The sequence below is a fragment of the Leuciscus leuciscus genome (assembly GCF_965113295.1).
Source record: "Leuciscus leuciscus genome assembly, chromosome: 1".
Taxonomy (NCBI): domain Eukaryota; kingdom Metazoa; phylum Chordata; class Actinopteri; order Cypriniformes; family Leuciscidae; genus Leuciscus; species Leuciscus leuciscus.
In genome coordinates this window covers 67,286,683-67,430,861 of record NC_138725.1, presented here as the reverse complement: position 1 = coordinate 67,430,861, position 144,179 = coordinate 67,286,683, and the positions used below count along the sequence as shown (strand labels likewise).

At 39.5% G+C, this 144,179-nt stretch overlaps 3 protein-coding genes and 2 long non-coding RNA genes across 13 annotated transcripts; 2 read left to right on the top strand and 3 right to left on the bottom strand.

Annotated features, from left to right (window-relative positions):
• Positions 1 to 4,312: 4,312 nt before the first annotated feature.
• Positions 4,313 to 11,286, bottom strand: LOC309504903. The gene is made up of 3 exons (XR_014208224.1): positions 4,940 to 11,286; positions 4,773 to 4,861; positions 4,313 to 4,700 (listed from the first exon to the last, which is right to left on the bottom strand). It is a non-coding gene; the product is annotated as an uncharacterized lncRNA (long non-coding RNA).
• Positions 11,287 to 11,360: 74 nt separating this feature from the next.
• LOC309504897 lies at positions 11,361 to 12,420 on the bottom strand. Its single transcript, XR_014208221.1, has 3 exons — positions 12,208 to 12,420; positions 12,041 to 12,129; positions 11,361 to 11,968 (listed from the first exon to the last, which is right to left on the bottom strand). It is a non-coding gene; the product is annotated as an uncharacterized lncRNA (long non-coding RNA).
• Positions 12,421 to 60,497: 48,077 nt separating this feature from the next.
• Positions 60,498 to 73,816, top strand: LOC309481504 (uncharacterized protein). Of its 2 annotated transcripts, none has more exons than XM_082146461.1 (13): positions 60,498 to 62,910; positions 63,111 to 63,209; positions 63,318 to 63,694; positions 63,860 to 63,961; positions 64,309 to 64,541; positions 67,287 to 67,465; positions 68,689 to 68,782; positions 68,876 to 69,012; positions 71,229 to 71,320; positions 71,544 to 71,658; positions 71,976 to 72,248; positions 72,387 to 72,560; positions 72,646 to 73,816. In XM_082146461.1, exons 6-13 carry the CDS (start codon positions 67,426 to 67,428, stop codon positions 72,789 to 72,791), a joined length of 1,071 nt encoding a protein of 356 aa, XP_082002587.1. In that variant the 5' UTR covers positions 60,498 to 62,910; positions 63,111 to 63,209; positions 63,318 to 63,694; positions 63,860 to 63,961; positions 64,309 to 64,541; positions 67,287 to 67,425; the 3' UTR covers positions 72,792 to 73,816. The 2 variants fall into 2 exon arrangements, with proteins under 2 accessions (XP_082002587.1, XP_082002586.1); XM_082146460.1 differs by having other exon boundaries at positions 63,108 to 63,209.
• Positions 73,817 to 73,964: 148 nt separating this feature from the next.
• Positions 73,965 to 118,436, bottom strand: LOC309481478 (uncharacterized protein). 8 transcript variants are annotated; one of them, XM_082146386.1, is made up of 17 exons: positions 118,343 to 118,436; positions 100,133 to 100,217; positions 88,937 to 90,805; positions 88,250 to 88,297; positions 84,627 to 88,118; positions 84,328 to 84,429; positions 83,843 to 84,219; positions 83,576 to 83,677; positions 82,996 to 83,228; positions 80,072 to 80,250; positions 78,755 to 78,848; positions 78,525 to 78,661; positions 76,217 to 76,308; positions 75,879 to 75,993; positions 75,289 to 75,561; positions 74,977 to 75,150; positions 73,965 to 74,891 (listed from the first exon to the last, which is right to left on the bottom strand). In XM_082146386.1, exons 10-17 carry the CDS (start codon positions 80,109 to 80,111, stop codon positions 74,701 to 74,703), a joined length of 1,116 nt encoding a protein of 371 aa, XP_082002512.1. In that variant the 5' UTR covers positions 80,112 to 80,250; positions 82,996 to 83,228; positions 83,576 to 83,677; positions 83,843 to 84,219; positions 84,328 to 84,429; positions 84,627 to 88,118; positions 88,250 to 88,297; positions 88,937 to 90,805; positions 100,133 to 100,217; positions 118,343 to 118,436; the 3' UTR covers positions 73,965 to 74,700. The 8 variants fall into 8 exon arrangements, with proteins under 8 accessions (XP_082002512.1, XP_082002511.1, XP_082002517.1 ...); XM_082146385.1 differs by having other exon boundaries at positions 88,937 to 90,344; XM_082146391.1 differs by having other exon boundaries at positions 88,937 to 89,095.
• Positions 118,437 to 118,890: 454 nt separating this feature from the next.
• On the top strand, positions 118,891 to 126,999 carry LOC309504921 (dynein regulatory complex subunit 3-like). The gene is made up of 13 exons (XM_082178229.1): positions 118,891 to 118,933; positions 119,145 to 119,334; positions 120,437 to 120,553; positions 120,636 to 120,802; positions 120,974 to 121,120; positions 122,781 to 122,900; positions 123,080 to 123,194; positions 124,132 to 124,304; positions 124,395 to 124,526; positions 124,619 to 124,691; positions 124,765 to 124,886; positions 125,032 to 125,163; positions 125,305 to 126,999. Exons 2-13 carry the CDS (start codon positions 119,181 to 119,183, stop codon positions 125,413 to 125,415), a joined length of 1,563 nt encoding a protein of 520 aa, XP_082034355.1. The 5' UTR covers positions 118,891 to 118,933; positions 119,145 to 119,180; the 3' UTR covers positions 125,416 to 126,999.
• The last annotated feature ends 17,180 nt before the right edge of the window (positions 127,000 to 144,179 follow it).

The following is a 144,179-nucleotide window of genomic DNA, read 5'->3' as shown; positions in this document are numbered from 1 at the left end:
CCGAGGTTTTTCTCAAAAAGCGAGGATGCGTTGGCCCAAACCTGGCCCAGCCGCCCGCTGTATGCTTTCCCTCCGATCTCTCTGTTACCACAGGTAATAAAGAGGGTCAGGGAAAACACGCCACTCAGTGCTCCTCATAGCCCCGCGATGGGAGAACCAAATATGGTACCCAGAGCTAGTGAGGCTGTCGCACTCACCCCCCTGGCCGATCCCGGTCAAGAGAGATCTCCTCTCTCAAGCCGGTGGATCGATTTGGCATGCCCAGAGTGCTGGTCTCTGCACACGTGGGTAATCAACGGATACCCGTTGAGCTGCCAGAAGGGGTCATAAACACAGTGTTCACTAAATGGAGTGCCATTAGGAGCCTGGATCCACGCACACGCGGGGTTTCGCGGGTGCTCTCCTTCCTACAAGAGCTGTTGGACAAGGGCAGGTCCCCCTCCACGCTCAAAGTATATGTTGCAGCTATCGCAGCGTTCGCTGAGACAACGCGCAGCCATGCAATAGGAAGAAATGAGCTCATCATCCGCTTCCTCAGGGGAGCCAGGAGGATGAACCCCCCGTGGCCCCCCCTCGGTTCCTATCTGGGATCTTTCTTTGGTCTTGGAGGCCCTGAAAGCTTTTCCCTTTGAACCATTAGAATCGTGGATTTGAAATACCTTTCGCTTAAAACCGTTTTTCTGATAGCTCTGGCATCAGTAAAACGCGTGGGGGATTTACACGCGCTGTCTGTCAGCCCCGCGTGTCTCGAGTTCGGACCTTTTGACTCTAAAGTCATCCTCAAACCGAGACACGGTTACGTCCCAAAAGCGACGCACTCCCTTTAGGGCGCAGATCATCTGCCTGTCGGCTTTTGGACGTGAGGGGAAAATGACCAAACGGCAGTATGTGACGAATAGGGGTGAGACCGTGTTGATCTGGAACCCTTTCAAAGAAGGGGGTGAAAATAGCAGAAGAAGTCCTACAGTATATAGTTTGTATATGCCTCTTATTCAGTCAAATAGACTGTACAACAAGATAGACTGTAATAGTAAGAAACGTCCGCTCTGCATCCACCAGCACTGAGACCTTAGCTGGGGTCAGTTAAACCTTTTGGGAAATCCTGGTAAATATTATTACTTTATTATTTTAATGATTTATAATAAATAAATAAAATAAGAACCGTAGAACTAAAAGGACTATTATGAAGTGGGTGTTTGATATTGTAAACATAAAATGTAATAATTTTATGTCATCTATAATGCCAGTTGTGTTTATGGTTTTTACTGACTGATAAATACATGATTTAAGAAAACGAAATATATTATTGTAAATGAATAAAGAATAATTTAATTGTATTATGTGAAAAGGTATTATACTATAGTAACAAACAAATCTGGGGTTAGAAAAGATTATACCTTAGATTTAACTAAGGAGACGTTTAGGGTAAGAACTTCTGATAAGATGATTTAATTATTGGGTTAATTTTTGAGGATTTAAAATGTGTGTGGTGCCACCAAATACTGATGTAACAAAGTGTGAACCTTATTATAATGGGGATGTAAAGATAATTTATAGTAAGAACTTACTGAAAATAATGTTGTTGTTTTTGCTTTTGAAATATTTGTAAATCTTTATGAATTAAAGAATTCATTGGCTTCAGTGGACTTTGAATGTATATAATATATTAAGGAAATTAAAATATATGCTATGCTAATTGAAGAAGAAACTCTTGTGACCGTAGGGCATGTTAAAAGATGAACTTGTACATTTAATTTAAAATATAAAATGTTTAAAGATGGACATTATTAACTTAAGAGATTGTTTGCAAACTTTACAATGGGAACCATATGTTATAACAAGGAACAAATTGATTTATTGACTTATATAATTTATGTTTGAATATATAGTGTTCTCAGATATTAAGGGAAACATTAGAAGAATTACTCTGGATACAAAGGTTTAATTACTGGATTATTCTGATTATAGTAAATGTATGAAATGTAACCATAATTAACCAGATAAATAATTGTAGGATGTGATATGTTTATGCAACAATTACTAAAAAAGGGTATTGTTATATTTGATGGTACAATAATGATATCTGAGAATCTGTTAATGCTTAAGAAATGATTACTGGATTTAGTGTAAGATATTTGAATGAGAAAATGAGTTGCATGACAATATTTGACCCAGAGGTTTGGAACTGGACGTTTCAAGCAATAATAAAAAAAGAAACCTTGTGCACTGTTTGAACATTGAATACATTTCAAGACTGGTACAAACCAAGGGGGATGTTTAAACTAGTAGTTTGGGCAAGAAAACCCATCATACCCCAGAGATACTAACTTTGTGCCCTAAAGACCGTAGGAGATGTCAGCGGCTCACGTTTCCACGTTTCACCTGGAAGCTGGGCTAGGGGTGGAGCCGCGCCTCTAAGGGGGGACCGGGTGCTTGAAGTACTGGATTTTTGTTGAGATCCAAATTGGCCTAATACATGATAAACAAGCAGAGCACAAAGTTTTATCCCTTAATAAATAAATCATTTTAATACAATTACAAAAGAATTATAATTGATTATTTCTGTTATGGGAACCAGAAAACAAAACTGGGTGAAATGCATGAACTGTAACAAACCAATCTATTTAAGAATGATGGACAAATGTCCATGTTATTGGTAAAGTTTGATGAAGTGAACAAAGTCTGTGCTACAATTATGAGAATGAAGGATAAAGAGTCAGGATAATTGCATGAAGGGGGTGTTGTATAATATCAAGAAAATGCAATTACCTGCCTCCTTATTTATTATAGATGCCTTTTTGTTACACATATTTAGCCAATGTATTGGATATAATGCGTTGCATTCAATGTTGTTATTTAATTTGTTTGTAAAAGATGGCTTATATTGTTTTGGCATAGATGTACAGTAAATGGTTATGTGTGAATATGTGACTGTGCTAACCCATGTTGAGAGGAGCAGAAAAGTGCGATTATGTGTGTGCGCTAGAGGACTCCTACAACTTTAAATGAACTCAGCCATTGTAGTTGAGTTTACTGGAGTTCAAGGACATGAAGAGGTGGACCGCTTGCACCTGCCTGGAAAAAGGATCTGGGAAACTTTGGAGGAGTGTCAACCTAACGCTTGTTGTAAACAAGGAGTATAAAAGACTGATGAACTGACTGCCTCTTGGGATACTGATACGCCAGAGCCCCCGACGCCTAGAAGCCCAGAGCTGGGGACAAGAAACCCCAAGCAGAAGATAAGAAGCCCAGAGCTTACTACACCTTTGTTTCAAAACATGACTATTGTATTTTATACTTAAACGATTAAGTTGTATTCGCCTTTTATATTTTTGTTTATTATAAAAAGAAAAGTAACCAATTAAAAGAAATGTAATTGATTACAAAATCTGCCTACTGAGATTTATGATGCTGGAAGACTTTTAATGAGAACATACCACAGAGGAGTCTTCTGACCAAATTGTAAGTACCTTTTGAATGCTTACGGTTTAGGTCAGATTTGACTTTCTTTACCTTACCTGAGAATAATAAATAAATAGGTAAAAGGTGTTAAGAGTAAAGTACACACCGTAAAACAATAACAATGTTTGTTACTTCTGAAAATAGTTTTTATATGTAACAAGGCGGACCTCCGCCGTCTATAATTAGTGGGGAATTAAACTCGCTCAAGTTGTTCAATTGAATGAAAGTATAGGCAATAGTGAGGTACACGGTCTTTATTTCTTTAAAATGACTCTTAAAACATTTACTGGGAGCAAATACTAAACATCATAATCATACACCCAATACAAACAAATGGAATGGCCATAATAAGGAGGGCGACCAGATTGAATCAGGTATACAAGTCTTGAGCTGGAAGCAACGATCTCCACTTATTTAAGTGCAACCCGGGAAAATTGTAACACACGTGTTGAATGAAATATACAACCACAGCAATCCAAAAATAGTGTTATCACTGCATCACACCACCTCCTAAGATGGAAAATATAGCCGCTTCCAGTAGCCTACCCAGCCCCCTAAAATGGCCAAACAAAGTTAAATAAAAGAAACAAAAAAAAAGAAATAATAATCACAATATACAATACAACAATCAACCAAAGAAAACGAAGTTTACAATACTTCTAAACAAAGTTAGATAAAGGAACAAAAAAATAAATAATAAATCACAATATACAATACAACAATCAACCAAAGAAAACGAAGTTTCAGTACTTCTGATCCAAAACAAATTTATACAAACAAAAAAAACTCAATTAAAAACAAACTTTAAGTACTGGGAAAAAGCAGTGGTCTAGTGCCATCGGGTGCCGGATAATCTGTCAACACATAATACATGTTTAACACACCTACATTGGTATAACATTGGAATATACAAATAACATCTAGACTATACCTTTCATTTATATATCTCTATACAAAATATAAAACCACATAAAACATTTCACTACCTGCACCATGTGTCACAAATCACGAACACGATGCTGCTTAATATGAGACGTACAGCTCCACGTGCATGACCGTGGTTTCAGGTTTGTTACTATAACACATACAACACATGCTCAACACAATACTCTATTTTCTCTTGTACGTAATAAAAATCGAACAACCTACCCCTCCCTCGTCACCAGCAGCATGGACAGAAAGCTGATTAATATGAGGCGTACAACTCCACGTGAATGACCGGGATTTCAGGTTTGTTACTATAACACATATAACACATGCTTAAAACAATGCTCATTTTCCCTTATACGTAATAAAATCAAACAACCTACCCCTCCCTCGTCACCAGCAACATGGACAGGAAAGCTGATTAGTATGAGGCGTGCACTCCACGTGAATGACCGTGATTTCAGGTTTGTTACTATAACACATGCAACACGGATACTCAGGAACAAACAATACTCTGCTTTTATCATACATAATAAATCGCATAACCTACCCGGGGATTATTGGCAACATAAACTAGCAGGCGATAACTTCGGCATGCAGATTCAAAAGCTCTTCCCGCGTACAGCAATGCCACGCCAAACAACCATGTGCGTCTCCCACAATAATGTGCCACGCCTCTTTTAACTTCCTTAAGCGGAAATTACGCTAAACGCATTCTGCCATGACGTCAATCAAACTAAAAGAAAAACACATACATCCCCACTACCAACCCACTACACACACCCCCACTTTAGAACAATTCGCCGTCCCGGTGAATTCCTCATAATACTCCTATAACCATGGTCTAAATGCTGTTAAATGTGAACTCACTACTGCATCACTAGGACCCAACTCTTGAGATACAGGCTGAGGTAATCGAAATGGATTTGGGTGACATCCAGCAGTGGGACGTGTAGTTCGCCTAACTGAGGGAGGAACTATATCCTCTCTGCCTAATCCATTACCACTTAGAGCAGACGGACCACCACACCCTGCATTTTCAGGTGAAGCCAAACTTTCACTTGGTGTAACACTCTGGTCCCCCGTCCCCCTAAAACAATCTACCTGACCTCCAGAACAAGAATATGGACGCAACTGTATTCCTGTTTCAATTTGCCCCTCACTTACTTGACCTAAAGTACTTGGGTGGGAGACAGTAACTTCCACCACCAATCCATCACCTTCCTCCAATTCAATCTCCTCCTCCACTCCTTCACCACTCTCTACTCCTCCCTCTACCACCGGGACCATGCTGATATGTGAAGTCGGGACCGGTTTTAACTCAGATCTATGAAGGCACTTAGAAGGACCTGTGCCATCTCGACGTCGCACTTCGTAAACATTTCCAAGGCCATCCTTACATTCTACTACTTCAAACATGCTAGGAGACCATGCATCTTGGATCTTATTGCGCCCCAAAGGGTGACTCCTACAATAAACCAACGTGCCTGGAGCAAGTATAGATGCATCATTTGGTAGCACTACTCCCTGGTATGGGGCCTTCTCCTCCAGATACCTCCGTGCACGATCATAAACTAAAGACAAATGCTCTTTATGTTGGAGAATCCAGTCGCTCACATGGCCTCCTACCAACTCTTCCTCCGCTGCACCCAAGAGGAAATCAATCGGCAACTGTGGCTTCTGACCAAACATAAGTTCGTAAGGGGAGTGCTGTGTGGACTGATGAACAGTGGTGTTATACGCAAACAACAGTTGCGGAAGGAAGTGTGGCCACTTCCCTTTCTTATCTGGAGGCAAAGTCCTCAACAAATCATGCAACGTTCGATTGAAACGTTCGCACTGCCCGTTCCCCTGAGGGTGATATGGGGTAGTACGACTCTTTTGAATCCCATAAAGGTCACAAAGATGTTTAAACAACTCACTCTCAAAGCTACGGCCTTGATCCGAATGTATACGCTTAGGTACGCCATACACACAAAACCACTTTTCCACCAGTATTTTAGCCACGGTCCTTGCTCTCTGATCTGAGGTTGCAAAGGCTTGAGTAAACTTGGAAAACACGTCGGTCACCACCAGAACATTCTCTTGACCGTTGCTAGCTCGTTCCATGAGAGTGAAATCAATTGCAAGGATTTCTAAAGGTCGGGATGCAGTTAGACTTCCCATAAAGGTGCGGAATTTAGGCTGTGTGGCCTTAGCCAGTACACACCGCTCACATGCACTGCACCACTGTTTAACATCCTTCCACATTCCTGGCCAATAGCATCTTTCCCTTAGCAAGGTCATGGTTCGCTCGACACCCTGATGGCCATGGTTATTGTGCACATTGTTAAGAACCTCAGTCCGTAAAGCAATAGGGAGTAATAACTGCAAGACGGTCTCTCCTGCCGGTGGAAGCTGTACTTGACGGTATAACACTCCTTTATCCTCCCTAATCCGAGGCCACTGCCTAACCAACTCCCTAAGGCCTACCTGGCTCTGATCTACTTCTCCCTTTGAGGGCAGTGTTCCCCTCCTCCAGTGTCTCAGGAAACTTCCAATCACCGGATCGGAGGCCTGCAATGCAAAGAGATCACATTTCTCTCGCACTGGTACAGCATTTATAGCCGAGGCATTAGCGACATGGGGGTTTGACTTAACAGCCGGCTGATGTAAAATAACCTCAACTGGAACTACAGTCCCGGCACTGCTCATCATCTGACTACTCATAGTGGGGGAGGGAAGACGTGATAATGCGTCCGCGTTACGATTAGCCGCCCCTGGTCGATACCGAAGGTCAAAATCAAAAAGAGCCAGCTGAGAAGCCCAACGCTGTTCTACGGCTGCCAATTTTGCAGTTTGCAAATAACTCAAGGGGTTATTATCGGTATACACAATGAACCTGTTGCCCATTAGGTATTCCCTGAACTTCTCCGTTATTGACCATTTTAAAGCCAAAAGCTCCAATTTCATCGAGCTATAATTTGACATATTCGTTTCAGGGGGCCGCAAACCTCTACTGGCAAATGCGATAGGCCTAGTCTGTCCCCCCTGGTCTTGAGACAAAACTGCTCCGAGACCACGGTGACTCGCATCAATTTCCAAAATAAAAGGTTTAGAAAAGTCTGCATACCCCAACACCGGAGTATGCACCAACTTCTCTTTAAGGATCACAAAAGCTCTCTCACAATTATCACTCCAATGTTGTTCAAAGGAGCCTGTAGTTCTACGAACCACCCTCTTACCACCTTGCAGTGCTCCCACCAACTTATGCAAGGGTGCAGCAACCGAAGCAAACCCTTCAACAAATCGGCGATAATATGAAGCAAAGCCCAAAAAGGAACGCAATTCTGTCACACTACTAGGCCTTCGCCACTGGGCAACAACACTAACCTTTTCGGGGTCAGTAGCTACTCCCTCTGCCGAAATAATGTGCCCTAAATATTTCACTTCAGTCTGGAACAGATGGCACTTTTGTAGCTTCAATTTCAAGTGATATTGCTGGAGACGTCTCAGCACCATTTCTAACCTCTCCAAATGCTGCTGGAAAGAAGTTGAAAAGACCACTATATCGTCAAGATATAAAAGCAAAGCATGAAATCGTTGGTCACCAAATATCCTTTCCATGAGGCGCTGGAAGGTACTCGGCGCATTGCACAACCCAAAGGGCATCCTAGTAAACTCGAAGAGCCCAAAGGGAGTGCAAAACGCAGTCTTCTCTTGATCTTGACTGGCTACAGGAACCTGGTTGTATCCGCTAGCTAGATCTAAGGTACTAAACAACCTAGCCCCAGCCAAAGCATCCAAGGACTCCTCAATCCGTGGGAGAGGGAAGGCGTCCTTACGAGTTCTTAAATTCAGTTGTCTATAGTCTACACACAGCCTAATTGAACCATCCTTCTTTTGTACAACAACAATTGGAGATGCATATGGACTGCAACTCTGCTTTACCACTCCTTGATCTATCAGCTCTTGGATATGCCTCTTTACCTGATCGTACTGAGAAGGAGGTAACCTACGATAACGCTGTCGCACTGGAGTCTCGTCTATCAAAGGTATTGTATGCTCAACCAAGGTAGCACAGCCCAAATCACCTTCCCCACGACTAAAGATGTCACTATACCTCTCCAGAAGAGTACGGGCCTCCAATACTTCCTGAGAAGACAGATTAGGGCAAACTAACTGTGAAAAATCCACAGAGGGGAGTTCTTCCACTGCCACCGCTTGGACTACAGCTACCTGCTCTCCAGTGGAACTCTGGGAATTGAACTCTACTTGTGTTGTAGACTGCACTGAAACTAGATGAAAGTCTCCAAGAACTACCTTAGGTTGGATCCACCGATCCTGAGTCCCTAAGTTTACGACAGGTACCTCCAGCCTCCCCTGAGCTACTGACAGAAATGCAGCAGATATGATCAAATCACAAGGTAAGTGACAATTCTCCAAAGGCAAAGGCTCCAACAAACCTGAAGAAAATGTAGATCCTAATCCAGTGTGACAAATAGCAGAAACAAACTTTAAAGTACCAGCTGGAACCAGAACAGCAGGTCCGGGACGAACCCGAACGCGGCCAACTAACCCTGTGTCCAGGACACGATCAAGCTGTCTGCATTCCGCCATTGCCTTCTTCCATTCTTTTCCTGAAGCTTGTACCCCTAGGTGCTGAAACAAAGAATCTCCATGCTGGATAAATAACTCTTGATAACACTGATTGATTACGTTCATTCCTAACAAGCCGGCGATATGGCCATGCTGCCCCTGACCCCGCACTCCCTCTGGATTCTTCACTACTAGAATTCCCATACCAGGAAGTAATCTGCCCAATACTTGGACATCCACCTCCAAGTAGCCCAAATATGGGATAGCGAGACCATTAGCAGCCTTTAACTTTAGCCAGTTGCAAGACTGCAACTCTGTTCCCAAAGACGGCTGAAGATGTTCAAAAAAAATTTGTTCGGTAATCGTGGTCACCATAGAACCGGTGTCTAACAAACAAGCTACAGGTAACCCCCCAATTATCATTTCTACCGTAGGACAGTTCCCTATAAGCTTAATACCATCCTGTCCTTTAAAACCCGAAAACTCCCCTTCCGATGCCTGGGCACCAGCACCGGAGGGTTCTAGTTTTCCGAGTGATCAACAGTGGCTCTAGATGTAACGTTGGACTGACTTGAACTTCGTGGGCCATCCCCTCCAGCAACATGCTGAGATGACTTCAGATCTACCTTGCAAAACCTAGCAATATGACCTGCTTTATTGCAACGAATACATATGGGTTTACCATCTGGCTGGTAGGGAAAATTAGCACCACGTGGACGCCCATCATACCTCTTAGGAAACACTGGTGGTTCAAGATGTCTCATAATAGAGTCTAATTGTGCTTGTTGCTTACGCAAGCATTCCTTTAATTCTATTAGCTCATCTACTGGCTGTACTGCAGCTACATTTGTTTGAATCTCCGCAGCCCTGCCCTGAGCACTATATGAATAAGCACGGGGCCTCTGACTAGCCATGCGTTCTCCTTCTTCTACCCATTGGATAGCTTCAGTACGAATATCCAAAAAGGAGGCAGAAGGTTCCATACGTACCCTTCTCTTTAACTCTCGTCTCAACATGCTATCCCTAACATGCTCGATAAACTGGTCCCTAAGAACAGAATCAGGATTAGCAAAACATTGTGGGTCTCGTCGCTTAACTGACTCAATAAGAGACATAAGGGCATGAGAATATTCCCTCAGCGATTCTCCCTCCATCTGTTTTCGTTGAAAGAACTGAGTCTGCAGACCTATGTAAGATTTAGAACAACCATAGGTCTCCCGAAGGATGGAAAAAATCTTTTCTGCAGTATTTCTTTCTGCAGGGGTCCTAAACTTCATCTCAGCCTTTGCCTCACCTTCCAGTAAATTGAAAACAAAAAAAGCTTGTTCATTTTCTGACATATGACGTAAAGTCAAAGAGCTACGCACCTCCTCTATCCAGTCCTCAACTCCCAAAGAATCCTGGGAAGCCTTTCCTGAGAAATGCGGACACTTTCTTTCCCTTGGGACATAAACATACCGCTCTGTTACCACTGGAAGAGATGGTCCAGACACAGGAATTGGTAAAGAATTAGTAACAGGAATAGTCACAGAGGAAGGGCCCTCCAACGAATCACTAGCCGGGATAGCTATCACTCTCTGGGTGGTTTCTTCTCTAAGCCTAGCATTTTCTGACTGCAATTGTTGTACCAATTCAGTTAATGCCTGCAATTGTATTGCCATTTCTTCTGCCATACTGTGAAGAAAAAAAAAAAAGGGGAAAAAAAGAAGAGAAAATTGATATGTCTATCACTCAGCACATGAACAATCTACTGTTCCCAACCGGTGCTCCCAGCCCTTTAGCGATGATCCAGGTCTTCAACCACTGCTTTTCCCAGTACACAACACCATTTAAAAAAAAAGAAAAGGAGAAGGAGAAAAAAAAAACCGTGCACCATACACCCACAGCCTTAATACGAAAATCCTGCACGACTACGCCAATTGTAACAAGGCGGACCTCCGCCGTCTATAATTAGTGGGGAATTAAACTCGCTCAAGTTGTTCAATTGAATGAAAGTATAGGCAATAGTGAGGTACACGGTCTTTATTTCTTTAAAATGACTCTTAAAACATTTACTGGGAGCAAATACTAAACATCATAATCATACACCCAATACAAACAAATGGAATGGCCATAATAAGGAGGGCGACCAGATTGAATCAGGTATACAAGTCTTGAGCTGGAAGCAACGATCTCCACTTATTTAAGTGCAACCCGGGAAAATTGTAACACACGTGTTGAATGAAATATACAACCACAGCAATCCAAAAATAGTGTTATCACTGCATCACACCACCTCCTAAGATGGAAAATATAGCCGCTTCCAGTAGCCTACCCAGCCCCCTAAAATGGCCAAACAAAGTTAAATAAAAGAAACAAAAAAAAAGAAATAATAATCACAATAATACAACAATCAACCAAAGAAAACGAAGTTTACAATACTTCTAAACAAAGTTAGATAAAGGAACAAAAAAATAAATAATAATCACAATATACAATACAACAATCAACCAAAGAAAACGAAGTTTCAGTACTTCTGATCCAAAACAAATTTATACAAACAAAAAAAACTCAATTAAAAACAAACTTTAAGTACTGGGAAAAAGCAGTGGTCTAGTGCCATCGGCTGCCGGATAATCTGTCAACACATAATACATGTTTAACACACCTACATTGGTATAACATTGGAATATACAAATAACATCTAGACTATACCTTTCATTTATATATCTCTATACAAAATATAAAACCACATAAAACATTTCACTACCTGCACCATGTGTCACAAATCACGAACACGATGCTGCTTAATATGAGACGTACAGCTCCACGTGCATGACCGTGGTTTCAGGTTTGTTACTATAACACATACAACACATGCTCAACACAATACTCTATTTTCTCTTGTACGTAATAAAAATCGAACAACCTACCCCTCCCTCGTCACCAGCAGCATGGACAGAAAGCTGATTAATATGAGGCGTACAACTCCACGTGAATGACCGGGATTTCAGGTTTGTTACTATAACACATATAACACATGCTTAAAACAATGCTCATTTTCCCTTATACGTAATAAAATCAAACAACCTACCCCTCCCTCGTCACCAGCAACATGGACAGGAAAGCTGATTAGTATGAGGCGTGCACTCCACGTGAATGACCGTGATTTCAGGTTTGTTACTATAACACATGCAACACGGATACTCAGGAACAAACAATACTCTGCTTTTATCATACATAATAAATCGCATAACCTACCCGGGGATTATTGGCAACATAAACTAGCAGGCGATAACTTCGGCATGCAGATTCAAAAGCTCTTCCCGCGTACAGCAATGCCACGCCAAACAACCATGTGCGTCTCCCACAATAATGTGCCACGCCTCTTTTAACTTCCTTAAGCGGAAATTACGCTAAACGCATTCTGCCATGACGTCAATCAAACTAAAAGAAAAACACATACATCCCCACTACCAACCCACTACATATAGTTAATGCAATTGTGATAGCTGTGTAAACAATTACAAAAATTGCCTTTCCAGTGATGTGTGCCTTTCTATTGTATGATGTGGGCGTGTCTATTGTACGGGGTGGGCGGGTCTTTCAGTGGCTCCTCCCTCTCAGAGATCTTAAGCTTGTTCGACTTGAACAGGCGCTGCACAGACCGATCGGTTTATGACATCAAAGTACCGCTAGAGCAATTCAAAAACATAAGGAGCCGTCTGCTCTCTATTCGCTCTCGCGGTATTTAGATGTCATTCACCGATCGGTCTGTGCAGCGCCGGTGTTGTGCCGAATTTCGACCCCCTGCCAAATTATTACCCCCCTCGTTAAAGTCAGTACCTGATTGCCTAATCCTAACCCCACCCCTAATCCTAACCCCTCCCCTAATCCTAACCCCTCCCCTAATCCTAACCCCTCCCCCACAACTAATCCTAAACCTACCAATACTAGGGGGGTAATAATTTGGCGGGGGTCGAAATTCGGCACAACACCGGTTCAAGTCAAACAAGCTTCTTGACTGTCTTAAAGTTTCTCTCTCTGATCATCTCAGCATTATTCTACAGCACTGCTCATCTTTACACGTCACACGGACCAAATCACAAGATGATCATGATATTCTGTGCTTTTACTCTTCTGACCTGTACGTTTTCCTCATTTCTGATGTCAGATTGGTTCTGTTGTCATTTAGCGCTTAAAAAAATTGCGATTATCTTCGAAACCGTAAGTCCGATCGAGACAAAAACACAGCAGAACATTTGAAAACATAGGTCAATAGCTAAACAATAACGCCCAAATGTCAAAATTATGATAGGAACTGAAATTTTTTTTTTAATAATAATAATTCCAATCATTGTCATTGTCAAACTACATTTAATCAACAACAATAAAAAGTCAAGTCAATGAAACATACTAACCCAACATTCATTCCAAATATCAAAATCAACAATTTACTATATATTGTTCCATTAAATGTTCCTTTAAATATTTTTTTTAACTCATTTTTCTTGTAAAAATGTGTGATATCAATGGTAAATGATTCCATATTTTCATTCCTCTATACACGTTGTTTTCCAGTGGTTTTCGAAACAGGAAATAAAAAAACATCCCTTTTATTCATGCCTGGTGTAAAAATTATGACTAGTACTACTATACAAAAGTTGAGAGTACAGGACATTGGGAACTTTAGACACAGAGATATTTATTATAAAATAAAGCAGAGAGACAATCGGTCAGACCAGAGCATTCTTAGTATATTAGCTCTTCTTTAACAGTTTAAATCGAGTCGTGTCGCTCTGTTCTGGACAAAATAATTTTTTTCAATTAGATAATTTTTTTTCTTTACTTGATGCACTCGACTACACCACTGGGCAATAGCACGCAATTCATCCAATCACTGATTGTGCTGTAGTGACTGACACCCCTGAGAGCCAACAGTAGCGGCATATTCATAAGGCCCGCCCACAGGTCGCGCCTGCGCCGCCGTCAGCATGAGCAGAGAGAATCAGATGAGAACAGATCAGATGAGACAGCAGAACGGAGCATTTCTCCAGAAACTCCTTGTACTAAATGATCATCATAATCTATCGGGAACTGTGATTGTGTGCACTTGGAAACTTTGGATGCTTCAGCCTGGAGTGTTGTCGTCAGAGAGAGAAAGGTGAAGTGGAAATCGGAGTAAAGATTTAGTGGATCCCAGAGTGATAATCTTTATTGAATAATATTCTTTAATTGAATATGTGATGCAATCTCGTGTGGGTGAGTGACATTTTTTATCATATGTTATCTTATGACAGATATGTCAATTTCAGAAATGATTTGATATGAGATGAGTTGAGTAGGCCGCACTCACAGCGCGAGCTGAACTAACGTTAGTTAGCCGTGGGCTAAAGCTACCACGTGTAACAATGATCATAGAGTGCCGAAGTTATGACGTCACTTTGTAGGCCAAAACGCGGAAGTGAGTTAGCATTTTAGCACTACGGGTTCCCTCGCCCTAAAGTCTATGGGTTTTTGCTAAATCGCCTGAAATAAGGTCTGTGGTTAACAAAGCCTCTAAATATTTTCACGTTTTGATCTATGACATAAAACACACCAGTTATAACCTGCTTGTGATTTTTTAAAACTTTATTGTGTCTTAAAAACGGTGGTTGCTAACAAGTTGCTAAAAGGGACTACATCCTTTGGCGGAGACTTTAGACGTCATCATGACAAACATGAAATCTCTCACTAGCCCGCGTTTCAGCTTCACGTTCTTAGAAGTTTACCTTTCAGTTAATATAGCCTACTAGGGATGGGGAAATGAAGCCTCATGAATCTCTGAGGCTTTCCCCTGACTGTTCCGGGAAAAGATTCAAAGCTTCGAGAGTGTCGAGAACAGCGTAGAGAGCAGCGCCATCTGGTGCTTATTTAAAATAAAGCAGCCAGAAGCCTGTGTTAAAAGCTCTGGCAGATGAAGCAACCACAACACACTCCATAGTTTCAATGTTATGTGCACAAATAAAAGCCTTACATGTTTGTGTTTGATTTGTTCATTAAAAAAAATCATTTTCCCCTTAAAGTGTGACAATAAAATAGAATAGCTTATAAGTTTATATGATTTAATAAAATTTAATGTAGGCCTTCTCTCTCTCTCTCTCTCTCTCTCTCTCTCTCTCTCTCTCTCTCTCTCTCTCTTTCTACACACACACACACACACACACACACACACACACACACACACACACACACACACACACACACACACACACACACACACACACACACAATGAATAAGGACATTGTCTGATAGGATCATCTGTTATTAAATGTCAATATCAATCATTGAAAATATCAACCAGACTGAGGCAACAATGACTCGTTAAATACGATCTGAAGTTCGAGCCTTCTGACACCCGAAGCGAAACACGCACGTGACTGGACAGAAAGTGAGGCTTCGTTTGTCATCGATCACGTGACTCTAGTAAACCAATACACGCCTCGATACGGGGCTTCACTAGAAATTGTGTCGCTTATGTGATACGCGCATCGAAGCTTCAGTGTCATATGTAACATCACTATAGCCTACATAACGTTATTTTTGTTTTGTCCCGAGATGCAACCACAAGTCATCGAATGAAATCTCGTTTGTTTTCCGTCCGATGTTATCCAGCGGAGACTCTGGGTTCGTGCCAGATGGAGTAAAAAAGGCTAGCAGTAGCAAGAATAAACGTTTTTCATAACCAAATCAACAGCTAAAATACATTTTGTCTTTCTCTTAAAATATCTAAAAGCTTGTTTACTTTGCCACTGTTTAATAGATTAGATCCGCTGCAGTTTTATTAAAGGCTAACGTTACGTTGAGAAATGTGTTTAATTAAAATATTCAAAATAATACCTGGTTTATTGACTTTTATTGTAACTTGTTTGGATATAATTATAGATAGGGTGGGTCCTGCACCTTGTGAACTTGGCTTTTACCCACCTATAATAATATGATTGTATTTGTAAACAGCATTGCCGGTAGTTAAAGCAGGCAATGATATTAATCTTTGTTATTTTAGTAGTAAATGTTAACTATATTTAATGTGCTATATAAACGTGGACAATTCCCAGAGAACACGCTGATATGTATAGCCTTAATGCACTGTAAGTTGACTGTCTGACAAATACACAAATTAAATGTTAAACTATTGCATGCTACTTGTATACTATTGTAACTACACTCCAGTCAGCTCACAGTAATGTGAATGTGAGATAAAATTTACTACACAGGCTCTCACATTGGGGCTTGTGGATTACCAGGTAAAAATAGAAAATGTTAACAAAATGAGGTTTATTTAGGGAACATATATGGTTTAATTAAAATATATTATAATAAGCATTTGCTATTGACAATTCTCTTTAAATTCAACATATATAATTATATACAACTATTATATTAAATGTTTGGAATTGAACTGCGTTATGCTTGTTCAGAGATTATTTGTATAGTTATCTTAAATACATAGTTATCTTAAATACATATTATAACTCCTCTATCTCTCCCTAGTTTTACTTACTCGATTAACCTTGTACCTCATGCTGGCCCTTACAATACCGGCAAGTAAACCAGCATCTAAGCTGCACTGTTCATGTCCAGATTTATAGTTGTTCTCTCTTCGATCTATGGTTTTTCTATCATCTAAGAAAAAGGACATGGAAATTGATACGGCCATAGCTAACGTTAGTGCTTCTGAGATGGTTAAAGCGCGTTTTTTTCCCTGGCGAATTAGCAAATGGTATGCAAACATACAATCAAACATAATACAGTGAAAGATAATCTTTAAAGTTTATTTGGGGCACAATGATCAGGCATAATAATCTTAATCACAAAGAAAATAATATTAAGGTTTATATAAACTAACAAAATAATAAACGAATAAATAAAACATTAACAAAAGATTTAAAAAATCTCAGAGAGGCACGCATAAACAAAATTAGTTTCTAACATTTTTTGAAAAACAGAAGGGGCAGTATTTCTCATGAAAAAGTGGATAAGTGTTCATACCATAGACTGTAAAAATAGGTTCATACCATAGACTGTAAAAATAGGTTCATACCATAGACTGTAAAACATAGGTTCATACCATAGACTGTAAAACATAGGTTCATACACAGTGCAGATCATAATGAGCGAGCGAGTGAGTGAGTGAGTTTGAGGAAGCTTGATGATGACGTTGATCCGCGACCATGGTGTGCTGTAGTCCGTTGATAGCCTACCGTTAGCATTTTATATCCGACGGCTTTATGTAGGCTTCAAAATGTATACATTTTGGATTAACTTGTAAAGATTATCTTGATAGACAAAACGTGTAAGGGTCACAACTCTTTGTTGAACACAGATCTTATTTTTTGCGATTTTCCAAAAGTCTATGGGGAAAATGCATTGCTTTTTGATCGAGGGAACCCATGCGCCGCTAACTTCCGGGTTGGCCTACAAAGTGACGTCATTACTTCGGCACTCTGTGTCATGAGCATAGACTGTAAAAAAAATATGGACGTAGTGTCCGTGACGTCACCCGTAGGTTTGAGGTTTCTGAAGAGCATTTTTGAAGCCTAAAGTGGGCGGAGTCGGCCGTCGCCATCTTGGCCTCGCGTCACCTTGCGTCACTCTCGGATAACAGAAAATGGGCAAAGAGGCGGGGCGTGGGTGAAGCTGGAGGAGCCTGGCTATGATACTAGGCTTGTTTGAGATGAGCAAAACATTTTTTTATTTTTTGAAACTTAATTTTATTAACATTTTGTCAAAGTACAATTTTAACACGTATATGAAATTGAATCAATATACAGCTTCATATATCTGATCTTAACAAGGTGAACAAAATAAGAGACAGGAAAAGATCCGAAATAAAATAGAAATAAAATAACAAAACACAGATACATAAATGAAAAACACTTAGGGGTCTGCTTATGCATTAAAGTTAAAATAATGAAATAATTTGATTGTTTTGTTTAATTTGTTGTTCTTTTTTTTTTCTTTTTTTTTAATGCTGTTCCAATATTTTTTAAGGTCTGTAATTTTGAAATTGTAAAGGTAGGGTTTGCTTCTTTGCCAAATCATTTTGTGCAGATAATATTTAGCTAAAATAATAATTAAGTTAATTATATATTTTTCATTGGCTGATAATTATGGCTCAGTGACTATAAGAAGTATTTCACATTTGCTTAGAGAAATATTATTTTTTATCTTTTGGGAAATAAATCTTTGTAAATGGGACCAAAAGGAAGCTACAAGGGGACAATCAACAAAAACATGCTCAATGGTTTCTCCGTCACATCCACAGAATGTACAAATGTTACACACAGTTGGAAAAAAAGTACAGATGTTTGCTTTTGAAGGGTAATACCTGTGAACAATTTTGAATAAAACTTCTTTGATTTTATTTACAATAATATACTGATGAGGTAGCAGGAAGATCATGTTCCATAATTTCTTGTCCAGTAAAGTCCATCGGTGTTTACATATAGGAGTACTGGCAGGATCAAGTATGTTTCTAATAAAAGTATTGTTACATCTCTTATTTGTAAGTGGAATGCCAGAAATAGTAGGAGAACCGACTGTTACAGATAGAGAAGTATCTGTCTGTATGCTCTGCGCTAAAGAAACAAGACTAACAGGAATAGACTCAATCATCATTTCGAATTCTTCTTGAGATGTATCAATACCATATTTTTCCATGAAGTGCTCATAAGAATAAAATTCATTTTTTGTATTTAGCAGATTGTTTACTGTATTCAGATTACTTATAAACCAATTATTCAGAAAGAGTGTTTTGTTTTTGTGTAGTATATATGCATTGTTCCAAAGAATACAGTTGTGAGGGGAGAAATTGTGTTTAAAGATAAGATTCCAACATAACAAGGATTGTTTATGAAAATTGCTTAATTTCACGGGGAGTTTTCCTACCGAAAAAGGACATATCAATAGAAAGTTTAGACCACCAATAGTTTAAAATAAGCTGTTTGGAATAATATTCCACATACTATTTGGACACTTGAGGAATCTTTTAATCCAGTTGATTTTTATAATTTGGTTATATGAAGTAAAAGTCAGTACATTCAGACCACCTTCAGCCAGAGGGTTTGAGAGAACAGACCTTTTAACCTTGTCAGGCTTATTCTTCCATATACATTTGAAGAGAATTTTATCAAATTGGGAACAAGTGGATTTTGGAACATCTAGAGATGAGAAAACATAAGCTGCTCTTGACATCCCTTCTGCCTTACTTAACAGAACTCTGCCATATATGGATAGGTCTCTGGCAGACCAACAATTACATTTGGTTTTGATGGTCTGAGTCACCGGGAGCATATTTAGGTCCAGAGTTTCTCTAGGATTTCTCGATATTTTAATACCAAGATAAGTTATAGTGTTTTTGAGCGGGATATTACATATTTCAGATTGGCTGCTGTCTTTTAGGGGCAGAATTTCACATTTTTTAACGTTTAGTTTTAATCCTGATACTTTTGAGAACTTATATTGTAGATAAAGCTAGAGGTACTTGTTCGATATTTTGCAAAAATAAAGTAGTATCGTCTGCAAGTTGTGAGATTTTGATTTCTTTGTCAAGTACTCCAATTCCCTTAAAAGGAGTTTGTAATATCAAGTAATTCAATATTTGGGCAACAAGCAAGAAGATATAAGGAGAGGCTGGGCATCCTTGGCGGACCCCTTTTTCTACATTAAATCTCTGAGATGTTCCATACATGAGTTTAACTTATGGCGGCAAATCAATGCCAATAATAAACGAGCGCACAACTGATGCGGGCGCGCGCGGTAAATGACATACGCGAGAGGATAACAGATCTACACGCGAAGAAACGGGAACTCGTGAGCTCATTCAAACCCTGCGCGCGCGCATGACATCATCTCTGCACGCAATACAAGCCCTCGCGTGCGCGCATGATCATTCCCCACGTGCTCGCGCTTGATCTGCTCTCGCCTGCTGCTTTTGCTCGCTCGAACACTTTTATTTTTGGCAGTCGAGGGGCGGGACTTACTGTTTTAATAACCTCAAATGTCATTGGTTACTTTTCCAGAAGTCAGTTGCGATTGGACGCCTGTCCAATGACTCGTAATTCACTTGACTTGAGACATGAGACATCACTTCATTTGTTTTATTTATTGTGTGTAATGTGATTTAATGCATTGTTAATATAGAATAGATTCTTACCAGATACTTTATTAACAGAAAGTCTTATTGCATTGTGTCGTTAAAAGATATTTAGGCTACAGACTATGACGCATTTCCATGGTTATTAGCATTGCAAATTGACCAAATCTTTTATAAATTTTTAGGTAATATAAGTGGTTAATTATGTTTTCTATTAAATGCAAAAGGGGTTCTGGCTTCTCAAAGTTAAGATACAGTACACAGCATGAATTAGCTTACAAATGCCTTTTCAGAATTTGCTACAAAATATAGAGGAACAAAATTAAACCCAGCAAATTAGATATTAAAATATTATATAGTGATCTTAACCATCTAACTTTTTGTAAGCTAATAACCTAATAAGAGAAAGTATGAGGCAAGTACAGTACACCGTATAAATGATTACACCCCATCTGAACATAACATATCTTCAAAAAAAAAAAAAGCCCTAGATAAAGAAAAAAATCTGAATTTGTTTGGGTTTCAGAGGGGTGTAATCATTTATGCTGTGTACTGTATCTTAACTTGAGAAGCCAGAATCCCTTTTACATTTAATAGAAAATATAATAAACCACTCAAAATTGACATAATAGTAATACACAGGATGATAACAAAAGCTTACACAACAACTCTTGAATATTGATAAACAAGTAATGTATCTTTCACCCAAAGCCCTTGTTATATTTGCAACTATTTAATGGACACGTTTTACATTTCTGAGGTTCTCAGAACCAATATAATTTTGGTTGGGTAAACGTAAATAGTGGTGAATGAGAGTATAGTGGTAATGTAGTGGTGATATACAGCAAATACAGGTGAAACTCGAAAAGTTAGAACATCGTGCAAAAGTTCAAAAATAGAAACAAATTCAAAATTAGAATATTGTGAAAAGGTTTTCATAAACTGTAAGCCATAATCATCAAAATTATAACAAATAAAGGCTTTAAATATCTCACTTTGCATGTAACAAGTCTATATATTAGTTTCACCTTGTAAGTTGAATTACTGAAATAAATAAACTTTTGCACATGAACTTATTCTTATTGCAAGATGGCGGCTGTCACAGCGAGCTGTGAAACGCTGCTGCAGATTAACACCAAATATCTGGTATTACAGATATCTGCAGGTCTGTTTCTTACCAGATTTACTGCAGTTATAATACTATCGTTGTTTCATTTGCTCCAGTACCGTAAAGTGCGGGTCAACCGCTTTGTTTGGACAACTCACAAACGCCAGTACGGGCACTCTTTAACAACTAAAGATCAACAACTCAAACCCGGCGTGGGGCCTTTACTACACCAGCTGAACTGGGTCCTTTGCTGTGTCGTTGCTGTGTCGTGCCTGTTTGGCATAACAAGCGCCTTTAATGTTGTTCAAGTCCCTAGCCATTTTACTTGCCTCGAGAGAGTGACTGAGCCTGAGTGGGGATGTCCGGCTTCGAGACGTGGACGCGGCGGGGAGGCGGACGCGACCTTCTCACCCATCCGGAGAGGCGGGTTGTGGTATGCACCCAATGTCCAGCACGGTGGAGCCGTGTGTGGAGAGCAGGCCTGGTTTTCGTCTGGCCCGCTTCGTGTTCCAAGTTTGCAGTACTCTACCTTGTATATGCGACCGGAGGATCATACAAGTTTTGCCTCTCGTCTTAAAATCGTTGCCCAGTTTGAACGGACAATCATTTCGACCCGCGTTATCATCTTCCACCGGTGGGTAAATGACTTTAAGTTTAAACCTATGGGCACGAGAGACGCTACTGCAGATAAGCGCCAAAAGTCCTCATTAAGACTCTTACTCTCTGTTCTTTTATTTATCGGAAATATTGAACTTAACCCTGGTCCGGGCAAAAATGCCTTTATGTCCGCTTTTTTATATTTCCTGGGATTTTATACTCATGTTTTAAATAACACTCTGGGCATGGGCTTACATTCAGGTGTCCCACACATGGACTTATCTCAACCGCAGTGCTTTCAACAACCTGTAGGCACATCGATTACACCTCAGTTGCTATTTAATTCTCCTCTTGTTACACCTCAGCTATTTAATTCTCCTCCTGTTATCCCAGGCTTTAATTCTAAACCTGTTAGAGCACAAAAAAGACCATTGTGTCTAAGGAAAAATCCAGTTACTTTATGCCAACTTGGTAGAATCAGAGGTTTCAAAGTTTGCCATCTAAATATGAGAAGCCTTGTTCCCAAACTGGATGAATTTAAAATCATGCTTACTCAAACAAAGGCTCATGTTATGGCAATATCTGAATCATGGCTGACTCCTGTTATACCAGATTCATTTCTTGCGATTGAAAACTATTTATTATATCGCAAAGACAGGACCGATAGAATTGGTGGTGGTGTTGCTCTTTATGTAAATAAAAAATATGCACATTCTATAGTAAAACTATCAACAGTATCAGAGTCACTTCAATTGGTTATTCATTTTACAAATCAATTTTCAGTTACTATTATTGTCACATACAAGCCTCCAAATGTCAGTCCAACTGCATACTTATTGCAGTTCTCGGACTTAATAAAATCGGTTAAAACTAATGAGCTTGTTATTCTTGGTGACATAAATTTAAATTGGATTGATAACTCATCTAAACTTCTGAAAACAACTGCCATAAAATATGGTCTTCATCAATTAATTAAAGATCCCACCAGATTTGGTAAAACACGAAATTCTATTTTGGACCTTATTTTCACTAATCAACCCTCCAAGTATGGCATATCAGGAGTGATAAACACAGCAGTTTCAGATCATTCACTCATATATGTCATTAGGAAATGTTTTAAACAGTCAAAATGTCATAAAAATAATTACATTAAAAAAGTACCAAATTCAAAATTGTCTCAGTTTAATGCTGAATTTGCTGATACTGATTGGAGTAACGAGATGTTTTTGCAAAATCCCGATCATGTTCTGTCAAATTTCCATAGGAGAGTGGAGACAATACGTCAAAAATATACAACTACCTGTAAAATACATATTAGACAAAATACAGTACCTTGGGTAACTCCTGATATTTTAAAGCTCCTAAAAAAGAAGGCCTCTTCCTTGAAAGCCTACAGATTATTAAAAACACCTGAAGCTAAGCTTATTTTCACACAGTTTAGAAATAAGTGTAATTTTGAATTATACAAAGCAAAACAGTCTTATTATGAAAATCAAATTAGTCGAACAGTTTCCAACCCAAGAACATTATGGCGAACATTGAAATCAATAACTGGTGAAAATAAAATTAAAAATAATAATAGTTTACAAATATCCATAAATGGTACTCTTCTTACTGATCATGATAAAATTGCTAATTCTTTTAATGAGTATTTTATTGCATCTGTACAAGAATTATCCTCTAAATTTACTATTCCTCTGTTTCTCACATCAGTACCAGCATTATCTCAGCAATTCTCTTTTTCTGAAATCGTACAAAATGATATAACTAATATCTTGTGTTCTCTGAATGCTTCCCATGCTTGTGATATAAATAATTTAAACATGATTTTTCTTAAAACTCATGCCAGTACTCTTATACCACTTTTTCATCATTTAGTTAATCTGTGTATTAGACAATCAGTATTTCCTGCCATGTGGAAAACGGCCCAGATCACCCCGATGTTTAAATCTGATGATCCAACTAATATTTCCAACTACCGTCCAATTGCAATTCTCCCAACCATTTCCAAGTTGCTTGAAAAAATATTATATAATCAACTAATTAACCACCTTGAAAATAATAACCTGCTCAGTGATTACCAGCATGGCTTTCGACCCTTGCGGTCAACTATGTCGGCTTTGCTGCTTCTCACTGAGCAAATACGTGCGTCTCTAAACAAGGGTCAGATTACTGGAGTTATACAGTATACATCGATTTTCAGAAAGCTTTCGATACAGTCAATCATCAAATTCTGTTAAACAAACTTCTTTCTTTTCATTTGTCATCTTCCGCAATGGATATGTTTACATCATATTTAAGTGACAGATCTCAGACTGTAAGAATCGGCACAGTAACATCACAGCCACGAGTGTGTTCTATGGGAGTTCCACAGGGCAGTATTTTAGGTCCTTTACTTTTCCTTATGTATATTAATGATCTTCCTTGTGTTTTGAATTTTTCTAGTTCTTTGCTATATGCTGATGACACTGTTATTTTTCTTTCTGGTTCTAATATCGACACAATCAATTACAAACTTAACACAGATCTGCAATATTTACATAACTGGCTGCAAGATAATCATTTAACACTTAATGTCAAGAAAACACAATGCATGTATTTCTATTCATCTAGGAGACAGCTATCCATATCCAATCCTATCACTTTTTCTAATCAAACGCTTTCAACTGTATCAGCATATAAGTATTTGGGAGTCTATCTTGACTCACATCTTACTTATCAAGAACATGTTCAAACCCTAACCAGAAAGTTAAACCAAAAGTTATATGTTTATAGCAAAATTAGACCATACTTGTTGCTTTCTGTTTCAAAAACCTTTCTTCATGCCATCATTCTGTCCACTTTGTCATATTGTTTACCTGTTTGGTCACTAACAACAAATGAGATTATTGAACCAGTAATAAGACTTTATAATAGAGCTCATAAGATCCATGTCAGGCTTCCAGGCTGGACTCACCACTGTACTGCACTATCTTTGTGTAATGCCTTGACATTCCAGAACTATAAAATAAGCCATGGGATAAACCTGTTTTATCAAATCTCAAATGGACACACTGTAACTGCTCTAACCGAATTGGTTCCGAAACTTAGCTCAAGGTCTGAGCGCACTACGAGATCTTTTACAAATGGACTTTTGCCTTTACCGGCTTATAGAAACTGTTATGGACAGAGATCTTTTTTTTATGTGCTCACTAAAACCTGGAATGAGATCCCACAGCACATCAGAACTATCACATCAAGAGGACTATTTAAAATGACATTTGCTCGCCATTTAATGGACAGGTATGTCTGTGACCATTGAGACGGCTTTATAGCCCCTCCTGTTGCCCAATATCTTGGTTTGTGTGTTTGTTGTTGTCTCTAGCTGTCTAGTGTGTGAGCTTTGTTGTGTATGTGGTTTTTATGTTCTGCAGAGCAGGAACCTGCTGAAAATCAATTTTATACTGAGCCAGGCCCGATTGTCCTTAATCTTTTCCTGTTTTAAAAATATAAATAAATAAAATAAATAAATAAAATTCTAATTTTTCGAGTTTCACCTGTATGACTTTACATTCCCATTTTTCTCCAATTTATTTGAGATATTTTAATGCCAATATCACAAATCACAGTGTTATAAATATAAAATGTAAAAATGTATACAAATTTGGGTCAATTTGCAATGCTAATAACCATGGAAATGCGTCATAGTCTGTAGCCTAAATATCTCTTAACAACACAATGCAATAAGACTTTCTGTTAATAAAGTATCTGGTAAGAATCTATTCTATATTAACAATGCATTAAATCACATTACACACAATAAATAAAACAAATGAAGTGATGTCTCATGTCTCAAGTCAAGTGAATTACGAGTCATTGGACAGGCGTCCAATCGCAACTGACTTCTGGAAAAGTAACCAATGACATTTGAGGTTATTAAAACAGTAAGTCCCGCCCCTCGACTGCCAAAAATAAAAGTGTTCGAGCGAGCAAAAGCAGCAGGCGAGAGCAGATCAAGCGCGAGCGCGTGGGGAATGATCATGCGCACGCGAGGGCTTGTATTGCGTGCAGAGATGATGTCATGCGCGCACGCAGGGTTTGAATGAGCTCGCGAGTTCCCGTTTCTTCGCGTGTAGATCTGTTATCCTCTCGCGTATGTCATTTACCGCGCGCGCCCGCATCAGTTGTGCGCTCGTTTATTATTGGCATTGATTTGCCGCCATATTAACTGAGCTATTGTAAGTGTTTTCATTGCTTTAAGGAAGAAATTGCCAAAATTTAAGAAGGATAGGGTGTCTAATATGAATTTATGACTAATTGTGTCGAATGCCTTCTGAAAATCTAGAAAAAGAATAATTGGGTCTCCAGAGAGCAGGTGACTGTAATTTACCAAGTCCAAAACTAATCTAATATTATTAGAAATGTGACGTCCAGGCATGAAGCCGCTTTGAGATTCGTGTATAATGTCGTTTATTCCATATTTTAATCGTTTGGCTTGTACCGACGCCAAGATTTTGTAATCATTGTTTAACAATGTAATACCACGCCAATTATCAATCAATAGAGTGTCTTTATTAGGTTTTGGGACTAACGTTATTAGGCCTTGCTTCATTGAGTGGGGTAATTCTTCATCACTCAAGGCTTCGTTATATACTGCCAAAAGAAATTTGGATGTTTCTTCAAGAAATGCTTGGTAAAATTCACCTGTAAGGCCATCATTTCCTGGGCCCGTATTCATAAAGAATCTTAATGCAAAGAGTAGCTCCTAGTGACAAAATTCTAAGAAAATTCTTAGAAATGTGGGCGTTTACTCTTAAAATTAAAGAAAAAATCCTAGTAAAGAAAAAAGTAATTCAGAAAGCATCTTAACCCTTAAAAGAGGTCTTAAGGTCAAAATTGTTAGGAGCACGGACGAGGACTTTTAAGAGGCTTAAGAGTTTCTTTAGCAGAGGAGAAAATGTCAGAAAGACGAAGAGGGAGAAGAAATGTGTTGCAGACAATGAATAACAGTGAGTTAATAAGACGCTATAGATTAGATCGTGCAGGGATCATGTTTGTGACAGATCTTATTAGAGACACGCTAACATCTCCGAAACAGCACAGAAATGCCATAGCGCCAGAAATGAAAGTAATCACTACATTACGATATTTGGCAACTGGGAAAATTCCATGTTTGATACATTAAAACCAACATTCAAACCACCACTTAAATAGACATGCCAGCAATCAGTGTAATTGGAAAGAGAGGAACAATTATTATCATTCTAAGCCAATCAAATACCTTATTAACAGCATGGTAAAAAAAAAAAAAAAAAAGGATTTATATACACATATATAATGTGTGTGTGTGAACGGTCAAATAGGAAAAATTACGCATGTAATTTCAAAGTGAAGGCTTAGAATAGACCCTATACTTAAAATCACTTTTTTTTTTCCTTCTTGGACAACCAACCAATCACAGTCTTCAAAAGATTGTGTCATGCATAGCAACGGGGTCAACCCCGCCTCCTTACTAAGATGAAAGTTTTTGTCTTTTCCTTACTCAGAGTTGCTCTCAGATCGGTCCCGAATCGCTTTTAAGCTAAGACTCCTACGTAAAAGTTTTTAAGCTAAATTAAGAGTTTTCTTAGAGGATTCTTAGAATATTTATGAATACGGCCCTGGTGATTTGTTGAGTTTAAGATGTTTTATTCCCCATTTTATTTCCTCGATAGATAACAATTCATCACATTCCTCTCGGAAGGTTGTGCTTGCTTTCTTGATATCTACAAGTGAATTAAAAATAACAGATGACTCAGTACATATGTCCATCTTGTGAAGATTAGCATAATATACGGACACAGACTTGGATATAGTATTATAATCTTCTGTTATGGAACTTCTTACTTTTAGTTTAGTTAACGAACTTCTTTCCATATTTCTTTTTTCAATGCCAAAAAAATATTTGCTGTTTTTCTCTCCTTCTTCAAACCATTTTAGTCTTGATCGTATGAATGCCCCTTTAGCTTTTTCCTTATAAATTTCATCCAATTCTGTTTGAAAGCAGTCTAACTGCAAAGATTGTTCATTATCTGTTGAATTTAGAATGATGTCTGAGATACCTTTGATTAAAAATTCTGTTCTTGCTCTTTTTCTTTTAGTTAAGTTTTTGCTGAAACTAATGGCATATTTTCTGATTTCATATTTGAGCAATTCCCATTGTTTCCCGTATTCATCTACAGATACTGCTAGTTCCCAATGTTGTTTTATACGTTTTCTTTTATAGATTCTGTAAAGTTTTTGTTATTTAACAAAGCATTGTTACATTTCCAATAATTGAATTTATTTTATTTTGCTGTGACCAATTTAATTTGAGAAAAATTGTTCTATGATCTGTCATTATAGTAGGACAAATTTTATAGTAGGACATGTTTCTCCATGTCATTAGAGATCAGCCAAAAGTCGATTCGAGAGCAGCGTGATAGATCATTGTTGTTCCATGTATATTGCCTCTCTGTTGGATTGCGGTGTCTCCATATGTCGACTAAGTTTAATCTTGTACAAAATTTGGTAAGACTGTTTTCTCTATCTCTAGCTTTAGAAGGGTGTCTATCCAGGTCCTGAGACCATACCATATTAAAGTCCCCTCCCAAAATAACCTTGGCTGAAGGGTATTTGTAGGTGAGGGAATTAATAATATTTTCAACCTCTTCTAATAATTGATAGTTTATTAAGTCAGTGTTATATCCATAAATGTTCCCTACACTGAGAAAAACAATAAGTAGAATTTACTCAATTTTTATGAGGCAAGTTTTTGCACTAATTTTTTTCAAGTAAATTTCACATTGATGGAAATTAAGTAAATCTACTTAGCTAAGCCGAGTAAAATTCACAAAGTGAATAAGTACATATAACTTGGCCTGTTAAATTATATTGAGTAATTTTTACTTACAAATCTGATATAATTAATATAATTAAGTAAAACCACTTGATATTTTAAATACATTTTACTTGTTTTATGCAGTGCTGGTAATTATTTTAAATTAAATTAAATGTTACTCTTATAATGTGACAAAATAATACTGTGACAATGTGCAGTTAAGAGTAATTTATTAAGAAATAAGCATCCACAGAAACCTATAATGACAATAATAACAATTCAGTGTGTTCGGTCTCTCTCTTTGTCCCTCTCAACCGGTTTACAGCAACGGAGGCACAAAGGACTAAATGCATTCTAGAAATATCCTGAAATTAAGAAAAGAGAGAGAGAAAAAAACAATAATCAGTAAACAGCAAATACTTTTAAATTAAAAGTTAATTAATTTGCATTCACATTATTCATTTCATACCAAATCATTAAAAACATCCTGCATGACCTTACTCTCATAGTCATTTACACACATTAATGCTAACATGTGACACACAGCAGATATCAAGGCTACGAATTAGGAATTTATACGAATTATTGTCATTTACAACGTGGTCACGATTTAGTAAAAGCAGGGACCGTATGCACGATTTAGCTAATGAATGAGGAAATGAATTATATTGTGCACGATGAGGGAACGAGAACCTTCTCACTTAGGCCTATTGTTAATTCGTGGCCAATATTTCGTGAGCTTAGAATTATAAGGTTCTATCTCCACTTTTGGTCGAGATTGAGTTTTTGACATAATCTGATCCATTAGGTGTTTATTAATGCCTGTGTGGTGTTATTTTTGTAAAAAAATATTTTGTTAGTAGTTATTAATAAAATAAAAAGGTTCCATCTCTCCATTGCCAGCTGGGATGTAAAAACTTTGATGCTCAATATCTCGGAACTACCCTAAACGGAGATAGAACCTTTCAACCTTATAATTCTAAGCTCACGATTTGTCATCTATAAAGAAAATTAAACACAAAATAACAAATATTAAACAAAAAGATCATGATTTAAGTGACATATTCATGGTTTTTAGGTGTAATTACTGATAAATCGTGTAAAACGTAAAGTTTAAAACTGAGAAAAAAATTTGGCTAACGTCTACAAAGCTAACTCGTCATTAACCCTCTTGAGTCGGCAAAAGCGCCCGCGCGTTTTGCTCGATTTTTTTTCACGTAGCAGCAAATTAGACTTATACTCCGTCATTTTTGGTCATAAAGATTACAGACTTAAGAAATATGAAAAAATAAACTGTTAAATGTCTACTTTTTCCACTTTCAATCGAAATAAAACATTGTGCTTTTGTAAAATAAAGAAAATAAACAGGGTGCTTTCTGCCTCTGCGTCTCCCTGAACTTTTTTCTGGAGCACGTCTCTAAACTTATACGAACACTAAACTTTTCAAATGTATAGCATGAAGTGATGACAAGACAATCGTTGAATTAATAAAAAAAATCATTATAAATCCGTAATATAATGCAGTTTTTTACTGTTGCTTACCTGTCGAGAGCCGTTGTAATGGAGATTCGAAATCCCTCAATCATCGCGTGTGTTCTTCTTTCTGCGCATGCGCAGATTCCTTTCTTCAAGGACTACATTTTACTTGATATTTTTTTTTTTTTGCTTCAAGTACTTAATTAATGCATGTAAATATGCCAGAGAGTCAGAAGTCAATTTCACTTGTCTGTTGGATGTCTAATATTTACAAGTAAAAAATGAGTATATAATTAGGATTTACTTAATATACTAAAGTTTTCATTTTTACAAAATTATTCTTAGCAAAAGATACATGATTGTTCCTGTTCTCTTACGAGAGGTACTCTCGTACTGCGTAATATCTTACGCTAGGGGGAAATCTCTTTTCCGTGAGATACTGAAGCCAAAAAATTATCCTTAATTTTGAAATAATGTAAAACGCGTTGCGGCAGCATGCAGACATAGGCGAGACAGCTCGCGCGCCTATTGGCTGCCCTGCGGCAACTGCAGCAGCCTATCGATAAGGCCCTATCGTGACGTCATCACCAATGGGGGCGCTTCGCGCCCCATACGTCACGTCCCGCCGAAACGGGCGTGGCCTGGGGCTATAAATATAGCATCGAAAGGCTAGCTTACCGATTTTTCATCTCTTCAGCGGAGCTCACGCATCGCTGGATCCAGAGAGAAGAAGCCGCGCCGTGGAAACAGCATTTCAGCGGGACGAGTTCGGTACCTGGAGTCGCTGGCCGCGCCGCCTTCAACCACCGTTCCTGCTACGCTATCCGGCGTTATATCCTTTTATTGCTTTGTGTGTGTTCGCCGCCGCGACTCACACTCCTTCTCTAAAAGAGCAGAGCGTCTTTTTCAAGATGTCTCGTCCATCCTGTGGCTCGTGCCGAGCCCCACTCAGCGACGGGGACCGCCATGTCATCTGCGTTTCCTGCCTGGGTGAAGGACATGCGGCTCTAGCGCTCGCTGACGGCGGATGCCCTCACTGCGAGCTTATGCCTATGGCGACTCTGAGGACTCGCATGGCAACTTTCCACGAGCCTGCACCTCCCGCTTCGACGCCGCGCCGTAAAAAGCGCCGTGCTCAGCGGATCCCTGAGCCTCCCACCGAGAAAAGCTCGCCGGTGCGCCTGCCAGCTTCGCCGTCTGCTTCTCTCGAGTCTCTCACTCCCGGACAGTGGCCGCCGCTGGCCGCCGCTTCCGCCGGAGATGACAAGGAAGAAGCGGCAGTTTTCGAGGAGGACAACTGCTCTATCCTGGCTTCGGACAGCGAGGATTGGGCGAGCTCTGTGGACCTCGCCCCTTCTTCTGCCCGCGAGTCGTCAGGAAAACGGGCCAGCATTGAAGCTGAGCTGATGCGTCTGCTCACACAGGCCACAGAGAGCCTCGGCCTCGAGTGGTCCGCGCCCGCCGAGCCTACACGCAACCGTCTGGACGGCTGTTTTCTACAAGGGGACCGCGTTTCCACGCCCTCAAGACCCGCCCCGTTTCTTCCTGAGCTTCATGAAGAACTGGCAAAGTCTTGGAGCGCCCCTTTTTCAGCCAGGCTACGTTCCTCTGCTTCGGCGGCATTCTCCGTGGTGGACGGTGCCAAAGACAGAGGATACCTCGCTCTCCCTCTAGTGGAGGAGGCAGTAGCAGCCCATCTTTGCCCGCCCTCTGCTGGACGGCGGACTAAGACGGCGCTACCTTCAAAAGCCTGCCGCGCTACTTCCACCCTGCACAGTCGCGCTTACACCGCCGCTGGGCAGGCTGCATCAGCGCTACACACTATGGCCACTCTCCAGATCTTCCAAGCTAACCTTCTCCGAAAGCTGGACGAGGAAGGCACGGAAGCAGTCAACGTGGCGGATTTAAGGAGCGCTACGGACCTCGCTCTCCGCGCTACGAAATCCGCTGCACAGGCCATAGGGCGGAACATGGCCTCTCTCACCGTTGCTGAGAGACACCTCTGGCTGACGCTTTCAGAAATGCCGGACTCGGAGCGCTCTGTGTTCCTCGACGCCCCCGTTTCTGCTACTGGCCTCTTTGGATCGTCCGTCAAAGATTTCGCGGACAGATTCGCTGAGGTACAAAAGACGTCGCAGGCCATGAAGCACTTTCTGCCAAAGCGCTCTAGCTCCGCATCAGGCCGCTCTAAACAGCCGTCTGCTCGCAGCTCGCAGCCACCGCCCCCCGCCGCCGCTTCACAGCGTCGACAGGCCCGGGACCAGAGACCACGCTCTCGCTCTGCCGGCCGCCGCCCCCCACAGCGTGGGACTCGGCCGAAGGTTGAGATGAAGCCCGAGGCCTCAAAGTCTTCCTAGCCAGCTTAGGAAAACGACGGTGTTCAAGCCCCGCTGCGGCCGGGTTTCCACCAAAACTTCCCGCTCGTCCAGTTCCATTACATGCGACTGTTCCAGTGTACTCTGCAGTAAACAAGTCGGTTACATTACCCGCTTGCCTGTACACAAACGCCGTTTTCACGGCGACCCAGATAAATCCTGTAAAGAGTGTATTTTCTGGTATTCCGGCCACGGCCGACGGTGTTATGAGTGTAGTAAAAATGCCCACTGCCCAGTGCCCATTCCTACACACAGACACAGCCCGCCCCACAGGGCTCGCGCACATAAAATCGACTCATGTCGATTGCGCACAGAATGTAGTGAACGTGCCCACGTCCCAGTGCCCACAAACACTACACGCTGCATGTCTCTCGGTTTCTGTAAAAACGAAACCAACACACATACAACCGACTCAGGTCGATGGTGTTTTCAGTGCAAATGTGCCCGCTGTCCTGCGCCCACATTCACTCACAGACATGACGAATCCCTCGGTTTCCCCCACGCTCGCCGTCTCTCAGCTACCTGCCGTGAGAGAGCCGAGCGCGGGCGAACCGCCCGCTGTGATCAAAACACTCCCCGCCTCGAGCGCTGCAAATGCGGTGTCTATAATACAGCATACCGAAGCTCCCCGGTCGCCACTATGTCACGACCAGAGCTCCGATCTCATTCAACCCTTAGCTATGCACGCACATGCGTGGGCAAAGCTTCCCGGTGTATCAGAATGGGTGCTGAACATTATAGAAAGAGGCTATTCGCTACAGTTCGCTCGACGTCCCCGCCGTTGTGCGGTGCGAGTCGAAACCACGGTAGAAAAGGAAGTAGCAAGTGTACTTCGTACCGAAATTGCGAAACTGTTGAGCAAAGGGGCAATAGAGCCTTTATCTCAAGCTCAGAGCGAAGGGGGGCTATACAGCAGATATTTTCTGGTTCCGAAAAAAGACGGGGGTCTCAGACCCATTCTAGATCTAAGACAACTGAACGTAGCGCTTTCAAAACGCCGGTTCAGAATGCTCACAACCAAGAAAATCCTCGCGCAAATTCGCCACGGGGACTGGTTTGTGTCAATAGATCTGAAAGACGCGTATTTCCAAATACAAATAGCGTCACGTCACAGGCGATTTTTGAGATTCGCCTTCGAGGGCCAGGCTTATCAATACACAGTCCTACCGTTTGGCCTGTCCCTAGCACCCCGTACATTCACGAAGTGCATGGACGCAGCCCTCGCTCCCCTGAAACTTCGGGGAATGCGAGTTTTGAACTACTTGGACGATTGGCTGGTTCTAGCTCAGTCACATACGGAGCTCATAGAACACAGAACCATTTTACTCGAACATCTCGAGAATCTGGGTCTCAAAGTCAACTGGGCGAAAAGTTCACTGTCTCCCAGTCAGAGAATATCTTTTCTGGGCACAGAACTGGACTCGCTGTCAATGACAGCTCAAATATCGCTACAGCGCAGATTGACTATTCAGCGCATGACAGAATCCTTCCGCCGCGGCACTATAGTCCCGCTAAAGAAGTTTCAAAGGATGCTCGGTCTCATGGCAGCAGCATCCACAGTTCTCCAGCTGGGTCTGCTTCGCATGCGCCCACTGCAGTTCTGGCTACAAGCACGAGTACCGCGTCGAGCATGGACTTCAGGTCTCTTTCGTCTCAAGGTCGATCAGGAATGCGTCTCAGCACTGATACCCTGGAGAGCGACCGACTGGTACCAGTCAGGTGTAAGCCTGGGGACTTCCTCGAGTGTGAAGGTGGTGTCCACGGACGCCTCCACCTCGGGATGGGGAGCACTGCTCGAGGGCAGACCGTTTTTCGGCCAGTGGTCAGAACGGGAAAAGCTTCTGCACATAAACTGCCTGGAAATGATGGCAGTCGACAACGCGCTGAGGCGCTTTCGTCCCCAAATAGCAGGACACCACCTCTTGGTCCGCTCGGACAACATGTCAGTGGTAGCCTACATAAATCGCCAGGGAGGCATCACATCCCGAAACCTATACAGGTTAGCGAAACGCCTCCTGGTGTGGGCTCAGCACAATTTGCGCTCGCTCAGAGCAGCGCATGTGCCTGGCCACCTGAATGTGGGACCAGACAGACTGTCGAGGAACAATGTTCCAGCAGGAGAATGGTCACTGCATCCGCAGACAGTCCAACTGCTGTGGCAGACATTCGGCAGAGCAAAGATAGACCTGTTTGCGTCTCAAGAAAACGCTCACTGCCCGGAATTTTTCTCAAAGAGCAGGGATGCGCTGGCCCACGTCTGGCCCCGCTGCCCGCTCTATGCCTTGCCCCCCATCACGCTCCTACCTCAGGTATTAGAGCGGATCAGGGAAAGCAGATGCTCAGTGTTACTGGTTGCTCCGTTCTGGAAGAACCAGGCTTGGTTCCCAGTTCTTATGCAGCTGACGAGCACTGCCCCATGGCCAATACCAGTGAGGAGGGACCTCCTCTCTCAAGCCAGGGGCCCGATCTGGCATCCTCGCCCGGAGCTTTGGTCCCTACATGCGTGGGCCATCAACGGGTACCCTCTGATATCCCAGAGGGAGTGTTAAACACGATCATGCAGGCTAGAGCTCCCTCTACGAGACGGCTCTATTCCTCAAAATGGTCAGTGTTCTCCAGCTGGTGCACAGCACGCGGCTTTTCACCCCTGGACTGTGGAGTGACGGAGGTTCTCTCCTTCCTACAAGAGCTACTGGATGAAGGCAGAGCCCCATCCACGCTCAAAGTCTATGTGGCGGCTATAGCAGCGTTTTCCAAACCAACGCTTGGTCAGTCACTAGGAAGGAACGATCTGGTCATTCGGTTCCTTAGAGGAGCTAAGAGGTTAAATCCTCCCAGACCTCCCTCAGTCCCCATATGGGACCTTTCTACGGTCTTGGAGGCCATGAAGGGTGCCCCATTTGAGCCTATCCAGTCAGTAGATATCAAACACTTGTCTTTCAAAACGGTGTTTCTTCTGGCTCTCGCTTCAGTGAAGCGCATAGGGGACTTACAAGCGCTCTCAGTGAGCGCGACGTGTATGGAGTTTGGGCCAAATGACTCGAAAGTCATACTCAAACCAAGGCACGGGTACGTCCCTAAATCCCTCAATACACCGTTCAGGGCCCAGGTAATTTCCCTGTCTGCCCTGCCGGTCTCTAACGAGGAGAAGGACGCCAGCTTCCTTTGCCCAGTCAGGGCGCTAAGGGCTTATGTGTCCCGCACGTCTGTTTTCAGACAGACGGAGCAGCTCTTTGTTTCACTCTACGGACGTTCTAAGGGACTCGCCGTTTCGAAACAGAGCCTATCCAGATGGATAGTCGATGCTATAGCGCTGGCTTACACCTCTAAGGGCTTGCAGTGCCCATTAGGTGTCAGAGCGCACTCCACGAGAGGCGTGGCCTCGTCGTGGGCTTGGTCTAGTGGGATTGCCTTGCAAGATATCTGTATGGCGGCAGGCTGGGCCTCCCCGTCTACATTTATAAGGTTTTATAACCTAGAGGTTCCCGCTCTGCAAGCTAAGCTGCTTTCAGTCTAAAAAACGGTACTGTCTGCCCCGAGTACGTCCGGCCCAGAATACCGAAATAGCGCGAGCAACGCTCGTTTAGATCGCGCAGCTCTATGGGCAATGTGTAAGACCCACTATATTCATCAGTCCAGGCCGGGGTCGCCCTGACTGAGTAAATACCATCACTATAACTGTTCTTATAGGATGCTGCATTACAGGAATGATGCTATTCTAGCCACTCTTCCTGGGCTCTCTGTGAGTCACTTATGATCATGTACTACATGAGCCCGGGCACCTGCCCTTGGGACTTTGGTGCTGGATCATAGCATGCACGGCGTTTTACACTGTTTCCCCTAGCGTAAGATATTACGCAGTACGAGAGTACCTCTCGTAAGAGAACGTACTCGGTTACTAACGTAACCTCGGTTCTCTCTAGAGAGGAAACGAGTACTGCGTATCTTGCCGTGCCTGCGCACGCTCCGGTTCGCTCCGGCGATGAAAAACCGGTAAGCTAGCCTTTCGATGCTATATTTATAGCCCCAGGCCACGCCCGTTTCGGCGGGACGTGACGTATGGGGCGCGAAGCGCCCCCATTGGTGATGACGTCACGATAGGGCCTTATCGATAGGCTGCTGCAGTTGCCGCAGGGCAGCCAATAGGCGCGCGAGCTGTCTCGCCTATGTCTGCATGCTGCCGCAACGCGTTTTACATTATTTCAAAATTAAGGATAATTTTTTGGCTTCAGTATCTCGCGGAAAAGAGATTTCCCCCTAGCGTAAGATATTACGCAGTACTCGTTTCCTCTCTAGAGAGAACCGAGGTTACGTTAGTAACCGAGTACGTTTTATTTACTTTGACATAAAATCATTTTTTACAGTGTAGTAAAACAAAATTCGTATGTATTTCCAAGACCAAAAATATATAGTGTCCTTTATCATCAATTATTTTGTCCAAAACCTTTCCATTGAATTTGTCCTTTAGAATAGTGACTCCTGCAGACCTATTAGACCCATGAGAAAACCAACTTTCCTTCCCCCATTGCTTTTTCCAAAATGTTTCATCCTCTGAGCAAGAATGACTCTCTTGAAGAAAGACAAAATCTGCCTTTGCCTCCTTACAAAATAAGAAAAACGCTTTTCTTTTTACAATATTTCGCAGACCCCTAGTGTTAACAGATACCAAAATTAAATCCAGAAAAAAAACCATATATATAAAACTATCACAATATTATCTCAAAGACGTCAACCCTATAAAATGACTCCTGTATTGAGTATGTATTTTACATTTGGACATAGCAAAATAATAACAATATAGTATATTGACAGTTTTGGAAAATTGTTCATCACATATTAACCGTATGAACAAAGTGTTAAGTAACATTTAGGACATTCATTACTAGCAAAGTGAACACAGTCTAAAATAACAATTAGAACATTGGTTTAGAACGAATTCTGCCAACTTGCATTTATATAGTTCTTTTATTCCCGAAAATCTCTTGTTAATCAGAGCGAATGAGATATGGGTTAAGAGAGCAAAAACATCATCATAAACGGCAGTTTGGGTTTAACTTTCAGACACATGGCGAATCTCCTTACCATCTATGTATCCTTTAACTCCCACAAAGTACGCCTTGCTCCCGTTCTTGCGTGCTCTTTCAATAATTGGCCACAGCGCAGCTCTCTTCTCCTTGTCTTCTTTAGTCAAGTCTTCCTCAAGACGTAGCTTTTTCTCACGTAGGAAATCGTTGTTTTTGGCGGCTCTCCAGATCTCATCTCTCACTGAGCGAAAAGTGAAGAGGATGATGACACCGCGGGTTTTGCCTTCCGCTCGTCTTCCCAGCCTGTGTGCGATGTCAATTCCCTCAGCTGCTCTGGCCCCCATTTCTGGTGTAATTTTCTGACAGATCTCTGCCACTCTCTGTTTGACGTTCTCATTATCTTACTCAGGTAATCCGTAAAGTCGCAGGCACCATCTTCGCTTGTAGCGTTCGGCATCAGTTACACGCTCTTTCAGTGACAATATCACCATCTGGTGCTTTTCACATTGCTTCTTAAGCGCAGCATTTTCTGATTTTATGTCGTTGATTTCTTCGTGTGCGGCTCTATCGTTTACAGTCTTCAAGATAGTCATCTGTAACTCGTACATTGATGGCTCTGTTTGCCCGCTGTTAAGTTTCTTGGGTGCTGGGCTATTTAGCGGGGTATCAGGAAGAGAGACAAGTTTCACTTCTTCCTCTTCTGCACATCCCTGGTAGTTATGGTCGCCAAGCGATGTGTGGACAACTTTCTTTTCTTTTGGAGAGGACTCTTTTCTCTTTAGTTCAGGCTTTTGTAGTTGGTGACTCATTTTCTCTTTTGCAGGTTTTGTTTGAGGCATTTGCTAGCTTGCAACTCACCGAGCAGTTTTTCTCTGAAGTTCTTTCTTTCGCGGTGAATCAAATTGACACAGTTTTAAAGTATGTCGGGTCTTTAGTTGGTATTTTGCTGAGTTGGTTTAGCAACTCAGGTTCAGGTTCTCTTAAGTGTTTGTTAAGGTTGGAGTCTGATTTTTATTAGGAGACGTCTAGTAAGTTTCCGCCATCACCGCCATCTTCCATTCGGATTCCTGAAATGAGCAAAATCTGCGCAGAACCCATCACCGGTGATCAGCGCGAGATGCATGCCGGTTAGAAATGTATGGCAGGCGGACGGGGACAAAAGTCTTTAAACGAAACGCGTGATTTTCGGCCGCGTCAACACGCACCGTTTGTCCGCGTTAACGCGACAACACGCACAGCAGTCAATGAAATTGCTGTATTTGAGACTATATTTGCATATGTGACGCGATGGTACGTTGGTATATACGTATACAAACATCAGACATCATGTTTATTCATGAACTATGTCGTAATGGTATACTGGTATGCACGTATGCAAACATCAGACGTTATATTTGTTCATGAGGGATAATGCATTGGTACGTTGTGAGTGATGTCAGTCTTATGTCATGATTTGTCATGCCCTTTTAAGTTGTTCGTTTAACGTTCTTTCTCATGGTAGAAACGTCAACAGCTTAAACGATGGCTCTTTTATTTTAGCAAACTGCCAAAAAAAACTTTTCAGACTGTGTGCAGCTGAACTAAGAAAAGCTTAAGATTCCACAGCGCTGATAAGCTTGAATGGCAGAAGAAAAAGACTGCAATTAAAAAACAAAACAAGAGAAAATTATTTTAATGTAAGCAATAAAAAACTGCACACATCAGCTGTGGAATAAAATAATTGAAATGCACGTTTAACTAGATTAAGGCATACCCCTGTCTTAATTTAAACCCTGTCCACCACCCCCAAGTGTTTCACAAAGTTATTTTTGCCACTGTAACTTATGGCTTATAAAAGAAAATTTTGTACATTTTAAAGATAAATGCATTAATCTGGTGCATCTTTTTATGTATAATGACCACTAGAAGGTGAAAAAAAAAAAACTTTTTACATTTACATTTATTCATTTAGCTGACGCTTTTATCCAAAGCGACTTACAATTGCTATATATGTCAGAGGTCGCACGACACTGGAGCAACTAGGGGTTAAGTGTCTTGCTCAGGGACACATTGGTGTCTCACAGTGGATTCGAACCTGGGTCTCTCACACCAAAGGCATGTGTCTTATCCATTGCGCCACCACCACCCTTTTTACAAGCATGTATTTATTTATTTTTAGCTATTTTAATAATCAGATAATTTGATTTTATTTACAGTTCATAGGGGGCCATATTAACAACATTGTGGTTGCATAACAATCATTTGCTTTCACACATTTTCACAACCAGAAAAATGTGTCTCTTTCGGGTTTTTCAAACATTGCATTATCGGCTTTTTTTGGGTTATCCTTCTTTTTATATTTTTAGACATTAATTAAAAAAATATGAGAAGCTGACGACGACGATAGAAAAACAAACATAGAAAGACATTTCATAACCTCATAACTTTCATAATCTTATAATTACACAGTGACATATGACTGACATGACAGTCTCATGCACGCACGCACACACACACACACACACACACACACACATACGCACGCACACACACACACACAGAAGGTTTCCCAACAGCGCGACCCACGATTCACCTCATGTGCAAATAATGGAGAATATTAAGAGAAAAAATCGCAGATGGCCAACTTAAAACGCAGCGGGAAGAGTGATAGAAGAGAGGAGGACTGGGTTAAAACCTTAGGCTACACTGTGGATGCTATTCTTTTTCTCCACGATGCTCTGTAAAAGACTGCTCTAACTTTTCGTTTCATTGGACTTTATTTTCGTTTAACTGTTGGAAACTACGGATGCTTTTCGTTTGATTGGACTTTTATTTTCGTTTAACTGTTGGAAACTACTGGAAAAAAGAATGGCCATGTTCTGTCGTGCATTTTTGAGGTAAGATAACCTGCAAGTTTATTTAATTTAATTGGTTTAGATAGGCTATTGCTCCTTTCGTTTGCGAGCGCTGGTTCGAGCAGCCTGAGCCTGCCTCAGTATTTCAAAAAAAGTAGTTTTACTCACTGTGGTTTAATAAATAATCATTTGTTAAATTAACTGTCTGTGTGATATGCTTGAAGTGTTTTATAGCCTATCTATGGATTGTAGCCAAGTAAAGTAGCCTATTAGCGTTGATTTGAGAGGCTAAATTGATCAAACATGTTGTAGGCTATACTCGCTGTCGGTTCGGCTGCTTGGTCGTCATTTAAAGGTCCCATGACATGAAATTTTCACTTTCTGAGGTTTTTTAACATTAATATGAGTTCCCCTAGCCTGTATATGGTCCCCAAGTTTCTAGAAATTTTAATCGGTGTAAATCGAGCTTTTGTTATCTTTCTCTGCCTTTGAGAAAATGGAAGCTCAACCGGGCTGATCTTGAATCTCCTCCTTATGACGTTATAAGGAGAAATGTTACCTCCCCTTTCTCTGCTTTGCCCGCCCAGAGAATATTTTCCGCCCATGAGAAAATGAGCTAGGAAGTAGGAACGCGCACGCGCGATTTTAGTTTGTCCACGAGAGATATCATGGCTTTTGAGCGAGCGAAGCATAATAATTGCTCAATAATTGGATGTACAAATGAACACCGAAGGGTCAATACAGAGCTGGGCTTGCTGAACGTCTGAAACTAAAGTCTGGATCAGTACCAACTCTCTTTGGCTCAGCTACACACCTCGGACAAGTAAGTCAACTAATGATATATAAGTGTGTTGCTTTACTGTTTATGGTTACCTAGCTTGTTCACACGTAGAATGTGGCTGTAACATTAGCTATGCAGTTACTTGCGCTAATGTAAAGGTAGACAGCATCAAGTATGTGTGTGAATACACACACTGTAACGCGAGTGTTGTACACTTGTTATTTGGATAACCGTTTTCCTGTTGGTTATATGGCGCGTGCTATATCCGCATTTCAAGATCGCAGAGCTTGATGTAATTGTAATAAGATAAATTACAGACGTTACAGATCTCTCATGAAAAGGCAACAGTAGGTTAGCGTTAGCTACATGATAATAACTGTAAACCATCCGAATAAAGTACCGTATCCAGACCTATGATCCAGACATAATATTTTAAACTAACCATTCGGAAACGTCCTGCTGGAGCCGCTGAGTTGCAACTTCTTCATCTGTTGCTTTTCCATCTGGATCAGATTCTGGATCAAACTGAAATGCTTGAACGACTGCGTGTCTTCGTGCCATTGCAATATATCCAACGTAAACATGCATGGTACCGTTGCGCAAGATGGTCAAGGCCACACCCACCCTCCACCTTGCGCCGCCTTTCTCCTCCTCATTAGCATTTAAAGCTACAGACACTGAAACGGCCCGTCTGAAGGAAGCTCATTCTGGGACTGGCTTGTAGTGGCTATAATTCTGCACCGAGGCTGCATTTTTGGAAAGAGATTTCAGATACAGTACTAGGGACCACTAAGGCCTATATTAAAGCCTACAAAAAGTAGCATGTCATGGGACCTTTAAAAAAAAAAATGCTCCAAAACATTTGTCTAAATTAACATGATAAAGAAATGAAAAGAAACATAACTAACAAAACTGACCTATTTTAATGGCTGCAAATAGGGCAGGCTGCCGCTGTGTAATAATAATAATTTTTAAAAAAACGAACTCGAGTCGGACTCGGACTGATAATTCTGATGAGCTGTCGGACTTGTGCTTGAGCGTCTCGGGCCAGGGCCGGGCTCGTGCTTATTCTGATGCAGTCGAAATGCGCAGAACAGTTTGAGAATGGAATGGAACCCGGCCGTGAACCCGCTGCGGAATCGTGTCGGTGGAAAAGAGGTATCTAATCATGTGATTCCGTCTTGAGTTTTTGTCGACAGACTGAGGCGGCCCGAAATTTGACGGAGGCGGCCGCCTCATAATTCTCTATGCAGGAAAAACCCTGATTAAGCCTTTTCATTTGTCCTTCGATCGGTCATTCACTTGTCTGAGTAAAAACATTTGTTTGAACAGGAAAAAAATGAGATTTTTTTTGTGTGTGTTGTAAATATAATTACGTAATATAATATTACGAATCAGTATTCTCATCACTGTTCAGTCAGCTTTAACATATATGAATCGGTATATTTATGATATTTTAATCTTTATAAAGGGCATTTTCCGTAATCGTTTTAAATATAGGCCTATGCTTCATCTTTCATTAGAATAATAAGATGCTAAAGGGCTGTACCAATCAAATTAAACTGCATTAAATAATGTAATAAGATTATTTAAAATATTTTTCATTTTTCAGATTCATTCAAACGGCTGATTCATTCAGGGATGAGGCAGTTGTAAATTAATAGGAATTCATTTCATCTTTGACTCAACTGATTCGTTCAAAACACTGAATCATTCGGTAATGAAACACAGTTGAGTTTTCCTTTGAGATATGCTGTGGAACTATTTTCGCTGCTGAAATAGAACATTTATTGTATCTAACATTCAACTGACTTAATATTAATTACTTGTTTATTGAACTGTAACTGTAGCCTATCATATGTTATAAATATAAAAACACATTTTGAATGTTTCATTTGTTTCCAAATTAGGCTCGCAGAAACTTGTTATCGTCAGAAGCCTATATATTATATTATTATATTATATGATAGTATTCACTATCAGTCGCCACATACACTAAATGAATGCAGAATAGTAATTTTTTGTTAGTGACGTTTTAATCAGGCTATTTGTCCGGTCGGGAAGTAAAATTCTCTTTCACTTGCCCCTTCAAAAAAATCCACTTGGCCCGGACACGCGTAAATGTCGAGCATATTTTATATATTACATATTTTAAATATATATTACATATTTTAAATATAATGTACTAATTTCATTATAGCACCCATCAGCCTGCAGCATCCAAGATGATGTTTAGGCTACTGTAAAACACACAGAGACAGAACAGCACAAACAAACAAACTCATAGTCATAGCAGAACATTTCTCCATTCATATTTTGTTTCCATTTATGTTGATTTATAGAAAAGTGAACAGCACGAGTAAGATAGGATGCGCAATATATCGAGAGACATGGAAAGGTTGATTGAGACATGATTTTGACCACTTCATTAAGTTTTGTTCTGTAGAAAACCTTTCTTTAAAGTGAATTTCGTTTTGTATAAATTGAATCTTAATTTTAATCAATTTTTCATCAACCAATTGCCTGGATTTAAAAAATAGGAAGCCAATATAACAGACAATATAATCATGGAGGCGCCCGCGCGGTCACTTGCATTTTACGTTAACTGGAGCGCATCTCATCCTAACTTAACGAAACTCAGTGTATGCCTCACACAGACATGAGAAATACATCAAATACACAAAGCTTGAAATGTCTTTAAACGAAATAATTCAAAACGAACAGAAAAGGGCTGCTCTCTGATTATGTAATCCATTATGTGCATTTCTCTCTATAGGCGCGTTCACGAATATGGCGATCAACTTCATCTTTGCAGTCGACACTGTCAGAAAACACTCGTTTATTAATAAAAATCAATACACGCGTCACCGGATTTATGCACATGTTGCTTGTTGCACGCACACATATTATGTTGAAATAACGAGATATTATGTTGAAATAACATTATTATTAATAATACATCTTTTAGAATATTTGCTTGAATGCTGAATGTTGCGCTTGTTCAATTTAATACAATTAAAACTTTAATTGTGATCATTAAAATAATTGAAAATTAAATATTTAGTGGCCAAGTTTCTCATTTATTAATAGTAGGCTATATATATATATATGTATGTGATTGCGCAGCTCCCCCCAATGATCTCAGCACATGCGTTAAAAATTCTCTGGCTCAATTTCTGGCTCAATTTGTGTTTAAAACAGTTACAGTTTATAGACTTTAAAAACGTTTATCACCACTTGTGATTCACAAAGTGGAAATTAATTTTAAGAAGTTTGTATATCCAGTTGGTTATTGGCTTTTACCGATAAAACAGACACTTTAGGCTACTCTTGTTCTGAGGACATAGTTTAACCTGCTGTCTTATTTTATTTTTATTTTTATTTGTTTACACAACAGCTCTGACAAAAAAATGAAAATAAAAGGTTTTGGGTTGAACACCAAATTACAAAAACATTATTATGTTAAAGTGAATAAAGTTCTCTCTCTCTCTCTCTCTCTCTCTCTCTCTCTCTCTCTCTCTCTCTCTCTCTCTCTCTCTCTCTCTCTCTCTCTCTCTCTCTCTCTCTCTCTCTCTCTCTCTCTGTGTGTGTGTTCAGTTATAAATATAGCCTATGCTGTGTAAGTTATATACTTTTGAAAATGATAAGCCAATAACTTAAACATTTAATAACCCATATAAATAAATTATATTGTATAATATGGAATATATAGCATTTACTTAATTTACAATGTAACATGAATTAATTTACTCTAGCAGTTAAGATATCAGTTAAAAAAAAAAGGCCACAATTAACTAAAGGATTAAAATGTGGGTAAATCTAAAAGTAAGTCTGCTTTAAAACATATTACAAGTTCGAACATGGTGCGCATCTATAATGTGCGCATTGAGAAACATGTCCAAATTGGTCATCTTAACATGGTAAAACTGTGCGTCTTTACACGTACTAAAGTAACGCGACCATAACTGACGCCTTAACACGACCAGAATGGGCGTGTCTACACGTACAAAAGAAACGCGTAAAAAATCGCGGACAAACAGTGCGTGTTGATGCGGTCAAAAATCACGCGTTTCGTTTAAAGACTTTTGGCCCCATAGAAATGTGTCCGAATGCGGTCCACCTTGCTCTGATGTCATGCTGACGTATGTCAAAAATCTCTCGAGAGCGCAAGGCGCGCGTGTCGGATTCTGCAGTCGAGCGCCGACTGCGCTGATCAAAAGCACGATGGGAAACGACTTGCTGACGACACAGCTTAATGCTCATTGGTTTAAACAACTGTGATGTATTGTTCTCTTTTAAAATGTTTGATTTTAAAACTCTAATATCATGTTTTATGTGTATATGTTATGTGTGAATATTCCCAAACTATATGACAGTGCGATCTCTTTGGGTTATGCAATTAAATTTTTATAAAAAAAATAATACATATGTCTGTATTAAAGAAAAAAAATATTTGGAATGGAATTAAATAACAAGTACTTTGGGTGTCTTGTTCATTTTATTTATTTGTATATAAAAGCAACAGAACTTGAATTACATCCAGTTTATTAGCAACACTGTGCACAAGCGTGAATCCCGCGGTATCCATTAGAGCCTGACCGATAAAGGATTTTTAAGGCCGATACCGATACAAATATTTGGTGATTTAAAAATCCGATATTCCGATATATCGGCCTATATATATATATATTATTTTTATTTTTTTTATCCAAAAACGCGTAACAAAACATGAACAGATTTCCCTAACATTAGTTATTTGTCGTTATTTAAGAGTCCTCAGCCTTACTAAAATAATATGATAATGTAGTTTAAAAATAAACTTGTTTGTTTTATTGTCACAACAGAACAGAATATATTAAAGTTCTGATAAATATAATGTATAAAAATACAAACTTAAGATATGAAACCTTTGAACAAAAAAAAGTAAACTATTATTATTAATATTGACAGTAATAAATCAATTATGTAATAGTGTGTGTGTGAAGAACTGATAATATTGTAAATGTGTACCTTGAAATGCAATGCAAGTCGCTTTTGATAAAAGCGTCTGCCAAATGTCAATGTTATAAGCTACCTTATAATTACAATGTCAACTTGCTTATCCCTTTACCTGCACTCTTTTAATTCTATCCATCTATTCCATCAAGCTACAACAAACCATTTTCAATCATCATTTGCTGCCTGCCTTCTAAAATCTACTACTTAGTGATGCACTAAATGCATTATGTGACTCGTTAATGCTGCGGCTAAACGAAGTCAGCAACGCACACTTGGATTTCACACACGTGTAAAAGAAAAGCTAACTTTTATGCACAGGCTATGTTTGATACTTTTTCTCTATGTCTAAATGTTCACTCCTCGCGTGCCTAACTTACATTTTACAATGCAGAGACTGGAACTACAATGCTAGTTATAAATACAGTAATCATTACTTTATTTAGGCAGAATAAGTTCGTTGTGATTTCCAAGCTCATTAGCCGCGTTTCCACTGTCGGGCCAGTGCGAGCCAGGGCTTTAAACGGGCCGTGCCGGGCTAATAGCACCGGGCCTGCATTTCCACTGTCGGGCCAGAAGCTCCACAGCGCTTCACTAAAACACGCCCGTAACACGCCTCTCTCTGGAACAACGTCACACTAACCCATCATTTCACCAACAAATGGAAGTTTTATCAGAAAACTAATCAGAAATCACTGGAAACAGCCTTGAAAACAAACATGATAAAAAGCGGCCGTTTGCTGGCATTTTTGTTGTTTACTTGAATATTTAAAACCCAAGCATCGATGTTTTACCACAGGTTTACAATAAAAAGTGATACATTGATCATAATGAATTAATTTATGTCAAAATTGCATATTAGTCACTCAGAAATAAATTACCGTTAGGTCTAACTTTATTTCACAAAAGAAAGGACACACTTACTACTTCAGTCGCGTCTGTTACTGTTTATCTGGTAGTTACAGGACATATTTACATCACATTTAGAAAGAATGATAATTTCTACAAATATATGCCACCAAAAATACGACCTGAGGAGCTTTAGCACTCTCTCGACTCCCATACAGATATTTTCCGTCAGAGAAACAGAGGAAGCTCCCGAAAAAAAAGTTGCTTTATTTTATGATAGTCCGGTATAAAGAGACGAGACGTAGGCTACTGACAGATAAAATAAAAACATGACTGTTATAGCCTTTATGATTGGTCTGATTTCTTCAAGCGTTCACTATGTTTTTACACTATGCGTATCTTCAAGCGTTTACTATGTTTACTATGGTAATGGTTAGCGCGCATAGTCTTTTGCATCACAAACACAAGGCATTCAAACATGAACGCGAGTTAAATTATTTTAAAAGTCTTTAATGCTGACAGAATCATCCCGACTCAGGTGAACTCTGGACTCTGTTCGTAACCACTCCTCTAGCCCGAGCGATCTTCCTTGTATAGTGCCCTCTGGTGGACAAACTATGCAGCGCCAACACTCATAACATGGTTGAAGGGTGTTTCGTCCGCTTTTATTTTATTTTTTAAATATTCATTTATTGGCCATTATAAATGCCGATACCGATAGTTTGAAAAATGCCTAATATCGGCCCGCCGATATATCGGTCGGGCTCTAGTATCCATCTTTGATCTCGCAGGTGTCAGATCCACTACGAGAAGAGAGATCTGTCCGGCTTGCCTGCGCTTTTTTCACTCCTCCTCTCACTGCAGCCGCCTACTCTCGCATACATTTCAGGCGAGGCAAGGCGCATCTCAAACAAGCCTACTGACACGATAGTAAAAGGTCGGAAGACCACAGTTTCACATGGAGCATTTGGAATTTTTTTCTCTTGAATTACCGCGGGGTGTGAATTGTACTAAAAAAACGTTGCCTTATCTTCTCTAAAAAGCGTGCCGCCCATTCAGCTGACATAAACCACAATTTCAGTAAACGAAAAAACCTATTCAGTGATGAAACAAATCTTGTGCGATGTCCTGTCCTAAACTGCCGAGATAATCACACAATGCCTGCCATAGGCTACACGTCTGCTAATGACATGTCCGATACGCATAATGACTCCTTTGAACCATTCACTTTAATGAAGGGTTAAAACAACTGATCTGTCCAACACTGAATTGGTGTATAATAAATAAATAAAAATCGGTAACACTTTACAATAATCTTCCATTTATTAAACTCTAGTTATACATTAGTTAACATACTATTAATAAAGAGGAGAGGAAGATCAAGGGAAAAGGAGAGATCTGAGAACTCTAATCATGTGTTTCTATAATGGAAAATTCTTAACTAGCGAGTTAGAGTAAGTGTTTCGTCAGCAGATCTTCACTGTGACTGAGTGTGAAGCTGCTGAAGTCTCACTGGCTTCAATCAAAGCAGCATCTGTCTAACATTTACAATTTAGGAGTTACAAACTTAGTCTATATGGAGATATCACTTATCTCTCCTTATATCTTTTATATCGATTACTCTCAATCATGTAATACTTTGCGCAGTAACTTACTAGCCTGGTAATACCAGACTCTGCTACTTCACTTTGCTTCGTAGACAGAGTCTGGAATGGCATAATAGAGAAGTGTTTTCTCTCTCGCGGGGGGGCGCTCGTCTGAAGTTTAAAATCATTGGTTACCCGTAAGCCAATCACATAACGTTTGGTTATGGCGTGTGTTATGCGCATGCTCAGCCGCATCTAACTTCCACTGTAAACGCATGTATGATGCAAAAACTAAACCATCGAGCGAAATACCGGAGTGAACATGGCTGTGAATGACTTTTGCAGATTATGTGAAGTAAATCTACGCATCCACGGTACAATCAGCGTCTACGTCACGGCTCTCAGCCCGCCCTCTGTTCGTTGATTGGCCGGCTGTTTTCAGGCCGGTGGAAAACTGAAAGATAGGCTGCTATCTCAGACTGACTACAGGAGCGAAATGAAATTAGCGGAAGTAGGAAGTCTGACGTAGTCAGGCTAGTAACTTACATCATTAGAACTAAAAAATCTGTCACATTCGTGTTCATGAATTAGCCTATATATATATATATATATATATATATATATATATATATATATATATATATATATATATATATATATATATATATATCAGAATCAGAAAGAGCTTTATTGCCAAGTGTGCTTGCACCCACAAGGAATTTTTCTTGGTACTGAAGCTTCCAGTGCACAAATACAAATACAACAAGAAACATAGTAATACAAATTCTAAGAATAAAATATATAAAAAAGATTTTTAAAAAAATAGTATAAAAAGTAAAAAAAAGGGGTCACAGTTGGGTTTAGTCTGAATAAACATTTACAGATTATGAACATATTTACAGTATTTTGAGAAGTATGAATAATATAAATATAAATATCACCTGAGTTAGAGAATATTACACTAGACAGTGGGAGTCTAGTGCATGTTACAGATTATGAACATATTTACAGTATTTTGAGTAGTATGAATAATATAAATATAAATATCACCTGAGTTAGAGAATATTGCACTAGACAGTGGGAGTATTGCACTTGCAGGCATATGCCTTGGGGGGCATGTTAAGTGTTCAGAAGGGAAATGGCCTGTGGAAAGAAACTGTTCCTGTGCCTGGATGTTCTTGTGGCCAGTGATCTGTGTCGCCGTCCTGACGGTAACAGTTCAAACAGGGGGTGTCCAGGGTGGGTGGAGTCTGTGATGATTTTACCTGCTCTCTTCCTCACTCTGGAGGAGTACAGGTCCTGGAGGGTTGGCAGGGGGGCACCAATAATCCTCTCTGCTGTCCGGACTGTCCGTTGTAGTCTCCTGATGTCCGATTTGGTAGCTGAACCAAACCAGACAGTGATGGAAGTGCTTAAAACAGACTCAATGACGGCTGAGTAGAACTGGATCAGCAGCTCCTGTGGCAGATTGAACTTCTTCAGCTGGCGAAGGAAGTACAGTCTCTGCTGGGCCTTTTTCACAATGGAGTCAATGTGATTTGCCCACTTCAGGTCCTGAGAGATGGTAGAGCCCAGGAACCTGAATGACTCCACTGCTTCCACAGTGCTGTTCATGATGGTGAGAGGGGGGAGTGCTGGGGATTTTCTCCTGAAATCCACAATCATCTCCACTGTTTTGAGCGTGTTCAGCTCAAGGTTGTTATAGCTGCACCAGACAGCCAGCTGTTCAACCCCCAGTCTGTAAGCAGACTCGTCACCATTTTGGATGAGACCGATGACGGTGGTGTCGTCTGCAAATTTCAGGAGCTTGACAGAGGGGTCTTTAGAAGTGCAGTCATTAGTGTACAGGGAGAAGAGCAGTGGGGAGAGAACGCACCCTTGGGGGGCGCCAGTGCTGATGGTGAGGGTCCTGGATGTGAGCTTCCCCAGTCTCACTCGCTGCTGCCGGTCTGTCAGGAAGCTGGAGATCCACTGACAGATTGAGGATGGCATGGAGAGCTGAGTCAGTTTGGCTGTGAGAAGATCAGGGATGATGGTATTGAAGGCCGAACTGAAGTCCACAAATAAGATCCGTGCATAAGTTCCAGGTCTGTCAAGATGTTGCAGGATATAGTGCAGTCCCATGTTGACTGCATCATCCACAGACCTGTTTGCTCTGTAAGCAAACTGAAAGGGATCCAGAAGGGGTCCAGTGATGTCCTTCAGATAGGCCAACACCAGTCTTTCAAACGACTTCATGACCACAGACGTGAGAGCGACAGGTCTGTAGTCATTAAGTCCAGTGATTTTAGGTTTTTTGGGAACCGGAATGATAGTGGAGCGTTTGAAGCAGCAGGGAACTTCACACTGCTCCAATGATCTGTTGAAGATCTGCGTGAAGACTGGGGCCAGTTGGTCAGCGCAGGCTTTTAGACTAGCAGATGAGATGCCGTCTGGGCCTGAAGCTTTCCTAGTCTTCTGTTTTTTGAAGACTCGGCTCACGTCCTCCACACAGACCTTAAGCTCAGGTTGGATGGCAGAAGGGGGGAGGAGAGGGGTTGCAGGAGGTGATGGTGGATGTGTGAAGTGCACATCAGAGCGGGTGTGAGGTGTGAGTCTGGGCTTCTCAAACCTGCAATAGAATGCATTGAGAGTGTCAGCCAGTTGTTGATTCTCCACAGATCGGGGGGATGGTGATTTGTAGTTGGTGATGTTCCTCAGGCCTCTCCAGACTGATGCCGGGTCGTTGGCTGAAAACTGTTTTTCAGCTTTTCAGAGTAGCTTCTTTTAGCAACTCTGATCTCCTTTGTCAGTCTGTTTCTGGCCTGGTTATACAAGATTTTATCCCCACTTCTGTAAGCATCCTCTTTGGTATGACGAAGCTGTTTGAGTTTCCCAGTAAACCATGGTTTATCATTAGTGAATGATAAGAATGTCCTGGTAGGAATGCATGTATCCTCACAGAAACTGATATATGATGTTACAGTATCTGTGAGCTCATCCAGATCGGTGGCTGCAGCTTCAAAAACAGTCCAATCAGTGCAATCAAAGCAGGCCTGTAGATCCTGCTCTGCTTCGTTGGTCCATCTTTTTACAGTCCTTATTACAGGTTTAGCTGATTTCAGTTTCTGCCTGTAGGTCGGTATAAGATGAACCAAACAATGATCAGAGAGCCCCAAAGCTGCCCGCGGGACGGAGTGATACGCATTCTTTCTCGTGGTGTAACAGTGGTCCAATATATTACTGTCTCTGGTAGGACATGTAATATGCTGTCTGTATTTTGGCAGTTCACGGGAGAGATTTGCTTTGTTAAAATCCCCAAGAATGATTAAAAGAGAGTCTGGGTACCTTTGTTCCATTTCAGCTATATGTTCAGCCAGCTGTTGTATCGCCGCGCTCACACACGCGTCTGGAGGAATGTAAACATTCGCGAGAATGAATGAGGAAAACTCCCGCGGCGAGTAGAAAGGTTTACAGTTTATGAAATGTGCCTCTAAATTAGGAGAGCACATCTTCTTCAGTGTTGTTACATCTGAACACCAACTTTCGTTAATGTAGAAACACAATCCACCACCTCTCGTTTTCCCCGTTAGTTCCGCGATGCGATCTGCTCGGAACAGCTGAAAGCCCGGCAGATGTAGTGCGTTGTCCGGTATGGCTTCACTCAGCCAGGTTTCAGTGAAGCACAGAGCAGCGGAGTTTAAAAAATCCTTGGTAGTGCGGGTGAGGAGAAGAAGTTCGTCCATTTTGTTAGGAAGAGATCGGAGATTCGCAAGGTGAATACTGGGGAGTGCAGTGCGGAGGCCGCGCTCGCGGAGTTTAGCCAGCGCGCTTCCCGCGTTTGCGTCTGACCGCGCGTTTGAACAACACCGCTGCCCCTCCGACGAGAATGTCCAGTAAAACGTCTGAGTAATCAAAATCTGTAAAAACACTCTGGTGTGTGTGTTTCCTAATGTCCAGTAGTTCGTCTTTGGTGAAACTGATAGGAAAAGAATGACTAAACGCAGAACAAACCAACAAAAATAACACAACAACTGGAGAGCTCCACACCGAGGCAGCCATCCGCGGCGCCATCTTGGACTTATATATATATAAACATCAACAGATTCTAGTCTCTTGAGTTTGTATCACAACACTGTTATTTTTTTTTTATAGCCTAGGATTTTTCCAGGTTAATAATTGCATTTCTTTCACAGTATTTTCACAGTAAGACTTCTCATGTATCTGCTGCACTCTGCTGTAACATTTCACAATTACACTACATATATATATATATACAATACATTTAAAAAAATACAGTAAAATCAGTAATAAAGTGAAATATTATTACAATTTGAAATAAGTGTTTTCTTTTTGAATATATTGTAAAATGTAATTTGTTCCTTTGAACAAATGTAAATGATGTGTTTTCAGCATAATTACTCTCTTCAGTGAGTCACATGATCATTGACTCCACATGACAGTCTTCAGTGTCACATGATCCTTCAGAAATCATTCTAATATGAACATTTGATGCTCAAGAAACATTTATTATTATTATCAATGTTGGGGGGCACAACGAGGGACACAGTCGAATGCCTTCTCCAAATCCATAAAGCACATGTGGATTGGTTTGGCAAACTCCCATGAACACTCCAGGTACCCTGGAGAGGGTATAGAGCTGGTCCAGTGTTCCACGACCGGGACGAAAACCACACAGTTCCTCCTGAATCCAGGGTTCGACTATCGGCCAAATTCTCCTCTCCAGTACCCTGGAATAGACTTTCACGAGGAGGCTGAGAAGTGTGATCCCCCTGTAGTTGGAACACACCCTTCGGTTCCCTTTCTTGAAAAGAGGGACAACCACCCCGGTCTGCCAGTCCAGAGGTACTGTCCCCGACCGCCATGTGATGCTGCAGAGGCGTGTCAGCCAAGACAGCCCCACAACATCCAGAGACTTGAGGTACCCAGGGCGGATCTCGTCCACCCCCGGTGCCTTGCCAACAAGGAGCTTCTTACAGTTTTTTTTACAATCGCGCTATGACAATTTTTTTCAATACTTTTAACAAATTTCCTAAACTCTTAACGCACCAACACACCTACAACACACAATTGGCAAAACAGTTCATTTCATGCTCAAAAGCACACATTGTAAACTAAACTCCAACACTAATTTTCAAAATACAATAATACACTAGCAACAATACACTATGTCTACCAAAACACTGCAAACATGTCTCAAAATCAAATAATTTTTCAAAACACTAACATACGTTCTCGTCCAACAGGAAGATTTAGTCAATCATAGCACAATGTCATAAAAACACTAACATCAGATGGAATTACAGAAACTGCATTATTTTATATGTGTCAGGTATGCCCTTATATATTGTATTGATCATAGATTGTGTTTTGCACTGCAGTTTCTTTTTAAGTCTCTCTACATTTTAGTTTTGTTGGGTTTAGGTCTTTTGCTGCAGAAATTCAATAAAAAAGACCCATCTCAGAGTGCTTTACAGAATGTACGGTTACTGTAATGAAAAAACGAAGACAGAGACAGAATTGCTGCAATAAAGACTTTATTTGCAAAAGGACATTACTGCAAGATAACAAAATATGCAATATAGATGCCATTTATTATGTGAAAATAAAAAATATACGAACAGAAAAAGCACCAGAAGAAAAAAGAAAAAAAAGAGTCATCTTCTAATCTGCCCGGTCTTCTGCATTTGGCCACATGTATTGCCACATAATTTTGCATAATTCAATCAGCTGTTTCTCAGTAGCAATGGAATAAAATACAGGGGATATATTTGTGTTTCAATTCACAATATAAGCAGCTGTTTACCTTGACTTTAGCCTGTAAGGTTAGGTTTAGAACACGGTGTTATCTGTTCTGACATACAGTGTTAAAGCATTGGTAAATTTGGCAGTAAAAATCCATTGTTTTGGTCTTGTTTGAGCTTGTGTGTAAAAGAAGTTCAAGCATTTTAAATTTGTGTTAATTGTATGCATTTTGTGTTAAAGCAACAAGAAATGTGTTAATAGTATAGCTTACACAGACGGATGTAGTGCTAACTGTGTTAAGAGTTTTGGAAAATTGTTAAAAGAATTGAAAAATCTGTCATAGCAATCGTAAAAAAACTGTGACTTCAGCTTGGGTGATGGACGAGTCCCCCTCGGAGGGGTGTGTGTCGGATGTATCGGTCAGATTGAAGAGATCTTCAGAGTATTCCTTCCACCGTCCGACGATATCCCTAGATGAGGTCAACAGCTTCCCCCTCCTGAGGCGCCGGACGATTTGCCAGAATCTCTCCGAGGCCAACCGATAGTCCTTTTCCATGGCCTCACCGAACTCCTCACAGGCCTGATTTTTTGCCTCCACGACCACCCGGGCTGCAGTCCGCTTGGCCTGCCGGTACCCGTCAGCTGCCTCAGGAGTCCCACAAGCCATCCAGGCCTGATAAGACTCCTTCAGCTTGACGGCATCCCTTACTTTCGGTGTCCACCACCGGGTTCGGGGATTGCAGCCTCGGGCGACGCCTCGGTCCTTGATAGATTGTGTCTCATGGGCTTCTGAACCGCTCTTAGTCTGACCCGTCACCTTGACCTGTTTGCCTTGGGAGACCCTACCAGGGGCATATAGGCCCCCGGACAACTTAACTCCTAGGATCATCCGGGTACTCAAACCCCTCCACCAAGATAAGGGGGCACTTCAAGGAGGAGTGTAAGAAAATGTTGTACATTTTAAAGTTAAATTCCAACCTGGTCTCATGGGAAAGAGTGACATTTACAAAAAAAAAAAAATTCCTTTTACAAAGAAGAAACCGCACTGCATTGAGTACATTAACAAATAAAAAATAATTTAATAATTAATTAAACATTTAAAAAATCAATGAAAAGTTGAAATCACTGCTAAAGAGTGACATTGTTTATTCTTATAGCAGTTTGTGACGTCACGAAATATAAACTATTGATTCGTGTTCTTGAACACAAATTTCCCATTTTTTTCCTGTCACTCAGCACGACTTTCGATCTACTGTAGCTATTTCAATAGGAAGTAAGCTATATTTTGTGTCTGCACCACGTTTTTCTTTTTGCCACTCGGGAACATTGTTTGGTTTTTTTCCCTCATTTGTCATTATTATTATTTTTTACTTTAAGCGCTACATTACTCAACATTTAATCAGAGATTTTTTTGTCATTGTTTTTATTGATTTATTCTGTAGGCTTCTCATCGTCAGTGATTCATTCCAGTCAAAATATAGTTAATATATTCTACCCGTTAATTAACGAGACTGCAGAGTTGTGCTACGGCTATTGCTTCTAAAAGTTGCTGTTTATTTTTTGAGAAATACCGTTTTTCTATCGGTTTGGTGTGTCAAACCTAACAGTAATCTGCAGAACCCATGAGCCTTATCGACCGTTATGACCATCAGTTTTAATTGTTTCTCCTTCGATTGTGAGAACGGGGATTTGTTTTGGATAGTAATTTAATTAAAATAAATGTAATGCATTTAATTTAATTTAATTAATTAGTGGATGCCAGCATTACCCGTGATCCTAAGCATCCGTTGCTATGGAGACGTACCCAGTCCGCTTTGGGATTGGGTGATTTCTTTAGTGATTTCATTTCTCATTGCGCTCTGCCAGATAAGTTACGAGGTTCATAATAAGTAATGATCACGTTTTGCTTAAATATTATAATTGATGCATTTCTTTGTCATTAGACTCATGATGTGTCAATAATAACAATATAACTTGGCCTAACGTTACTGCATAAATCTGGAATGAGAAACCCCAGACAAATGTCACGCGCCTTTTAACAGTCATACAGGAAATAGGAAAAACATGACTTTACATGTGCTTGCAACTCTGCTGCTGTTGCTGTTTTATCAGTCAGTGGTTAGATCAGCGTAGCAGACAATAAACGGGACAAGGGACGTCGCGTATGGGACAAATCAATTAGGCCCAATATACAGACGTCCCGGCTAATAGGTGACACGTGACAGTTGGCATTGGCAAGTGGCTAGGTTAGCCAGTAGTACTAACCCCCTTTATAGTAACAACCTAGTTTAAGGAATTCTAACGTTACAATTGTGCCTCTTGTTACTGGATCTCATGTTCCAAAAACAAGTTGTATTAAGGCTTTAATGTCATTTTTTACTTCATTTTAGAGATGCCAGGAAGTTCAAAGAAAATGTGCCCAGGGTGCAACACCCTAATAAGTGTTGCATACAAGGCTTGCCCGCTTTGCAAACAACTGCAGCCATATAAAGCAAAAGTTGCAGCGAAGAGATGCAACTTTCAAAATAAAAAAAATGAATGGAAGGAGTCAGTCAAGAAAAACAACAACAGGACAGTTGTTCTCAATAGCAGCCATGTGTTGGTAAGGTTAGGTCAAAGTTCAGAATTCTAATAGGAATTTATGAAGTTAAGTCAATTAACACAGTAAAGTTTAGCAGTCAATAGCCATGTTTCCATGTAATTGTCAAGCGAACTTTTGAAATGTTTCGAAAAAGTATAAAATATCAATCAGGTATATTTCTATCAACTGGGTTGGAGGGAATTAATTAAGATCCCGCGAGGGGATCCTCCCACACTGAAGCTGTCCCTAACCAGCCCCGTTTCCCACCAGCTTTGGCCTGCAAACAACCCACCCCTTAGGAGATGGGACCTCGGCACTATGGGGGCCGTTACCGGAGAAAGACTCAGGGTCCCGAGCAACACCGCCCAAGTGGTTTCCCATACACCACATTTCCCACGCCGCATGTCAGATGGGGATTTAGTGCTGGGCTCTTCGCTCGCTGCTACTGAGGGTTTCCTGGTTAGTTTCTTTTCCCCCGCTTAGTAATGTGCCTGACTGCGTAAACAGCTAATCATTGATGTGACTTAAATGTTCTTTATGTCAGAACTTGGGCAAAGCTGTTACCATGTTCCATTCAGCACATTAACTCTTTTTTGAAAAAGACAAAAACCACCTCAAGCGACCGTAAAATGTTTTTGCTAAATTGAGGACGTTTTTTCCCCAAATTTTGATGGAAACATGGCTGGTGAAACATGTAGTAGTAATGAATTCCTTGATATGAGTTGTACATTTAATATGACCATTAAACAGTTGTCATGAAATTAATATTTAAATTAAATTATTGTATTCGGTGCATGTTTTTTTTTATTTAATAATGTTTTTATTTCAGCTTGACAAACTTGCTGCCCTTGATTTATTAATTTTTTCCCCATACTACTTTTGGGGAAGAAGTGCAAAGGAAGCTTGGTGGCCGATGTCATCCTAGGAGGGGATTATATTTTGGATCCTGATTTGCTTCAGAGGGTTAAACATATGTATGAAGCTGTGCTAAAGAGTAAGTCTTTTTTTACAAATATGAAGCTCTGGATTAATCTGAAAACACTGGTAACCCTAAGGAACCCAAAGCAATGTGAACCCACAAGTATCATTATCTTTATTTTTCTATTGATGCAAAGTATGAGCATTACTTTCAGCCATAATAGGATAAAGCAGCATGTGATCACCCAATTGTTTTCTTTAGCAGTTAAGCCAAGTCAAAATGCTAGATAAAAAGTAGGCAGAAAATCTAGAATGCTCTGATCAGACATTAAGAGACAGCATTACCTTGACTAGGAACTCGATGACTATATTTGTTGATATAGACTGTAGATAATTAATTTTACTTTTTAATCATAGCATAACACACCTGTAATGTACAAATCAATCTTATTATATATACTAGCCTGTTATCATCACTCGCCCGCAGGTCCTCTTCCTTGTGGTTCAATAATTAGTCATAGGCTATATGGAATAAAGGGGCACTGAGATTAAGGCAAACCGTTTAATTTTTCTTGTGTGTGATGTTTGTCTTGTCTGCAAGTTCATTTTCAAAGACAGAAGAAGGCCACAAGTAGCACAGAAACTACAGCACCTCCAGAAGCCACTGAGACCAACGGCACTCCAGAAGCTACTGCCACTGAGACCACAGGCTCATCAAAAGCCACAAGACCCTGGGGCCAGAAAGCAAAAAAAAGACAAAGTGAAGTATATTTCCTTATTAGTCAGTAATGTTTTATTAGAACTGTGTTAATAAGTATGTTATCACAGAACTATGTTTTTTTAATATAGTACCAGTCAAAAGTTTGAACCCACCTACCCATCCAAGAGAATGGGAAAGCGTGTCCAAACTTTTGACCGATACTGTATATTCTAAATTAGTCATTTAGACTAGTAAATTAGTAAACTTACTGTATTTAAATATTATGCAGTTCTGGCAGGTCACATTAGTCAAGCTCGCATCAGCTGATCCACGTCTACCTATAGGAATACGACGCCTATATACAGTAACGTCTATTACTGTATACATGTATAAGCTCCTTCAGTATTATCAGCAGCTATCGCGTTTCTCAGGAGCCAATTACCCTCCTCCATCCCCAGCTCCACCTCTCGTCAGTCATTATAGCATTCTGATTACCCCTGAATCAGACTTAAATTCTCTTAATTATATTGTACATTCAAATGAATTAATGATATCTGCAATACTTTTATGTCTGCTCTTATGATTCTATGCTAGGCTGCATGGATGCGCTGGGAGTTCTTGCCCAGAACAGAACCATACCACCAATCCAAACTATATGCTAACTGTCAATCATATTTGACGATAGTGGTCTTGACAGAAATAGTGTTTAATAAAATGTGGTATCTTGTATGTTTTTTATACAGATCCAGTCCAACAGAGGGTAGCCAGCAAGATGAAGCAAAAAAAAAAAGTGTTAAGTACTCTATTTACATTTTCTCTATTTAAAATGATACGATGTATCAACTACACATTGATTCTGCCGTCACAGTTAGGTATTGTCTATACTGGTATATTGGTATACTTATTTCAATGTTATATTGACTGTCTTTCAGATGAGTGTCCAGAATGCTGTAGGAGAGTGAGGCAAAACAACTTTGACTACTCCAAGGTTTTGAAAAGAAGAGTGAGAGAGGTTTGTCTTTCTAAAGCCTTTTCAACTGTCTTGCTTTATATCAATGTACTTGCATTCACTCATTATTAATATTTAAATCCTTTTTGATTCTACAATGAATAAGGCCCTGTGTCCACGAAAGCGTTTTTTCACGCGACTGGCATATTTTTCCAATAGTTTTCAGTGGGAGCGCCGCTGAGTGTCTTTTTCACGCTGATGCACTGAGCATTCGTCGTTTTTTACCGGTCGCAAAGAGTTGAAGAATGTTCAACTTTGGGTAAAATGCAGCGCTCATCACTGTCACTTTTTACCCAGCTGTCCAATCACAGTGGAGGAGGGGCGGGACTATCTTGAAAATACATTCGCCAAAGAGGGACATACCTGGAAATTCAAGCTTCGCCTTTTGCGTTTTACACTCAGTGACACTTTACCGGTCGCCAAGAGTTGAAGAATGTTCAACTTTGGGTAAAATGCAGCGCTCATCACTGTCACTTTTTACCCAGCCGTCCAATCACAGTGGAGGAGGGGCGGGACTAATAACACACAACCGCCACACTCTGCTCGTACAAAGTAAACAGATGACAACAACAAGCATAATAATTAAACAAAATAATTTTAAACTAGAGCCAGAGCAAATACTTTATAATCTATCGACATTTTTATATAGAAACAACACAGAAACAAACAATCTGTGAAATGAGATACTAGTAACACTTTCGCGAATATTCCGTATAATAACAAGAAGCAAAGCATCTCTACTGGAAAAAAAAAAGCCAAACGCTGCCAAAACGCTCTCAAGCACTCACAGCTAGGCGTTATCAGCTGGCTAAAAACGGTTTGGTGGACACACAGCCTTAGCCTGACTACGTCAGACTTCGTACTTCCGCTCAATTTCAGTTCGCTTCTGTACTCAGTCTGAGATAGCGACCGTTTTCCCTGTTTTCCTCCGGCCTCAAAACAATCAACGAACAGAGGGCGGGCTGAGAGCCGTGACGTAGACGCTGATTGTACCGTGGATGCGTAGATTTACTTCACATAATCTGCAAAAGTCGTTCACAGCCATGTTCACTCCGGTATTTCGCTCGATGGTTTTGTTTTCGCATCATACATGTGTTTGCAACACGGTCTCACCCCTATTCGTCACATACTGCCGTTTGGTCATTTTCCCCTCACGTCCAAAGGCCGACGTTGAGGGTACCCCCTATTCGTCGCTTGACAACGGAGAGGGTCGTCCGATAGATTTGAGTGCAAATCCCTCATCTTTGAATTTTGACGAAATGGGGTTACCCATCCAGCGGTTTGCCTGCGCTGGAAAGTATGGTTTTAGGCGACTGATTTTATGCTGCAAATGTGTATTTTGCAGTAGCGTGCGGCGCATATACTGTTACAATCATTGGCGCGGTGACCATACATTTTCGTAGGGCAGAAACCCTTGTCTGAATCGGTATAACGACTTTTCCTTTCTCTTTTTTATATAATTTTGGGTTACATTAAAATTACATAATTACAGGACTTTATATTTGCTGTATGCTTAACACGTGCCTTAAAGGTGGGATATTTTATAATTGTAGATCACATAGTTTGATCATTTCCCCCTCACGTCCATAAGCCGACGTTGAGGGTAGCTACCCCCATTCGTCGCTTGACAACGGAGAGGGTCGTCCGATATTTGAATGCAAATCCCTCATCTTTGGATTTTGACGCAATGGGGGTTATCCATCCAGCTGGAAAGTATGGTTTCAGGCGATTAATTATGCTGCAAATGTGTATTTTACAGTAGCGTGCGGCGCATATACTGTTACAATCATTGGCGCGGTGACCATACATTTTCGTAGGGCAGAAACCCTTGACTAAATCGGTATCACGACTTTTTTCTCTCTCTCTCTTTTTTTTTTTTTTATATATAATTTTGGCCTACATTAAAACGACATAATTGCAGGACTGCATATTTGCTGTAGGCTTAAAACATGCCTTAATTTAGGTGGGATATTTTGCCGATGGTATTTCAATTTGCAATTGCTTATACTATAGTGAGCCTACAACTTTGCTTTTTTTTTGCGTCAAAAAAAATAAATAAACAATATTCGCCTACTTTTATAGAACTTTCATCTCAATACTGATTATGATGTTGTAATAAATTAAATAGCCTACTGCAGAAATGTTTATATTGCTTAATATGGACATATCCTTTGGCAAAGTGATGGATGCATTCTGGGAAGTGGTGTGTTTAAATGTAATGGCTACATATACCCGTGTTTCCTTCACTTAGACATTTATGCTGACCCTTTAAAATTATATTAAAAAATATTATAAAAAAATATTAAGACTGTACTTTTTAATTATGATTGATATTTTGGCGCAATTTTGTGCAACACGTCACTGTGTGCGACCATCGCAGAAACCATTGCCCAGCGCGATTCCACCACGGTAAGTCGCTTACAACAGTCTCATAAGAAAGAGAAATGAATAAGCATTTATACGTCCAAAAGTAATACAATTACGAGTTTATAAAAAAAAAGAACATGTTGTAGGCCTATATATATATCAGGGTACCGTCGTCGGTGTATGAATGAATGAATGAATGGGTGAATGTGAGGCAATCTGTAAAGCGCTTTGGTGGCAATGAGTCTGTTGCAAGCGCCTATATAGTCCATTTTGTGTGGAAATAAACTCATAATTTTATTTTGGACGTGTAAATGCTTATTGAGGGATTATTGGGGATATATATATATATATATATATATATATATATATATATATAGTTTAAGTCTGGCAAGGCAAAGTTTATACAAGTATCCTGATCATGTTATTCCTGTTTGTTTATCCAAACACAAGGATGTGTTCAAAATATCATGAACCCTAAAGCTCACACAAAAACTTATTTTTAAAGCCATTCATTTTTTATGATATTGTGATTGCATGAATGAACAAGAGCACCATTTACTTAACTTCTTAGCCTAGTAGTTATTCATATTGTAATATGTAGTTTGGTGATCTATTCTTTTTTGATTTGTTCTTCTCTTTCTCTGCAGGTTCCTTAATCCCTGTCCTTTAAAAAAAAAAACATCACCTCATTACATCGGAAAAAAAAGCACTTTTAAGAGCCACATTTGTCTTGTATCTTGTTACTCTCTCTACTGTTGTATTGTGTTCTCTCTCTCTTGCTGTCTTACTGACCATGTCTGATCCTGAGATGGACCGTCTCCTGAATGAGATGAGTGACCTTGTTGATCAGGCTGAACATCAAGCTCACCTCCAACAGCTCATTGGCATGCACCAGGAAGCAGAACCATCCACCAGTCAGCCTTCCACCAGTAATCCGTCCACCAGCCGGCCATCAAACAGCAAGCAAGATGTTAGGTGGATTAAGAGGGACAGTGAGGGAAACATTATTTACGGCAGGCCCAGATCATCCCGGAAACAAGCAGGTAAGATTTTTTCTACATTAATGTTTATTAAAATGTAGACTCCAGATCTAGTTTTGTATCTTGGAAAGGTATACCACATAATCACAAGTCATGGGTCTGAATTAGAATATATCTGAGGTTATTATTACGTACCTGTGCCTAGCATCAGGTAAAGTTTGTGTCATTGAGTGTAAAAAGCAACAGCTTTTTTGCTACAGCAGGTCCCAGTCACAGCCAGAGTCGAAAGACTGGTGTCTCTCATGTCAGGGCTCCGGAAACCAGTGCGGAAATGACCATTGACTTTCCTTCCGTTTCTGCAGGTGTGTTATTTATTTTGACTTCACTGGTTCAAAACAGTATGTTCATTTATTATAAAATCGCCATTGTTCAATGCTACTGTTTTTAAATATTGTGCATTGTTTTAACAGAGTCCTTCCTTCAAGAGCTTAAACGCTCACTGGGTGAGGACATACATGTCATGAAGATGAAATGGCACTTCAAGCCTCATGAGACTGGTCGACTCGAAAGAGCCTCATATCAGGGTGGTGGGAGAAAGAGAGACCCCGACTGGTCAACACCATGGTGGCTCGACAACATGCGGCAACTCGGATCTGCCAACATTGTGGAAATGGTCCAGCCGTTATCCGTTGTTGTGACTGCCGACCACACCCATTCCTCTGTGGCCAGTGTGATGTCAGGGTCCACCAAGGTCAAGTGTTCCACAACAGGGATTCGATGACACTTGCATTTTTTCATCCATTGCCTCCCACAACTTGTGTTGTGGAGAGGGTTCTAACCCAGTGTGGTAAGTTGTAGTTTTTAAGTCACATTCTTAGACTTGACTGAAAAACGAAATGCTGTTTTCTGATAGGTCGATGAAGCCGTCAAGTGCATCTTGTTTAAAATAGTTTCCAGTAAACAAATGTTATTGTTTAATTCTCATCCATGTGTTTTTTTGTTTGTTTTTAAGAGCGTCTTGTTCCTTTGGAGATGCCAGAGACAATATGCGGTTGTCTACAAGTATCGTCCAGTGTCATCGCAGGACAGTCCATAGTTGTGGTTACAATGAATGGTAAGAAGAACTTTATGGGTTTGGGTGGGGGTCACTTCTGTAGAATTTTCTTTTTGATTTTCTCTGATTTTCTTTATCATGGATGGAAATCCAGAGGTGTCAATAGGTTGTGTGTTGATTAGATTGGCTGGGCCCACCTATGTGGAGGAAAACAATTAACCTTTGTTTGAATGGGGATAGTTAATTTGCCTGACAAAAGTGTGACTTCCTATAGAGTGCCTTACAAAATGTTTGTAGAAGTGTCCTCCTGATCCATCCTTAGTCAAATGTTCCCATATCAGTTGTCAGAATGACACAGTTTGGTCTGTCAGAATTAACTTTGTGTATATATTTCCTTCTTTTTCCAGGGCGATATGATCTCAGATTGCCTCAGATTATATGCAAAGCATGTGAAGCCACTTGGAGTCCTGGAGTGGATGACCTGATCCGTAATGACTACTGGCCTGCCACTTCTCACTATTCAACTGTGTACGCAACAGATGTCCTTTTTTCTTTTGAAGAGCTGAAGATGGCTGCACCAGGGATGTCTAGCCAAGCATTTCTTAGAATGCTGGATCAACGCACTGTTCGCTTTGGCCGTGTAAGTATTTGTGGTAATAATTGCGTAACTCCATATATAATACTATGAGGGCATGATGATGATGATGATAGTACACATGAACAGAGCCATTAGACCCTTTATAGACAACCATAAACTCATGTTCTCAAGGCCGGACTTACCATTGGGCTTGACTGGGCTCAAGCCCATGGGCCCCGCCCAATAGGGGGCCCCGCCCGTTTACGTTTGATTTTTTCAATAATATGTCAGTCATTTAATTTTTCATTTAAAGTTTGTTGATTGGTCTAGCATTGTTACCTGGCCCTGCCCTGCCATGAAAAATGTAATTTAATTAGCTAAATTAAATGTCAGTCATCTTGAGGTTTGCTGATTGGTTATTGGCAGTTACGTAGTGCCTCGTTTACTGCCGAACCGTTGAAAAAACCTGTCCGCATTAGACAGTAGCCGCGTTTCCATTAACCTTCAAATTGCGCAAATTGAAATTGCGAATTGAAAATAAGCACAATGGAAACACGTCAATTTCGCAAAAACTCCCGTTTATCGCAAAAAAGTTTTTACGCTCTCATGAGGAGGTTTTTCAGGCAATTCGAAAAAGGAATATTTCGCAAAACTGCAATGGAAACCGTTTTTGCGCATTTACAGTCACCAGACTTAGAAGACGCGGTGTGTTTGAGGTCCATGTATAGCTACGCAAATAATAATAATTTAATATTATTTTATCATAACATTTAATAGGCTATATTTAGAAGACGCTTTTATGCAAAAAAGGAACAAAGCTGAGTGTGGAGCGCGCACTGCATGACACGGAGGCGCGAGCGCGAACACTTGCATTTTCCTATCAACAGTGGAAACAACTTAAAATAGCCTAGGCTACTCTATCATTTCTTGTCATACAGAAAATAATAATACATTATTCCCATCTACTTTTATTTGTGTAAACTCACAATAACAAGAAAATGTTGTGCTTTTGTAAAATAAAATAAAACAATCAGACGCTTTCATGATCTCCGTAAACTGGAGCGCGAGAACTGAAACAAAATATAGCTTATGTAGGCTAAAGCTTGAAATGTCCACTTTAAATCGAACAAATTCGAATCGAAATCTAATACCTTCTGATTAATCTGTATGAAAGGTGCATTTCTCTCCAAAAGCGCATCTGCTTAACAGCGGAGATGGAGATGTGATTTTAGCCAAAACAATAGTTTATTAATAATATTAATGGCTCTTCTCATTCAGCACTGCGGAAAAACATCAATTCCATGTTCTAATTTGGCCTTAGAAAACCAGTCAAATCGACATGTTTTCCATATTAATTTGTGAATATTTTAAATGTTTAATAAAGGGGCAAAAATCTGAAAATTCGTCGATATTTACTTTTTTGCGCAGCAGTTGGTGTAGCCAGTTCAAATAAAAATTTTGGTGTTCAACTTTGCGTTTTAAAAAGACAACAACCGTTCATTTTTCGTTTTTCAATTACGGGTTAAAAAAGGAAAAACGAATAGGCACAAAAGTAGCCTACATGGATCGTTTGGACAGAATACGAGACAGAGTTCTTTATTAAATTCATAAAAGAAACAATAATTAGCCTATAGGAATACTGGATTCTAAATCTCAAAGAAATGCCACAATCAAAACATATGTTTTCCAGGTAAATAAGTGTTTTATTCTCATTCTGACCAAGACATTTGTGCATTGCAATAAACTTATGATCACTTTGAACTTTTTTAATCATTATGTATTTATTGGAAAAAACTTTTTCAAGCTTCAATCAGTGGTCATATAAATAAATTATTACGTTTTTTTAACATGTAACACTGTCTACGGTACCAGTCACCTTTTGAAAGTAGCTTTGCACTTCAAATAACGATTGGATCGATTATATTGTTACGCCACCAGATGGCGACAAATGACTTTTAAAAAAACATTTGTCATTGAATCGTTCATTCAGGAGATTCGTTCAAAAATGCTGATTCATCTATGAAACAAGTGTATTTGATTGAGGAATTGAATCATTCATTCAAACCAAAGTTTTTTTTATTTTTTTATAATTCAGATTAATTAAACATTTTTAATAGACTTCAGCAATTAACATAAATTATGTTATTTTGTTTAGTTGTTTGTTCAGAATCGTGATCTCTACTTTTTATTCTCAGTTTATCCAGAATTGTGTAGCTCTAATACATAGCTTGTGTATGTATCATTTGTGTTCTATTTAAAGTAATGTATAGCCTAGAAGGCAGGGCCCGAAAGTGACTCAAGCCCAGGGGCCCCCACCAACCTAAGTCCTGCCCTGCATGTTCTCTCATCAGCAGTTTGCACTGAGACATTTATGGAAAAACAGGTCATTCTGAAGATCTCAAATTCAACTCCAATGGCTACCGACTTTGACATCTTCTCCCCAATATCATTTCCTGATCCCAGAAGTGTTCCCTTGGATTAATGGGCTAAACATTGCACAGGCTTAATTCTAAACAGTATGGAAGCCGTTGTAGCCCTCTTTGCGTATAGATTTAGACTGAATGTCAAACAATATCCTGTATGTTTAATGGCCAGGTTCCCCAAATACACCAGTGTATAGTGTATGAGTGAAGTTTACACATTGTTTATTTCCTTTGATATGTATTCTAAGGAGTGGTAACAAAGTTTGTACAAACATCCCAAAATATATCCATTTAGAACATTTTACTTCAGTGTCGTATATTGTTTAATTTGATCCGTTTTACTGTTCTCTTTTGTTCTCTTTTACTGAACTCTTCTTTGAAACAGAGCGGAAACATCACAGCAGACAGCTTCCGGAAAAGCTTCTTGGAGTGGGAAGCTGTCCGATTCGAAGTGGACAAATTATGCCAGGAGGACCACTTTGACTGCCCAGCGTGCAACCCAGACATGCTTGCAGTATCCGTTGATGGAAACCGTAAGCACTACAGATTCAAGAGTGCAGCAAGGTACTGTGTGTGCATTGACGGTCCATTACTTTGAAAGTAACTGCTGTGAATTCAAAATCATATGAATATTTAAAGTTAAAGGTGCTGTAAGCGATGCCGGGAGTCGTAACTTCTTGTTGACATTCGAATTGTTGTCAAACAAAACGGAGGCTAGCTAGACCCTCCCTTCTCCTCATCCCGTCTCCTCCCTCCTCCCCTCCCTTCCGGCATAAAGGAAAGTCAAAGTAGTCATTACAAACAAAGTTACGTTTTACTGATACTTCATTCAATGTGTAATGTCGCCAAGTTAGATAAAGGGTTTTATATATTGCAGAACAGAATGCAGAAAAAGAGAAACATTATTTTAAAATCGTTTTGCCACCTGAAGCTATAACTATAGCTCCCATACAAGGACGCAATAATAGCAAGATAACGTAGCTTCGCGTTTCCCAGTGAGCATAAACAACGGCGGCGGCGTAAACAAATTTAGTCAAAGTTGTCAACAGCCTATAAATGAACATTCAAATTCATAACAAACAGTGGATGAAAACAATCATTCACACAAATTGTCGCCCTACTGTGAATTTGCTTGATCATTTACAATAGAGATTGAGCTCTGCTAGAAACATATATGTTGTATTCACCAAAGTTAACGCTGACTGCATAGTTCTAGCTAATTACATCCTTGTGTTGGTTTGGCGAACATTAACGTCAATTTAGAAAGAAATATGGATTTACCTGTTCTGCAAAAACAGAGCAACTGAATGTGGATCGGAAGCCCTTCTGCCGGCGGAGTTCTCCCACCTTTAAAAGGTTTTTCCGATGTAAATTCGGGACTTCACGCGTTCCTTATCCTTGTCCCTCTTCTTTGCAATTTGTTCATCGGAAATGTCGTGTTTCGGCCATAATTCAAACTTCCCTCTTCATGCTTCTCTCTCCTCCACACACCCACTTCATGTGCACGCGCACTAACCCCCTAAACCCCACACTCAAATACTTCTTGTCGGTGATTGGCTGGAGCACTGTTTGTTGTGTTTCGTGGTGCGGGTGAGCCCAGTTTCTTTTTGTTGCCGTTTGTGGAGCCTGTGGTGTCTACAGAGACCGTGTTTTTTTACAGTGTGTTCAGGGGACAGGCAGCTAGCGGATAGTGAGGAGATGTTTGCTGTATGTGACAAAAAAATGTTTGGCCTAAAAAACGCGTGGCATCGCTTACAGCACCTTTAATATGTATCTCTTTTATTTAGATCGGAGGAAAAAGCCATCTTTGATGGCGTGTTCATCGCGAATGATGATGACGTTGCAAAATTCGTGGACTATGTCCATACCTCAACCAGTCATGTAAACTTGCACAACTTCACTATATTTACCTATAAAACACCACGTCCTACAGAGTACTTTGTTTGAACAAGTTTGGACTGTTCATCTTCCAAGTTTTAGGTCTCTGGAAGAGGTGTCTGTGGAGGGCAATGGTCAGCGGCGCGTGAAACGTCTCAGAAGTCCTCAGGAAAAACAGACGAGGAGGGCCTGGAACTCGCTGTATGTCGTCATGGGGTTCTCACCGTCATGGGGTATGTCGTCATGTCGTCATATGTTCAGGGGGGAGATTTTTGCCTACCCCCTGTACCTACAAAAGCAAATGGCCTGTAAGCCAGTTACATTTTTTGCAATGGATGTGGCATGCAAATACTGGCCTTACCTCCAGAGAGTGACAGAGAAATGCCCTGAGCTTCAGGATCTCCTCACCATGAGGCCATTTCTTTCTGTTTTTCATGCCAAAGCTCATGATTTCAAATGTGAGGTAAGAAAAAATGATTGTCCATGACATTTTCTTTCCCTGAAATCTTATCAAATTATAGACCCATTTCAAATCTTCCATTTATGTCTAAAATATTAGAAACTGGGCTCTTTCTTGCAACAAAATGATATCTATGAAAAGTTTCAGTCTTGATTCAGACCGCATCATAGCACTGAAACTGCGCTCGTTAAAATCACAAATGATTTACTTTTAGCTTCTGACCAAGGCTGTATCTCAATACTAGTTTTACTTGATCTTAGTGCTGCGTTCGATACTATAGATCACACATTACTCTTAGATCGACTACAAAATTATACTGGTGTTCAAGGACAAGCACTAAGCTGGTTCAAATCATACCTATCTGACCGCTACCATTTTGTCTATTTAAATGGAGAAAAATCGATCATAACTCCAGTAAACTATGGAGTGCCGCAGGGATCTGTATTAGGCCCTCTGTTATTTTCAATATATATGATGCCACTTGGAAATATTATAAGGAAACATGGAATTAGTTTCCATTGTTATGCTGATGACACTCAAATATATATTTCATCACGGCCGGATGAAAACGCTAAATTTTCCAAATTGACAGAGTGTGTTAAAGATATAAAAGATTGGATGACGCGTCATTTTCTTTTATTAAATCCAGACAAGACAGAGGTAATACTTATCGGTTCAAAAAACCGCCCACAAAACCTCGCACAATACAACTTTAACATCATAGGATGTCCTGTTACTTTATCCTCTACAGTAAAAGACCTGGGTGTTATACTCGATTGCAACCTGTCTTTTGAAAATCATATTTCATATGTTACAAAAACAGCCTTTTTCCAACTTAGAAACATTGCTAAGCTACGTAATATGCTATCAGTTTCTGATGCAGAAAAGTTAGTTCATGCATTCATGACCTCGAGACTGGATTACTGTAATGCTTTATTAGCTGGTTGTCCTGCATCCTCAATAAACAAGCTACAGTTAGTCCAAAATGCCGCCGCTAGAGTTCTTACGAGATCAAGAAAATATGATCATATAACACCGATTTTATCATCACTGCATTGGTTACCTATAAAGCTCCGTATTAATTATAAGATATTGCTACTGACTTATAAAGCCCTAAACGGCTTAGCTCCAGTCTATTTAACGGATCTTCTATCACCCTATAATCCATCGCGCTCTTTAAGATCACTAAATTCAAGGCTTTTGGTCATACCTAGGATATCCAGAACCACCAAAGGAGGGAGAGCATTTTCACATTTGGCTCCAAAACTCTGGAATAGTCTTCCTGATACTGTTCGTTGCTCAGACTCGCTCTCCCAGTTTAAAACTAGATTAAAGTCGCATCTCTTCAGCCAGGCATTCATATAATCCTACAGTTCAAACTACAATCCGGCCTCTAGCTCATAAATGCCAGAGGAGAACTGGCCCCCGACTGAGCCTGGGTTCTCCCAAGGTTTTTTTTTCTCCATTAGGTCACCTGATGGAGTTTTAGGACACCATTAGGTCACTTGATGGAGTTTTTTGGTTCCTTGCCACTGTTGCCTTTGGCTTGCTCAGTTGGGGATATTTTGGGGATATTTAATTTAATTTTATCAATCAATAAATTCCTCTTGAAACAAACTTTGTTGTATTATTTTAATGTAATACTGTGAAGCTGCTTTGATACAATCTGTATTGTGAAAAGCGCTATACAAATAAACTTGACTTGACTTGACATCAGAGTACCATTCACCTACTGTCCTGCCATAGTGCTCTATGCCATTTGACTACTGTCCTGCGCCACTGTTTCATGCTATTTCTTCACTATCCTGTGCTATTTACCTAACCCTTTCATCATGGGACAGTAATCAAATGGCACAAGACAGCAGATTAATAGTTCCATAGTACTGTAAGTTATTATCTCTGAAAAGTTTGTGATTCAAGTCTGCACAGTTTCTTCTCCTACTGCTACTGGAAAGAAAGGTGATAATCTCATATTTTTTATTTTTGCAGGACGCATAGACATGCTGACGATCATGGCCATGCGCTGGAACCAACAAAAGTTTGACAACTTGGCTTCTACCCTTGCCCGCCGATATCGGAAGGTAAAGACACCAGTTTTCCCTTATGCAAAATGCATAGCGATATTGTAAAATAAAATATTAAATGTTCATACCATATATATTGATAGTCCAAGTACATACGAATATACTGTATATTTAATTAGTGTTGTATGTGGTTTTCTAATAGTGAAGGTACTTCACAATCCTTATCAACAATTATTGTCAAAGTTGTAGGCGTTTCCCTCATTGTCATTTATGTTTGAAGGCCAAAATAGCCCTGCAATGCCAGTTGCATAACCTGGAGGCCATGAAAACGGTAATGGACATCTCAGACAGTCAACTGGAGAGGTGGATCTTTGATGTCAATGAGTGGGCAGAAGGTAGGATATACTGTTTTATACTGTTTGATATGGTGCTTGATGTATCACTTCTGACTAAGCTTGGCTGCAATTCCAAAGAGGCTCATTGTAATCGTAGTCAAAGAGCACATACTCTGATTGCTGATGACGTGTGGACAAGATTATCCCCATGGGGACAATAAAGAACCGAACTATACTCAAACTTAGCTACAAGTGTAGCCTCTCAGTTACAGAGAAATATGAAAAGATTGTTGAGGCTTTATTTTGCTCATACACCAAAAATATTTTTTCATGGAATCAAGAAGCATATCTCTTATCTCTTCATTTCTTCCTCTCAGCAACAACATCCCCAAATGATGCTGATGTTGCCGCTGTTGCCAGCCCAATAGAGGAGCTGGTGGCAAGTGTTAAGAGGAGGTCCCAGCGTCTTTATAAGGACAGTGACGGATGCAAAGGACGTGCCCGAATCCGCCGAAAGATCAGGGAGGAAAAAAAAATCGTAAATTCTGTAGTGGAGAAGTATAACACCTTGGTTCCTAATGCAGAAAAACTGACATTGGACACCATTCTATCTGACGAGATTGTTTGGCCATGGCAGCTTACACACGGTGGTATGTACACAATTCCGTTGACTTTGTGCAATAGTCACATAGTAGGACAAAATCTGTCATGCCTCGATTGTAACCCCAGAAAATATTGAAATACTAATCTTAATTACAACCGACTTATGTTTCATCTATGTATTTCAGACTCTGTAGATCTAAGGACAAAGAGGAAGGCGTTCGACATTGTGATGGCAGTAAGGAGACTTGAGGAGGAGAAGAGGATTCTTATTGCAGAGATGAACAAGCATTGGAAGTCTCTTTGCACCCGTGCAGACACCCTGAAGCAGATGTCATCCCAGCTTTCTAATGTGACATCAGGTATGTATTTGTTATACTTGGCATACATTACAATGTTTCTGAATGTTTCTGATTAATAAAGGCTCAATGTGTTTTAACATGTAAGGTGAGACGTGGGGCCTGCTTCAAGATGGTATCCGAGGTCTACAGAGCTTGACGATGAAGAACAAGGAAGCAAGCAACAGCCTTGCAAAGCATGCAAAGAAATGTTATGTTTATGTTAACATTTGTTTATGTTGTTTTTTATTGTAAGTATATGTCGGATGTATGATAAAATAATATGTTAAGTTTTATGTGTGAAGTATTTGAACTCAAGGCAAATATCCCTCTGGGGACAATAAAGGAGGCTATCGCCTGCAAAATGGGCTTCATGATTATATGTAAAAATGTAAACGTTGTCATAGGACTATAGCAAGCACATCATTGGAAAGGTCTCAAACCTCAACAGTAACATATGTCAGTCTGAAGAGGATACATTACTCCTGATTTGAATTATTGACCTCTGCTCTGAACCTTGAACCCAGTACATGTTTGTACAGGCTTGTCATTTAGCAACAGAATGTGCTACACACATAGGACCAGCTCTTATAGAAAGCTCTGGACCTTAGCTGTCATGCAGATATGGTCTCCAATGTTTAACCACTGTAAGCACTGTCAAATGTGGTAATAAGCTATTTTGACTTATTTAACGATTCAATTTTTTAAATCTGATGAGACCAGTGTGTTCCCCATCCCCCCCAAAAACAGGGTATATCCAAAATTCTACACTGCCAACTTCTACTTATGAGAAATATACCAATATATTTTGAAACTACAACTTCAACTAGAGACACCCACAGAACACAGTTACAAAGCTAGTGTTACTTGTAGTTCTTCCGGGCTGGGTGGGTGGACTTGTTCGACTCTGTTTTTCTGCTGTCTGCTGTGAATGGGCTTCAACTACACTCGAAAAGTTCAAAACTGAGCAAAGTGTTGTTGCTGGTGACAAAACCACTGATTAAATGTGTACATTGAAGCTATACTGGCGTTAAAGACCCCCTGACCTGCATTGAGGGATATGGGATTCATATGTGACCCGCTCAGCCCACATTGTAGTGTTCTGTCTGACAGCATACTGTAATGTTTCACCAATAATAATACTGGAATGACATAATTAAAATAATGTAATGAATACCATGATAACATCTAAATAAATGTTGATAGATGTAGCATTATAGTTTTAAAAATATCAATTAACAAAGCAATCCAGCTTCCCTGGCAATAAGACAGAAATAATAACATTAAAGAAATACATATAAACCATATGATCTCATGAATAAATGTTATCTGTGTATCCATGTAAGATGTATCTAGGAGATGGAGGAAACTGTCATGATGAAATGTCTTCTTCCCCCTAGTATAAACACTGTACTTAAGACGACACACCACATTTTAGGCATTTATTAGCTTATACAAAAACAACACACATAGCTCAGACACATAACAAAAATCACAAATGCAAAAAGTGAAGAGCATGTCGAGTGATTACAAAGGCCTGGTAGGGACTGACCCTGTGATACATGATGGGCAGCTATGGAGTGATTTGCAGTGGTGGTAGTGCAAAAGTAAACATTGCAGGGATTTAATCAGTGCAAAGCTGTGCATGTTTAATATGACTATGGAAAAAAAGAGTGTAATAGTATTGCTTAACAAAAACAATACAAAGAAGATCAAATAAATAGAACAACAGAAACTTAAATATATTTCTAAAAAATAAAAAAAAGATTATACAAGCCAACAGGGGTAAATGTTGGGACCACAGCCCAGAATGTGTAGAGGGGATAATGTAGCCTGTAAGACAGTGAAATGGATAGTGGATACTAGACAATAGACAAAGTGATGTGATGGTTGGCGCAGGGTGAGACTCATGCTGAAAAGTCCATTTCTCCCCTAACCTTTTCTGTGACATTGAGTTGCTGGTTTGCCCTGGGGACAAATGACCTCCTCGTTTTTGAGCATGACAGAAGACTGCTACTGCAAATTATCCTCAGTTTGTTAAATGATTAACCTCAGCTCCATGCCAAACACAGAGCCAGCTTTCCTTACCAACCTGTCCCAGCGGCCCTCTTCTTAATGCTGCCTCCCCAGCACACAACCGCATAAAAAAGGACTCTGGCCATGTTTAGTCTTGCTCAGAGTCACTGCTGGTATGGTACTCCTCAGAATCACTATCGAAGTTAATTTCGGTTTCAGTCAGAACTTGAACATAACATTTCTTTGCATGCTTTGCAAGGCTGTTGCTTGCTTCCTTGTTCTTCATCGTCAAGCTCTGTAGACCTCGGATACCATCTTGAAGCAGGCCCCACGTCTCACCTTACATGTTAAAACACATTGAGCCTTTATTAATCAGAAACATTCAGAAACATTGTAATGTATGCCAAGTATAACAAATACATACCTGATGTCACATTAGAAAGCTGGGATGACATCTGCTTCAGGGTGTCTGCACGGGTGCAAAGAGACTTCCAATGCTTGTTCATCTCTGCAATAAGAATCCTCTTCTCCTCCTCAAGTCTCCTTACTGCCATCACAATGTAGAACGCCTTCCTCTTTGTCCTTAGATCTACAGAGTCTGAAATACATAGATGAAACATAAGTCGGTTGTAATTAAGATTAGTATTTCAATATTTTCTGGGGTTACAATCGAGGCATGACAGATTTTGTCCTACTATGTGACTATTGCACAAAGTCAACGGAATTGTGTACATACCACCGTGTGTAAGCTGCCATGGCCAAACAATCTCGTCAGATAGAATGGTGTCCAATGTCAGTTTTTCTGCATTAGGAACCAAGGTGTTATACTTCTCCACTACAGAATTTACGATTTTTTTTTCCTCCCTGATCTTTCGGCGGATTCGGGCACGTCCTTTGCATCCGTCACTGTCCTTATAAAGACGCTGGGACCTCCTCTTAACACTTGCCACCAGCTCCTCTATTGGGCTGGCAACAGCGGCAACATCAGCATCATTTGGGGATGTTGTTGCTGAGAGGAAGAAATGAAGAGATAAGAGATATGCTTCTTGATTCCATGAAAAAATATTTTTGGTGTATGAGCAAAATAAAGCCTCAACAATCTTTTCATATTTCTCTGTAACTGAGAGGCTACACTTGTAGCTAAGTTTGAGTATAGTTCGGTTCTTTATTGTCCCCATGGGGATAATCTTGTCCACACGTCATCAGCAATCAGAGTATGTGCTCTTTGACTACGATTACAATGAGCCTCTTTGGAATTGCAGCCAAGCTTAGTCAGAAGTGATACATCAAGCACCATATCAAACAGTATAAAACAGTATATCCTACCTTCTGCCCACTCATTGACATCAAAGATCCACCTCTCCAGTTGACTGTCTGAGATGTCCATTACCGTTTTCATGGCCTCCAGGTTATGCAACTGGCATTGCAGGGCTATTTTGGCCTTCAAACATAAATGACAATGAGGGAAACGCCTACAACTTTGACAATAATTGTTGATAAGGATTGTGAAGTACCTTCACTATTAGAAAACCACATACAACACTAATTAAATATACAGTATATTCGTATGTACTTGGACTATCAATATATATGGTATGAACATTTAATATTTTATTTTACAATATCGCTATGCATTTTGCATAAGGGAAAACTGGTGTCTTTACCTTCCGATATCGGCGGGCAAGGGTAGAAGCCAAGTTGTCAAACTTTTGTTGGTTCCAGCGCATGGCCATGATCGTCAGCATGTCTATGCGTCCTGCAAAAATAAAAAATATGAGATTATCACCTTTCTTTCCAGTAGCAGTAGGAGAAGAAACTGTGCAGACTTGAATCACAAACTTTTCAGAGATAATAACTTACAGTACTATGGAACTATTAATCTGCTGTCTTGTGCCATTTGATTACTGTCCCATGATGAAAGGGTTAGGTAAATAGCACAGGATAGTGAAGAAATAGCATGAAACAGTGGCGCAGGACAGTAGTCAAATGGCATAGAGCACTATGGCAGGACAGTAGGTGAATGGTACTCTGATGTCAAGTCAAGTCAAGTTTATTTGTATAGCGCTTTTCACAATACAGATTGTATCAAAGCAGCTTCACAGTATTACATTAAAATAATACAACAAAGTTTGTTTCAAGAGGAATTTATTGATTGATAAAATTAAATTAAATATCCCCAAAATATCCCCAACTGAGCAAGCCAAAGGCAACAGTGGCAAGGAACCAAAAAACTCCATCAAGTGACCTAATGGTGTCCTAAAACTCCATCAGGTGACCTAATGGAGAAAAAAAAACCTTGGGAGAACCCAGGCTCAGTCGGGGGCCAGTTCTCCTCTGGCATTTATGAGCTAGAGGCCGGATTGTAGTTTGAACTGTAGGATTATATGAATGCCTGGCTGAAGAGATGCGACTTTAATCTAGTTTTAAACTGGGAGAGCGAGTCTGAGCAACGAACAGTATCAGGAAGACTATTCCAGAGTTTTGGAGCCAAATGTGAAAATGCTCTCCCTCCTTTGGTGGTTCTGGATATCCTAGGTATGACCAAAAGCCTTGAATTTAGTGATCTTAAAGAGCGCGATGGATTATAGGGTGATAGAAGATCCGTTAAATAGACTGGAGCTAAGCCGTTTAGGGCTTTATAAGTCAGTAGCAATATCTTATAATTAATACGGAGCTTTATAGGTAACCAATGCAGTGATGATAAAATCGGTGTTATATGATCATATTTTCTTGATCTCGTAAGAACTCTAGCGGCGGCATTTTGGACTAACTGTAGCTTGTTTATTGAGGATGCAGGACAACCAGCTAATAAAGCATTACAGTAATCCAGTCTCGAGGTCATGAATGCATGAACTAACTTTTCTGCATCAGAAACTGATAGCATATTACGTAGCTTAGCAATGTTTCTAAGTTGGAAAAAGGCTGTTTTTGTAACATATGAAATATGATTTTCAAAAGACAGGTTGCAATCGAGTATAACACCCAGGTCTTTTACTGTAGAGGATAAAGTAACAGGACATCCTATGATGTTAAAGTTGTATTGTGCGAGGTTTTGTGGGCGGTTTTTTGAACCGATAAGTATTACCTCTGTCTTGTCTGGATTTAATAAAAGAAAATGACGCGTCATCCAATCTTTTATATCTTTAACACACTCTGTCAATTTGGAAAATTTAGCGTTTTCATCCGGCCGTGATGAAATATATATTTGAGTGTCATCAGCATAACAATGGAAACTAATTCCATGTTTCCTTATAATATTTCCAAGTGGCATCATATATATTGAAAATAACAGAGGGCCTAATACAGATCCCTGCGGCACTCCATAGTTTACTGGAGTTATGATCGATTTTTCTCCATTTAAATAGACAAAATGGTAGCGGTCAGATAGGTATGATTTGAACCAGCTTAGTGCTTGTCCTTGAACACCAGTATAATTTTGTAGTCGATCTAAGAGTAATGTGTGATCTATAGTATCGAACGCAGCACTAAGATCAAGTAAAACTAGTATTGAGATACAGCCTTGGTCAGAAGCTAAAAGTAAATCATTTGTGATTTTAACGAGCGCAGTTTCAGTGCTATGATGCGGTCTGAATCAAGACTGAAACTTTTCATAGATATCATTTTGTTGCAAGAAAGAGCCCAGTTTCTAATATTTTAGACATAAATGGAAGATTTGAAATGGGTCTATAATTTGATAAGATTTCAGGGAAAGAAAATGTCATGGACAATCATTTTTTCTTACCTCACATTTGAAATCATGAGCTTTGGCATGAAAAACAGAAAGAAATGGCCTCATGGTGAGGAGATCCTGAAGCTCAGGGCATTTCTCTGTCACTCTCTGGAGGTAAGGCCAGTATTTGCATGCCACATCCATTGCAAAAAATGTAACTGGCTTACAGGCCATTTGCTTTTGTAGGTACAGGGGGTAGGCAAAAATCTCCCCCCTGAACATATGACGACATGACGACATACCCCATGACGGTGAGAACCCCATGACGACATACAGCGAGTTCCAGGCCCTCCTCGTCTGTTTTTCCTGAGGACTTCTGAGACGTTTCACGCGCCGCTGACCATTGCCCTCCACAGACACCTCTTCCAGAGACCTAAAACTTGGAAGATGAACAGTCCAAACTTGTTCAAACAAAGTACTCTGTAGGACGTGGTGTTTTATAGGTAAATATAGTGAAGTTGTGCAAGTTTACATGACTGGTTGAGGTATGGACATAGTCCACGAATTTTGCAACGTCATCATCATTCGCGATGAACACGCCATCAAAGATGGCTTTTTCCTCCGATCTAAATAAAAGAGATACATATTAAAGGTGCTGTAAGCGATGCCACGCGTTTTTTAGGCCAAACATTTTTTTGTCACATACAGCAAACATCTCCTCACTATCCGCTAGCTGCCTGTCCCCTGAACACACTGTAAAAAAACACGGTCTCTGTAGACACCACAGGCTCCACAAACGGCAACAAAAAGAAACTGGGCTCACCCGCACCACGAAACACAACAAACAGTGCTCCAGCCAATCACCGACAAGAAGTATTTGAGTGTGGGGTTTAGGGGGTTAGTGCGCGTGCACATGAAGTGGGTGTGTGGAGGAGAGAGAAGCATGAAGAGGGAAGTTTGAATTATGGCCGAAACACGACATTTCCGATGAACAAATTGCAAAGAAGAGGGACAAGGATAAGGAACGCGTGAAGTCCCGAATTTACATCGGAAAAACCTTTTAAAGGTGGGAGAACTCCGCCGGCAGAAGGGCTTCCGATCCACATTCAGTTGCTCTGTTTTTGCAGAACAGGTAAATCCATATTTCTTTCTAAATTGACGTTAATGTTCGCCAAACCAACACAAGGATGTAATTAGCTAGAACTATGCAGTCAGCGTTAACTTTGGTGAATACAACATATATGTTTCTAGCAGAGCTCAATCTCTATTGTAAATGATCAAGCAAATTCACAGTAGGGCGACAATTTGTGTGAATGATTGTTTTCATCCACTGTTTGTTATGAATTTGAATGTTCATTTATAGGCTGTTGACAACTTTGACTAAATTTGTTTACGCCGCCGCCGTTGTTTATGCTCACTGGGAAACGCGAAGCTACGTTATCTTGCTATTATTGCGTCCTTGTATGGGAGCTATAGTTATAGCTTCAGGTGGCAAAACGATTTTAAAATAATGTTTCTCTTTTTCTGCATTCTGTTCTGCAATATATAAAACCCTTTATCTAACTTGGCGACATTACACATTGAATGAAGTATCAGTAAAACGTAACTTTGTTTGTAATGACTACTTTGACTTTCCTTTATGCCGGAAGGGAGGGGAGGAGGGAGGAGACGGGATGAGGAGAAGGGAGGGTCTAGCTAGCCTCCGTTTTGTTTGACAACAATTCGAATGTCAACAAGAAGTTACGACTCCCGGCATCGCTTACAGCACCTTTAACTTTAAATATTCATATGATTTTGAATTCACAGCAGTTACTTTCAAAGTAATGGACCGTCAATGCACACACAGTACCTTGCTGCACTCTTGAATCTGTAGTGCTTACGGTTTCCATCAACGGATACTGCAAGCATGTCTGGGTTGCACGCTGGGCAGTCAAAGTGGTCCTCCTGGCATAATTTGTCCACTTCGAATCGGACAGCTTCCCACTCCAAGAAGCTTTTCCGGAAGCTGTCTGCTGTGATGTTTCCGCTCTGTTTCAAAGAAGAGTTCAGTAAAAGAGAACAAAAGAGAACAGTAAAACGGATCAAATTAAACAATATACGACACTGAAGTAAAATGTTCTAAATGGATATATTTTGGGATGTTTGTACAAACTTTGTTACCACTCCTTAGAATACATATCAAAGGAAATAAACAATGTGTAAACTTCACTCATACACTATACACTGGTGTATTTGGGGAACCTGGCCATTAAACATACAGGATATTGTTTGACATTCAGTCTAAATCTATACGCAAAGAGGGCTACAACGGCTTCCATACTGTTTAGAATTAAGCCTGTGCAATGTTTAGCCCATTAATCCAAGGGAACACTTCTGGGATCAGGAAATGATATTGGGGAGAAGATGTCAAAGTCGGTAGCCATTGGAGTTGAATTTGAGATCTTCAGAATGACCTGTTTTTCCATAAATGTCTCAGTGCAAACTGCTGATGAGAGAACATGCAGGGCAGGACTTAGGTTGGTGGGGGCCCCTGGGCTTGAGTCACTTTCGGGCCCTGCCTTCTAGGCTATACATTACTTTAAATAGAACACAAATGATACATACACAAGCTATGTATTAGAGCTACACAATTCTGGATAAACTGAGAATAAAAAGTAGAGATCACGATTCTGAACAAACAACTAAACAAAATAACATAATTTATGTTAATTGCTGAAGTCTATTAAAAATGTTTAATTAATCTGAATTATAAAAAAATAAAAAAAACTTTGGTTTGAATGAATGATTCAATTCCTCAATCAAATACACTTGTTTCATAGATGAATCAGCATTTTTGAACGAATCTCCTGAATGAACGATTCAATGACAAATGTTTTTTTAAAAGTCATTTGTCGCCATCTGGTGGCGTAACAATATAATCGATCCAATCGTTATTTGAAGTGCAAAGCTACTTTCAAAAGGTGACTGGTACCGTAGACAGTGTTACATGTTAAAAAAACGTAATAATTTATTTATATGACCACTGATTGAAGCTTGAAAAAGTTTTTTCCAATAAATACATAATGATTAAAAAAGTTCAAAGTGATCATAAGTTTATTGCAATGCACAAATGTCTTGGTCAGAATGAGAATAAAACACTTATTTACCTGGAAAACATATGTTTTGATTGTGGCATTTCTTTGAGATTTAGAATCCAGTATTCCTATAGGCTAATTATTGTTTCTTTTATGAATTTAATAAAGAACTCTGTCTCGTATTCTGTCCAAACGATCCATGTAGGCTACTTTTGTGCCTATTCGTTTTTCCTTTTTTAACCCGTAATTGAAAAACGAAAAATGAACGGTTGTTGTCTTTTTAAAACGCAAAGTTGAACACCAAAATTTTTATTTGAACTGGCTACACCAACTGCTGCGCAAAAAAGTAAATATCGACGAATTTTCAGATTTTTGCCCCTTTATTAAACATTTAAAATATTCACAAATTAATATGGAAAACATGTCGATTTGACTGGTTTTCTAAGGCCAAATTAGAACATGGAATTGATGTTTTTCCGCAGTGCTGAATGAGAAGAGCCATTAATATTATTAATAAACTATTGTTTTGGCTAAAATCACATCTCCATCTCCGCTGTTAAGCAGATGCGCTTTTGGAGAGAAATGCACCTTTCATACAGATTAATCAGAAGGTATTAGATTTCGATTCGAATTTGTTCGATTTAAAGTGGACATTTCAAGCTTTAGCCTACATAAGCTATATTTTGTTTCAGTTCTCGCGCTCCAGTTTACGGAGATCATGAAAGCGTCTGATTGTTTTATTTTATTTTACAAAAGCACAACATTTTCTTGTTATTGTGAGTTTACACAAATAAAAGTAGATGGGAATAATGTATTATTATTTTCTGTATGACAAGAAATGATAGAGTAGCCTAGGCTATTTTAAGTTGTTTCCACTGTTGATAGGAAAATGCAAGTGTTCGCGCTCGCGCCTCCGTGTCATGCAGTGCGCGCTCCACACTCAGCTTTGTTCCTTTTTTGCATAAAAGCGTCTTCTAAATATAGCCTATTAAATGTTATGATAAAATAATATTAAATTATTATTATTTGCGTAGCTATACATGGACCTCAAACACACCGCGTCTTCTAAGTCTGGTGACTGTAAATGCGCAAAAACGGTTTCCATTGCAGTTTTGCGAAATATTCCTTTTTCGAATTGCCTGAAAAACCTCCTCATGAGAGCGTAAAAACTTTTTTGCGATAAACGGGAGTTTTTGCGAAATTGACGTGTTTCCATTGTGCTTATTTTCAATTCGCAATTTCAATTTGCGCAATTTGAAGGTTAATGGAAACGCGGCTACTGTCTAATGCGGACAGGTTTTTTCAACGGTTCGGCAGTAAACGAGGCACTACGTAACTGCCAATAACCAATCAGCAAACCTCAAGATGACTGACATTTAATTTAGCTAATTAAATTACATTTTTCATGGCAGGGCAGGGCCAGGTAACAATGCTAGACCAATCAACAAACTTTAAATGAAAAATTAAATGACTGACATATTATTGAAAAAATCAAACGTAAACGGGCGGGGCCCCCTATTGGGCGGGGCCCATGGGCTTGAGCCCAGTCAAGCCCAATGGTAAGTCCGGCCTTGAGAACATGAGTTTATGGTTGTCTATAAAGGGTCTAATGGCTCTGTTCATGTGTACTATCATCATCATCATCATGCCCTCATAGTATTATATATGGAGTTACGCAATTATTACCACAAATACTTACACGGCCAAAGCGAACAGTGCGTTGATCCAGCATTCTAAGAAATGCTTGGCTAGACATCCCTGGTGCAGCCATCTTCAGCTCTTCAAAAGAAAAAAGGACATCTGTTGCGTACACAGTTGAATAGTGAGAAGTGGCAGGCCAGTAGTCATTACGGATCAGGTCATCCACTCCAGGACTCCAAGTGGCTTCACATGCTTTGCATATAATCTGAGGCAATCTGAGATCATATCGCCCTGGAAAAAGAAGGAAATATATACACAAAGTTAATTCTGACAGACCAAACTGTGTCATTCTGACAACTGATATGGGAACATTTGACTAAGGATGGATCAGGAGGACACTTCTACAAACATTTTGTAAGGCACTCTATAGGAAGTCACACTTTTGTCAGGCAAATTAACTATCCCCATTCAAACAAAGGTTAATTGTTTTCCTCCACATAGGTGGGCCCAGCCAATCTAATCAACACACAACCTATTGACACCTCTGGATTTCCATCCATGATAAAGAAAATCAGAGAAAATCAAAAAGAAAATTCTACAGAAGTGACCCCCACCCAAACCCATAAAGTTCTTCTTACCATTCATTGTAACCACAACTATGGACTGTCCTGCGATGACACTGGACGATACTTGTAGACAACCGCATATTGTCTCTGGCATCTCCAAAGGAACAAGACGCTCTTAAAAACAAACAAAAAAACACATGGATGAGAATTAAACAATAACATTTGTTTACTGGAAACTATTTTAAACAAGATGCACTTGACGGCTTCATCGACCTATCAGAAAACAGCATTTCGTTTTTCAGTCAAGTCTAAGAATGTGACTTAAAAACTACAACTTACCACACTGGGTTAGAACCCTCTCCACAACACAAGTTGTGGGAGGCAATGGATGAAAAAATGCAAGTGTCATCGAATCCCTGTTGTGGAACACTTGACCTTGGTGGACCCTGACATCACACTGGCCACAGAGGAATGGGTGTGGTCGGCAGTCACAACAACGGATAACGGCTGGACCATTTCCACAATGTTGGCAGATCCGAGTTGCCGCATGTTGTCGAGCCACCATGGTGTTGACCAGTCGGGGTCTCTCTTTCTCCCACCACCCTGATATGAGGCTCTTTCGAGTCGACCAGTCTCATGAGGCTTGAAGTGCCATTTCATCTTCATGACATGTATGTCCTCACCCAGTGAGCGTTTAAGCTCTTGAAGGAAGGACTCTGTTAAAACAATGCACAATATTTAAAAACAGTAGCATTGAACAATGGCGATTTTATAATAAATGAACATACTGTTTTGAACCAGTGAAGTCAAAATAAATAACACACCTGCAGAAACGGAAGGAATGTCAATGGTCATTTCCGCACTGGTTTCCGGAGCCCTGACATGAGAGACACCAGTCTTTCGACTCTGGCTGTGACTGGGACCTGCTGTAGCAAAAAAGCTGTTGCTTTTTACACTCAATGACACAAACTTTACCTGATGCTAGGCACAGGTACGTAATAATAACCTCAGATATATTCTAATTCAGACCCATGACTTGTGATTATGTGGTATACCTTTCCAAGATACAAAACTAGATCTGGAGTCTACATTTTAATAAACATTAATGTAGAAAAAATCTTACCTGCTTGTTTCCGGGATGATCTGGGCCTGCCGTAAATAATGTTTCCCTCACTGTCCCTCTTAATCCACCTAACATCTTGCTTGCTGTTTGATGGCCGGCTGGTGGACGGATTACTGGTGGAAGGCTGACTGGTGGATGGTTCTGCTTCCTGGTGCATGCCAATGAGCTGTTGGAGGTGAGCTTGATGTTCAGCCTGATCAACAAGGTCACTCATCTCATTCAGGAGACGGTCCATTTCAGGATCAGACATGGTCAGTAAGACAGCAAGAGAGAGAGAACACAATACAACAGTAGAGAGAGTAACAAGATACAAGACAAATGTGGCTCTTAAAAGTGCTTTTTTTTCGATGTAATGAGGTGATGTTTTTTTTTTTAAAGGACAGGGATTAAGGAACCTGCAGAGAAAGAGAAGAACAAATCAAAAAAGAATAGATCACCAAACTACATATTACAATATGAATAACTACTAGGCTAAGAAGTTAAGTAAATGGTGCTCTTGTTCATTCATGCAATCACAATATCATAAAAAATGAATGGCTTTAAAAATAAGTTTTTGTGTGAGCTTTAGGGTTCATGATATTTTGAACACATCCTTGTGTTTGGATAAACAAACAGGAATAACATGATCAGGATACTTGTATAAACTTTGCCTTGCCAGACTTAAACTATATATATATATATATATATATATATATATATATATATCCCCAATAATCCCTCAATAAGCATTTACACGTCCAAAATAAAATTATGAGTTTATTTCCACACAAAATGGACTATATAGGCGCTTGCAACAGACTCATTGCCACCAAAGCGCTTTACAGATTGCCTCACATTCACCCATTCATTCATTCATTCATACACCGACGACGGTACCCTGATATATATATAGGCCTACAACATGTTCTTTTTTAATATAAACTCGTAATTGTATTACTTTTGGACGTATAAATGCTTATTCATTTCTCTTTCTTATGAGACTGTTGTAAGCGACTTACCGTGGTGGAATCGCGCTGGGCAATGGTTTCTGCGATGGTCGCACACAGTGACGTGTTGCACAAAATTGCGCCAAAATATCAATCATAATTAAAAAGTACAGTCTTAATATTTTTTTATAATATTTTTTAATATAATTTTAAAGGGTCAGCATAAATGTCTAAGTGAAGGAAACACGGGTATATGTAGCCATTACATTTAAACACACCACTTCCCAGAATGCATCCATCACTTTGCCAAAGGATATGTCCATATTAAGCAATATAAACATTTCTGCAGTAGGCTATTTAATTTATTACAACATCATAATCAGTATTGAGATGAAAGTTCTATAAAAGTAGGCGAATATTGTTTATTAATTTTTTTTGACGCAAAAAAAAAGCAAAGTTGTAGGCTCACTATAGTATAAGCAATTGCAAATTGAAATACCATCGGCAAAATATCCCACCTAAATTAAGGCATGTTTTAAGCCTACAGCAAATATGCAGTCCTGCAATTATGTCGTTTTAATGTAGGCCAAAATTATATATAAAAAAAAAAAAAAGAGAGAGAGAGAAAAAAGTCGTGATACCGATTTAGTCAAGGGTTTCTGCCCTACGAAAATGTATGGTCACCGCGCCAATGATTGTAACAGTATATGCGCCGCACGCTACTGTAAAATACACATTTGCAGCATAATTAATCGCCTGAAACCATACTTTCCAGCTGGATGGATAACCCCCATTGCGTCAAAATCCAAAGATGAGGGATTTGCATTCAAATATCGGACGACCCTCTCCGTTGTCAAGCGACGAATGGGGGTAGCTACCCTCAACGTCGGCTTATGGACGTGAGGGGGAAATGATCAAACTATGTGATCTGCAATTATAAAATATCCCACCTTTAAGGCACGTGTTAAGCATACAGAAAATATAAAGTCCTGTAATTATGTAATTTTAATGTAACCCAAAATTATATAAAAAAGAGAAAGGAAAAGTCGTTATACCGATTCAGACAAGGGTTTCTGCCCTACGAAAATGTATGGTCACCGCGCCAATGATTGTAACAGTATATGCGCCGCACGCTACTGCAAAATACACATTTGCAGCATAAAATCAGTCGCCTAAAACCATACTTTCCAGCGCAGGCAAACCGCTGGATGGGTAACCCCATTTCGTCAAAATTCAAAGATGAGGGATTTGCACTCAAATCTATCGGACGACCCTCTCCGTTGTCAAGCGACGAATAGGGGGTACCCTCAACGTCGGCCTTTGGACGTGAGGGGAAAATGACCAAACGGCAGTATGTGACGAATAGGGGTGAGACCGTGTTGCAAACACATGTATGATGCGAAAACAAAACCATCGAGCGAAATACCGGAGTGAACATGGCTGTGAACGACTTTTGCAGATTATGTGACGTAAATCTACGCATCCACGGTACAATCAGCGTCTACGTCACGGCTCTCAGCCCGTCCTCTGTTCGTTGATTGGCCGGCTGTTTTGAGGCCGGAGGAAAACAGGGAAAACGGTCGCTATCTCAGACTGAGTACAGAAGCGAACTGAAATTGAGCGGAAGTACGAAGTCTGACGTAGTCAGGCTAAGGCTGTGTGTCCACCAAACCGTTTTTAGCCAGCTGATAACGCCTAGCTGTGAGTGCTTGAGAGCGTTTTGGCAGCGTTTGGCTTTTTTTTTTCCAGTAGAGATGCTTTGCTTCTTGTTATTATACGGAATATTCGCGAAAGTGTTACTAGTATCTCATTTCACAGATTGTTTGTGTCTGTGTTGTTTCTATATAAAAATGTCGATAGATTATAAAGTATTTGCTCTGGTTCTAGTTTAAAATTATTTTGTTTCATTATTATGCTTGTTGTTGTCATCTGTTTACTTTGTACGAGCAGAGTGTGGCGGTTGTGTGTTATTAGTCCCGCCCCTCCTCCACTGTGATTGGACGGCTGGGTAAAAAGTGACAGTGATGAGCGCTGCATTTTACCCAAAGTTGAACATTCTTCAACTCTTGGCGACCGGTAAAGTGTCACTGAGTGTAAAACGCAAAAGGCGAAGCTTGAATTTCCAGGTATGTCCCTCTTTGGCGAATGTATTTTCAAGATAGTCCCGCCCCTCCTCCACTGTGATTGGACAGCTGGGTAAAAAGTGACAGTGATGAGCGCTGCATTTTACCCAAAGTTGAACATTCTTCAACTCTTTGCGACCGGTAAAAAACGACGAATGCTCAGTGCATCAGCGTGAAAAAGACACTCAGCGGCGCTCCCACTGAAAACTATTGGAAAAATATGCCAGTCGCGTGAAAAAACGCTTTCGTGGACACAGGGCCTTATTCATTGTAGAATCAAAAAGGATTTAAATATTAATAATGAGTGAATGCAAGTACATTGATATAAAGCAAGACAGTTGAAAAGGCTTTAGAAAGACAAACCTCTCTCACTCTTCTTTTCAAAACCTTGGAGTAGTCAAAGTTGTTTTGCCTCACTCTCCTACAGCATTCTGGACACTCATCTGAAAGACAGTCAATATAACATTGAAATAAGTATACCAATATACCAGTATAGACAATACCTAACTGTGACGGCAGAATCAATGTGTAGTTGATACATCATATCATTTTAAATAGAGAAAATGTACTTAACACTTTTTTTTTTGCTTCATCTTGCTGGCTACCCTCTGTTGGACTGGATCTGTATAAAAAACATACAAGATACCACATTTTATTAAACACTATTTCTGTCAAGACCACTATCGTCAAATATGATTGACAGTTAGCATATAGTTTGGATTGGTGGTATGGTTCTGTTCTGGGCAAGAACTCCCAGCACATCCATGCAGCCTAGCATAGAATCATAAGAGCAGACATAAATGTATTGCAGATATCATTAATTCATTTGAATGTACAATATAATTAAGAGAATTTAAGTCTGATTCAGGGGTAATCAGAATGCTATAATGACTGACGAGAGGTGGAGCTGGGGATGGAGGAGGGTAATTGGCTCCTGAGAAACGCGATAGCTGCTGATAATACTGAAGGAGCTTATACATGTATACAGTAATAGACGTTACTGTATATAGGCGTCGTATTCCTATAGGTAGACGTGGATCAGCTGATGCGAGCTTGACTAATGTGACCTGCCAGAAAAATTACTAATTTAGAATATACAGTATCGGTCAAAAGTTTGGACACGCTTTCCCATTCTCTTGGATGGGTAGGTGGGTTCAAACTTTTGACTGGTACTATATTAAAAAAACATAGTTCTGTGATAACATACTTATTAACACAGTTCTAATAAAACATTACTGACTAATAAGGAAATATACTTCACTTTGTCTTTTTTTTGCTTTCTGGCCCCAGGGTCTTGTGGCTTTTGATGAGCCTGTGGTCTCAGTGGCAGTAGCTTCTGGAGTGCCGTTGGTCTCAGTGGCTTCTGGAGGTGCTGTAGTTTCTGTGCTACTTGTGGCCTTCTTCTGTCTTTGAAAATGAACTTGCAGACAAGACAAACATCACACACAAGAAAAATTAAACGGTTTGCCTTAATCTCAGTGCCCCTTTATTCCATATAGCCTATGACTAATTATTGAACCACAAGGAAGAGGACCTGCGGGCGAGTGATGATAACAGGCTAGTATATATAATAAGATTGATTTGTACATTACAGGTGTGTTATGCTATGATTAAAAAGTAAAATTAATTATCTACAGTCTATATCAACAAATATAGTCATCGAGTTCCTAGTCAAGGTAATGCTGTCTCTTAATGTCTGATCAGAGCATTCTAGATTTTCTGCCTACTTTTTATCTAGCATTTTGACTTGGCTTAACTGCTAAAGAAAACAATTGGGTGATCACATGCTGCTTTATCCTATTATGGCTGAAAGTAATGCTCATACTTTGCATCAATAGAAAAATAAAGATAATGATACTTGTGGGTTCACATTGCTTTGGGTTCCTTAGGGTTACCAGTGTTTTCAGATTAATCCAGAGCTTCATATTTGTAAAAAAAGACTTACTCTTTAGCACAGCTTCATACATATGTTTAACCCTCTGAAGCAAATCAGGATCCAAAATATAATCCCCTCCTAGGATGACATCGGCCACCAAGCTTCCTTTGCACTTCTTCCCCAAAAGTAGTATGGGGAAAAAATTAATAAATCAAGGGCAGCAAGTTTGTCAAGCTGAAATAAAAACATTATTAAATAAAAAAAAACATGCACCGAATACAATAATTTAATTTAAATATTAATTTCATGACAACTGTTTAATGGTCATATTAAATGTACAACTCATATCAAGGAATTCATTACTACTACATGTTTCACCAGCCATGTTTCCATCAAAATTTGGGGAAAAAACGTCCTCAATTTAGCAAAAACATTTTACGGTCGCTTGAGGTGGTTTTTGTCTTTTTCAAAAAAGAGTTAATGTGCTGAATGGAACATGGTAACAGCTTTGCCCAAGTTCTGACATAAAGAACATTTAAGTCACATCAATGATTAGCTGTTTACGCAGTCAGGCACATTACTAAGCGGGGGAAAAGAAACTAACCAGGAAACCCTCAGTAGCAGCGAGCGAAGAGCCCAGCACTAAATCCCCATCTGACATGCGGCGTGGGAAATGTGGTGTATGGGAAACCACTTGGGCGGTGTTGCTCGGGACCCTGAGTCTTTCTCCGGTAACGGCCCCCATAGTGCCGAGGTCCCATCTCCTAAGGGGTGGGTTGTTTGCAGGCCAAAGCTGGTGGGAAACGGGGCGGGTTAGGGACAGCTTCAGTGTGGGAGGATCCCCTCGCGGGATCTTAATTAATTCCCTCCAACACAGTTGATAGAAATATACCTGATTGATATTTTATACTTTTTTGAAACATTTCAAAAGTTCGCTTGACAATTACATGGAAACATGGCTATTGACTGTTAAACTTTACTGTGTTAATTGACTTAACTTCATAAATTCCTATTAGAATCCTGAACTTTGACCTAACCTTACCAACACATGGCTGCTATTGAGAACAACTGTCCTGTTGTTGTTTTTCTTGACTGACTCCTTCCATTCATTTTTTTTATTTTGAAAGTTGCATCTCTTCGCTGCAACTTTTGCTTTATATGGCTGCAGTTGTTTGCAAAGCGGGCAAGCCTTGTATGCAACACTTATTAGGGTGTTGCACCCTGGGCACATTTTCTTTGAACTTCCTGGCATCTCTAAAATGAAGTAAAAAATGACATTAAAGCCTTAATACAACTTGTTTTTGGAACATGAGATCCAGTAACAAGAGGCACAATTGTAACGTTAGAATTCCTTAAACTAGGTTGTTACTATAAAGGGGGTTAGTACTACTGGCTAACCTAGCCACTTGCCAATGCCAACTGTCACGTGTCACCTATTAGCCGGGACGTCTGTATATTGGGCCTAATTGATTTGTCCCATACGCGACGTCCCTTGTCCCGTTTATTGTCTGCTACGCTGATCTAACCACTGACTGATAAAACAGCAACAGCAGCAGAGTTGCAAGCACATGTAAAGTCATGTTTTTCCTATTTCCTGTATGACTGTTAAAAGGCGCGTGACATTTGTCTGGGGTTTCTCATTCCAGATTTATGCAGTAACGTTAGGCCAAGTTATATTGTTATTATTGACACATCATGAGTCTAATGACAAAGAAATGCATCAATTATAATATTTAAGCAAAACGTGATCATTACTTATTATGAACCTCGTAACTTACCTGGCAGAGCGCAATGAGAAATGAAATCACTAAAGAAATCACCCAATCCCAAAGCGGACTGGGTACGTCTCCATAGCAACGGATGCTTCGGATCACGGGTAATGCTGGCATCCACTAATTAATTAAATTAAATGTATTACATTTATTTGAATTAAATTACTATCCAAAACAAATCCCCGTTCTCACAATCGAAGGAGAAACAAATAAAACTGATGGTCATAACGGTCGATAAGGCTCATGGGTTCTGCAGATTACTGTTAGGTTTGACACACCAAACCGATAGAAAAACGGTATTTCTCAAAAAATAAACAGCAACTTTTAGAAGCAATAGCCGTAGCACAACTCTGCAGTCTCGTTAATTAACGGGTAGAATATATTAACTATATTTTTACTGGAATGAATCACTGACGATGAGAAGCCTACAGAATAAATCAATAAAAACAATGACAAAAAAATCTCTGATTAAATGTTGAGTAATGTAGCGCTTAAAGTAAAAAATAATAATAATGACAAATGAGGGGAAAAAAACCCAAACAATGTTCCCGAGTGGCAAAAAGAAAAACGTGGTGCAGACACAAAATATAGCTTATTGAAATAGCTACAGTAGATCGAAAGTCGTGCTGAGTGACAGGAAAAAAATGGGAAATTTGTGTTCAAGAACACGAATCAATAGTTTATATTTCGTGACGTCACAAACTGCTATAAGAATAAACAATGTCACTCTTTAGCTGTGATTTCAACTTTTCATTGATTGTTTAAATGTTTAATTAATTGTTTTATTATTATTGTTTTATATTTATTTATTTATTTGTTAATGTACTCAATGCAGTGCTGTTTCTTCTTTGTAAAAGGAATACTTTTTTTGTGTAAATGTCACTCTTTTGCGACCCCAGTGGACGTTTGTGTTTCAAAACTGTAGCAATACGTACCGGGTGGTACATATTTGTGGCGCTGCAAAAAAGTGTGCAGAGGTACGTATTTCCCATGAGACCAGGTAGGAATTTAACTTTAAAATTTACAAAATTTTCTTACACTCCTCCTTGAACTGCCCCCTTATCTTGGTGGAGGGGTTTGAGTACCCGGATGATCCTAGGAGCTAAGTTGTCCGGGGGCCTATATGCCCCTGGTAGGGTCTCCCAAGGCAAACAGGTCCAGGTGACGGGTCAGACTAAGAGCGGTTCAGAAGCCCATGAGACACAATCTATCAAGGACCGAGGCGTCGCCCGAGGCTGCAATCCCCGAACCCGGTGGTGGACACCGGAAGTAAGGGATGCCGTCAAGCTGAAGAAGGAGTCCTATCAGGCCTGGATGGCTTGTGGGACTCCTGAGGCAGCTGACGGGTACCGGCAGGCCAAGCGGGTGGTCGTGGAGGCAAAAAATCAGGCCTGTGAGGAGTTCAGTGAGGCCATGGAAAAGGACTATCGGTTGGCCTCGGAGAGATTCTGGCAAACCGTCCGGCGCCTCAGGAGGGGGAAGCTGTTGACCTCATCTAGGGATATCGTCGGACGGTGGAAGGAATACTCTGAAGATCTCTTCAATCTGACCGATACATCCGACACACACCCCTCCGAGGGGGACTCGTCCATCACCCAAGCTGAAGTCACAGTTTTTTTACGATTGCTATGACAGATTTTTCAATTCTTTTAACAATTTTCCAAAACTCTTAACACAGTTAGCACTACATCCGTCTGTGTAAGCTATACTATTAACACATTTCTTGTTGCTTTAACACAAAATGCATACAATTAACACAAATTTAAAATGCTTGAACTTCTTTTACACACAAGCTCAAACAAGACCAAAACAATGGATTTTTACTGCCAAATTTACCAATGCTTTAACACTGTATGTCAGAACAGATAACACCGTGTTCTAAACCTAACCTTACAGGCTAAAGTCAAGGTAAACAGCTGCTTATATTGTGAATTGAAACACAAATATATCCCCTGTATTTTATTCCATTGCTACTGAGAAACAGCTGATTGAATTATGCAAAATTATGTGGCAATACATGTGGCCAAATGCAGAAGACCGGGCAGATTAGAAGATGACTCTTTTTTTTCTTTTTTCTTCTGGTGCTTTTTCTGTTCGTATATTTTTTATTTTCACATAATAAATGGCATCTATATTGCATATTTTTGTTATCTTGCAGTAATGTCCTTTTGCAAATAAAGTCTTTATTGCAGCAATTCTGTCTCTGTCTTCGTTTTTTCATTACAGTAACCGTACATTCTGTAAAGCACTCTGAGATGGGTCTTTTTTATTAAATTTCTGCAGCAAAAGACCTAAACCCAACAAAACTAAAATGTAGAGAGACTTAAAAAGACCTGCAGTGCAAAACACAATCTATGATCAATACAATAAGGGCATACCTGACACATATAAAATAATGCAGTTTCTGTAATTCCATCTGATGTTAGTGTTTTTATGACATTGTGCTATGATTGACTAAATCTTCCTGTTGGACGAGAACGTATGTTAGTGTTTTGAAAAATTATTTGATTTTGAGACATGTTTGCAGTGTTTTGGTAGACAGTGTATTGTTGCTAGTGTATTATTGTATTTTGAAAATTAGTGTTGGAGTTTAGTTTACAATGTGTGCTTTTGAGCATGAAATGAACTGTTTTGCCAATTGTGTGTTGTAGGTGTGTTGGTGCGTTAAGAGTTTAGGAAATTTGTTAAAAGTACTGAAAAAAATTGTCATAGCGCGATTGTAAAAAACTGTAAGAAGCTCCTTGTTGGCAAGGCACCGGGGGTGGATGAGATCCGCCCTGGGTACCTCAAGTCTCTGGATGTTGTGGGGCTGTCTTGGCTGACACGCCTCTGCAGCATCACATGGCGGTCGGGGACAGTACCTCTGGACTGGCAGACCGGGGTGGTTGTCCCTCTTTTCAAGAAAGGGAACCGAAGGGTGTGTTCCAACTACAGGGGGTTCACACTTCTCAGCCTCCTCGTGAAAGTCTATTCCAGGGTACTGGAGAGGAGAATTCGGCCGATAGTCGAACCCTGGATTCAGGAGGAACTGTGTGGTTTTCGTCCCGGTCGTGGAACACTGGACCAGCTCTATACCCTCTCCAGGGTACCTGGAGTGTTCATGGGAGTTTGCCAAACCAATCCACATGTGCTTTATGGATTTGGAGAAGGCATTCGACTGTGTCCCTCGTTGTGCCCCCCAACATTGATAATAATAATAAATGTTTCTTGAGCATCAAATGTTCATATTAGAATGATTTCTGAAGGATCATGTGACACTGAAGACTGTCATGTGGAGTCAATGATCATGTGACTCACTGAAGAGAGTAATTATGCTGAAAACACATCATTTACATTTGTTCAAAGGAACAAATTACATTTTACAATATATTCAAAAAGAAAACACTTATTTCAAATTGTAATAATATTTCACTTTATTACTGATTTTACTGTATTTTTTTAAATGTAGTGTATATATATATATGTAGTGTAATTGTGAAATGTTACAGCAGAGTGCAGCGGAAAATACTGTGAAAGAAATGCAATTATTAACCTGGAAAAATCCTAGGCTATAAAAAAAAAATTAACAGTGTTGTGATACAAACTCAAGAGACTAGAATCTGTTGATGTTTATATATATATATATATATAGGCTAATTCATTAACACGAATGTGACAGATTTTTTAGTTCTAATGATGTAAGTTACTGCGCAAAGTATTACATGATTGAGAGTAATCGATATAAAAGATATAAGCAGAGATAAGTGATATCTCCATATAGACTAAGTTTGTAACTCCTAAATTGTAAATGTTAGACAGATGCTGCTTTGATTGAAGCCAGTGAGACTTCAGCAGCTTCACACTCAGTCACAGTGAAGATCTGATGACGAAACACTTACTCTAACTCGCTAGTTAAGAATTTTCCATTATAGAAACACATGATTAGAGTTCTCAGATCTCTCCTTTTCCCTTGATCTTCCTCTCCTCTTTATTAATAGTATGTTAACTAATGTATAACTAGAGTTTAATAAATGGAAGATTATTCTAAAGTGTTACCGATTTTTATTTATTTATTATACACCAATTCAGTGTTGGACAGATCAGTTGTTTTAACCCTTCATTAAAGTGAATGGTTCAAAGGAGTCATTATGCGTATCGGACATGTCATTAGCAGACGTGTAGCCTATGGCAGGCATTGTGTGATTATCTCGGCAGTTTAGGACAGGACATCGCACAAGATTTGTTTCATCACTGAATAGGTTTTTTCGTTTACTGAAATTGTGGTTTATGTCAGCTGAATGGGCGGCACGCTTTTTAGAGAAGATAAGGCAACGTTTTTTTAGTACAATTCACACCCCGCGGTAATTCAAGAGAAAAAAATTCCAAATGCTCCACGTGAAACTGTGGTCTTCCGACCTTTTACTATCGTGTCAGTAGGCTTGTTTGAGATGCGCCTTGCCTCGCCTGAAATGTATGCGAGAGTAGGCGGCTGCAGTGAGAGGAGGAGTGAAAAAAGCGCAGGCAAGCCGGACAGATCTCTCTTCTCGTAGTGGATCTGACACCTGCGAGATCAAAGATGGATACTAGAGCCCGACCGATATATCGGCGGGCCGATATTAGGCATTTTTCAAACTATCGGTATCGGCATTTATAATGGCCAATAAATGAATATTTAAAAAATAAAATAAAAGCGGACGAAACACCCTTCAACCATGTTATGAGTGTTGGCGCTGCATAGTTTGTCCACCAGAGGGCACTATACAAGGAAGATCGCTCGGGCTAGAGGAGTGGTTACGAACAGAGTCCAGAGTTCACCTGAGTCGGGATGATTCTGTCAGCATTAAAGACTTTTAAAATAATTTAACTCGCGTTCATGTTTGAATGCCTTGTGTTTGTGATGCAAAAGACTATGCGCGCTAACCATTAGCGATCAATATTGATTTTCACTAATGACAAAACAACAAATTATCGGTGAATTTATATGGAACTAAGCTTTAGGAGCTTTCCATCTTTACTCTCCTCCCTGTTACCTTGCATTTGGAGATCGACTATTTTTGACTGACAAAATGCCGGCGGACGGAAACAACAACAGCTACAGTGAGTTGTTCAAAATTTTTCTTTTTAGTAAACTCTGTGTACACAAACAATGTTCTCAATGCTGGAGTTCATGTGTAGAGACCCCGGTGATACTTCAAGCAAAGTTTCATGTTGTGTCGAGCCTTCTTAGTGTTTTACAAAAAGCGATTTTGATGCTACCATAGTCGTGCCCCAAGCACTCTGTTGCAATTTGACCAAAAACGAAAATACGGTCAAACTTAAAAGTGGCGTTTCCATTCTAATTATGCTTTTAAACGAAAGTTTGCCTCGGGTAGATGAACAAAAAGACCCTAGGTTGCATTATGGCGAGAGTTACGCTTTAAGAGGGACTTTGCTCATGACTCAAACTTTAGACTGGAGAAATGGAGGAAAGCAATTAGCCGCATCCAAAATCGCATTACCTGCCTAATCTGCCAAACTACTCTACTTAGTATGAATGTAATCTGTTCGTACTACATTCATAATGTCATTCACAAATTCTCTACCGTTAAATAACGAAAAGTAAAGTGTCCATTTGATTTAGTCTTCTGTTTTATACTATGAATTCAGACATACTAATTTCACATTCTGCTTATCACCAAGTATATAGTAGGGAAGTATGCGATTTCAGATGCAGCCATCATGTGCCGTAAGGTCGAATGGAGAAGAGGAACTATAGTAGTAATAATCTCTTGCATTATGGGAAGTACAAAATGGCAGAACTGAAAAACAAAACTGAAGGGGGAAAAAACAAAAACTGATGGTCACTTTCTATCAATCATATCAGACCTGACTATTCTTACAAAGTCCAAATCTACTCTTTGGCATAATCTGCTTAAAAAAGGGCGTTTATGTAAATAATTGAATGCATAATTAACAACAGGAAAGATTGTTTAAATTCTTGAAAACACCCACAACTTCTAATACAACAGGAAACAACCAGCTCAAACAAAGAACAACACAACAGAGTCCTGTGTTCCCTCACACAGAACAGAGACAAGCCTGTAGTGCCAGTTTGACGACAGTGTGAGAGAAAAAGAGAAAGTGAAGAATCATATGGAGCAGGAAAAGCACCGTGACTCTGTGTGAAGAACCTGTTTACACCTGGTATGAACATTCGTCTGGAGTGATCCAGTCACACTCGTATTCACTGAGCTGATTTCATGAGTATATACACTACCGTTCAAAAGTTTGGGGTCAGTACGATTTTTTATTTTCTTTTTTTATTAATACTTTAATTCAGCAAGAACACATTAAATGAATCAAAAGTGACAAAAATATTTAGCAGCACCGTTTTCAACATTGATAATAATCAGAAATGTAACTTGAGCAGCAAATCAGCATAATAGAATGATTTCTGAAGGATCATGTGACACTGAAGACTGGAGTAATGATGCTGAAAATTCTGCTTTACATCATAGCAATATAAATTACATTTTAATATATGTTACAATAGAAAACAATTATTTTAAATCGTAATAATATCTCACAATATTATTATTTTTACTGTATTTGTGATTAAATAAATGCAGCCTCGGTGCGCAGAAGAGACTTCTTTAAAAAAAAAAATCTTACCAACCCCAAACTTTTGAACGGTAGTGTACATCATTTAATACATCAAATTAGGGATGCACCAATATTAACATTTTGGCCGATATGGATAACTCTATATTTGAAAGCCAATAACCGATATATCGGTCGATAAATCTAAATCCGAATTTTTTTTGAGAGCCTGATCACAAAAACAAAAGTCTCACCATTAAAAGCCACGTCCAAAGCACACAATTATAATGTTCTCATTATAATTGTAGCCTATATGACAGACTTGCACTGCACGTTGCACTTAACTGTATTTTCCTTTTTTGAAGTGATTCAAATCATATTTCAAGCAATTGAAAACCATCACAACAGTGCACAGTAGGGCTGCCCCCGACTAAAGATATTCCTAGTCGACTAACACTCCTGCATTTTAGCGATTAGTCGAATAATCGTTCATTTATGATATTAATATAAAAACTTGCGTATATACAAGGAAAGGTATAGTCCAAGTTGAAGTTTAACACTTCCATATGACAGAAAATGCTAAAGCATGATATTAGCGCGTTCAAAATGAAAATGAAGCGCTTAAAACAGAATAGTAAAGCGTTTAAAGTATACAGCGCTTACAGACACAAAAATCAGTGGCCGGAACGTTATAGGCTAATTATAGCCTAACATAAAAACAGCAATCCGACTGCCTGTGCATTTTAATAATTTATTATCAAAAATACAAACTGTAACAGTTACATGTCAAACAAACAAACAAAAAAACAGTTTTGAATAAAATAAAATTCGTTCTTTAAAATAAATTAAATAAACTTATTAGTAACTTAGGCCTAGTACAAAACAAGGCAAAAAAACCCAAATAAATACTGTAGCAAAAACGCTGTTTGGTATAAAAATACAGTGGAAAATTCATTGTTCAAAAGGAAAATGAACAAAAACGAACAATTTCATAAATGCACATGGCACATCGCACAACGCCAAAACTTAGAATAAAAAAGAAGGCGGCAAACAAATCAACAGCCTAAGTATTTGATTAAATTGTTTAGAACAACTATATTTAAGACAAAATGTGGAACGAATAATTTAAAGAACACTAATACAAATCAAAAATATCAGAGCACAGCCGCAAACTGCCATTAAGACGACGGATGAGTCTTGACCTAAAACAACAAATTGCAAACATCAGACTAATTTTTCTTACAGAATAAAAAACAACTTCTGCATTATATAAAAACGAATAAATAAAAATAATATGTATTTATTTATTTGTATAGCCTACCCGTTATAAAAATAGGCCTACCCGGTTTTTTTTATATATATAGCCTAACGGATAGCAAACAGAAACACTACAAAAAGGAAATTAAGCATTCTTACCTAAGCTTTCAATTCGATTTTATTTTTTTCATATTATGTGAGAGGAACACCAGCTTGTCCACATTGTTGAAGAAGGGAGCTTCTCGACTTGTTCACAATGAAGCCGGCCTTTGAAAAGATGCGCTCTAATGGAAGCTGCTTTAGCGAGCTTTGGATATCGATGTTAATTTTTTTTCCACCCGAAAATGGTCCCGAATCAACCTTTGTTTAATCTGCCAAGTACATTTTTAGTTCATCCTTTATCAGATCTCGTTGATCTCTCGTTGCTTTGATGTCATGTCATACACTGACTGCGCAGTGCGCAGCCCCTGATTGCGTAATTTTTTTTGCGACCAACCGACCAATGAAAATGTATTCGACCAAGCCCTCTTCATATCGACTAACGTTTAGTCGACTATTTGGGGGCAGCCCTAGTGCACAGCTGAAGGAAATAATCGAATATTTATCGGCTTTACAATATTGTCCAAATTTTCTTATTGGGCCGATATTGATAACTTTAAAAATGAACATATATCGGCCGATACGATATGGTGGCAGATGTATCGTGCATCCCTACATCAAATGAAAGACAATAGTTTTGGATCGCACTGAATTTCACTGTGCAGACAAAACTAGTTGTAAACATTCTTCTTTCAAAAGAAATTCAGACGTTTTATGCTTTTCAACGTCAGCTGTAAACGGTCTAAGAGGAACTGTGAGAACCCATTACTGCTGGAGCACGACGCTACGACAGCACATTCCCAGTCAGTCTGCTCTGAATGAGTCCGTGAGAGTCACTGTGAGTCATCAGCAAGATCTGTGCGCATGTGTTTATGTGTGTGTGTTGGTCTCTCACCCTTCCTCGGTCTCATTAATGATGTCACAGATCTCCATGTTGAGTGTCCAGTCTTCATTCTGCAGGGAGCCATCTGTGGCTTTTTCTGTGAGAAACAAATCACACACGGATCAGCGGCCGACTCAAATACTGACGCAAACTCAATTATGAGTTCAAGACACAGGACCACGTCTAGAACTCAAATCCACAGGGTTTCCCTACGCAGTGTTCACTGCTCACTATTCCCTGAGCACGGGGTATCTGTTAGAGTTCACTTCACTTGACAAAATGTGTTCATACGGAACAACACCCTGCAGCAACATCAAACATAGAGATAATATACATCTATAAATATAGTATAAATATCATACTTTTATGCATGTACTGTATAGATCAATGTGTATTTTTCAATTTCAATTAATATAATCTGTTATATTTGAAAGCACTAAATTGAGTGATCTGAAAGGTCTGAACGTGATGTATGAAATTAAAATAAATGCAATTTTGTTATATTAGATATTAGTCTTTTATCTTAATTACCGGTAATCATGATAGTTGCGTTGTAAATGTGATGTAATGCACAACTTACACCTGGGACTAATTGAACTTTATAAATATGGTGGAGCCTTAACTCTTCTCCACCTTTAGTCAACGTTCTTGCAGTATTGGGATGATGCCAATGCTGTTCGCAGTGCCCTTCGAACTTCGCTCCCTTCATATTGAAATGTCACTTAAGACGGTGAAATACCCTGGGAAGTCCATTTTGCAGGGCAATTACAGCTGATTCTGGGGAAGCTATTTCAAAACTGTAGTTTGTCAAGACAGACTAAATAAGATACTAACAAAACATAGCAACCAACATTCAATCTATTTTTTTTATTTTTTTATTTACATAAATAGGGCTTCTATGAAATAACATTTCTCTCCAAAATTTTCTTTCATTTTATTCCAAATAATTTTTTTTCTGTATTCCGTTCACATCGCAGAAATCATAGGGCCATACAAAAATGTCTAAAATATCTAAAAACCAGAGTAAATATTTATCAAAAAAAAAAAAAAAAAAAAAAAAAAAGCAAATAAATGTGAAATGTGTCATTTCTGCACCACTACTGTCATAAAAATGTATTGCAAAATATAATGATTGTTCTCAAAAAGGTTTCGAGAATACTTCACATCTGACATTGGTCGAACAAATGGATCTAGTGGGGAACATGTACAATACTACATAGACATAATATATATCATGATTGGACACGCCCCCTACTGCTTATTGGCACACTCTCTCTCCATCCCATCATGAGTGGACACACCCCCTACTGCTGATTGGCACACTCTCTCTCCGTCCCATCATGAGTAAACATGCCCCCTACTGCTGATTGGCACACTCTCTCTCCGCCCCATCATGAGTGGACACGCCCCCTACTGCTGATTGGCACACTCTCTCTCCGTCCCATCATGAGTGAACATGCCCCCTACTGCTGATTGGCTCACTCTCTCTCCGCCCCATCATGAGTGGACACGCCCCCTACTGCTGATTGGCTCACTCTCTCTCCACCCCATCATGAGTGGACACACCCCCTACTGCTGATTGGCACACTCTCTCTCTGTCCCATCATGAGTGGCACACCCCCTACTGCTGATTGGCTCACTCTCTCTCCACCCCATCATGAGTGGACACACCCCCTACTGCTGATTGGCTCACTCTCTCTCCACCCCATCATGAGTGGACACACCCCCTACTGCTGATTGGCACACTCTCTCTCTGTCCCATCATGAGTGGCACACCCCCTACTGCTGATTGGCTACAAGTGTGCTGTACTGCTCGGTCTGATCCACTTTCAACAGCGTTTCTCAGAAATCACTTACAGCACCTTTAAAGTAACTGAGATGAAACTTTCAGTTACTCCCCTTCACTGCTAACCTGAAACACTCGATGAGTAGATCAGCATCTAGCAGAAGAGATGTCAGCTTTACTGCCACCCATCTGTGAGGGAGGCTTGACCTCAATTTACCTAGCCTGGATTATTACTCAATTGTCAGATGTCATTTTCCTCATTGCTTACTTACACAATAGTAGCACAAGATAAGGTTTAAATCTTATTCAACTACTGGTGCTCTTCAGGTCAAAAGGGGTCAGTTTACACAGTAATGGGAGAGTGAGGAGTTACAGTTGTACTTTTAGCAAATAGAAATCCCCATTATGCGTTTCATAATACAACGGAAGAGTGTGATGAAATAATATCTAGTGTCACAATCTTTTGAAATCAGGTGTGAGGTAACTCGGGTGTGATTCTCGTACATGAGAGATTACAGCTAAAATGTGCTTTTACAAGTCTGACTGGCTTGTTTGTAAAGGGGACAGATTGTGCAAAATTCACTTTTACATGATGCTTGTACGTCAGTGTGTGTCAGTGTGTGTAAACAACCTCCCTAATATACTGGTAAAAAATTCACCCACTCTTTTTTTTATATATTTTTTTATAATCCCCATGAAACAGAAAAAGTGTCTCAAAATGAGGTGTCCCAGTTTTCGCCCTAGGGCAAGCCCCGCCCACGATGAGTGGTGATCTCTGCCCAATTAGCATAGATCCCGCCCTGAGTGAGCCACACACAATCTGCCGTGTTTATATCCCCACTAGAGCAGCAAGTGATATGTCTCAGCTACATAAACATTATAACTGCTCTGTTGTTGGCTGTAATAATAATGACCATAAGAGTCTCCATAAACTCCTGGCATCTGAGCACCGAGGACGCAGTGGATTCATTTTATTTATTGAGGGAATGTGACTGGATCAAATGGATCAATACCAACTGCTTGTGATCCAACTTCATATCCAGAACTATCGCATTTTACATTTTGTGAATCTTTGCAAATTGTATAGCTAATGTGGCTAAAGTAACCATTATCTCTGAACAGACCAGAGCTATACTGTCATTTGCCGTCTGTGTAATTCATAAACGCAACTTTTTGTTTTGTTGTTGACCCGAGTATCTGAAGCATGTGCTGTAAAGGCACAGCCCTCTTCTGGAAATGGGGGCGGGGAGCATCAGCTCATTGCATTTTAAAGATACACGTGTACACCAAAACAGTGTGTTTTAGCTCTCACTCAAATAGGGGCATTTAAGTCAAGCTATAATAAAGAACCTGTGGGGTATTTTGAGCTGAAACTTCACAGACACATTCAGAGGACACCTGAGGCTTATTAAATCTTGTAAAAAAGGGGCATAATAGGTCCCCTTTAAGCCAAGAAGCTTTAGAACGAACCGTTAATGGCACATTATTGAGGATGTGCACTTCAGTGAGATTTCACTGTGGCACAACATGAAGCTGGCTTTGTTTCCTGGTGAGTGACTCAGGATAAGGGTGGGGACCGATGACAAAATAAAGCAAAGTAGAAATGGTCGAGCAGGTGAAATGTTCACAATTTGGCCATCAGCACATTCCACATTCAAAATTACTTCTGTTTCCTGTACACTTTCCTGTAGACATTTGGAAACCGTGCTGTCAGTTTCACCATCAGACACAAGTAGAATCTGGATTTTGTTTTTGGCACTTTCTGTGCTGATTTTGAGGGAAAATCTGTACAATTTGTAAAAATTTAGTTAAATAATTGATTATTTTTAAATATTGGTCACAATATTTGGATAACGTGGTTGAAATAAAATGACTCTGTAGAGAGCTTTGTGACCTCAACATTATGTACAGTGTTCACTGAGGGCACACACAAATGTACTGTATACAATAGGCCTATAGGCCTACAGTAGATGAAGCAATGCGTTTATTAAAGTCACCATCTAATCAAAATGGACAATTCTTATTTTTCTTTTGTCGAATATTGCAGTGTTTAATATAAATTATTTATCCGTGCACATCATAATTTTTTTTTTAATTCATGTGCCTGGTAATCTTTAATCAAAATAAGTCTTGCAGTGACATCTCTTCTCTTCTCTGATGATGTGTTTACTGACAACCTGTCACTCACATGAAATCCACCAATAGCAAACCACAACCATCCAATTACCTAAAGATAAATCAAGCCCCGCCCAACATTTGTTCTTGTTCGAGAAACCGTTTCACATACATCACAATAGGGAAGAAAGACTATCACAACTTCCATTTCATGCGAATTTTAGGCATTGACAAAATTCATGACAATTGCACAGAGATGCTGATACCAAAAATAACGTGAAAAGTCCTAAACAAGTTCTGGTAATTTTCTGTTACGACATAAAAACAATGCAAAGAATAATTCACAATATGGATAAAACCCATGAAAAATCAATATGGGAAACTGCTTTATAAACAGTACATTTGGATCCTATTTTTAGGGACTGCTCTTATGTTTATTACACGAAAAGCTCTCAACGCTGCATGCATGAGCAGCAAAGCGCCAATGAACATCCGTACAAACAACAGAAATACACATTGAAACTTCTGTTCATCTAGATATTTTGTGTTTTTTCAAGTATGTGTTTAGGCAACATACATTTCCAAAAAGCTACTTCAGTTTCAGTTCCAATTTTGATTTGAGTCACTAGGGTGACTGACCACAGATCTGTGCTTTGGCCACAGTGAAACACCACGACCAAATGTGGAAGGTGCAGCAGTTACATCTCTCCACAGATTATGTAGAATTCACCCCCATATCTAGGGCACCATGTCTAATTTCCATAACATTTCATCAGAAATTTTGCAAACACCAAATCGACTAGTTTAAAGGTGACATATCAACTACATAAATGTATCCACTAACCATTCAGAAATGTCCAGGTGCCGTCTAAAAGTTGCAACCTCTTCCTGAGCATGTAAGGCTGCACTCCGCGCTACTGGTTATTTCTGGGATTTTGGATGAGTGAGATTCACACGTTTTGTTTTTGCTCACACCCAAAAAGGTGCAAATTTGACAAGTTATAATAAATCATCTGGGGGGTATTTTGAGCTGAAATTTCACAGACACATTCTGCGGACACCATTGATTTATATTACATCTTGTGAAAAGAGGCATAATATGTCACCTTTAAGCGATTCTGTATAAGCGATCCATTTGAGCCTACTACATCTATGAATCTAACAGGTAAATCCCATACTGACCCATACACGTACCCATATGTGAATGCTAAATTGAGCTTTGTTTCATGTCTTCTTGTGCTTGAACGGATAAATTCACACAAAATTACATCAACAAAATTCCGGTCTAGGCGATTGTCCTTGTAAACATAGCCTGTTAGATCTTAAGAGAACATAAAAAAAGTACAGAAATAAAACTCACGTGTAACAGCATACTAGATCCGTGCAGCTCTTAAAGTGACAGCAGCCTAATAAACCTGCTGCTGTCTTTGTTTTAATGTTAATCAAACAAAAAAAGGACAACAACAAAAAGAAATCACTCACTGCTCTTGACTGAATAACTTTTCTAACTTTAATAAGGATTACTCTATATTTAAATTATACAGTGAAGACTATGCAGTGCTATTTTACATTTTATTATTCATTTTCTCTACCTGAAAATTACTGTTAGACTTAAGGCGGGCGTACACTGTGCGAGTTCAGACACTCGGGAGGTCGTGAGATATTGCACACGTTACGAGTCAGTTAACCTGATAATCGCGTCAAAGCAGCTGGTACACGGCACCACTGTCCTGCACGAATTTTATCGCGAGCCGGCGGCAATCACGTGAGCTTTCGTGCTAAACACAGAAACCGGAGCTTTCAATGTTGCAGGCAACTATAGCTTCAGATAGAAAAATGACAGAAATGTATGTGCAAATGATTTGTTGAAAAGAGAACATTAGCCATTCCTTTCAACATAAATAGAGAGAGAGAGAGAGAGAGAGAGAGAGAGACACTGTGTGTGTGTGTGTGTGTGTGTGTGTGTGTGTGTGTGTGTGTGTGTGTGTGTGTGTGTGTGTGTGTGTGTGTGTGTGTGTGTGCACGCTGTATGGTTGCTGCCACTGAGCTATATCCACCCATCGACCTAGCCTGTGACGTGGTTGTGTATGATTTGGCAATAGGGGACAGCCTATACGCTGGTGAAAATCGGGCCGACTCCCCGAATTGTCCATTTTTAAAGATTATCGGGAGGTGCTCGTAATTCCTCTCACACGCTGCGAGCCACGACCATGCGAGCATCACCGATTTCTACGCGATCAACGGCAAGCTCGTAAAACAGCAAAAAAAATAAATAAATAAAATAAAATATTCGCACTGTGTACGCCCGCCTTTACCTGAAAAACATGAAAAGCGGTGTTTATATTATTTGTATGTTTGTTCTATTGTATTTGTGCTATTGCTCGTAATTTGATTATTTGTTTTTATTTTATTACTGACAGTTTGCTTGTCTTTAACAATATTTGACATTTATATGAGTAAGGCTAGTAGTTGTTGGTGTCACAACCTTATTTATTGAGGTTATGAGTCAAAAACAACGAAGACAATAACTATGACTTTATTTTTTGTGGTGGGTCAGTGGAAATTTTGGAAGGGCAAGTATAAATTTGAACAACTGGTCCGGCCAGGCTAGTAGAAAAAAAAACAACTTAGTGTTCAATCAATATGAGCCGCTATCAATATGCAGATTTAAATCAGTTTTTGATGTACGCTCACTTTTCAGTGTCGAATTCACGATCCCGAATACTCTGTGTACAGGGAGCGGCAGTACTGAACACACATTTTACAAGATGGGATATTTGTCAATGAGGCTCAGGATCTGTTGTGCACCAAATCCACCAACATCGTCCTGTCAGTCAACTCTCCAAACGGTCGTCACGTGATAAGTGAAATCTTAACTCCTGTTGCACTGTGCTGTGACTCTGCAGCTTGTGCTTTATGGAGCAAAGCAGACGCTATCAGTTTATAATTGTAGCGTCTGTTGTCCAACTGAACTAAATGGGTTTTATTTCTATTCGAAAAAAAGCTAAATGACAGTGGGGATGGTGCCGCTGTGGCCAAGTAATATAATTGGTGTATGGCTGAACACACGTGTAACACATGGCACAGCAAGCCTAATCCACAGCACTGGACATTAGCTTTCCACTGCCAGTGAACTTTCCCTCAACAAACTGGGAAGTGTCTGGAGCATAACACCACTTTCACGGATGGGTGAGGCCGCTTCCTTTAGTCTGCCGAGCCGCAGGAAATACTTCATGCCTAATTCATACCTCTGAGCTGCTCTTCTATCAAACTGACAGATGTGTCGAGGCGGAGAGAAGACTACAGATACTGCCAGACACCAGAGCAGAGTTCACACCAGCCCTCTTCTTCTACTCCTGTCCTACAGCATGTTCTTGTAGGCTGGCTGTGAGACGCTTTATTAAGACGACACAGGCTGCGTCCGAAACCGCATACTTATTTTGGAACCCCACCAATTCATCAGCTGACTGAAAACTAGCTAGATTGCAAAATGAGCATGACAGAGCGAACATTTGGTCTTTACTTAAAGACTTCCAGCATCAATATGTATCCAATGTTTTACAATAAAAAAATTTTTGTGACAATAATTTATCAATTTGTGTCAGTAGTGCACATCAATCATGCTGAATCACACTGGTATTTAACATTTCACATATAGAGAGAAGACATGCGTATTCAGTCACACCTGCTTCCATTTATTTGTGATCACATGAATGTACAAAACAACTCCATCAAGGCATTTAGGTTTACACGTAAAAAAAAAAAAGATAGCCTAAAATATATTTTATTATCTTATTATATAAAGATAAAATATAAATTTTCCATGAAATGATGTGATGATTGCGATCTGAGGAGGTTTGAGCGATCTCTCCGCCACTCTTTACTGTTATCCTTTCAATCAGATCAACAGATGGAGATCACGGACAAAAAAGTGAACCGGAGTGCACGTTATGACATATGCGGATACATTAGTCTGGTATCAACAATACGATAAAGCACAAAACCACTATGATTATAATCATATATGATTTGTCTACATTCTTCAAGCAGTCACATGTATTTTCCATAAACATATGTGTATTTATTATCGCAGCGGTTAGCATACGTAGCCTTTAGCATCGCATAAATAGTATATAATTGTCACTTTAAGACCATTTTATGCTCCTGCATATATATAATCATTATATAATAGCATGATAATGCAAATATAGGCCTACACTTTCAAACATTTCAACATTTGTAATGAGACGTTTATAAACTTTGTTTTCCGCCAAAATAAAAGCTTGACTGCATTTTCTGTCAAAATAAAAGCTCACAGGTTTATCTCTTGCATGTACAGAAATAGACTAAACTGGAAAGTTTCATTTATTTTTCAGTGCATTTGTTTTACAAAATATAGCTATATTACTGTCATAGGATTAATATTATAATATTATTAGTAGTAGTAGTCATAGTAGTATGTAGAGTAATGTAGACTGAGACACTATATCGCAACTAAAAAGATGTCTGAGTCCCATTTAAATTTCAGGTACAAGTCAATGCACTGACTTTTTCTTTGTTCAAGTTGCACACTGAATATGGGCTGGAGCTCTTAATTTTGAACTTTGCACCAGTTTTATGAATTCATTTAACTTTAAAATGTATAAAATTGTCTGCACCACCTGCAGCAGGGACCCTAAGGGGCCGGTGCATAGTAGATCGGGCGGCAGTCGAAGGCGAGGGCCCTGACGACCCGATCTCTGGACACGGAAACTGGCTTTAGGGACGTGGAACTTTACCTCGCTGGCGGGGAAGGAGCCTGAGCTTGTGCGGGAGGTTGAGAGGGAGCTAGAGATAGTCGGGCTCACCTCCACGCACAGCTTGGGTTCAGGAACCACACTCCTCGAGAGAGGCTGGACTCTCTACCACTCTGGAGTTGCCCATGGTGAGTGACAGTGGGCTGGTGTGGGTTTGCTAATAGCCCCCCAGCTCAGCCGCCATTTGTTGGAGTTCACCCCGGTGAACGAGAGGGTCGCTTCCCTGCACCTTCGGGTTGGGGACAGGTCACTCACTCAAGCTGAAGGAGGAGTCCTATCAGGCCTGGTCGTGGAGGAAAAAAAAAACGGGCCTGTGAGGAGTTCGGTGAGGCCATGGAAAAGGACTATCAGTTGGCCTCAAAAAGATTCTAGCAAACCGTCCGGCGCCTCAGGAGGGGGAAGCAGTCTCCTAGCAACCGGTTTACAGTGTAGGTGGGCGGCTGTTGACCTCAACTGTGGATATTGTCGGACGGTGGAAGAAATACTTAGCAGATCTCCTCAATCCGACCAACACGTCTTCAATTGAGGAAGCAGAGGTCTCAGAGGGGGACTCGTCCATCACCCAAGCTGAACTCACAGAGGTAGTTAAGAAGCCTCAAGTCTCTGGATGTTGTGGGGCTGTCTTGGCTGACACGCCTCTGCAGCATCACATGGCGGTCGGGGACAGTACCTCTGGACTGGCAGACCGGGGTGGTTGTCCCTCTTTTCAAGAAAGGGAACCGAAGGGTGTGTTCCAACTACAGGGGGTTCACACTTCTCAGCCTCCTCGTGAAAGTCTATTCCAGGGTACTGGAGAGGAGAATTCGGCTGATAGTCGAACCCTGGATTCAGGAGGAACTGTGTGGTTTTCGTCCCGGTCGTGGAACACTGGACCAGCTCTATACCCTCTCCAGGGTACCTGGAGTGTTCATGGGAGTTTGCCAAACCAATCCACATGTTCTTTATGGATTTGGAGAAGGCATTCGACTGTGTCCCTCGTTGTGCCCCCCAACATTGATAATAATAATAAATGTTTCTTGAGCATCAAATTATCATATTAGAATGATTTCTGAAGGATCATGTGACACTGAAGACTGTCATGTGGAGTCAAGGATCATGTGACTCACTGAAGAGAGTAATTATGCTGAAAATACATAACTTACATTTGGAACAAATTTCATTTTACAATATATTCAAAAAGAAAACTTATTTTAAATTGTAATATTTCACTTTATTACTGATTTTACTATAATTTTACAACTTATAAACAGCTCAAATAATAAACAAGTTTTAGCAGAAGAATGAGTGCGTATGCTTTTTTAAAATTATAAGCATCACACTTCTTTTAAATGATCCAAAACCAGCCTCATTCACTTCAAGTAACGCATGATAAAAATTTTATAAGAAAGAGAGGAAATCATTTTTTTGCATTAATGTCACACATGCTGTCAAGTTAACTGAGCTTAACTTCTCCAGAATATTCCTTTATCCGTCGACTTCTAATGGAAAATCCTCCAGTAATCTCTTCAAGAAGATTTGTGGGGAGGACGAAAGGAGGCAATAAGTAAACAAACAAGAGCAGGAAAATAAAACGTGGACAATATTGTATGCTAGAAAATGGTAGACAGGTAGAGCAAAGCAAGTGGAAAACAGGCAAGACACACAGCGAGAGCTCAGTCCAGCTGGCCCAGCAGTGCTAGTCTGGATCACATGGACTCAGCCGTACCAACCTCAGCCAAACACCACACGGCCATACAGTCACACACACTGGAGACCTTAACACCACAGCCTGACCTGTATCAGTGCTTGCTGTCATGTTAATCAGTTGCAGTGCTTTAACTCTGCTGGATACAGAGGTTCTTTTAATGAACTGGTCAAAAAAAACAAAAAACAAAAAATACATTCATGTTATCCCGGTGTTGTGCTTTTGCAAGGACTTTTAAGTGTTTTCTGTTTCTATTGTTCCTCTGTTCTCCTCTTGTGTTTAGTTCCCGGTTCCCTTGTTTGTTACCATAGCAACACTGATTAGTTCTTAATAGTCCCTCGGTTGTTTCTTGTTTCCTTGTCATCTTGTTAGTTTCCTTGCGTGTATAAATATATAGCCCTGTGTTTTAGTCTGTGTTTGGGAGTCGCTGCCTTTGCGTTTTGCATTCTTGTTCCTGCTCAGGATTATGTTCCGCTTCTTGGTTGGATTATCTTTGTTTATGTTTATCTTTAATAAACTTTTGCTGCATATAGATCCTCGCCTCACCTCGTCTTTGCCACCATTGTTACACTAACAACAAATCCATCACTGAACGAACTGACTGAACTTCCTGAACCACAAGCAGTTATTTTAGTATTATTTACGGTTATAGTATTTATTTTTCATTTATTTATTTATTTATTTGTAATAGTTTGTTTAAAATAACACTGACCACAAGTCATTACAGTACTTCCAGTTACTGTCTCATGAACCATGGGTTTGTGAAATGTTTCCCTGCCTATGCATGTAGCTCAAGTGATTTCATATTGGGGGGGAAAACAACTGTATACAGAAGTTCAACGACAAAATCTCACAAGAAAGTTGGCTGTCAGCGTGATATTTTAGTAAAGCTGAACACTTAGTAAACACTTCAGATTCCAAAGCTACTTATGTTGAGACTCATTAAGTCCTTCTCTGTGAGTTCCTTAAAGTCCCCCTGTAGTCAATAATTATATCCCTTAAAACTCATCTTTGATCACCAAAATGCTTTTTACTGTGATTTTTTAAAATAGCTTGAATGTAACTCTACACCCTTGCTTCATTTAGTATACGTGGATCCATGAATATGCAAATGAGTCCCGCCTCCACTCACTCATACAGGCTCGTCTTCAAGTCGATGCATCAGAATGATAATGCGTTTTATGTATCGCTCTCTACAACGTAGGACACATAACAGTAATTAATATGATTAACCTCTGGCTTGACTACGTTATCAAACAGCTAATAATGTGTTGCTAATGTTACACAAACCATGTTCCCATTCGCGATCTCAGTCAGACAGCTGCCGTCTAACAATCAGCATCCTTAGAAACGCTTTGAACAACTTAGAACGTCAGTGGAGAAAGCCATATAATATAGGCTTACATCATATACACAATTCACCCGCTTTATTGCTAAATCTACATGATTTTCATAACAGAAAAATATACCAGAATAACCTGGCTACTCTTGAGACTCCACTGCTTCGGAGCGGTCATAGTTAATGATATGCTAAAGCCCGCCCTCGTGACATGACTGGTTACAACTTACAAGTTAGTTTGGGACGTAAGGAACACCGGCAATTTCAAACCGTGTTTTTGAGACTGTCTTTGGTTTTAAAGAGAAAATACTCTGCAGAGTATGCACATGGTTTGTCTTAAAGCATATTAAAAACACCACATAGACATATAAACAACAATAAAAGCTTGATTTTCACCACAGGGGGACTTTAAAAGTCCATGCCTCAGTGGGCCAGTATCAGTTCTGAATATAGTTCACTTTGGTCTGAGAGGAGGGGATGAAACACTTTTACCATCATCCTTTAATCTCTCTGAGGAGTCGGACAAACACTATAATCTTGTTGTCACATCAGCGGGTAGCTAAAATTAAATTGACAGCCAGAAATGTCTAAGTTAACTATTTAAGTGACCTCAAAGGTACTGGTACATCAGTACTAATCTAAAACTAAAACTAATATGACAAAAAAGCAATACCAGATTCACAGCATCAGTAATACAGACTCAATTTGGTACCCATATTCAAGACACATGTGACAAAACTGCAAGGATCTTAAGAATACTGTACTTATATTATAAATATTCAAAAGAAATATGAATATTTCTTATTTAAAATAATTAAAGCATAGCTTATTTATTGAAAAACACAATTGATGCCATTGATTTAATTGAATCTCGTAATGTTTATGTTAATATAGTTATTGTTGTGGTTACTGGTATTGACTTTTGTTATTGTCAACCATGTCTATTTCAGAGCAGAGGTGCTACTTTTTATGACACAGGAAATGAATCAGTAACTGTGAACTTGTGTTGCCCATTTTGGTACCAAACGATCACTAGCTTGTTGTTTTCCTCACTCATTTCGATACTGAAATATCTGAAACGATTTCAACTTTTCTGTAGTATTGATACACAGATCATTCTCTCTGATGGCGAAGTGACACACACCGCCTCCTCTCACTCGCTCTGGTTGAATAGTGCTTGTATTGCGCATGATTTTAGTCATTCCCTCAGGTTTCACGCTCTCACCAAAAGCACACGCAACACTGATCTATATAAGTGTCACGCACATAAAGCCGCCTCTCAAACAACTCGCGAGAACCAAATTTACTTATTTTACGTGGCTTATTGCGCTTAAATGGTCTAATATGTACAAAATTGTCAAAATGCCCATCTTGCCGAGTATTCAGGTAAACATAGTTGAGAAAACGCATGCTGTGTAACAGTGCATAAGCTCTTAAAGTGACAGCAGCCTAATAAACCTGCTGCTGTCTGTCATGATAATCAAATAACAAAAGACAAAGAGAAAATCACTCTCTGCTCTTGACTGAATAACTTTATTGTAATCAGCATTTAAATTTGACAATGAAAACTATTATGACGTTATGTTATTTTACATTTGATTACTTTAATTTCTGTAGTATTTCTGACCTGAATATTACTGATAGACCCTGAAAAACTCTTTTTTTTTTATTTCTCTGTTTTTATTTGTGTTATTGTATGCGATTTGTTTATTTTATTACTGGCTGTTTACTTGTCTTTGTTTGTAAATGTAGTTCAACGATTCAAATAAAGCCTCCCTGATGTGCTGTGTGTAAACTATTACAACAAAATTACCCAAATTATCAAATAATTATGAGATAACAAATCATCTGTATGGCGATATGGCAGTTTTCCTTGTGGAATCGAAAATGTTAACAAATATTGATATTTTTTAAGGTGTGGTATCAAAGTTAGAAAATAATTACAGTATCATGACAACAACAGATGGGAGTATTTTTCTAAACGATGTTTCAGTTACAATTCTTATCACTCAACGTCTGTGCCGAACATCTTCCTGTTTATTATAGAGGTAGAAGTGTGTTTTCTAGACGTGAACTACTCATTGATTAAAACAATTTTTTTTATAAAAAACAAAACAAACAACTGAATGCCATTCAGAGTTTAGCAAAGTGTCTGTTTATAATAAACACATATAAGTGAGCAGAGACATCTAGACAAGTATCTTACCTGACACTGATATTAAACAGTTTCCACAATTTGGCTATATTTATTAATTTTGTAATAAAATGTTTTCGTCAGATGACATCCAAATGAACGGAAAGCATGAATGCTTGTTGCGCAAACAGACAATTTGCATTTCGGAGAGGATTGGATTTTTCAGAGGACCGTTGAGTTGAGTTGCCCGAAAAACAGTAGGTCATTTTCCCTGGAAATATTACTGAGGTTGTGTGAGAAAAACAGGATTAAAATAACAAAGTTGGCCTGTGAAACACAGATTTCTCCATGAAAAATCTATCTGAATAGGGCTTTACAATAACTTTTTGGGGTCTGTAAGATTCCCAAACTATTGAACGGTAGTGTACGACACTTCTTTTCCCTTCTCTACTGTCACTTTCCTTCTGGAACCTGGTTCTGTCAGATACTAATACAAGACCATCTGCTTTAACAAAATAATTATCTGCCCCATAAAAACGCTCATCTGCTGAGATATTGTCCTGTGGTCAGCAGATCCTGAACCAGCAGGATCAACTTATGACCTACAGGCCCGAGGCCAGAGAAGTGTGCTACTTTTGCTGAAAAGTATAGTGAGCCATTGTTCGCAAAATACCAAATCAAATCAGAGCCGCGATAATGCAGTTTGCCCACTTAAGATGCTGCGAAAGCTGAGAGCGTGTCTTTCACTTGCCTACATTTCATTTAATAGTCTTTTCCTAAACCTGTTTATTACCAGGGTGATAATAATTAACAATCAATTTACGTGAACCTGGTGTAAGGCCACAGGAGGGATAGCTTACTTATTTCAATATGTACTAGATTGAAAACAATATAGAGTTGGAGGCCCATCAGCTGTTTGATTACCCATACTCTTCAAAATATCTTCTTTTGAGTTCAGCAAAAGAATGAAATTTATGTTTGGGAAAACTTGAGGGTGAGTTAATGATGAAAGAATTGTCATTTCTGGGTGAACTATCCCTTTAAGGGGTACCGGTATATAAAAATAATCCATGTCACGACACCTTTGAAACGGCAGTGCTAAAGGCAGGAAACATGCAAATGCAGGGCATACAGAATGCCACTGTATCAGTTACACAAATACAATATATTGTGGTCTCAGAGATTTTACTAGGCTATGCGATAACTCGCCCTAGGAAAATGCACCGTGACCACACGCAACTTTGAAACGCAAATAAACTGCCATACATAGATTTCCTCGCAGAGCAGCCGCTCATGTAAAAAAGGGAAAGCAAAATCAGAGTGGTTAAAGATGCCACAAGTGCACTAGTTTGCACAAAACCTGCACTGGCAACAAATGGAAAGTCATGTGACTGGTTGCAAGTAACCAAGTTTAGGACCAGACATGCCAACACAACACTGGTTTTAAGAGTCATCAATATGTAACACTTCAACTATTAGTAATTGCAATCAAACCTGAATACTAGGCCTAGTTGTCAACAAATAAATTGATGTTTATGAGTGACACACGTACACACACACGACAAAACACATTCACTTCCACATATTTGAGAATCGGAATATCAGGTAATTGATGACGTGAACATTTTGAATAATGGAAAAACTAAATAAAAGTGATGCATCTGTCATACAGCGCTATTGTGGATGCGGTGTGTCACATGACACAAGCATGACGAGTCGCCATGGAAATAATAAGGTGATACATTCTAAAATAACAGTTGCCTTAATAAACTGGGGGTCAGCTAGAATATATTGAACTTACGTGTGAAAGGGTTAAAACAAAGATCACGATTCTCCCACAATTCTGAATAGACAAGTTAACTAAATAAAATGTAGGCTAATATGTCTATTTAAAAATATCTTATTAATATGTATATTATATATATATATATATATATATATATATATATATATATATATATATATATATATAAAATAATTTAAAAAAATAATTTAATCGGTTTGAATGAATGTTTCAATGACTCCCTCATAAAGACTTTGGCTCCATTTCTCGAAACTCTACACACAAAACCACAAAACACGCACACAACATGCAAAATGTCACACATCTTTTGCAAAAAGATGTTACTATTGTGAAGCCACTTTGAAACAAGCTGTATTGTATTGTAAGCATTATAGAATTAGAGGTGACTTGACTTATGCATTCACTATTACAAAATAAACAGAAAAGCAAAAGTGATTTAATTTCTGAGTGAACTAATACACATGATCGTTGGGTGTAGGTACTCTGTAAATGACTGAGCCATTTAAATGATAATGTTTCCCAAATGAAACATAAGAGCTGTTGGTTTTGAGTGATGTGTTTAATGTAGAGAACTAGGCCTGCTGCGATAGTCAGTGTTACTGATGTTACAAGGTGTTCAACCGATTACATCGCTTTTTTTCTGTACCACACACATAAATTAGTTATGAAAGCCAAAATATTAAATGTCACAGATGTATATTTACTGAGTAATCCACTGTTTTGTAGAGGGGGGTCAAGAATGAACATTTTCGCCTGAGATTTGGAGACAAATTAGAGGGGTGTGAAAATTGAAAACGGGTAAAATTCAACAATCTGAACATGGAGCTGCTTTGAGATCCCCATGTCTATGGGACTGAATTGTACAGGGCCTTAAAAATGAAGATTTCAAAAGAAAAGTTGATTAAGAATGAAAATCTAGAATACTTTTATAATACTTTTAGTTACAGCCATGACAACTTTAGAAAAATAATATTTATGGCTATCAGACCGGTATGTTCTATGCAATTGAGCTGATAGAAAAACACATTTCTAATCTTAACACTATTTGTTATTCAGATATTCCTCTTAAAAAAAAATTAAAATACAAATAAAGTATCAGCTGTGTGCAAAGAGACCACTGAAAATAAGATACATTTACCAATTTACTCATGGAGCCACATTAACATGTCCATATCTCTGGGATTGAAGCATTGAGGGCCTTTAAAATGAAGATACCAAAAGAAAAGTTGGGAAAGAACCAGAATCTAAAACGATATTAAGATATCTCTAATACTTCTTGCATAACATGCATGCAAACATGAGGCAAAAAAACAGAAAAAAAAACAAGAAGTGCTTTTTGCCATTTTTGGACTATCACTGTTAGCATATAATGCAAGAAAGATTGCTAAAGTCAACAGATTTTCATTTAATTGTCCTACCAAAAGTCATTTTACACCCCTGTAATTTGGCTCTAAATCTCAGGTGAAATGACCCAATAATAATTATATTAATATTATTAATACAGATAAACTCTGAACATTACAAAATAAACCAACAACACAAACTGCTAAAAGTGAAGTAGAAATAAGTTCATCAGCATCAGATAAAACCAACAAGAAGCAAAAAAACTCCACAGCATAATCTATTCATAACTTCATAGTACATTATGGCCTGTAGAAAAACAGTATGATTTTCCAATACTGTAAACTCACAATAAAACCAAGCTTTTTTTCTTCTTCTTTTTTACATTACAATTGTAAAACCTTGACTAAAATTGCCAGTAAAGTACTGAAGTCTTTTACAATAAATGTCTGAGAGTGCAGTAGATACATGAGAAGTCTTACTGTGAAAATACTGTGAAAGAAATGCAATTATTAACCTAGAAAAATCCTATACTGAAAAATGTAACAGTGTTGCGATACAAACTCAGGAAACATTTAGAATCTGCTCATGTTACGTATATATATATATATATATATATATATATATATATATATATATATCTTGATTTGGTGCCCTGGATATTGACATGTTGTCATTTATTTTTCATTATTTTTAAACAGTATAGAACTGTTTTGCATAGGCTAATTCATGAACACAAATGTGACAGATTTTTTAGTTATAATGATGTACTGAGCAAAGTATTACATGATTGAGAGTAATCGATATAAAAGATATAAGCATAGATAAGTGATATCTCCATATAGACTAAGTTTGTAACTCCTAAATTGTAAATGTTAGACAGATGCTGCTTTGATTGAAGCCAGTGAGACTTCAGCAGCTTCACACTCAGTCACAGTGAAGATCTGATGACGAAACACTTACTCTAACTCGCTAGTTAAGAATTTTCCATTATAGAAACACATGATTAGACTTCCCTAGTAACATTTCTGTGTTTCTACCGGATTAAAAAGGCTGGCTAGCACATCATCTAATGTAGCTAACAGTGTTGACTGTTTACGCTCCTGTAAGATGCTACACACATTTCAAGCATTTTTTACACGAACAATGGACAAACATGGTCCATTAACTGTTATTAAAACATATTTCATTGAAGAACAGGCTACTATAAGCCGCTAACTCACCAATGCACTGGCCAACGGGAGTGCTGTACGGATTCCCCAACAAGAACTCCATCTTGATGACAACAACAATCCTCCGATGGTGAGAGGCTGACGGACAGCGCGCATAAGCCCCGCCCAGAGAGCTGTCTGATTGGTTTAAACAAGCGGAACCTTTAATTTATTGATCGAGGAAGCTGTCAATCATGGGCAAAGTCTTAACACGGCAGAGTTCATTTACAAAATACTCTTAATGTGCAAAAACGTATGGAAACTACGTTATAAAAACATGAATTTATGGACATGTTTGCTTTTCGCAATTTTGTTTAAAAATAGCGGAGGCATTTTAGTACACGTGGAATATTTCGCTCTTTCTAGTTTACTTTAATTTTCCATTTCATGAGGAATCATACAAATTAAATACTCTAAGAATATCACCAAGGTTATATTACTGCGTATTATTACTAAAATGTATTTTAATTTCTTTAGAGCGCCTCAAAGCTCCTAAAAACTCCGGAAGTTGATGGCGGTAGTCTGTGGTTGCTGAGCAACAGTGTTGGAGACGTCCCAATGGGAGACGTCCAGCAGACGTGTACTTAAGTGATATATTTCCAGGTAAGTCTGTTGTCAAATGAACGAGCTTTTAGTAATAACATTTGAAATAGGTGACTGATACAGTGTTTAACATTTGAGTACAAATAACATTTGAAATAGGTGACAGATTCAGGTGACTGATTTTATAGTGACAGGTCTGCAAAATAAGATAAGCAATTGCACTAGATAATATTAATAGATAATATTGCACTGCTAATCACCGTTACTGCAGGTAATAAACGGGTCCTGTCATCAGAAGCGTTGGAAAATGAGCAGGGAAGAGGATGAACCCAAAGTAATGGATGAGGAGATGCTACAACAAGCAATTGTTGAACAGGGACCTCAAGGACAAGCTGGACAAATAGCCAAGAAAGAGGGCATCCAGCACGAGGAGGTGCGTCAGCTGCGGTTGGACTTCAGGAGTAAGAACCGCAATTAAATTCATTTTAATGTAAAATTAAATATTTTTGATTGAATTTTATTTTATTCAAGTTGAATCACATGAAAACTTTCCTGGGTCATATTTCACCCCAAAATCAAGAGAAAAATAAGAATATATTTTGAATTATTGCAAAAGTGAAACCCACTTTAATTTATTTAGACATTATTTTCATGACAAGTATACATCCCCCCTCTCACACAGATAATGTTTTTTTTAATCAGTGTTAAAGGGACAGTTCACGGAAAAAATGTAAATTCTGTCATCATTTACTCACCCTCATGTCGTTTCAAACCCATAATAGTTTTGTTCATATTCGAAACACAAATGAAGATCTTTTTGATGAAATCTGAGCGATTTCTGTCCCTCCGTTGACAGTCTACGCAACTAGGCCTACCACTTTGAAACTTTAAAAAGTTCATAAAGAGATTGTAAAACTAATCCATATGAATTGAGCGGTTTAGTCCAAATTTTATAAACAGACACGATCACATTATATGATGAACAGATTTAATTGAGGCTTTTATTCACATATAAACATTTATTAACTCGCACATCAGTTGTGGTAAACTGAAGCTCAAGCTTGTTCGCTTCACATGTGAAAACCAATGAGGTTCAATCTCGTGCTACGCAGCACGTTTGAGCTTCTTCTAGCATCAAGCAGGTTCGGTTGTGCTTCTGTTTACTGATCAATGTTTATAATATGTGAATAAAAGCCTAAATGAATTCTGTTCATCATATCAAGCGATTGAGTCTCTTCAGAAAATTTGGAAAAAAAAACGCTCTATTCATACGGATTATTTGCACGATCCCTTTATGAACTTTTTGAAGCATTAAAGTGATAGTTGCATGGCTGTCAATGGGGGGACAGAAAGTTCTCAGATTTCATCAAAAAGGTCTTCATATTCGTTTCGAACATGAACGGTTTGGAACGACATGAAGGTGAGTAATTAATGACAGGATTTTTATTTTATTTATTTTTTCATTCATTTTCATTATCAAGATTGGTATTATTTCAATAACAGTTCATTGTACATTGTACTTTTTGAAAAATATAATTAATATAATATTGATGTTTTTTGTAGACATCCTAAAGATTTCCCACCTGTGGCATTTCACCTCTCTAACAAAACTTCAGCTGGATAATAATGTTATTGAGAGGATTGAAGGGTTAGAAAACCTCACTAATCTGATCTGGCTGGGTGAGTACAGACTGTCCGACTGATATCGAAAACATATCCGGAGTATCTCCAAATACTAACCCAGAATTCTTATATTCCTTAGATTTGTCATTCAATAATATTGAAGTGATTGAAGGACTGGACTCTCTTGTGAAACTTGAGGACTTGAGTTTGTTCAACAACCGGATTTCTGTCATTGAAAATCTGGATGCGCTGCAGAACCTGAACATCCTCTCTATTGGAAACAATAGCATTGCTCAAGTGGATAATGTAAGCCAACTATATTTTAGATGATACATTTTTAGAAAATGTGGAATCCAAGAAGGATGAAAATGAGTCTGACTCCAAAATATGCAGCCATCCACTAATTCATTTCCAATATTCCAATTCATGAGTGTCACTCAAACATAAAGCTGAAGGAAATCATATCTGACCCTGCAGGTGCTGTACCTCAGACAGTTTGAGAATCTGCGCACTCTCAACCTTGCGGGAAATCCCATCTGTGATGAAGAGGACTTTAAGATATTTGTGGCGGCATATCTCCCAGACTTGGTCTATCTGGACTACAGACTGCTGGATGAACAAACGGTTAGTGAGACATTTCTCATATCATATTTTCTCATATAATTGCAGTTGCTTGGCTTCGTTTTTCAGCTGACCACTTGTGAAAAAGAAAGAGAATATTTCCTATTATGGAAATATTATACTTTGTAAGAAAATATTTAAGTGCAAACTGAATGCAATGTTTTCTGACACTTAATTGCAATTTAAATTAAAATTAAAAATTTAAATCTATAATAAATGAAATTAGCTGAACTTTTCTGACTTATTGCCTAATTTCACAGACAAGGTTTAAGCTAGTCCCAGACTAAAATGCATGTTTGAGCTTTTTTAACTAAAAGCAACTTGCACTGATATATCTTAAAATATGTCAGTGCCATTGTTTTGTCTCAAGATGCACACCAGTAATGTTTTTTTATATATATAAGGAACGTTTATAAAAGCTACTTAAATGCCCTAATGGAACTAAGGCCTAATCCTGGCTTAATCTAAACCCTGTCTGTGAAATCAGGCATAGATCTTTATGCAATTTCATAATTACTTCTATTTTCTTGAGGTTTACTGCCGAATAAACTGACAAGCATTAACACTCCTTAAAATAAAGTTTTTGGTTTTTGCAGCGAGAACCTGTAAGTGATCAGCTCTTAAAATAACCATTATTTTTTCTTATAGTATAAAGAACATTTTAAAGTTTCTTCATGGAACCATCGATGCCAATAAAGAACCTTTATTTTTAAGAGTGTAAACTAAAATATACTGTTATGATCTCTTCTGAATCGCAACAAAATAAGGGAGTCACCACACACCACAGCCAATTAATAAGTGAATTTATTTATCAGTATAAGATAGAACAACATTAAAGATCAGTATAAATGGTAATCAGTGTGTCAGCAGATATGTGCAAAGGTGTAGCATTTATGAAAGACAACAGTCCAACCATTCTCAGTCCATGAAACCTCCAAAAACAACCATCCCAGAGGAGATGGATCAAAAGGCAGCGGTGATCTCCCATATCCCTCACATCTCATGAGTTCTCCGATAGCCTCTTGACACGAGACCCAAGGTACAGCGCAAAGCGAAAACAGCCCCAATCTCTGCACAAAAACAGCCCCACGCTCCCATCTCTTTTATAGAGCGTCATGATTACATTCAGGTGTGCAACCACTCCCTTCAGCCAATCACCTGCAACTCTGAAATAACGAGTTACACACTGAAACCGTCACAATACTTTAATGTTATTTCTATTGAAAAACGCATTTAAATATATTTGGAATTACACACTTGTAATGTTGAAGTTGCAATTTAGTACATTTAAAATATATTAACTTTAAAATGTCATATTGAATTACACACTTCAGTTTAAATTATAATCAAGTACTTTGCATGAGCTTTAAAATGTTAGTCAACACATAAAAATAAGCGTACTTATTTAAAGCATGACCAATAAAATGTTTTGAAATGTACTTCAAAGTAAAGTTTTCACTTTACATTATTGCAAAATGCACTTTTTAAAAGTTGACTTAAGAAACATTCATGAAAGTGAACTCTCATTAAGTGCATTCATGTTATATTATCTGCAAGTAGTTTTGTAAAATATATGAGATTCGAATTTCACAAACAAGCATCTTTTTTTTTTTTGTCCTAATGTTCTGTTCATAATTCATATTTTTTGCGCCTACATATAAAGCGTGAAACTGCCTTTGCAAAGTATCAGTATGCTGTAGAAGAAGTGCAACACAATGAGCTCCAGGAGCAGGAGGCAAATAAGGCTCAGAAGATCACAGACGAGGAGCTTCAACTACACAAGGTAACCAACATCACCATGCCATCCATCTCATTCAAGTACAAGAACACTGATCTTAAATGCTCGAGGTTTAATAAGTCAGATTTACTCTACAGTGTTTGAAACGCTGCACTGTATTAAAATCTTCTTAATATATACTCTTCTTGACAGTAATGGATAAATATTGCTTCCTTCTTTCACAGGACGCATTCGTGGAATACTTAAATGGACCTCAGCTTTTCGACAGCATGTTTGCTGAGGATCCTGATGCAGAGAAACTGGCTCTCCTCCCGGGAATTGACACACTGCTGGAAACATATCCTTATTATGAATAGCAAAATATACAAATCAAACCACAAATGAAAGCAATACATTATAATACACTCTTAAACATAGGGTTCTTTTTTGGCATTGAAGTTTCCCTGAAGAACCTCTAACATTCATGGAGCTTTTCTTTAGATTAGATGTTATTTAGATTTTTAAAAAGCTCTTCAAACTAAGAAAAAAAAAGGTTATTTTAAGAACTGTTTCCTGAAAGGTTGACCAACCATTGAAAAATGGTTCTTCTATGGCATCACTGCAAACTTTTGGAACCTTTATTTTTAAAGAGGACCTATTATGCTTTTTATATTTTGAGCTCCTCATGATAATAACTTTTAGGGCAAATATCAAAAATATCATTTACGTCTTTTAGTTTGTCAAAGTGCCGTTTTGGAAGTGTGCACATGTGCAAACGTGCTCTAGTACGTAAGAAGGAGCCTATGACTGAATCTGGAAATAAAGCAAAATAACTCTTAGTTTAAATATTTGTCCTCAGATGAGAACAAATCTAGCATTGATTCGATCTCAAATGGATTAATTAAAAAACGTTATTATTCCACCATGTGCGTGACATCATTAAAAACGTGGTTGAACGACAAATTTCCGACAATACAGTTTCAGGGAAACTGTCGTGACGATCTAGTTGATTTCTTTAACAATGCATCGTACTCTGGTAGTTAAACAGCGAGTTATGTCGTTGTTCGGGAAACACATCCCAGTGTGTTGCTGACAGATGCGGAAGAGAGGTGCTGAAACAATGTCAAATATGTTTTAAAAAAAAGTGTTTTTTGAACATTCAAGCATGAAAACCTATTCTAGTAGAGCCCAAAAGCAACAACAAGACTGTAAAATGGCCTCTTTAAGAGTGCAGATGAGGGAACAGCTGTTAAAAAGGACACTAAATAATCAATTTACCTTGACAGTCCATTTACATTTAAGAGCAAAATGGAAGCTCTATGTGTGCAGATATTTGTAGCGGGTTTGGGTCAGCTTGCTCAGAGAACGGCTGAGGTGGAATCCTTTTCTACCGGTTCCCATGAGGCAGTGGCTGACAATCAGCGCAAAGCAGCGCAAATAACAGCTGACTTTGAAAACTTCAGGAGACAGGTTGGTTTCTTCTCAGTCACACAAGACAACCTGTTTCTGACCAGTTAAACACATCAAAACGCTCAAAAATTAAATTCTGTTCTATTGCAGAAGATTGTGGAAATGCAACAGATCACAGACGCCGATCTTCTTGAAGCTCACATCACTTCCTGCCATGAACAGGCTGAGCAGTTCTCTGAAAACCTTACGAGTCTTGAACTGCAACTGGTGGACCAACTGGAGGTCAGAATAAAAATACCTATATTGTTAATGTAATATTAATTACGGAGCATATAACCTAAACGAGTGGAAATTTTTCCCCCTTTTTTTTTAAGGACATCTTCAAAGACTTTGAGAGGAACATCTCAGACATGGTTGGAGGGTTCATTGAAAATGTGCAAGGGATATATCCTTTATCCAACAAAGCAAAACAAAAATACTTTTATTTTATGGGCAAGGCTTCTTTAACTCTGACACACATTCGCAATGTGTCGAGACCTGGAGAACCGGCACCATGAACAACAGCTTGTGATTGCCTTGGCAACACTGGAGAAGGTGGTCAAAAGCGAGCTAGAGGAGAAAATACCGGATGATCTGGCAACGGTCAGTGGAAAACTGTCTTCATGATCACTTAATTTGTGTATAATTATGAATAATTAAGAAGTCAAAAGCCATCGTAACTACATGCCAGACACTAAGTTTTAGTATTGACTGATCCTTCGTCCTCATTTCCTATGCTGCCCTGTAGCTCTTGGTAGATAAAGACACAGTGACCAATGCAGTCAGTGCTTCTCACGACACCCACCTGCAGAAGATTGATGACAGGGAGGATGAGCTACTGGCACGGGTCAACAGCTGGATGAGCAGTCTGCTGAAATCGGTACTTGATTATGAACACACTTCCTGTGAACTCCTTAACAATATTATTATATCACGTTGTAGCCTACCATGCAGCTGTCCAGGATCAGAACAACCTTTTATTATTAAATAAAATGTAAACCTTTTTTGTTTGTGTTAATAGATACACAATGATGAGGTGAAGAGGAATCGCAAGCGCATCTCAGAGATCCAAAACTACATTAGTTTTGTAAAGGATGAGCTGGAGGACATGGCATCATCTGAGGACAATTAAAATATTTCTCTTGTCAGATCCAGAATATATACAGTTAGGTCCATATATATTTGGACACAGGCACCATTTTTTTTTTTTCAGGTATTTACCAAAACATATTTAAGCTATAGTTATTTAATGGATATGGGCTGAAAGTGCACACTCTCAGGTTTAATTTGACGGTATTTACATCCAAATTGGAGGACGGGTTTAGGAATTACACCTCTTGAGAGAGCCACCCTCCTTTTTCAAGGGACCAAAAGTAATTGGGCAATTGAATCAAAAGCGATTTCATGGACAGGTGTGGGCTATTTCTTCGTTATTTCTTCATCAGTTAAGCAGGTAAAAGGTCTGGAGTTGATTCTAAGTGTAGTATTTGCATTTGGAATCTATTGCTCTGAACCTACATCATGCGTTCAAAGGAGCACTCCATGCAAGTCAAACAGACCATCATTAGGCTTCAAAAACAAAATAAATCCATCTGAGAGATAGCAGGAATATTAGGAGTGGCCAAATCTACAGTTTGGTACATTCTGAGAAAAAAAAGAATGCACTGGTGAGCTCAGAAACATAAAAAGGCCTGGACGTCCACGGAAGACAACAGTGGTAGATGATCGCAGGATTCTCTCCATGGTAAAGAAAAACCCATTCACAACATCCAGCCAAGTGAAGGACACTCTCCAGGAGGTAGGCGTGTCATTGTAAAAGTCTACAATCAAGAGAAGACTTCACGAGAGCAAATACAAAGGGTTCACCACAAGGTGCAAACCATTCATAAGCATCAAGAATAGAAAGGCCAGATTAGACTTTGCCAAAAAGCATCTAAAAAAGCCTGACCAGTTCTGGAAAAGCATTCTTTGGACGGATGAAACTAAGATCAACCGTACCAAAATGACGGGAAGAAAAAAGTATGGAGAAGGCTTGGAACAGCTCATGATCCAAAGAATACATCATCTGTAAAACATGGTGGAGGCAGTGTGATGGCACGGGCATGCATGGCTTCCAGTGGCACTGGATCACTGGTGTTTATTGATGATGTGACAGAAGACAGAAGCAGCCGGATGAATTCTGAAGTGTATGGGAATGTACTGTCTGCCCAGATTAAGTCAAATGCAGCAAAGTTGGTTGGATGGCGCTTCACGGTACAGATGGACAGTGATCCAAAACACACTGCAAAAGCAACCCAGGAGTTTTTTTAAGGAAAAGAAGTGGAATATTCTGCAAATGGCCGAGTCAATCACCTGATCTCAACCCGATCGAGCATGCATTTCACTTGCTGAAGGCAAAACTAAAGGCAGAAAGACCTACGAACAAACAACAACTGAAGAAAGCTGCAGTTAAGGCCTGGCAAAGCATCACAAAGCAGGAAACCCAGTCTTTGGTGATGTCCATGGCTTCCAGACTTCAGGCAGTCATTGCCTGCAAAGGATTCTCAACAAAATATTAAAAATGAACATTTTATTTATGATTATATTAATTTGTCCAATTACATTTGAGCCCCTGAAAATGAGGGTACTGTGTAAAAAAATGGTTGCAGTTCCTAAAATGTTTACTTGATATTTTTGTTCAACCCCTTGAATTAAAGCTGAAAGTCTGCACTTCAAATTCATCTTGATTGTTTCATTTGAATTTTATTCTGTTGGCATACAGAACCAAAAGTATGAAAATTGTGCCTGTGTCCAAATATATATGGACCTAACTGTGTATATATATATATATATATAGCTATGTATGTATATATAATAAACAATTTTTGCTAATTTTGTTGTTGATAAGTATGCAGCTGTATTATCTTTGTTTTGTTTATTACATTTTGAGATCATCAGTTTTACAAGAATGTTGTAGGGTTTGTTTTTGTACTTTATGCAATGCTTCCATCTACAGACGAGTAAAGAGTGCTGCAGCAATTCCATTTGTTGAGAGAGAGAGACACCTCTTTATTTATGCAAAAAAAAAAAAGAAATTCTCTTTATTCTTTTCCTTTTTTAACCAAAAGTTTTTGGTTTTTAAAAATTCCCCCTTTTTTTTTCTTTTACAATTGAACAAGAAACATCTCACATAAAAACATCAAATTCCAAGACACTCCAAAAACTAAAAACATTACATTACATGCATATATTGCTTCACAACATATTTAAAAATTACCTACCACCATTTTTAAACATTCAGAAATAGGTTTTCCTCATGATCTATAGTACACAACATTCCACTTAAATGTTTCCTTAAAACTATAACCAGATTTTTTGTCAAATTAAAATAAACAAACTCTGCTCTGATCCTTGAAGTCACAAAACCTCTCAACATTCTCTCTGGATCAACAAAAGCTTCTTTTATCATTTTTTTTCTTGTTACCCAGATTGCCATTTTGGTTTCCGCTATTAAAAAATGTATTATACCTATTCTGCTCTTTTCAGAAGCCTTATACTTCAGTCCACAAATAAAACCAGTGTCATTAAACTCTTCGCCTAGTTTTTAAATCCAGTTTTCTAATGTCGGAAAAACACCTCTCAGTCTAGAACAATATAAGAACAGATGATCAATTGATTCTTCTAAATCACAAAAGGGACATTTCTTTTCTACAGTGGGATCAATATGTGCCACGTGTCTGTTCGTAGCTACTGCCCAATGTATAATTCTCCATTGTAGATCTGCAGTTCGTTTTTCAATGGGAGATTTATACAATGACCTCCAGCATCTTCTAGAAGAGTTTGGCCCTTAGCACATCTGTCCACTTTGTTTCTCTACTGTCCTTCAGAGCTGATTGGTGAGCGACTTTTACACAAGTCAAATACAAACTTCTTTGAAGCCTCTTTGAAACCATGCATCTCCGGAGTCTTAAAAGTGAGCATTTATTCTTGTCGTGGTTCTTCTTCCACAAAAGCTGAAACAATAAGATCAGGAAAATTCTCCTCTTCGTTCAAATTCTCTTCTCTTGACTTCTGATGATACGCAGAAGGAAAAGATGATACGATCTCATCCATTGCATGTTTCATGAATCTGACGGACTTAATTCCTGTCAGAATATTCATTTCCGTTGGACTTTTCCACTCGTCGTGATGTTTTAAGTCCTTTAAGTCCATCCAGCTCTTGCCATTGTTTTCTGCAGGCTTTTTGAATTAAGCACTTTTGCTTGAAGTAATGGATTATTAAAAAGAGGTTCCTTGTTTATCCAGAATTCAGAATCAGACCATTTCCTTTTCACTCGAAAATTTGATGTCCATGTTTTCAACATTGTTTTATAAAAAAGCTTCTTTCAAGAAGCTATCAAAAAGTGTCTTTCAAGTCCATTTCTGTCAGATTAATTAAAAACAAATGTAAATCATTTTTAAAAACATCAACTTTATGTAACAGTTTCAGTCCAGCATGTATTTGAATATAGCAACTTCTGTGCTGTTTGCAGCCTAAAGGTTTTAATTCTACTTTTAATGTCTATTAAACGATTAAATTGTTTGTCACCAAAACTCTTCCCCTATATTAAGAAATGATACACCATATCTGAAAAAAGATGTGCACTAGTGACAGAAGAAAGTATCTAGTGAACTGTGACTGTGCTTCTCTAACACACTTTTTCATATCATTTAATTTCATTCATGAGAAGCTTATTATTATAGATCTTTAAAAAGCCTAATAAACCACATTCAAATATCACAGTGACTCATTTAAAAATATATATTAGCATGTATTAGAAATATATTAACTACCACTGATTAACACTATATTCCACAAAAAAATAAAGAAACGGATACATTTTTAAATTGTTGTATTACAGTTTTTCTCAGTCGATTGGACACATTTCTCTAAACTCAGTTCATTGCTCTAAAGTTAACACACTCTTATCTTATAGCCAAACAGTTCATGAAGCTCTGCATTTTATTATTAGTAAATACTAAAATCAAAACTACAGGTGTGTTCTCTATTGATTTCATAACATATTCAGCTAGACACACAAATATACTAATGAAAATGCATTTTATCGTAAAGTTCTTAATGAGGAGTTTTGATTGATTGTTTTTTCCCCTATCCCCCCAAAAATTATACACAATACACAAATATGCAGCAAACGTTTGCAGTACTGCGATCACTCAACTTTATTGATCACGGCTCTGATTTACATCTGGACAGAGAATTTCACACAGAATATATTATTGCGTTTTCAATTTGTGGACGCATAAAATGTGACAATCCAAACGCAGCACGTTTGAGCTTCTGCATGAACCAATGAGGTTCATTCTCGTATTTCGCAGCACATTTGAGCTTCAGCAAGAACCAATGAGGTTCATTCTCGTATTTCGCAGCACATTTGAGCTTCAGCATGAACCAATGAGGTTCATTCTCGTATTTCGCAGCACGTTTGAGCTTCAGCAAGAACCAATGAGGTTCATTCTCGTGTTACGCAGCACGTTTGAGCTTCAGTAAGAACCAATGAGGTTCATTCTCGTATTTCGCAGCACATCTGAGCTTCAGCAAGAACCAATGAGGTTCATTCTCGTGTTACACAGCACGTTTGAGCTTCAGTAAGAACCAATGAGGTTCATTCTCGTATTTCGCAGCACATCTGAGCTTCAGCAAGAACCAATGAGGTTCATTCTCGTGTTACGCAGCACGTTTGAGCTTCAGTAAGAACCAATGAGGTTCATTCTCGTATTTCGCAGCACATCTGAGCTTCAGCAAGAACCAATGAGGTTCATTCTCGTGTTACGCAGCACGTTTGAGCTTCAGTAAGAACCAATGAGGTTCATTCTCGTATTTCGCAGCACATTTGAGCATCAGTAAGAACCAGTGAGGTTCATTCTCGTGTTACGCAGCACGTTTGAGCTTCAGCAAGAACCAATGAGGTTAATTCTCGTGTTACACAGCACGTTTGAGCTTCAGTAAGAACCAATGAGGTTCATTCTCGTATTTCGCAGCACATTTGAGCATCAGTAAGAACCAGTGAGGTTCATTCTCGTGTTACGCAGCACGTTTGAGCTTCAGCAAGAACCAATGAGGTTAATTCTCGTGTTACGCAGCACGTTTGAGCTTCAGTAAGAACCAATGAGGTTCATTCTCGTATTTCGCAGCACATTTGAGCATCAGTAAGAACCAGTGAGGTTCATTCTCGTGTTACGCAGCACGTTTGAGCTTCAGCAAGAACCAATGAGGTTAATTCTCGTGTTACACAGCACGTTTGAGCTTCAGTAAGAACCAATGAGGTTCATTCTCGTATTTCGCAGCACATTTGAGCATCAGTAAGAACCAGTGAGGTTCATTCTCGTGTTACACAGCACGTTTGAGCATCAGTAAGAACCAGTGAGGTTCATTCTCGTGTTACACAGCACGTTTGAGCTTCAGTAAGAACCAATGAGGTTCATTCTCGTGTTACACAGCACGTTTGAGCTTCAGTAAGAACCAGTGAGGTTCATTCTCGTGTTACACAGCACGTTTGAGCTTCAGTAAGAACCAATGAGGTTCATTCTCGTGTTACGCAGCACTTTTGAGCTTCAGTAAGAACCAATGAGGTTCATTCTCGTATTTCGCAGCACGTTTGAGCTTCAGTAAGAACCAATGAGGTTCATTCTGGTGTTACCCAGCACATTTGAGCTTCAGTAAGAATCAATGAGGTTCATTCTCGTATTTCGCAGCACGTTTGAGCTCCAGCAAGAACCAATGAGGTTCATTCTCATATTTCGCAGCACGTTTGAGCTTCAGTAAGAACCAATGAGGTTCATTCTCGTATAACCTTTTATAAACACGCATCAGAAACGGAGAAAAATGTATAACACTTAGCACCTCTAGTGGACGTTTCACCCGAAAAGTGCAGGGAAACGTACCTGGAGGTACGTATTTCAGGTTTTGCAAAAATGTAGGCAGAGTAACGAATTCCTTTTGAATAATGTCCGGAATATCATTCCATAGACACCTAAGACTTTTGTAATTGTAATGTATTGTATGTTGTATTGTACATAATTTGTTAATTGTAATGTATGTTTATGTGCAGTGCAGTACGAAAATGTTAACTTTAACACCTGCGTACAGTTTGGAATAACACAATAACCATAACGCGTTGTTCATTATAAAATGTGGGATTATGAATTATATTGAGAACGTTGTACTTTGAAAACATGCCGTAATGTATTCATCGGGAAGCGTGCTAGCGATTTGCAAAGATTATTATAAAGATTAATATAAAGGTTAATAAAACGATACATGAAAGCATTGCTGTTGATCGTGGGGAATATTCCCTTCGAAAACAAAACTCAGCCACTGCGTCTTCAGATTTAGGAACATCAAAATGACTGCTGTGTTCCTTATTGCACCCAAGAACAGAACATCACAATCGCTTAGACGCCATTCTGCTCCAGCGCATCAACAATGGGGGACTATGATGACAGCTCGTTCACGAGCGAGGGCGGGTCTGTGTTGAAACGCTGCTGTCATTAACAATCGTGGGAGGGGCGTCCGACCGTGTGACGTCACACGGTCGAACGGCTTGATTTGAGATGGGAGAACATATAAGAAGATAAATAAAAATAAAAAAACACTGGATGGATTTTTATCATTTTATAATGGTTGTGTACAGGCACTGCCAACACACATTTCAGTACAATCAACTTGTAAAAGTGCATGTACCATTATATGACCCCTTTAAAATAAATGTAATAATGTTAATATTATGTTAGATAATTGTGCAGTTGATCTAATATATGTAATAGTCCTTGCTACAGAAACATGATACATTTAACTATCATTTCAGACGTGATGCTGGAGAATGAGGAGAGTGAAGAGGAGAAGAAACATCATCATGTCAAAACTGGAGCTAAAACTCGCTCACAGACTAAAAGTATTTCTTTACTGAAAAGAAAAGACAAGAAATGTTTAACTTGCAATCAGTGTGGGAAGAGTTTCACAAACAAACAGAATCTCAAGGTTCACATGAGGAGCCACACTGGAGAGACACCGTTCACATGTGCGGAATGAGTTTTAGACAACAAGGACACTTTAAGACTCACATGAGGATCCACACTGGAGAGATACCGTTCACATGTGATCAGTGTGGAAAAGATTTTAAACAAAATGCTCACCTAAAGATGCACATGATCATCCACTCTGGAGAGAAACTGCATGAATGTGATCAATGTGGTAAAACATTTTTCAGTGCTTCAAACCTGAAGATACACATGACAGTTCATTCACAGGAGAAACCACATTCATGTTCTTTGTGTGGAAAGAGTTTTTCACGTCTGTATAATTTAAAAGTTCATCAGAAAAAACACACTGGTGTAAGAAATCACATGTGCTTTGAGTGTGGGAAGACTTTTGTTACAGCTTTTGTGTGTGTGTGTTTACATGCAAACTCTTAAAAAATTTGTATTCTCCCTAGGGTGCCACTGTACATCTGGCAACCAGGACTACAGAGGAAAATTAGCCACTGGCTAACTCTGGCATGTTACAGGCATACTGTTGTTAATATGCATTGTCCTGGTAAATAAATAAATAAAAAAATTAAATAAAAAATAAAAAAAATAAAAAGCTGAACAATTAAAACTGCACCAGAGGATCCACACTGGAGAGAAACCTTACAAGTGTTCACACTGCGATAAGACATTCAGTCAGTCAGAGAACCTGAAAAGACACGAGAGGATCCACACTGGAGAGAAACCGTATCACTGCACTGCATGTGGGAAGAGCTTCACTCAATCATCTTCTCTACTCAGTCACACAAAGAACTGTGTCTGAGAGTGAGTGAGAGTGAGAGTGTGTGTGTGTGTGTGTGGTGTGTGTGTGAGTGGTGAGAGTGAGTGAATGAGTGAGTGAGAGTGAGAGAGAGAGTGTGTGTGTGTGTGTGTGTGTGTGAGTGGTGAGAGTGTGTGAGTGGTGAGAGTGAGTGAGTGTGTGTGGAGTGGGTGGGTGAGTGAGTGAGTGAGTGAGTGAGTGAGTGAGTGAGTGAGTGAGTGAGTGAGTGAGTGAGTGAGTGAGTGAGTGAGTGAGTGAGTGAGTGAGTGAGTGTGTGTGTGTGTGTGTGTGTGTGTGTGTGTGTGTGTGTGTGTGTGTGTGTGTGTGTGTGTGTGTGTGTGTGTGTGTGTGTGTGTGTGTGTGTGTGTGTGTGTGTGTGTGTGTGTGTGTGTGTGTGTGTTGAGAGTGTGTGTGTGTGTGTGTGTGTGTGTGTGTGTGTGTGTGTGTGTTGAGAGTGTGTGTGTGTGTGTGTGTGTGTGTGTGTGTGTGTGTGTGTGTGTGTGTGTGTGTGTGTGTGTGTGTGTGTGTGTGTGTGTTGAGTGTGTGTGTGTGTGTGTGTGTGTGTGTGTGTGTGTGTGTGTGTGTGTGTGTGTGTGTGTGTGTGTGTGTGTGTGTGTGTGTGTGTGTGTGTGTGTGTGTGTGTGTGTGTGTGTGTGTGTGTGTGTGTTTGAGTGGTGAGTGTGTGTGGAGTGGGTGGGTGAGTGAGTGAGTGAGAGTGTGTGTGTGTTTGAGTGGTGAGTGTGTGTGGAGTGGGTGGGTGAGTGAGTGAGTGAGTGAGTGAGTGAGTGAGTGTGTGGTGTTGAACCAGTGATTGGAGCTCAGTGCAAGGTGTTAACAGTACAGTTCAGTACTATTGTTCTGACTCCTATCAGTGTCAGTGCTTTGTTAATGTTATGTAGCGACATCTGGTGGTATTTGGAGTCATTGCGCTTGTAAGGAGATCGTCAACAGGTGTACATGCAGACTGCTCCACCACCAGCATTATTTGTCTATCCTTGGAATAGATCCATCAGTGAGTATGGTCGCTCACAGTTGTTTTAAGTAGTTAAAACATGTGTAGACGTTCTACTACTGTTGTTTAAAAGCATTTATTTTCAGTGAAAATCTGGTTAATGCTAATCGTGATGCTAACCGCTAGCATGGATTTAGCTGGGCTATATACAGAGTTAGTAGGCTGTTAAGCCTCATTTATGATTATTCATTTGCCTGTGTTTTTATTTAGCCCATTTACTTATGTTCTTTGAGTGAAACATTTTGTAATATGTGCTATGGTTATTATATTTATGTTGCACATATTTGACTGTAACATAGTGTTTATTTTATACTGTATTGCAGTTTTACAAAAAAGAAAACAACCAAGATTTCAGTAAAGAAAACACTCAACCTGGAGTCAAGCCTACTGAGTCTTATTGTTGATGTTCACTATCTGTCTAACAATACAGTGACGTATCTGCCAGGACAGAATAGTAAAATGATGTACACACAGCGGGAATAGACAACATATAACTTTGTGAACAGCACTCAGAAGCATAAACCTACAGACTCAATCAAGATATTGCAAAGATGGGTGACAACGATGACGGAACACGTCAGTCTCAGCTACAGACAAGGTCTAGAGTCTTCTCTTCTCTCAAGTCCTCCAGAGCCTCAACTCGGACATCTGTCAGCGCCGCTGCAACGAGGGCAAGGGCCAAGGCAGAAGCAGCAAAAATAAAGGTGTCTTACGCAGAGAAGGAGGCAGCCATCATGAAAGAAAAGGTAACCATAGAGGCCAATCTTCATGTGTTGCAGCAAGAGAAGGAAGCTGCAGCAGCATCAAAAGAGGCAGCAATATATGAAGAGGCAGCAGCAGCTGAATATATGGAAAGAGACCCTCTTGGTGAGTTTCAGGATTTGACTTTCGAAGATCCAACAAAACGCACCAGAGACTATATAGAAACTCAACCATTTGAACAACATGCTAACCAGGAGCTTTATGATGGTACGCCACAGCAGCCAATCCAACAGGTCAAAACCCTAGGTCTCCCATGCAATATCAACGGGGCACAAAATACAGTGTATAGACCACTTAAGGAGGAAGAAAATTACAAACCCATTGCAGAGGAGCGCTACGCAACTCCACCTACCCATAAGGCTCCTTATATCCCAAACAAATACCCAGCCGCTACCTTTCCAATACCCAGAGCCGCCTTAACCTAATGTTAGGCCCCGGGGCTGAGAGGTTTTGTAGGCCCCCCATCCCCTCAATTTAAAGAGTCTCATTTAAAAAAAGTGTAATAGCCTATCTATAGGTAATCTACATCACAAAATGCATTAGTTTCTTTCGAGACCTACAACAGTGATTTTTTTAAATATTGTTTTTCATTTTAATATTGTTATTAACATATCACTGAGCACATAAACACAAGACACTTTATTTAACAACCACACACAGCAACTAAATTTCAACTTTATGCAAATGAGAAGCGATTTTCGCGAGCGACGACCAATAGGAAAGAAGCATTTCAGTGGAGCTCAGCTCCCGTCACCGTCTCGAGTGCAGTGCAGGCAAGACAGAAGAGTTCAAGGGTGATTTCACTGTTTTATATGATTTGACTGTAACCACAAACATGGATATAATAAAATGATGCATGCAAGAAACTGTCGACAGTCTCAGTGAGTTTAATTCATACATTTATAGTTCGAGTGTTGTAGTTTTATAATGCAAGTTTAGCACTGCTGCAGTTCATTTTACAGTGCATTATGTTGACTATTAGGGACAAGAAAATGTATTAGCCTATTTGTCAAATTCGGATGACGTTTTAGTAATTTATGACAGTATGAGTGAGTTTAATTTGTAGATTGATCGATCGTTAATCTAGTAAATGATTTAATCCCTGAATGCTGTGTGGTAATATAAAAACACTCTCCCAACAGCATACTGTTTCTTTTGAGCCTAATTCCTAGTCAAGTTAAAATGATATAGTTGTATAATATAACTTGTGGTGGTGTTTTGTACAGATGTGGCCAGATGTGGCCAGACGAGCAGTCTCGCCTCATTCGCGCCGCGGGACCTCTAGACGCGCGTAAACGCGTCTTTACAACACTGAAATCACTCGCGCCAGACGCTCTATTCGCGTTTGGTGTGAACGCACCTTAACAATAACATTAGAGCGACAGCACTACCAACGCCCACAAGCGACTAGCGACATACAGCGACAAAATCTGACAAGTTAAAACAATATGACCTTTTCAGCTCATCACGAACCTGAACATGGGAGGCCCCTGAACTTGGGAGGCCCCTGGGCTTCAGCCCAGGTAAGCCCGTGCATTAATGCGGCCTTGCCAATACCTAATCGGGCCCAGTACAAGAGATACTCACCGTCAACTCCTCAGACCACTGACCTAGCCCAGTATCTGGTGAAAAAGGAAATGGTTAGCTCTGGGCTCCTTGCCTTTGATGACCGTCCAGAAAACTATTGGGCATGGAAATCGTCTTTCCTAGCAGCCATAAGGGAGCTAAATCTATCTGACCAGGAAGAGCTTAACCTCCTTGTAAAATGGCTTGGGCCGGAGTCATCAGCACAAGCCAAGCGGTTAAGGTCAGTGCATGTTAACAATCCTAGAGCAGGTGTGTATATGATATGCCAGCGCTTGGAAGAGATGTATGGAAGCCCAGAGGTTATTGAAAATGCCCTACTGAGAAGACTAGAGACCTTCCCAGTCATCTCTAACAGAGACATACACAAGCTTGTGGAATTAGGTGACTTGCTAGACACATCAAGGGGTGTTAATCCAATAGTGGAGAAGCTTCCTTTCTCCCTCCGGGACCGCTGGATAGGGCAGGGATCCAAATACAAGGAGGATTTTCATGTTCCCTTCCCACCATTCAGCTTTTTGGTCAACTTCGTATGTTCCCAGGCAAAGACCCGTACCGACCCCAGTTTTGCATTTAGTCTCTCCTCTACCCCAAGCCACGCCAAAGTCGAAAGGTCACCAAAATACCTCCCCAGAACAACAGTTACAGTCAGAAAAACGGCAGTCACTGATACAACTACCTCTCCACAGGCTAATGCAGCTGCCAAGGATGAACCGGATAAGCAGTGTCCCATACATAATAAACCACACCCGCTATCAAAATGTCGTGGGTTTCGAGGGAAACATCTTGATGAGAGGAAAACATACTTGAAGGAGAATTCAATCTGTTTTTGGTGTTGTGCCAGCACCAAGCATATGGCCAAAGATTGCAGGACAACACTTAAATGTAATGAGTGTGAAAGTGACAGACATATATCGGCGATGCATCCTGGAACTGCCCCTTGGTCGCTTGGTGAGCAGCTGCAGCACGCTGCTGAGGACGAGCAAAGCGGGGAGTGTGAACCATGAACACCTCCTATAGTCACGTCCAAGTGTACAGAAATATGTGGTGGCTCTACCAAGGCCAGATCCTGCTCAAAAATCTGCTTGGTCAAGGTTTATCACGCCAACAATCCAAGTAAGGTTCACAGGGTGTATGCAGTACTAGATGACCAAAGCAACCGGTCGTTAGTAAAATCACAATTCTTCGATCTGCTAGACATTAACAGCAGTGCAGGGCGGAAGGCAAGTAACATTATAGTGGAGTCAGTCAATGGTAAAACCAAGGTGAAACTTCCTACTCTGCTAGAATGTAGCAACCTACCTGACGACAGATCAGAGATCCCAACGCCTGAGTGCACTAAATATTTTCCTCATCTGACTCCTGTGGCTGATAAGATCCCTCCTCTTGACACCAGTGCTCCTATTCTCCTCCTCCTAGGCAGGGTCATTTTGAGCGTGCATAAGGTGCGTGAACAGCGTAATGGGCCTCACAACTCACCGTATGCCCAGCGCCTTGACCTTGGCTGGGTCATAGTTGGAGAGTTATGCTTGAGTGGTGCTCACAAGAATGAAGAAGTTAATGCCTACAAGACACATGTCCTTCCATGTACCAACAAGATTCACATTACGGAGAGAGTACAGGGTCCAGTGCAGCCTAGTCTTCAAACATCATCTTACACCCAGGAGATCTTTCAGGAGACCTGTAGAGATGGTTTGGGGGAAAGTGTGTTTCAAAAAACACCCGAAGATGAGAAACTAGCCATGTCAGTAGATGATAACAACTTTCTCAGAATAATGGAAAGCGAAGTGTACAAGGATGACCAAAATCACTGGGTGGCACCCCCACCTTTTCATTCGCCTCGCAAGCCCCTTCCAAATAACAGAGGACAGGCCACCCAGAGACTCTCCACTCTCCAACGCTCATTCAGAAGGAGACCTGACATGAAACAGCACTTTTTTGACTTCATGCAGAAAGTCCTCGACAACTAGCAGGCAGAACCGGCTCATCCATTGCAACCAGGGCAAGAATGCTGGTATTTACCCACCTTCGGTGTCTATCACCCGCAGAAGCCTGGGAAAATCAGGGTGGTTTTTGATTCCAGCGCAGTGTTTAAGGGAACGTCACTGAATGACATGCTCCTCAGCGGACCTAACCTCAACAACACTCTAGTTGGAGTCTTGCTAAGGTTCAGGAGGGAGCAAATAGCCATCACAGCCGATATTGAACAAATGTTCTATGGGTTCAGAGAGAGGAACATTGAGAGGAACAAAACACATAACCAGTCTTATTGTTGATGTTCGCTATCTGTCTAACAATACAGTGACGTATCTGCCAGGACAGAATAACTATTATACTATATAAATAACAGGTTCAAACTGTTCTTGTTTAAAAAGCTGAAGAAGAGGCTGATTTATTTTTAACTTGTTCTTCATTGTTGTTTTTAAATGAACTAGTTCTTCCTCTTGTCGTGTATTTAGAAAACAGATGTAATTAATATCTAATGAATATGAAATCAATATGTAACAGAATATTGTAATTAATAAAGTACAACTTCTCAACATCAACAAGTTTCTCCTTCTGTATGTGATATGAGTCTCTAAGTGGCGTCTTCACTTGTTCGACTTCATAATGGTTAGAAGTTCATATTTTGAGGCACGCAACACACTGTGGTCTCTCTTCATTACACATCATTGTACTGGTGAATCTGAGGGCGAGATATGCCTTGTCATATTTTCTAGTCTTTTCGCCGCACCGCAACAGCTTGAGGCTGTCCACTAGACTTGACAAAGCAATTATATTTTTCCACAGCTCCCTGCAATACTCAATTTCATTGTGCCTCATCGACACTGGCGCTGATTCTTCAATCGTACCATCTAGTGCTCTGTTATTGCAGGACAACAACCGATAACAGCGGCTATGCGAGTCATCTTGAGGTAAAAAAATCATGTCAAAAAAACATTCTGGATTCAATTATTTACTTATGTGGCAAGTTTCGCAGTGGGATCACCCTGAAGGCGTTTCGGTAATACTTTATGGTCAGTCGTTAATAAGTAATTATGCAGGAAGTAATGTAGGACTAATGAGTAGCGCTACATTAACACTTCAGCTACTGCTATTAAAGAGGCTACATGCGATTTTCTGAAATTTAAACTCGCGACTGACACCTGTGGCCAAAAAACCGAACTGCTCTTCCTTTCTGCTCGCTCTCGTACGTGCACACTTCTCAAGTCATCCGCTGCAAATCAGAATCAGAATCAGAATCAGAATCAGAATGAGCTTTATTCGCCAAGTGTGCACAAACACACAAGGAATTTTTTGTGGTTTTTTACAGGAGCTCTTGGTACATACATACATATATGACATTAGAACAGGCATTTAAATGAGAACATAAATAAATAGAATAAACAATAATAATAGTTCTAGTATACATCTGAAACAGAAGACTTATGTACAGATTTGTGCATTGTGTGTACAGCTCTATAAATAAAATTTGTATATGTATTTACAAAAAAAAAAAAAGAAAAAAAAAAAAAAAAAGAAAGAAGTCAACATTATGTTTACAGAGGTAAGAACAGTCAAATACATATATTGTTTGAGAAACTAAGTTTGTTTGCAGACTAGCGGTGGTGGCAGAGTGATCTGAAACGTTTAACATGAACACGCTTGACGTCACATCCGCAGACAGCGCGCGAAAAATCCGACCCGACAGAAAATAGGAAAAATAGGATACAGACTTATAGGTGCACCCACTGTGAGCGGACAAGGTGTCAGTATGCTCATCAGGAGATGTTTGAGTCATAAATGGTCAAATAAAAAGGCTATTGTTACGTTTATTTTGGGGGAAAAGTTGCATGTAGCCTCTTTAAATAATATGGAAACAAGCTTAACTAATCAGTCAGTAATATCGAATTTAGGACTAAGATATTTCCTTATTAGGTAATTACTGAATGAGATTGGCATCATTATGAACTAATAGGTAATTATTACAAATTATAAAGAATTACTAATTAATTACTAATCACAGCTTTAAAGTGTCTGAGATGTTAGCAATTGTCTTTTTTACTCTCAACTGGGTCATAAAATTAAAATTAAACCGGGGCAGGCGGATTAATACAAGAATGAAACACAGGCTTAATTTTGGAAACATGAAAAACGGAATGAATTCTCCTGTATGCAGGAGGAAGTTTGAGGTGGACTGCCACTGGGCTAAGAATCTTAGTGACAGTGAACTGGCCGTTAAATTTGGGAGCCAGTTTATTACTAACGGAGCGGAGAGGAATGTTCTTAGAAGAAAGCCACACTTTTTGACAAACGACGTATACGGGAGGTGTCAGCCGGTGGCAATCGGCTTGAACCTTAGTGTGCGCACCCACATGGAGCAGAGTCTCATGGGCTCTCCTCCATGTGTGGCGACACCTCTGGACGAAAGCGTGAGCAGAGGGAACCGCGACTTCGGATTCCAGACTAGGAAAAATAGGTGGCTGGTAACCTATAGTACACTCGAACGGAGAGAGGCCCGTGGACGAAACTGGTAACGAGTTATGAGCGTACTCAACCCAAGAGATTTGTTGGCTCCAGGAGGAAGGATTCTGAGAAACCAGACATCGTAATACTCTTTCTAAATCTTGGTTGGCTCGCTCAGCTTGACCGTTAGTCTGAGGATGGAATCCAGACGACAAACTGACACTCGCCCCCAGTAAACGACAAAAATCTCTCCAAATTTTGGAAATAAACTGGGGTCCCCTGTCGGAAACCACGTCTGTCGGGAGGCCATGAATGCGAAAGACATGATTAACGACAGTAACCGCTGTCTCCTTAGCTGAAGGTAATTTGGGTAAGGGAATGAAATGTGCCGTCTTCGAGAACCGGTCCACTACCGTCAAAATGACAGTATTAGTAAGTATTGATGTTCTTGGAACCTGGACTGTACGAAAGCAAGAAGTCAAAACGACCGAAAAAAAGTACCCACTGAGCCTGCCTGGAGTTCAGTCGTTTGGCAGACCTGATGTATTCTAGGTTCTTATGATCGGTCCAGATGATAAAGGGTTCCCCCGCTCCCTCTAACCAGTGGCGCCATTCCTCCAATGCTAACTTGACTGCCAACAACTGAAAAGATTGGTATCAAAGAGCACACCCAGGTTCCTAACCGACGACGAAGACTTAACAGAGCAGCCATCAAGTGTTAGACAGTATTCTAGATTATTACGTGAGGAAGTTTTTTGTCCAATACTTAGAATCTCTGTTTTTTCAGAATTTAGTAGTAGGAAATTACTAGTCATCCAATTTTTTATATCACCTATACATTCAGTTAATTTTGTGAATTTGTACGTTTCGTCAGGGCGTGAAGAAATATAGAGCTGAGTATCATCGGCATAACAGTGAAAACTAATTCCACGCTTCCTAATGATATCTCCCAAGGGTAGCATGTACAGAGTGAAAAGCAACGGTCCTAAGTACTGAGCCTTGTGGTACGCCATACTGAACTTGTGATCGATGAGACATCTCCTCATTTACTGCTACAAACTGATAACGGTCAGATAAGTATGATTTAAACCATGCTAATGCGATTTCACTAATGCCAACATAATTTTCGAGTCTATTTAAAAGAATGTTGTGGTCATTAGCATCAAATGCAGCACTAAGATCGAGTAACACTAATAGAGAGATACAACCACGATCGGATGATAAGAGCAAATCATTTGTAACTCTAATGAGAGCAGTCTCAGTACTATGGTACGGTCTAAATCCTGACTGAAAATCCGCACAGATATAATTTCTTTCTAAAAAGGAAGGTAGATTCAAGATCAGCCTGTAATTGACTAATTCTGTACGATCAGGTTGCGTTTTTTAAACAAGCGGTTTAATCATAAGGTTTAATCACAAGTTTTTGGTACGTATCCTTATGACAAAGATGAATTAATGATATTAAGAAGAGGATCTATGACCTCTGGAAGCATCTCTTTCAGTAGCTTAGTTGGTATAGGTTCTAACATACATGTTGTCGATTTAGATGATTTAACGAGTTTAATGAATTCTTCCTCTTCTATTGTAATGAATGAATACATTTTTTCCTTAGGGACACGTTGCACTGCCTGATGCGATACTGTAGTAGACGGTTGCATAGTTATAATTTTCTCCCTGATATTATCAATCTTGTAAAGTGAAGAAGTTCATAAAGTCATTACTGCTGTGCTGCTTGGAAACTTCTGGGCTTGAAGCTTTATTTTTTGTTAGTTTAGCCACTGTTTCAAATAAATACCTAGGGTTTTGTTTATTTTCTTCTAATAGGGTTGAAAAATAAGCAGATCTAGCAGCTTTTAAAGGTCCCATGACATGAACATTTCACTTTATGAGTTTTTTTTAACATTAATATGAGTAATTTGAGAAAAATAAAAGCTCAGACGGGCGAATCTAGAATCTTCCCTTTATGTCGTCATAAGGGGAAAGGTCACCTCCCCTTTCTCTTCTTTGCCCGCAAAGAAAATTTGGCCCGCCCATGAGTCATCCTCATTTTTAGGGGTTCAAGCATGAAATGCTAAAACCCTATTGTAATTGTAAGGATTCGTAAAACGCATCGTGCAGGCCAAACCGTAAGGCCTAGAGACGTGAAACCTGGCCAGATGGTGGGCCTCAATTTGGGGACAACCTATCAGAGTATGACCCCGATTGGCCCATAGGTGGCGCTACAGCAACCAAAAGTACAAAATCGCTCATAACTCTTAGGCCGTTTGACCTAGACTCAAGTAAATCTCTCCAAATTCGATTTAGGCAGGAAACATTTTCTGCTATGTCGCATTTTGTCCAAAACCTATTTTTGCGAACTAGTCCCTGTTTTTTTGCCCGATCGAAACCAGACCAGTCTAGGACAATTCTCTGGACTCTCTAGATCAATAATTATCGAAAAAAAGTTGAACTTTTGCATTTGGGTGGCTGTAACAGGGCCTTAAAGGCCTTAACTGCTTGGACCCCGATAAATGCTGCTTGCATTTTTTAGTGTGTGTGTGTGTGTGTGTGTGTGTGTGTGTGAGTGTTGAGAGTGAGTGAGTGTGTGTGTGTGTGTGTGTGTGTGTGTGTGTGTGTGTGTGTGTGTGTGTGTGTGAGAGTGAGTGAGTGAGTGAGTGAGTGAGTGAGTGAGTGAGTGAGTGAGTGAGTGAGTGAGTGAGTGAGAGAGTGTGTGTGTGTGTGTGTGTGTGTGTGTGTGTGTGTGTGTGTGTGTGTGTGTGTGTGTGTGTGTGTGTGTGAGAGTGAGTGAGAGTGAGTGAGTGAGTGAGTGAGTGAGTGAGTGAGTGAGTGTGTGTGTGTGTGCGCGTGTGTGTGGTGTGTGTGAGTGAGTGAGTGAGTGAGTGTGTGTGTGTGTGTGTGTGTGTGTGGTGTTGAACCAGTGATTGGAGCTCTGTGCAAGGTGTTAACAGGCCTGCAGGCACAACTGGGAGACAAAGAATGCTAGCTCTACTAAGAGCTCAATTGAAAGTATCTACCGATCTATATATTGCAAGTCAGTCTTCTGCTGTGTCTTCCTCTTCTTCTGTAAATTCATCCTCCTCGTCTTCCTCCTCCTCACTGCTGTCTTCGTTTGTATGGTCATCTTCTGTGTAATGGAAATAGTCATTGTCAAGTTGATCCCTGAAGATCAAGGTGTACTATCTCTTGACTTCTTGCAGGTGATGTGTAATGTGATGTAGTCTGCTACGCAGGCCTCTGCTTCCCTCCTTGGACAGCATCTGTGAACAGC

Bases quoted from the DNA above. Each gene is read 5' to 3' on its own strand.
- LOC309481504 (XM_082146461.1), top strand. From the start codon at position 67,426: ATGGAAACCGTAAGCACTACAGATTCAAGAGTGCAGCAAG. The intron at 69,013-71,228 runs GTATGTCGTCAT...TTATTTTTGCAG, and splicing joins GGGGTTCTCACCGTCATGGG to GACGCATAGACATGCTGACG. The intron at 72,249-72,386 runs GTATGTACACAA...TATGTATTTCAG, and splicing joins ATGGCAGCTTACACACGGTG to ACTCTGTAGATCTAAGGACA.
- LOC309481478 (XM_082146386.1), bottom strand. From the start codon at position 80,111: ATGGAAACCGTAAGCACTACAGATTCAAGAGTGCAGCAAG. The intron at 78,662-78,754 runs GTAAACTTGCAC...TCATCTTCCAAG, and splicing joins TCCATACCTCAACCAGTCAT to TTTTAGGTCTCTGGAAGAGG. The intron at 75,562-75,878 runs GTAGGATATACT...TCTTCCTCTCAG, and splicing joins TGTCAATGAGTGGGCAGAAG to CAACAACATCCCCAAATGAT.
- LOC309504921 (XM_082178229.1), top strand. From the start codon at position 119,181: ATGAGCAGGGAAGAGGATGAACCCAAAGTAATGGATGAGGAGATGCTA. The intron at 119,335-120,436 runs GTAAGAACCGCA...TGTTTTTTGTAG, and splicing joins GCTGCGGTTGGACTTCAGGA to ACATCCTAAAGATTTCCCAC. The intron at 122,901-123,079 runs GTAACCAACATC...CTTCTTTCACAG, and splicing joins AGGAGCTTCAACTACACAAG to GACGCATTCGTGGAATACTT.